The following is a 142226-nucleotide window of genomic DNA, read 5'->3' as shown; positions in this document are numbered from 1 at the left end:
ACACGCTTAGACCATGTTCGAGGCTTGTCCGAAGATGATTTTATCTTCATGTGTCTGCAACCAACACCGTGTTTTTTGTATGACGTAGCAGTGCGGCTGTTGTTGTTCCAGTACGCCGTGATTTCAGCATATATACACTTGTACATTTCCAGCAGTGTATGTCGCCGTGTGCAGTAAAGGCGATCATCGTGGTATTGCTTTTTTTCTGCGGCCGGACGGTGTGACTGACGTGCTCTTGCCCCTTTGCCTCTTCCCCCCATTCAGACCTGGACTGCGAAACGACGACGGCGAAATCAGCGACTCCTGGCAGCGGTTCCGGAGGAAACAGGGCGGCGCCGCCGCCATCTTGCCGAGCGCTCCAGGGTGCTGAGATGGCGGACTCCCCGCTGGCGGACATCAAGCCCGGCAGCCCGACGCAGCTGCAGAAGGTCTCGTCCATGCAAGGTGTGTACGCCGCCGTCCCGCGCGATGCACGCGGGCTCCGTCGGGAACAGGACGCTTCCGTGGAGATGCATCCTGTACACCCACACGCGACCCTGGCGTCGCACCGTTGTGGTGGCGCAGTTGTCGGAGCGGCGGATGGGCGGATCTTGTTCCTGCGCATGCGCAGTGCCCGAACCTAATGCGGGAAAACGCGGGCTTGTCCGTTAACAGAGTGTTAGCCTACACGTCCCTCATGGTTAAACTGGAGAGCGCGAAACGGAAGCTGACCTAGGATCAGAACGGCACCAGGTGGCTATACGGAAGGAAATTGAGGGAGAGGAGGAGATGAGAGCGTGGCGGTGACGTCAGAGTAGCGAGCTCTAATTGAAAGGGATAGTGGGTAGACCCAAACCCTAGCTGCCTTTCTCTTTCTACCCAGCGTCTCCCTCCACTCAGAACGACTAAAAGCGTCGGCTTCTCACCTCATCCAGTCTTATGTGGAACGCAAGTTGGTCTGTTTCTTGCATAGGGGTTGCGATGATGTTAGACCGGCGAGCTCTTATTGGCTGATTGAAAACAAAAAAGTGGGTAGACTTTAAGGCATCTATCATTGAGGTTTACCCACAATCCTTCCGATCAAAAACAATCAGAGCTCCGCGTCGTTCTGACGTTACTGCGACTCCTGCGCAAGAAGGAGACGACTTGCTAGGTGATATTCACCGGGCGCCATAGTTGACTGCAGCGTTCACAGCGCATACTCAAAATGATACCCTATTTATCTTCCAAGAAGACTTACAATCTTGCTGGTGCTGCAGGTCTCGGAAGAAAGTTATCAAGTTTCAGGTGAATATCGTTCTGCCCACGTTCTGTCAATAGCTAGTATCCCCTGGCAGCCATAGCAGAGCGCGAGCTCACGGTGAGCAACGTGCAACGGTGCCCATTGCACGTTGAAGAAGCTTTGTGGAGGCTCATTGTGAGCTGGCGCTCTGCAACAGCGTACTCGAGATATGGCCGCCAGTGAATACCAGATATTGGCAGAAAGATATCCACCTCATAACTTTCTTCCGATACTTTCAGCCATTGCAGCTTGATTTAGGTACACCGCACGCGCTCTTCACATAAGCTAAACTGACTCGAGGAAGGCCTTTGATTGATGCTCCTTAGATGGGTACATTGCGATGCAGGATCCACTTCTGTTCCTCTCAGAGCATACAGCTGTGACTTGGCCCCTCCTAGCCAACATGCCACAGATACGAAGTTTTGAATTTATTAAGTACGGACTCGCCTTCATCTCGTCGCCTGACGCCGCTCTCTGCGCGTGGACATCGACGGGAGCGCGATCACGTGGCCAAAAATGAACCTGTGATTGGTCCAACGAGGACGTAGTAAGTCCGTCGCGCTGTCATCTTAAGCCTCAGTTCGGCCTCAGTCGCACAACACTGCTCATACATCTTACATAAGAGATTGATTTCGTTAGAGACATCATCATAACAGCCTGCGGACGCACGCGTCAGGCATCTCCGAACTATGTTTACCCTGCTTCGAGCATTGCTGCAGACAGTCTTTGTATTGCCCTTTGTAAGAGGACCGTCATAACTGCGACAGCAGCTTACGGTGACTCCTCAACTTCTGTTCCTTTCCATTCCGCAGGGGGAAGCATGAACAGGACCACGCCTCCCTTGGGCGCCGTCGTGAACGCGACCACGGTGCCCTTGGCTCCGGGCGGCTGTCCCAGCAACCCACCGGGACTCGCCGTGGCGCGGTCCCTGTCGCCGCCGTCGGACTCTAACCCTGGCTCGTCGTGCACGGGGGTCTCGTCCAGCACCGCCAACAACGGGACCACGGCCAACGGACCCGTGCTGGCCGCCGCCGTGGCGTCTCCGGCCGGCACGTCCCCGCTGACGTCTTCCGCGGACGGCGCGCCGACGGCCGGGAGCCTCCTGCTGGGCGCCCGGCAGCTGAACAAGGTCAAGAGGTTCCTGACGACGCTGCAGCAGTTCGGCAGCGACGTTGCTCCCGACGTCGGGGAGAGGGTGCACGCCCTCATCCTGGGACTCGTGGTGAGCGTGCCCTCTCCCTCCCCCACGTCTCATCACTAGTGGATCGATGTAGAGCCGTCTATAGCTTGCGTTAGCACTGACGCCATGCGCAGGCCTTGTCTTCTAGATGGTATGCGCCGAGAAGCCGAGGGAGATGAGGAGACCATAGGGGGCGTCAGAACGCCAAGCCCTGGTACCATATGGTAGTCATGCCGATATTTTATTCTCAAAATTTAAGGTAACAAGTATTTTTGACTTATATACACAGACATTAATAAAGAAATATAAAGATAGTATTTATTATAATAACAAATCATTCCTTTCCTTAGCTTCGCTGGAAGAAAACTCTTCGTTTTATCATACGCGTAGTCCAGAGCACTGGAGAGTGCCGCATCCCAGAACCAATTACGGATTTCAAATGCTCCAGTATACTGTATCGTCTACCATTAATGAACTCATAAAAAACAATATTCACATAGAAAATATGTCAAATAACCAAATTAGACAATTGTATTTTAATAACAAATAATAATTTAAAAGTTCTGTGCTGTTCAGCATATCAAAAGCTGTATAATGTTCTGCATGTATTTCTTTTTTTTTTTTCCAAGTGCCGACTAATTTGCCGAAGTCTGTATGGGAGGCAGGGACTTGTCAAGCTACGCAATGTAGCTTTTTTCCCTGTCTCCTTCTCCGAACTGGAGTCAATGAAGTTGAATTGAATTGAATTGAATGATTAGTGGCCCGGGTAGACCTAAAGCTACTCGGAGCGCAAGTTCGTCTGCTTCTTCTGCAGGGGTTGTGGTGACGTCAGAATGCCGAGTTCTGATTGGCTCTGATTGCAGGATAGTGGATAGACCTCAAAGCCAGCTGCCTCGAGGTCTACCCACTATCCTTCAATCAGAGCCAATCAGAGCTCTCCATTCTGATGTCATCTCTCGTCTCCTCATCTCCCTCGGTTTTTGGGCGTTGCGAGGGGCACGGTGGCCGAGCGCAGTGTCCGACCATGCTTGGGTAGCAATCCAATTATAGATATTGAATTAGATTACTGTAATTATTGGAAGAGTAAATTCGTGGTCTGAATTCATTAGTTTCTTAATCAAATTAATTTAAATGTAATTTCATCCGTTCTGGCGTTAAACTTACCAAATTCGCCTCGTAGTTTCGTTTTAATGCTGAAGCGCGTTTCTGAGCGTCACCGAAAGGAAAGGAGGCGCAGCTGCGAGGCATCTGCGCGTTTCGGTTCTCTGCGCACGCATGAAGGCCTGACTATTTATTATAGCGCTTTTGACCTTGAAATTCTATACAAGGACAATAACTGTCTTTGCGATACGGCGATATCAGAAATCTCTATGGTACTCAGGGCTCGGCTCCACACCACTTCGTATCACATGATACGAAGTAGTAGTTTGAGTAATCAATTTGAAGAAACGAGGGCACAATACGCGACAAATGAAATACACCAGATAGTGAATCATCAGACTATAAGGCGATAAAGAAACAGATTGTCAGAAGCAATGCTGGGAAATATTGTCACTCAAACTGGAAGTAGTTCTTAGTTGCGTTACTTTCTACGTGTGATGAATGATTGTAATGCATTACGTTTCATGCAGAACATTGTAATTATACCTACTCCTGAAGCTTTGTAATTGCAGTTGTAATTCGAAAGTAAATTGCCCGACTACGCAACTTACCAAAAGCAACTGTGTACATGTAAAAAAACAAGAAGAAAAAGACGTATAGGAACAATTGCGGCTTTGAGCTTAAAAAACCCAAGGCTGAAACTCTGGCTTGGAATAGCGCAGGCGCAAAGATTTTGCAGTTTCAGTAATGCCCCTAATACGCACGGACACCTCTTTGTTTATGGAACAGTAAGTTGGAGTATGGTAAGTTGCGTGTAAAGCGTGGTAAAATATGCCAACTATAAGTTGGCGTATTTTGCCACTGCATTAAACGAAGCTTTCTTTTCTCGTCCGTTTCTCGGGTTGGAGCAGAGTTCCACCATCACCATCGAAGACTTCCACCAGAGCATCCAAGAGATCACCAATTACCCACTGAGGCCCTTCGTCGTGCCTTTCCTCAAGGTGCGTATGTACCCGGCATTTAAGAAACACACACACAAAAAAAGGTAGAGCTGGTGGCAAGGGTACGAAATCGACTGCAGTTCGCGGATGCTTGATTTGTACCAGGCACATACTTGAGTCCGTAGATCCCAAAACACTTCGTGTCCTGAGGTATACATTGTCAGATGTCCCTGGGAATATGTGGCGCACGCGGCGCACAGGGAACACCAGTCATTGACCTGCCTTCGAGAAGCTGAACCAATCCGAATTATGCTCCAGCGTCCAAATAGTATCGGTGGCAAAAGGGTCAAGAGGCCTTTATCTTTACCACGGATACAGTATCGCCATTCGGGCGCAATTCATTCGTTCTTATTTGCTGAGTATCAAAATAAGTGCCATGATTTGTACTTCGAGAGTTGAAGCTGTCGCGGTTAAGGAGAAAGAAATAGCTGTAGAAACGACTATTGTTGGTTGTCAATGAATTGCGATAGCATTCGTCATGTTTACCTCCTCCTTTTATTACGACGCCATGACCATGAAGTTCCTAGGTAAGAGCTTTTTACAAGGAGCGACATCTTTGAAGCGCCGATTACGTGTTGGTGCAGGCTTTAGGAAGCGAATGGCGGCGCACAGCAGAGGACTGAGCTGGATGACGCCATTTTGTTCCAGCGGGATGCGCCTTGTTATTTGTATCGGCTGTTGTTACTTGTAGAGGGACTTTACATAAACGACGTTAAGAACGACGTCTAGGATGACGTCCTAGAGGACGAGGATTTTGCTGACCAGAAAGGTCCACGAAATCGGGGTGGGGGCTAGCTAAAGTATGCAATCGCATTAAAAGTGCTTTGGAGGGAAACTCCCGTGAACGGAGAATTCGTCTAAACTTAATTTCACTTAATAGGGAGTTTTAGAGAACCGCACATTCAATACGGTACGATGGGCCTCTCCGGTACAAACTGCGCATGTGCGAGTATTCTGTGGCAGCGCATGCGCAGTGCGAGCCGGAGGGCCCATCGTGCCATATATCGGATGTTCAAAGGTGAAAGCCCTTTACAACTCCATGTAACACCGAATTAGAGCGCAGCTCTTGAGGAGGAGAAGGGGAAGGGTACCGAGGGGAGGGTATACCCCTTTTCCCTCCTCCTCACCTCCTTATCCTGCCTGCTACTCCTCCCTCCGAGTGGCGTCGGCGTAACCGTGAGGTCACGTGGCCTCACGGGGGTCGCGTGACGTCACGGGGGTCACGTGATTCACCCCGTGAGGTCACTCACCGGGGTGAGAGACCTCACGGGTCACGTGACGTCACCGGGGTCACGTGACCTCACGGTGACGCTGACGGCGACGCTGCTAAAGCCGATAACGGGCGCCTAAGAGCTGCGCTCTAAAACGGTTCACTAAAACTAATGTCTGACCGTAGCCGACGATCCGATCCGATGGAGCCAATCAAGCAGCACCAGAGATGCATCGTCGCAGCGTCAATCCTCCCTGCGCATGATTGACTAAACCAATGATAGGCTAAACCAGGGGTGGCCAGGCTGGCCTGGCCTAAGAGCCGCACACAAAACCACGGAACTTCTAAGAGCCGCGGGGGGGGGGGGGGGGGGGAGGGGGGGGGGGAAACGTAGCTTTTGTTCAGAGTCTGACTGTACGTATGGGGGCACAAGACTGTACGACTGTACGTATGGGAGTACAAGGCTGCCAAAGTGCAAGCTGCAGTGTGCTTTATTCTGAAATCCTTTCTTTTTTTTTTTCCTGGGGAAACGGGGAAAGGGGCGAAAGGGAGGGGGGGGGGGGGGTGTCCCCTTACGAGGGACCCGCGAGCCGCACTTGAACCACCAAAGAGCCGCATGCGGCTCGCGAGCCGCGGTTTGGCCACCCCTGGGCTAAACCAATCATACGTGATTGACTAAACCAATCACGCACAGTGAATGCGCCTTTGTCTGCGCGTGACTGCTTGGGCCGGTGAGAACGAAGTCACGAGGAAAACGAGCGCCGTGACGGTGCACTTTTGGCGCTGTTTTGTTGTCTCCATCGGACCGTAGCTACAGTCGGACTTGCAGTCGGAGTGGGGTATAGCGAACACTTGTTGCGTACCATGTGACCTGACGTCAATTCACGTGACGCCAGTCGCCTAGTCGCTCGCGACGTCATATAAGCCGTTAAATTTAGCGGTCATTAACCTGACATCGGACGCTCAACGTCCCGCTCAGCTTGGAGGGACTTGTGGTCCCGTGGTCTGTGCTGCGTCCATGACGATACGTCTCTTCAAATCCACATTAAAAAATAGAGCCCTTCCACTTCACGTGAAGATGGAGGACCAGCGAGGCTGTTATCTTTACGTCGTCTAGGACGATGCCTAGAGGACGACATCTAGGACGACCTCAAGGATGACTTCCAGGATGACCTCAAAGACGACGTCTAGGACGACCTCAAGGACGACCTCGAGGACGATGGCTAGGACGACTTCTAGGGCGACCTTAAGGACAACTTCTAGGACGACCTCGAGAACGACGTCTAAGACGACCTCGAGGACGTCTAGGGCGACCTCGAAGACAACCTCTCGGACGACCTCGAGGAGGACCTCGAGGACGATACCTAGAGATGATAACAAGGGATCAGGAACTCACTATCTAATAACGCCAAGGAAAGCTGACTCATGCTGGTTGCCCCCTCTTTTTGTTCTTATGTATTCATACTTGACCCCTCTTTTTGTTTTTATTATTTCATACTTGCCGGGAGTTTCCTTTCGACAAGTGAGGACGCCTTTTTTTCCCCAGACCCTAGCGTATAGCAGCTTCGCTGTAAAAATTACGTTTTTACTTGTGCTTGTAAAAAGAACTTCGAGCCCCACCCCTGCCCGTTTCGATCTGGATGAGCATCGTACCCGCGTGCGGTTGTGTATCACTACTGCGTGAACACGTTAAAGACCCCAGGTTAGCAGTCGTACTGTACTGGCCAAATTGCTCATCTACAGTGTAACCCTGCGTCGCCCCATCCTGGCACACCGACCTTACGCTGTATAAAACACTAAAACGTCCAATTTGACTGATTTTGAAGAACGGATTGGAACCATAGTGCTTCGGTGTTTCTTCGCAGTCGCATTTGCCCCTGCTCCAGACGGAAGTGCTGCACTACGCCCGGGCGGCCAAGCAGACGCCCTCGCAGTACCTGCGTCAGCACGAGCAGCAACTCCTCCTGCTACTCGACCCGGTGCCCGGGGCATCGGAGCCGCCGCCTTTCGGGGACATCTTCTTCCAGCCGGAAGCTGCGCACAGGGACCTCAAGAGGAGGACCAGCAGCGCCAATCTGGACAGGTGAATGCGCCTCGTCGTTGACCGGGACGTGTTTCTGACGATCCTTGCAGAGTTTTGTTTACGCGAAGAACACTAAAGCCGCGGTTACGCCGCTGATACGTCATACGAAAGACAGCGTGCAGATAGTATGTGAGGCATGTTTCCTCCTTGTACGACAGTCCTCCCGTATTGCTGATACAAAAATTGTCCGCGGTCATGTTCGATGCATACAGATGTGTGAAGCGAACATGCATTGAGAATGCTTGAGGTGTGTCCGCATATAACTCTGCGTTCCTGCCTGCAGCCAACACCCCATATTTTGTGTAATACACGATCAGGGCGACTGTAGCTTCACTGCCTTCAATGTGGTATTTCAATGCTGCGCAGGCGGCCCAAGGAGAATGGCCACTGCAGCAGCGGCTCGTCGTCGACCGGCGTCCTTGCCGACACGGATATCGCGCCTCCGTCGGCCAAGCGTCCAGGACTGTCCAGTCCCACCACCAGGCTGAGTCCGGCGGCCACAGCGGCCCACACCTTCCGGTTCGACGACGTTCCCGCGGTCCCGTTGTTTCGAGACCGGTTCGACCGGTTCGACCGCTTCGACAGGGATTCGTCGGACCGGTTCTACAGGCCCTCGTGCTACGGTTAGTATAGACCGCGAAAGCTGACTTCCAGTTGACCCTTTCGAGGGTGCCTTCGTATACAAACATCATGTCCATTTTACCGCCCGATAGCGTTTTTGTAGCGTGAGCTACACTGGGCCGAGGTTGAGCAGTTTCGCATGGCTCACATAACGAGCCGTGCTCCGTGCTGCGCATGTGCCAGGAGCAGTGACGTCACAAGGCCCACAGCTGGCGCGCCGGAGCCGCCGGGCACTCCGCCGCCGCCGCGCGCGCCTCGCCGGTTTGCGCGTTTCAGAGGAGTGACGTCATAGCCGCGGCAGGCGCACTGGCGCCGCCGCGTGCCCAGCTGTGCGCCTCCGTTGCGCAGTAGCCAAGTCTGACGCTGCACCGGAGCCGCTTGATAGCGCCTCTCATTTTGTGCGCATAAGCTCATGCTACGTATATCCTCGCATAGCCGAGCTAAGCCACCGCAATTTTTGTTTTCATATATGTGTTTTTAAAGCGCACAAACTCCGAGTTTGTAGCTCCGGCTAGTGAGGCAATCCCAAAACTTTTATTTATATGTGTGCTTCGGGGCGCATTGGTGGCAGTCGTTGGTTGCAACGAGGGATGTCTCTACCCTCGGACGGACGGACACTGATAGTCCGTAAAGCCGGTGTCACACTGCTCGTTCCTCATACAAAAGACATTTGCTGCGTTCGATTTACCGAAACCGGTGCAAAAAAGTTTAGGGCAGTCTACTTCCGGTATGCGTATTCAGATGCTAACGGAAGTTCACTGCCCTACACTTTTCTGCACCGGTGCAGGGAGTGCAGGTAATTCGAACGCAGCTAGTGTGTTAGCGGACGACACGATGAATGACAAGTACCTGCGGGCAGTCGTCAAGCATGTTCGAAACTTGCTTGCTTCGAACATGTCTGAAGACAGTTTTTGTGTGACAACTGTGACAGGGCTAATCACACAAGGAAGAAGCACGCCTCAGACAGACTGTCGCTTGCATCACGTATTACAGTGTGACCGTGGATTTACCCTTTGGAAAACTGAGGGCTGCCAATTTCTCGCAAGGCGCAGTCACGAAAATTCCTACACGCTTCCAATATGACTTCCGAGATGCCCTACTTCGGTGTTAAAAATGATGGAAATGGAAGCACCGCGATTCTAAGGGATGCTTCACACTCGACCTTTAAATTTAAACTGGCAATCGTGTTTTTTTTTTTGTTTTTTTTTTACAAATACATTTTTTGTTTAGTCCTTTCCATGCTGACATTCAGTGGGTTTAGCCCTGGGCAGGACGGTAGACTGGCTTAAAAGTAAAAGGTTCATCGAATCTCGTGGAACAGTAAAAAGGAAGGAGGTCATCTTTCTTAAATTATGTCTTGTTCTATAGAAAGAACTCGGAAACGTCCTTATGCTAAGTTTAAAAGAAGCCCAAGTTGCAAGTCTAAGTTACGAAATACGCAGAAAATGACAGTGGACGAACATAAATACCCTCTCGGAATATATGGCCTTGGACGGTGCGCTGCCCAAATAAACTTTTGGCAGGGCCCAGTTTTCTTTTTTAGGCTGACCGTTCCAAATAGAACTGATGCGAGCGCCGTTTCAAAGGCATCGAAGGCAACCCAACAGCCTTACTCCCGCCTTTCATGTGCAGGGATGCTCCACAGAGACTACCCGGAGGACAGGGACATGGAGGACGAGTGGAAGAACATAAACACAGTGAGTGTGCGAAGATCTTTTCTTGTTCTTGCTGCCGATAGCGCGAGTTACATCGTGCGAAATGAGAAGTCAGAAGGTTTACGTCAAACAAGAAGCCCTAACCCATTGTTTGATGTCAGCAAATTGGGGTCTTGCAATTTTTATGTCACATAAAATAGAAGCAAGAGCCGTTTTTTTAAGAACGGCTCGAAGATGTGTTTGTGTGGCTCTGCTCGCTTCTGTATGCATACTCCAGAATGGCAGTAAGACGTGCTTTTGTGGCTTGGTTGGCTTCTGGAGGCATACTCCAGAATGGCAGTAAGACATGCTTGTGTGGCTTGGCTCGCTTCTGGATGCATACACCAGAATAGCAGACAGATGTGTCTGTGTGATTTGGTTCGCTTCTGGAGCTCCACTTGAGCCTCTTCCCTGTTGCGCAGATGCTCAACTGTATCCTGGGCATGGTGGAGAAGACCAAACGCGCCCTAGCCATCCTGCAGCACCGCAGCCAGGCCGAGAGGCACGAGTTCCCGTCCCCCGTGTGGCCCGGCAGCGGGCGCCGGCACATGGACGACCTGGACCTCAAGAAGAGAGACCTGATGACGTCGCACCACCACTACAAGACCGCCTCCGCCGAGATGGACAGGGTCTCCGAAGTGCGCCGCAGGGCAGGTGCGACTCCTTCGTTGAGCAATCGGAGCATACGCGGCCCTGCCGTCGTGTGCTTCACTTTGAAAGGGCTAAGCTAAAATAGGACAGAGACGAGCAGGAGTGGACAAGACAAACTCTTGTCCTGTCTAAAGAAGGTCTTGTCCTGCCAAAAAAAAAAAAAGGAAAAGAATCAGCTCTTGTCCTGAGCAGAAGTGGTTCTGTTCACAGACGAGGACTTGCTTTGTCCAGAAGTGGGCAAGCTCTTTTTCTACTCAGACAAGCACTTGCCCTGTCCAGGTAAGCTCTTGTCTTGTCCAGGCAAGCTCCTGTCCTGTCCAGACAAGCAGCTCTTGTTCGGCTCGCTTCGTCTACTCGTCCTTGTCTGTTGCGCTATTAGCGTTTCACTATAATTAACCCAACTAATCCACGGTTTATTTTGGTACAGCTGCTTTGGGAGGTTTCATGTGGACGCGCGAACTGCCGAATTACCATTTTTACATGTCTGCAAGCCCGCTTGTAAGAACCGCTTTAAAGTGTTTCAGGAGCGATAACGGACAGTCATCATCATCATCATCATTCTTAACAGATGGGGTGATCATGATGATGCTTAACATAATTTCTGTATGAATTCGCACTTGCGTCTTTGCGAAATATCTCGCCGCGTGAAATGACTCTAACGGCCATACGTGAACCATGGAGGCTGTTCGCCCTGTCGTGGTGCTTCACCTTCCGCAGCTGTGCGTAGTAGTGCTGCCGAATCCAGTCTCGCTGGTCAGGTAGGCGCGTCGCGCACCGCTTATAAAATTGCAATCGACCAGATGCGCACATTCAAAGGCATAGTTTTCTAAGACTTCTTCATTAATACTGACTACATGGAAATCAAGATGTCACCTCAAATAACAATCTGCGTCGGTCTCGCTTGCTTTCATTTTTTTTTTTTTTTTTTTTTTTTTTGCGAAAAACAAAATGCGAAGGGCAATTGTGTTTAATGGTTCGAGAAGCCCCAGACGGCGCTACATTCGTCGTCTGCGATCGCCGTTTTTTTTTAAAAACGACCGCGCGCGTTTTATGTGCCCAATAAACTGCACAACAAATTATTGCGTGCTAATTGTTCCATTCCTCCCCACTCTCCCCTAGTGATAAAAAATCACTATTTTCTAGTTACAATAATTTAAATCAATTTTATTTTATTTCTTTAATTAAAAACAATGATTTTTTTTTTTACTTCGAGTAAAGTGTGCCGCGTAACCACGGTATGAGGGTAACGATAATGACGACATCGATGGATGAATGGACGCTAACGGCTGTACCCGTTATAACGCGCGCTGGGTCGCGCCAAAAAGCCTTAAAAGCATCGTCGGTTACCCGACGCTTATTCTGCATTTGCGAGAAACGCTTTTCCGCTCTCTAGAAACGTTACAACGGTTCGCGACAGACAAGTACGACATCGTTTGAGCGTTCGGACGCCGCACTTGAGGCTCGGGAAGCCGCATTTTCGAATCGTAACTGTCGCCAATTGCGTTTCCTCCTCCACACCGTAGTCGGTGACGGGTTAAGAATCTAAAATAAGACAGTCTTTGTATGCCCTACATGGCCGTCATACAGGGACTGCCTCAGACAGTGCCTGCGAACACTGTCTGGGGCACTCCCTGTATGACGGTGTTGCGGAGTGGAGCGGTGCGGAACGGAACGGAAAGGAAGGGAACGGAACGAAACGGAGCGGAGCGGAGCAGAGCGGAGCGAAGCGGAACGGAACGGAACGAAGCGGAGCGGGAACCAGAATCAAACACCTGATCGCGTTCCTTTTTTAGCTTTCCCAGGATCGTGTCCTCCGCAAGGAAATGAAGACACCGAACTCGGGACATCTACCGCCATCTATGAGCGACGGCGGCAAGCCAGGTACCTGGTTGCCGCCGTCGCTCATAGATGGCGGCAGCCTTTCCAGTCTGGCTTCCCGACTTGCGGCCCTCCATTACTTTCCATTGTACAGCTCAGCTGGTCTTCCTTCTTCACCAGAGTGGAAAGGCTGAAAGTTTTTTTGTTTGTTTTTTCGGTCCTTTTAGAGGAAGCGGTTCACGAGGTGAAGCGCCAGGCCGTGGCCGAGCTGCAGAAGGCCGTGTCCGCGGCCGAGTCCAAGGCCAGCGAGCTGGTGGCCGCCGAGCGGACAAAGATGGAGAGGCTCATCGGCGAGGCTCGGAGGCAGGCCGCCGAGGAGGCCCTTGCCGCCGTCAACCACCAGGAGGACTCCACCGAGGTGAGACCGCCACCGGGGCTTTGCTAGCCATTAGAGGCCTCGTACAGGTGATAAACGTGTATGAACAGAAAATTTATTTAGATCTATATCTAACCCGAATATAAGAGACCCAGTTTATTGAACTTGCTGCGTAGACACGCGGTTAGTGCCGCTCATTAGAACGAACTATGGTAGACAGATGCTGAGATCTGCAGTACCTCCTTCTTTTTCAAATAGTTTTACCAAACTGAATACAGAAATACTGCGCGAGACTAATAAAACTGTGCGTTCATTATTTGTTACCATGCTGTTGCTGTTGTGAATAACGAACACCTGGATTTATTGTTTTTTTCTTCCTTAACACATATATCTTACTTTATATTTTTGTGGGCATTTGTACGTTTATGCTGCTTCCCTGCTGCTGTGGTGCAGGCAAAGGCTTGTCAAGCAACACCCGGGTTTGTTTTTTATTCTGCCTCCTCTCTCCGAGAAAACAAAATAAATTATTTGAATTCGAATTTTGAAAAGCCTGCCATATTCCCATTTGTTCTAGACGCATCGATACCATGGCCCATGGGGCATATGGCGGTAATCTGGGCCTGTCGGGGCGTCGGCTGTTCTGAGAGGCCCAGATTGGTAATAATACTTTAAGAATAATTTAAAAAAAAAACAGCAAAATATCATTTGCGTGATTGGTACCCAATATTTTTTTTTTTAACTTCGCAAATAGAAAAGCTAGTGTAAAAAAAGAAACACTAAATTTGACAGGCAAATCCACAGCTCCAGAGCGTCAAAGCAAACGCGCCTAGCCCGTCGTCTGCTTTCTTTCTTCGCTTTTCTGACACTCTCTTTCATGCTTTTTCTTTCGAGACCACCGATGTTAGTGCTTAGGATTTGTCGCGCCGCCCCATTCTCGTCGTAAAATGAAGCGGAGTATGGCGTCTCGTTTATTATTAATAATCTTAATAATAATAATAATAATTTGCGCGAGAGCACGTGACAATAAACCGCAAGATGAAGCCACACAATCGCACCAGCATCTTTGACGGCGTTGTACACTAAGTATAAAAGTTGATGAGATGAAGCGCGGAGCGTCCGGCCTCGACAAGACTCCTGGGGACAAAATCTACTTGCAGCTGGCAACCTCTCGGGCAGCTGTCATTTTCGAAACGCATAAAGTGGGGCTCTCTGGTTTCGAGCGGAGTTTCGAACCCGATTTCGAACCCGAGGTCTCATCCAAACACTTGTCCCATCTGTTTCCTGGCATGCATTCGGTCAAGCATAGCTTTTGGCCTTAGGAGAATGCCACACCCCCCAGAATTAGACAAAAGGCAAACGCCTTTCTCCCCCAGACGTCATCATCACTATCGGGTTAGCGCAGCGCCAACGAGCGCAACGCTTCGGCGTGTTTGCCGCTCAAGGCGGGTCGGAGGTCCACTAACGATGACGTCATTCCTGGTGCCGACTGCGCGTGGGTGTGACCTCTCCTTTCCCGCTTCTGTCCCCACTGTTCCGAAGCAGCACTGCTGGAACTGCGGGCGCAAGGCGAGCGAGACGTGCAGCGGCTGCAACGTGGCGCGCTACTGCGGCGCCTTCTGCCAGCACAAGGACTGGGAGAACCACCACCGGGTGTGCGGGCAGCAGCCCTCGTCCAGCCCCAGCAGCAGCTCCTGCGTGCTGGCCGCGGGCAAGCGCAGTCCGTCGCCGCCCTCCGCCGCCAGGAGGGCCGAGGCCAAGGCGGACGTCGCCAGGCACTAGGCACGGGCCGCTCTAAGGACGTCCCCCCACCCCACGCAGCTCGTACATTGCGCAGAAGACGTTCCCTGCAGACACCATGAGTTCTGCGGACACGCGTCAAGCATGTTTGTTTCATGTGTGCTTCGAACATGTTTGCGGAGAGTTCTTGCGCGACGAACGAGACAGTCGTACGAAGAAGACCTCAGACGGTGTCTCTGTTTTGTAGGACGTATTTGCAGCGTGGCCGCGTGTTAAGGGGGAAATCTTCCCGAAGGGTCTTTGGACTGTCCGTATTCATACCCATTTCGCGTTCATCTAGAAAACATCGTGCTGACAAGGACCGGGGAGCACGGAGCGTGTGTAACGGAAACCACGTGACGTCACGGCGCGCGTGACCTTATAATTGCACGTGACGCCAAGACGTCGCGTGGTGTCAGGATGTAAGGTGATGTCCCTATGAGCAATGGTCCCTATGGACCCCATGCGTAAAATGTAACTCTGGAATCTGACACTGGAGCCTAACGATATTTTTTTTCCGTAGAACTGAGACATGCATAAAGGCCCGTTCACACACTTGCAACCGAGTAAGACAGAGAAAGACCGGTCCTAAGATGTTGCAGGAGGCTTAAAAACCGGTCTGGCCTCTGCCGGTCTTACTCGCCCAGTGGTGTGCCCTATAACCATCAAACAAGCTAATTCTACTGCATCTGCAATCGGTGTTTTTTTTGCTTTTTAATGGCCTACCATTGGTTTACTTGGTTTTCCAAGTATCTTGTCGTTTTGCACATTGAAGCGTCAGAAACGACTGGTACCGGATGACCCGGCTTGTTGCGTGTACATAGTAATTTCTTTATTGATAAAACTTACTCAATAACTCCGGAAGAAGCATCCCTTTGGACAACCCTTAGGAGACAATCCGAAGGACTTTTATCACCATCATTGAAGGAGTTTCGTTACACACCATAGAATCTTAGAGCTCCCACGCTTACTGGCTCTTGTCAAATGTGTTCCTTAATGACGCAATTGGCTAATCCCTTCCTACGAAACCCTTAGATGAGAATTCACAGAAAAAAAATTGCTTTCAAATATACGGACAACCAAAGAAACCTTTTTGGGGAGGATTTTTCTTAGAGTATCGCGACGCCCGAAGGAGGCCCGAGACAAAATCTTCGGGCGAACTAGTCCTGCCATTCTGGTGCACTCTTAGCCTCCTCTTTATGACGTTGCAGACTCGCTTGTGTTCTTTTCTTTCGTGTTTTTTTTTTAATGTTTCATCGTCATGTTTGTTAGTGTCGCCTCATCCGGATGAACTGTCTCAAGACAAGCGAAGGGGAGCAACAAACCAAAGTAGACATACGTCTTTGTCATATGACAATCGGAGTGACTAGTCTCAGAGCATGGTTGTGCACCAATACAACCCAGAAAACAAAGCATGCGCCACCCCCCTCTCCCAAACGCCATCTCTAGTGAATCCACACAGTGCCTAACCTGTGTCTGTACCGCCGCCATCGCACCTTGCAGCGTTTCAAAACGAGCGCAGGCATCAATGCGGAACGCAAGTTCGTCTGCTTCTTGCGCAAGTAGTTCCGGTGACATCAGAATGGCGAGTTCTGATTGGCTCTGATTAGAAGGATAGAGGGTAGAACCTCAAGGCAGCTAGCACTGAGGTCTACCCATTATCCTTCCAATCAGAGCCAATCAGAGCTTGGCGTTTTGACGTTACCGCAACCCCTGCGCAAAAAGCAGACATTGGCGTTTTGACGTCAAGCCCGTGTGCTCGAAGCAGACAACTTTGCGCTCCTCATACAGACGCTCTCGCCGAGCTTCAGTGTGTGTGCCGCTTGGTTGGGGATCCACTCATGATGACGTCATGCGCAGACTTTGTCTTCTAAGTGGTATTGGCTGGAGCAAAAGTGCGAAGAAGGGACGCTCGAGTCCACAGGATCCCGCCGGAGACGCCATGAGGAAGACCTTCCACCACGGAAACCGTGGTTGGGCTTTTTTTCTCCCTACTTTGACGTCGAATCTCTGAACAGATCGTGACACAAAGAGTCCAATCTCATATAAAGCAAAAGCCAAAGTTACGAATTTCGCCGGTTCGACGAAAGAACGGCTTTTATGCGGTCAACGCGGTGAAGGACAGTGGGTAGACCATTACGCATTGTCGACCATGTCCCCTCGAGTTCACCAAAGGCACGTTTCATGTGTGCGTGTGTCTGTGCTAAGTTCTGGTGGAACAACTTTTATTTTTTCTTTTGTTGTTGCTTTGTTCCGCAGAGTGAGAGGCCATCGTCAGCTCAACTTTCCAAAGTTTTACTAGTGTCTTGTGACTTTTTTTTTTCCCCTTCCGAACGGGTCTTTTCCCTTCAGGTTAACGAAAAGAGACGCGGTGCATCTAGTCCCGAACAGCACTTAGAACCAAAGCAGACCAGTGTGTAAAGAACACACTTGTGAGAACGTTGATGTCTACGACTATAAACTAGTGTAAGTGCGGTTTCATCGACTGAACGCGTCTGGTCAGCAAAGGCTGTGCTTCAGCAGCTCCCTAGCAGCAGACAAAGAATTAAGCGTGGCACATGGCGCGTGTACCCAGATATCTGTACGCATCGTGGAACCCCAGTTGGATAACCAGACATACAATAGACATATTAAATTTTTGAAAAAAAAAATGAAGAAGGAAGAGAATTACGACCTGCAAATGAATACACCGAGGTCATACTGATAGACATTCCTCTCTCAATCCCTTCTCTTTCTCAACTTGGCTCCAGGAGAGTTGCGATATGAAAGTCGGCCTAGAGCCACTAAAAAAGCTACGGTTAAGGTGTCAGCGCTCCATTCCGCGATTCTTCCTTGGGCGCCGCCATTTTGATGCTTGGTGCGCAGTGTTTTAACATTTCTCGAATACGGAACAGCGTTTCGTGTGAGTTTAGAGAAAGCTTTGGATAACTGGCAACACTGATTTTAAGTGCGAAGTTGGTTAAAGGGGTACTCCGGCATTTTGTTTATAGTCTTCGATTTACCTAAACACACCAACAAACATCACTAATATAGTGACCCAAATATTTTCCCTAGAAGTTATTGAATTTCCAATTTTAGTCTTCAACCCTTTTTTTGTGTGTCTTTTTTTTTAGGTAAAAGTTTCTACAATCAACAGTGAAAAATTGACGTCAGCGGAAGTCAGGGGTTCACTATTTGGACGTAGACTTTGTTCCCAACTGATCATAAGCAGTTTCATGGTGTCCAATGAAAGTTTTGGAAGCTCACATCAGCACCCGCAGAGCAGCGCGAAACAAATGTTCGGCATAGTCCATTTTTTGACTGCCCACTCGACCTGCGAGCCTGCCATCCCCTGAAGCACGGCACTGAAAATCGCGGGTATATTTGAATGTTGGTTTTGGCATCCCTTTCACTTGCCGATTTCATAATAACTATTCTGGATTTCGCGATATAAATAGCATACCGGAAAGGGTGAAGGCCGGTGATTCCGAGAATATAGTTATTTGGGGTAGCTCAAGAACAGACCGCCTGGTGATAGTTACAAAAAAGGGCGAGGAGAGGAATCATACTTTTGGTTTGTAGGCTAGGTGGCGCAAGTTAGCGCCCGTTATGAAGAGTGTGCAGCCGTTAGCGTCCATCCATCTGGTGGCTGAAGTGTCTTTACTCTAATCCGTAGCTTACTTGGTGTCTCTAGTTCCAACAGGAGAACGGCATTTGCAGTAGGCTTCCGGCGCGTTCGGACGTTTCCTTTGTTACCGGTCCGGTTTCTTTTCTGACCTTCGATTTGCTGTCTGTTCTGAGCAGGCCTTCAGCGTTTCACGTCCATAAAAAAAAAGATAGTTAAGCATACAGCTCTAATCCCGTGGTTTGAACACTCGCCAAGGTTCTTCTGTTGCTTTGTTCGGGCCAGGGCCCTGCACGCTCGCTCGTTCTGTTCGTCCAGCTAGTCTGAAGGTTTGGGTCCGGTGCTGCTAGTCAAGAAAGGAAACGGCGCTGTCATGTCTCCAGCCGCGACGACAAAACGGCAGATAATGAATGTCTACGCAGATCTATGTAGAATGTATAATATAAACTATGTATATAACCTGTCTTCCTAGTGAAAGCCCGCTGCGTTGTTCGTATTATAGGTGGTGAGACTTACCCCCGAGGATCGACGAATCTCCTTTTTCTTCGTTTGTGGATGGTATATGTTATTCGAGTTCCAGGAAGCCGATTCCCGATGTATTTGAAAGATGTTACAGTAGTAAAATTACACTGCGTGGGCTGGACAGCGCAGAGATTGTGACACTACATCAGGTTGCTTTGTAAGAAATCTGCGCGGTCTTCTCGAACCTCCCAAGGTGGTAGACAACCATGGACCTCGAATATTCTACATGGACCACGCCGTCCATCTGTAGGACGAAGCAGAAGCTCGGTGATAGAAGTGTTGGCGCAGCTAGTCATTGTTGTTTTGCTTTGTTCTTTCGAATAAGGCGATAACATCTGCGCGCGCGCCGTCTGCGTTTTTTTGCATGATACCCGTTTGGTGCATTGACCGACCGATGACTGCTGTTTCGTGAAAGTCATTTTTTTGTTTCTTATTTTCATCAGAAAACTAAAGTAGAATACGGGCAGACGAACGGCTCTCATCGAACACTCAAGTAGAAAACAAAAATTATTACAAAGTGGATCCTTTTCAAAATTCGAGTCGGCCATTGTTTGGGGACGTAGCCCGAGTGTGTGTTGGACACTCTGATCCAATCACACACTTCTTGCCCAAGAAATGGCGTCTGAAAATGTTGCTTCATGGGGTCTTGAAAAGGGTCTATTATCAAACCTTGTGCTGCGTAAGAAGAAGAAAAGTGAGTAGAATAAATTATTACGAATCACGAAGGAAGAGTCATAAATTCGTCAGAAACATACGCCCGACCCGCGAAACATCGAATGGTCAGGAGCCTTAGAATAATTGATGTTGTCCATCTTTCAACTCCTCGGTTGAGTTGGAAGCTGCAAGTGGATAATGGGACGTTGTCTCTTTACCGCTTTCTGGGAAAAAAATAAACAAATAAAAGGTTCGAAACACTGTATTCGGAAGAAATGTGGGAGTTAATCGTGAACGGGAATAAACGGTCGGTGCTGTTCCTCTTGTTCTGGCGTTTAGTGGCGCCACTGTGTCTCGCCGTCGACGGTGGAAAGACGAATGTGTTCTGTACATTTGTGTGCGTTTTTTGTAAAGTACAGAGTAGAAGATGCTTTTCCATCGACATGAGAAAAAATAAAAAAATTCTTTTTTCCACTAGTCAAACTGTGCTGTTTTTTGACGTGGCGTATTCCTGGTCGATGTGCCTTTTCCCCCAGCAGGATTAGTTGGGGGCTGGGATGAATGTATTTAGAATGGGATTTTACTAATAGCATATCGTTTAGTGGGCCAAAAAAAAGGAAGTAGACAGTCGAAGACATGGTTTTCGGTACGAAAGTTTGAAGACATAGCGGACTATGTCGTACCTTCCTTGCTTCGAAGGCTCTTCGTTTTTTCACTGTGATACATTCGCGGGACCCAAAGCACGCCAGCCGATTCCAGTTCTAAGATGGCAGTGTGTTTTGAACTATACTCTAAAAAAAAAAAAAGCCCGTGCGTCTACTTTCCCGCACAACACTCGGAGAGCCAATCACCGCAACTTACGAAGGCAGCTCAGCGAATGACGATGCCGAAACATAAGTTCAGACCAAAAAACGCAGTCTGAGTTATTAAGCATTAAGCAATGCAAAACGTTACGCTTGCATTGCTTAATGTCACAACTCAGACTGCGGTTTTTGGTCTAAACATATATTTCGGCATCGTCATTCGCTGTGCTGCCTCCGTAAGTTGCGGTGATTGGCTCTCCGAGTGTTGTGCGGGAAAGTAGACGCACGGGCTTTATTTTAGAGTGTACGCGCTTGCCGGACCAATCAGCTGCCTCCCTTTCATCACCTGACCCCATTCTATGCGCGAGGGAGCGTGATCACGTGGCAAAAGATGGAAGTGTGGCTGGCCCAGCGAGCACGTAGCTTCCACAGCGTTGTCAGCTAAGGTGTGAACGGAGGATAGTTGCGCGCAATACTGCGGAAGTCATGGGTGGGAGAGGAGGGAAAGCAACTTTTGTCCGAATTTTGAGCGACGGGGGTAGGACTGGCGATGTACGGATAAACAAACGAGGGTCCGAGCAAATACGTTGCTAGGGGAATGCGGGACACTCTTCTCATTTGCATTAGACAGAGCGACAGCAGCGCTGTAAACCACTCCTGGTGGAGCGGTTTATTTGGCGACGACTCTCTCCCCTCTTCTCGCCACCATGCAGAGCACGTGACCAGGAGGCGACGCCTTGGAATGGGGTGCGGTTGACGGTATTTGCCTATAGTATGTCGCAGGTTAAGAGGGTAGGGCGAAGGAAAGGAAGGTGGGAGAGGAGGAAGCCGACGCAACGCTGGCGAGGGGAGGGTGTTTCCTCCTCCCCTCGCAAGCGTTGTATCCATCTCCTCCTCTCCCACCTTCCTCTCCCTCGCCCTACCTTCAAGTTTTTGGTCCGAGCAAGAGGGAAGTTCCTCCTTTCCCTCCTCTTGAACTGCTAGCGCCGCGGTATACTCTCACCACTGTACCTTCGGGAATGCTGCGCGATTTGTGAGTTGAGGTGGAAAGCTATGAAGGAAGAAGTTGAAAAATCGTTCGATGGCCCCTTGCTCATACGCACATTTGCGTTTGAGCGCTTTGCGTTCCGTAGAGGGAAGCGGACGCGTAGCGTTTCGAAGAGCGTCAAGCTTGTACACACAGTTGCGTTGACACGCAGTCGACCGCAGTCAAGAGCCAAAAAATGTAGAGCCCTTCCACTTCACGTAAAGATGGAGGGCTAGCGAAGCTGTTATCTTTACGACGTCTAGGACTATGCCTAGAGGACGGCGTCTAGGACGACCTCAGGGGCGACTTTTAGGACGACGCTTAGAGAAATTCAGCCTTTCCACTCTGGTGAAAACCAAAGCGAAAAGGCTGGAAAGGTTGCCGCCATTTATGAGCGACGGCGAAAACAAGAAACCGGCTTGCCGGTTGTCTGATTGCCGCCGTCGCTCATAGATGGCGGTAGCTGTCTGGAGTTTTGTATCGTCAATTGTTTGTCTGCGGAGACGATACTGGGGGAACTAGCCCTTAACATCTTCGCTGTAATACGAATAACGCGCTATCGTCGCTAGCGGCTCACCAACAGTAAGTGAAATCCACGGCAACATGGCGGCGCCCAGCGACAGCGTCGAAGTGGTTCATCTTGGGACGATCCCGCTGGCTTCCCCGAAAACTTTCTCCGGCTTGAACCACTTCAGCTTTGGAACTCCACTACGGCGCGCTGCGAGGCGTTGCGCGAAGGCACGCTTCGTAAAGCTAGGAACCGCTCCTGCCTAAAGGACGCCGCCCCGAACCCAAACGCGTTCAAACGCGAATGTGAGTAGGGGCCTTTATGCTTTTCTCGTTTCTTGTCTGCTTAATAAGCACCCGAAAATTGCCGAAAGCAGCAGCAGGTGAGGAGAGCTGTCCCCACGTGCTTACGTCAGAGTCCAGGGAGACGTTTCTAACTCGAGCGTGTTTCTTGAAAGTTATTTTCCGCAAATGAACAGAAAATATTACTTACTGCGTGTTGTTTGTTCTGTGCGCGGGGAAGTATGGTCAAGCACCAGACAAAAGCATGCTTGACAATAGACTGATCTCACTAAGCGTTCGGCGCATGCGTGACGCCGCTATAACTTTAGTTCACAGGAGGCAGACGGCAGTACACGACAAGGCTCGTGCTGTCTCGTGCTCTGCACGCGAAGAGCTCCAGCGGGGTTGTCGTGCGTGCACAAATACTAAAGTTCCCTCGATGCACTGCGGCAGAGGTGGCGTAGTCAAACTGGCTAATGAGATCGGTCAATTACACCAATGTGAAGGTTAATAACCCCTTTCGTTTCTATTAGTTTTCAGTACAAAGTAGTAGTTAAAACAAAGCCGCATTTTCGTCTGGAGGTGCGCTTCTCCTCCTGACTACTCACAATGCGGAAAAGAGGAATACCAGGGGAGGCGTGGCAGGTGTGCTGCTTCTGTCTGGCGCCGCTCGTGACCGAACCTGTCATTGCATTAAGCCAGAACTTCCGTTACACGCGCGCTTTCTGGAGGACCGCAAAAAGAGTGCATGATCAAAGAAAACGCAACAACCGGCCATGCCGCTGGGCGAAAATATAGAGTGTCACCAACCCCTGCCCCCCTCCCCCCCCCAAAAAAAAAAAAAAAATGTAGAGCCTATATCCACTTCACGTGAAGATGGAGGACCAGCGAAGCTGTTATCTTTACGACAACTATACGACATCTACACGATTTACATATGACTGCAATGAAAACATGTACACGACTTCGTTGCTTAATTGTCTTTATTTAATTCTTACTACGTAAAATGAGCATTGCCTTATGGTCATTTATGGGCAAGTTCTAAACCGAATTTTTCGAGGCACACCTCGAGGACAGTTTTTTTCCGATTGAGCCCAAGTCTCTTCATCAGAATTGCGAAAGTGAAAAAGAAGGTTAGATCGGCGCGTTCTGCCCTTAGCCTCGTCACTGCGCGCTATTAGCTGAGATAAGTCAGTGACCGTAGATGATAACAAGGGATCAGGACTTCACTTTCTAATAATGCCAAGGAAGGCTGACTCACGCAGGTTGCGCCCCCCCCCCCCCCCCCTGTCCCTCCCCTCCCCCCCCCCCCCCCCCCGCCCCCCCTTTTTAGGGGCGAAACTCCTTAGGGGCTAGCCATGTCCGTATGTCCGTCCGATGTCCGGCGTCGGGTGCTCGTGCAGGAAAAAAAAAAAATGACCGCATCTCCACGTGGTGATTGATGTTGAATGGGGCGAAGCTCTGGTGGTGCCTGTCTGCGTAGACGGCGAGCCGCAGCATGCCGAGCCTTTCGTTCGTTTTCATCCATGTCAGAAAGAGAATGTGTGGTATGGAACGTGGTTATATACGCAGTTGAGCATTTGACCGCAGCGTGACATGGCTGAAAACGAACAAAAGGCTCGGCATGCTGCGGCTCAGCGTCTACGCAGACAAGCACCACCAGAGCTTCGCCCTATTCAACATCATTCACCACGTGGAGATGCGGTCATTTTTTATTTATACTTGCCACGAGCAATCGGAAGAAAGGAGCGCCGTTTAAACGGGGGTTTTATTGTTAACATCCATGGAAGGGCATTTTTTTTTTCAGGTCCTGTAGTCCGTTGCAACTCAAGAAGTTAGGGCGAGGGTAAGACGGGCCGGGGAGGAAGAAGCAGACGGAACGCTGGAGAAGAAAGGGGGAAACCTCCTTGTCGCTTTAGTGTTCCGTCTTCTTCCTCCTCCCCGGCCCGTCTTACTCTCGCCCTACCTTCTTGAGTTGCAACGGACCATAGCACATGACAGCTTCGCTGTAAAAAGGAGTTATGCATTGGCGAACAGTCTCTGCCCAAATTTAGCGCTAGCGGCCTGGACCACATGCCAAATCTCAACTAACTTCTACCTTGTTCAAAAGTTATAAGCGAAGTTTCGGGAATTCTCAATAAGAAAATGGTGGCCGACGAAGCACGCGAAATGGTGAAGAATGGAATCAACCACGGGCGTCACAAGGGGGGCGGACCGTCCCGGCTGCAGCGCCCAGGGGGGGGGGGGGGGGGGGGGGGGATATGTCGCGGCGGGCCACCTCTTCGGGTGCCGCCGACCCTAGTAACGCCACTGGAGTCAGCTACTTGGAACGGTAGCACTGGAAGTTTTAGAAGATCGCTTGCAACTTTCGAAGAGGATAACGATTATAGCTCCGAAACCTTGACTTCTTGTCCTGACCGCTAGCTCTATACGTTTGGGAGAAGAGGATAACGATTATAGCTCCGAAACCTTGACTTCTTGTCCTGACCGCTAGCTCTATACGTTTGGGAGAAGTTTCATTGACGACGCGTAGTCTGCTTTCGCGGTGAAAAAATAAAATGAATAAAGAACAGTACTATAAACTTCCGTAAAGACTCCCTCCCCGAGAGACCGCCCATCCCATTTTCCGGCAAAACACAAATAGTTCGAAGCATCGCCTGCCCCCAGATTTCCGTTGAACACCACGCGATGTCTGACGGGAATACGAATACGAAGCGATGTCTGACGGGACGGGACGTACCGGTAACGCGATCCGCGTTACCGGTACGCGTGACAAGATAGTTCGTAGCAGGTTCCCGCGTTTTTGTCCGCGACCTGTGCGCGCGATATTGGTTTCCGTGACATACCAGTTGTTCCCGCGTGTATATTGCACCGTGAAATGCTTTGCTGCGTCCGCCATCTGCGGTATCCGTTCCCGTGACAAGATAGTTCGTAGCGGGTTCCCACGTTTTTTGTCCGCGATCTGCGCGCTCGAGATCGGTTCCCGCGACAGGCAACTTTGTATAGCGGGCTTCCGCGTGTATATTGCATCGTGAATTTCGAGCCTGCTGCGTCCGCAATCTGCCGTATCCTTTCCCGTGACATGAGAGTCCGTAGTGAATTTCCGGGTCTTTATCGCGTTGCGAAACGCGAATTTGCCATGTCCGCGATATCAGTTCCCGTGTCACGTGGTTTGTAGCAGGTTCCCCGGTCGTTTATCGCAATTCTTTTATAAAGCTTTGCTGTCGTATCCCTAAAGATAGCCCACCTATTCTTTTTTTTACACCAGAGCTGTTAAGGGCTAGTTTCCCCAGTTTCGTGTCCGTCACCAAATAAATGTCGGCACAAAACTCTGGACAGCTACCGCCATCTATGAGCGACGGCGGCAACCAAATAAACGGCTTGCCGGTTGCCGCCGTCGCTCATAGATGGCGGCCGGCAACCTTTCCACTATGGTTTTCACCTGAGTCGAAAGGCTGAATTTCTCTAAACGTCGTCCTAAAGGTCGTCCTAGAAGTCGTCTCTGAGGTCGCCCTAGAAGTCGTCCTCGAGTTTGTCCTAGACTTTGTCCTTGAGGTCGTCCTAGACGTCGTCCCTGAGATTGTCCTAGGCGTCTTTATTGAGGTCGTCCTAGACGTCGTTCTCCAGGCGTCGTCCATAAGGTCGTTCTTGAGGTCAACCCACCATAGTACAGCTTCGCTGGTCTTCCTTCTTCACCAGAGTGGAAAGGCTGAGAGTTTTAGAGCGTAGCTCTTAGGAGCCCGTTTCCGGCTTGAGCGGCGTCGGCGTCGCCGTCAGCGTAACCGTAAGGTCAAGTGACCCCCCCCCCCCCCCCAGGTCACGTGACCCCTCAGTACCGTTCCCCTCAGTACCCTCCCTTCAGTACCCTTCCTTCCCCTCCTCAAGAGCTGCGCTCCAATTCGGCGTTACAGGGAGTTGTAAACAGCTTTTTTTTTTTTTTTTTTTTTTTTTTTTTTTTTTTTTTTTTAACATTTATCGCTTTATTTTGGGTGGGCGTTTTTACGGGATTTTGCAGAAAATGTTATTTTCGGGGGATCGGTGGCCGAGTGGGCTAAAGCGCACACCCAGCTCGACGCGCGTGGAGCGAAAGCTCGCGCTGCAGAACCCAGGGATCCTGGGTTTGAGCCGAACCCCTGCCCGTTTCGGTCTGGATGAGCATCGTACCGGCGTGCGGTTGTGTATCACTACTGCGTGAGCACGCACGTTAAAGACCCCATGTTAGCAATCGTACTGCGCTGGCAAAATTGCTCATCTACAGTGGTAACCAGTGACGCCCCAACCTGGCAGACCGACCTTACTCTGTATAAACATTAAACGTCCAATTTGACTTTGATTTGTTATTTTCGGAGACGCGTTGCAGATGAAACGGGAAACAATTCTCGCATAACGGTTCATTCCGTCCGTGTGTACGCGTGGCCTTGGAGCATCCAGTCTCGTACAAAACCAGCGGAGCTCAAGACAATGATAAATGAACAACGTAGGTCGTGCGGGTAATAGCGGTGGCTTAGCTCGGCTACGCCAGGATATACGTAGCGTGAGCTTATGCGCACAAAATAGGGAGTTTTAGAATAGCGCACGCTAAAGCTTTGCGCACGCAAAGGATAGCGTCGTCGCCACTGCGCATGCTCCGAACGCAAACCAGGTTTCGCGCTTTGCGTGCGCAATTTTAGCGTGCGCTATTTCTCGGAAATAGCGTGCGTGCGCAAAGAGCCTTTGCGCTTCTCCAAGGAGGATTCATGATGAGAAGTTGGCTAAAGCCAAGACGAGCAAAGTTAAGCAAAAATGGCGACTTCCAGGATTATGTCGGCGGCTGCTTTGGCAGCGTCGTGAGTTCGACGTCAGCGGTATCCTCGCGACTGCGATTTTCAATACGAGACGAAATTGTACTCGGTTTCGCAACGATCACCGGCAACTTGATGCTTACGACGCGCGAACACTTCTCGGCGAAGGTCAGTACACGAGACCTCTCTTGCCGAGGCGACGCAAGCGGGCACGACCGGTCAACCGCTCGCGTCGCATTCTCGTGTTTAAACAAATCTAAAATGGTACTTTGGACCAAAAGACTTGTTTCTTTCTAAAGTTACAGCATTTCGTGTGTGAAATAAAAATTGTGACTATCTTGGTGGCGTCGCAAGCGCGAGATGCTTGGACTTTTGCGTCGCGACGGAGAGAAACGCTATTCTAAAACTCTCTTGCGTCGCGTGCGCTAATACAAGCGCTAAATTTAGCGCTAGCGTGCGCTAAAATTGCGTACGTTATTCTAAAACTCCCTAATGAGAGGCGCTATCAAGCGGCTCCGGTGCAGCGTCAGACTTAGCTACTGCCGACGTTATTAGATTAGCTCAGTTACGGAACTGCTCATAGGCGCCGCATACACGAACAGTACACCCCCCCCCCCCCCCCCCCCCCTCACTCACCACGACTCGCCAAGCGTCGCTCGACGCGCCGCCGGACGGCTGCTTTGGTAACTGCAGCGTATTCTATGGGAATCGGGCACGGTGAAATCGGGTCGGGATCGCTATGTGCGTTTCGAATCACGGCGTCTAGATGGCGCTTCATCTCTGCTCCTTGGAACGCACAGTTATGAAACGAAAATCTAGATGGCGCTTCGAACGACATTTGGTGGATTGAGGTGAGTGAGGGGGGGTACCCCCTTCCGCTTGAGTTCCACAAGTGAGGTAATCTAGTAACGTTGGCTACTGCGCAACGGAGGCGGACAGCTGAGCACGCGGCAGCGCCAGTGCGTCTGCCGCGGCTATGACGTCACTCTTCTGGAATGTGCAGACCGGCGAGGCGCGCGCGGTGGCGGCGGAGAGCGCGGAGGCGGCGCTCAGGCGCGCCAGCTGTGCGCCGTGGGACGTCACTGCTCCTCGCGCATGCGCAGACCGGTGAGGAGCGCGCGCGGCGGCGGCGGAGCGCGCGGTGGCGGCGTCTCCGGCGCGCCAGCTGTGCGCCGTGTGACGTCACTGTTCCTCGGGCTTGCGCAGCACGGCCCTTTGGGAGCCACGCGAAACTGCTCAACCTCGGCCAGTGTAGCTAACGCTACAAAAGGGATGGCGATGGAGCCGGCGTCCAACGGTCGACACGTGCGGATATGAGAGCCATGCCTGTGCATGTGTCGCGCATAGAGAGCCTAGATTTGAGCGAGGAACCAATTCAAACTATAAAGAGCGTTTGCAATATAATGGCGTACGCCTCTCGCGCAGATTGGTGGCAAGTTCGCATGCGCGGTGTCGTCGCGTAGCGAGGAGGAAAACAGCGGGAGTTGTGGAGACGCTTGCAAACGATAATCGCGTTCGTAACCTCCTCGCACCTCGTATGCGGAAGCAAGTCGTCTGCTTATTTTGCGGGGGTTGAGGCGACGTCAGAAAGACACCGTGCTCTGATCGAAGGATAGTGGATAGACCTCTAAGGAACCTACCTTGAGGTCTACCCACTATTCTTCATTCAGACCCAATCACAGCTCGGCGTCTTTCTAACGTCACCACAACCCCCGCAAAAAAAAAAAAAAAAAAAAGCAGACGAATTTACGTTTTGCAAACGCCTAATAATTACCACGTCGATCTAGCAGTTGGAAACACTCTGTAATCTAGGCACACTAGTCGCGCACTCCACCATCAGCGCCGCCTCCTGGAAAGCTGAAGAATTAAATTTCATCAGCCACAGCCTCCGAGATCCCGAAACGCTCGTCACGAGAAGGCTTCGCGCGCTTCGGGAAATCCGGGAGGCCATGCATCTGCTTTCCACAGACGGCGCATGTTTGGTGCAACGTCTCGCTTAGAGCCACCGTTTAATCTATAATCCTCAGCCCAGCACGCGCCTGTTCGTTGCTTCGGAAAGCAAGCAAATCACGCGCCATACGTACGAACACTGAAAACAAGAATCGGCCAGAAGCCCTTCCTTTTAGAAAGGGCTCCTGTGATCTCGCCCATCTACAGGGGATTGCTGCATTCCCCGGTGTTCTGCCGCTATGTTTCCAAGGTTAGAGAAACCGTCCAAGCTCATGTGATCGGTCTGAGTCACTTTGGAACAGCTGAAAAAACTTTCAGAGCAGAAGTCTACACTTCATTTTCCTTCCTGGCACTGCAAATATTACACTCGTAGGTTAACCATCTTTTCCCCCACTGCGGCCTCGAGCCATCCTTGTCATTAAAGGACTTCAATCAATCAATACTCGTACGTTAAGTTTCATGCGTTGGCCTGCCCATCAAAAATACACTGCGCACTTTGTCTTTCCACTTATGTACAATTTTTTGTTAGCATCAATCGCAGTATGAAATAACAGTATGTTAAAATACAACCAAGTGAAATATTATTGAGCCCCTAGGTTAATGTTTCATTGAAGTCATAAAAATGCAGATAAGAATAACAAAAATGCAGAATTCAGATAAGAAGAAAGCTTTTGTCATTTGAATAAAATTAATGACAATGTGTATGTAGGACTTCATGATGACAAACAATCGACATGTGAAAGATAAATAAGCCTTAGAAGCGATCCAGTCAAACTCGCTAAGATTATTCTTAAGTTGCCGTCCACTCCTCCAGATAACTGAGTTTAATTTATTCCCTCCACTGTGTCGTTGCACAGATGGAACCTATGTAAAGGTAATAACTAAACCAGAGAGTTAACATAACAAATAGTAAGCTTATAAAGAAGTCTATATAAATCTTCCTGCAATACATAAGCGTCCTTGCTAAATCTCGAATTTGAACAAAAAATCATAAGAATATCGCAGTCTATCAAATAGTATACTAGCCGCAGTTTCGTTCAGAATATTTTAATGCAAGGTTGAGTTGTTACATCAACACTTACTAAAGTTAATTTTTCTGAAAACTGGGTTAACCTAGGCATGGGTGCTTGTCTGGTCAAATCAGGTGCATAACGTATAATTTACAGAATTCCGAAGTTTGGAAAATGGTTATAGTGGGCGCACGAACGAAATAGGCACCTCCGCCATATTTTACGGTACTCCTCCAGAACAACACCCTGTTCTGGAGGAGTGCATTTCTTTTAGCACGTAACTGTGCTACGTCAAAGCAAGATTCGAAAAATTGCAATGACTACTTTGTGGTTTTACCTTCACTCCAGTGCACGAGTGCACGGTGAGAAGCGCACTCAATGAAACTACCCAACACACCAGACCAGAACATCAAAAATATTGTGCGAATTCTGAGTACTGTCACTGTTTGATACAGAGATCAAATCAGGTGGTACATTAGTTAGGGCAATAATCTAAGTTTTGAAAATTCGGACAAGCCTACCATAACAATCCGGTTGTGTAGCGGAGACTCGGTTATTATATTTTCAGTATTGATGAAGTGAATTAACGTTTAAGCGCAATGTTGGCACAAATTCATCACATTTTGGCGAAATGTGGCAGGATGTAAAAGGGTAAGCACTTTGGTGCAAATGCATATTTGCCAAGTTTGGAGAAACCGAATCCGGGAGAATTTCTAAGCGGGGGAGAGAGGGGGGGGGTTGAAAAAAATATTGATAACAAATTTACATGCAAGCAAGATACAGGTGGGCCTCGTTATCATTGCAGCCGTTTGTTGGAACGACAAAGACTCCTTGTTTAAGTGCGGGCGAGGGGGGGGGGGGGAGAATTTGCATTTTCACGGAGAATTTTTTGTTAATTGTACGACCATACAAATTGGTCAAAATTCGGGAGTCTCCAGGGTAATACGGGAGATTTGGCAGGTATGCAAATGGCACAGCAATCATGTCATTGTAAAAAGAAAGCTGAGCGAGCTTGTGTCAACTGATGCGGTGATGCCAAATCTGCCCAGAGTAAAGCAATATGAACTTTCCCCTCGGAAACAACCCGACGCAAAAACGTGCCGCAATGTAGGTCAAAGGGTTTATTTGCTGCAGGAAGTATGAAGCATCAGTTTTTGGTCATTTTCGCAAGTAAGACTTCTCAGCTTCAGCCTTTTTACCTCGTTACATTTACGATGCCGCTTCGAGTTTGTTCCTTAACAGTGGGCTAAAATTATATTAAAAGTATTGAAGAATCTGTGCATAAAAAATGAGCTCCTTATATCTGACACTCCACTTTTTCCGGGTTTGTTATATTCAACATATACCTTATTTTTTTATGTACAAAAAGCAACCTAAAACCCTCTTTAGAACAGTGGATGGCAGTTGCTGTATTTCTCTTGCACTATAACAGGGTCACCGTGCCACCAAAACCAGCGAGTTGAATGCTTGCCCCATCAAAAAATATCTTCTGTTTTTAGCCGACGGTTCTCTTGGGCACTTCTGAGATTTCAGACTTGCACCACTTAGTGAACCAACTGAGCACACAGGCGTTGCATATTTCGGCCGGCTATCGACAGTCACCTTCTCACATGGACGGACGTTTCACAAAACAAGGGCAACAAACATGGCGGGTCGTACGACACAAATCATCTCTCCCCCACGTGAACATGACACTTTCCCATTCAGAGTTCATTCCTAGCAGGTCTCGCGGAGGACGACATTTTTTGTCGGATGTCGTCGTAACGTTCTAGTTCGGATGGAGACACAGAAGGCACCAGGTCTCTGAGGGCCACCTTGAAGTCTTCCAGCGTCACCAGGACAGTCTGGTTGTTGGGAGCAAGCTCACCTTGAAGAAATAGAGAAGCATATAATTTGGTATTAGAAGACCAAAATGTTTCGGTTGCAACCAGGTTGTAACTGATACACCATTGTCACTGAAGCACAGAAGCTTGTTATGTCTGTCTCTCCGAGTCTGTTTCAGTGAAAGTAGAGTACAGCTAATTTAGGACAAACCGAGGTAAAATGCAGGCACTGCATCCTCTCTTCGACATGAATTCGAGCAACAGCGGATAAGAGCTGTCCTGGATATCATTCAACACCTAATGTAGAAAAGCTTGTTTATCATTGCTCAGAGTGGTTGAAGAAGCTTCGCCATAAAGGGCAAAACAAAAACTAACTGAATTCCACAAACAAGCAATATACCCGATGCTGCCTGCACATGAAATAATCTGTTTGCCAATAGTACATTCGAAAATGACAAAGAAACATTTGATCCATTCTAACTTGGACATCTTTAGCACCTGTCTTTTCTTAGACTAAGCTTGATAATGACAGGGAAGCTATCCCTAAGCCCAGAAGAAGAGCTATGAAAAGGGCCGGAACTGAAGAGACGTCTTGTGAATTGCTGGCTATGTCACCGTGGACGTCTCTCTTGCTGCACCAGATGTATTCTGTCTGTTCCAGGTGACAAAGAACCGGTGACAAAACCCATAATCAACTCCATTTCAGGAGTGATACAGTGCGTGGGACAAGTCTCCAACTGGTGTGTTTATCATTCAATCCTACCCATGCATTCTCCCATGTGTGCTCTGCTTTTCATCAATGGTCTGGCTGCAGAGCAAACAGCAGCAGAACAGGCGTCTGCTGCATCCATCTCTGCTGCTGTGCCATTGTCGGGATTGCGGCAAGCAACGGCATGACACTTTTACGACGTCATCGGGCGGAAATCGAGACCACTCTTGAAGACGCAACACACACGCCAGTCAAAGACGTGCTCCAGGCGCCATAGCAGTGCTACTGCGGAAGTAGAGCAGACGATCGATTAGGTTGGCATGACTACGCTGTGGTGGTACCTTGTTCCAGTGCCTGGATGTGGTTCCTGGTGGCAGAGGCCATGGCAGCCGAACAGAGCGAGTAGAAGTCGGCACCCGTGAGCCCGGACGGACACGCGTCCAGGACTGAGCCCAGGTCAAAGCCCTCCGCAAAGTGGAACCTGCGCAGCGAGGACTGCATTCACACCCAAGGCGTACCCCATGGACAATATAGGCTGCAACGCACGGTTCAACTTTGTTCTGTATTTGAAGCCTTAAGACTTCAAACACATCACTTCTCGACTTGACAAGGAGTTCAAAGAATGGGACCTAAGCTTAGTATTCCAGCCCTAATTTGGATCAAAGCTTCTTCAAAGACTGGAAGATATGCCAAAGCAGCATTAAGAACTGTAGCAGCTGATAATGTTTACAATACAGTGCGATCCACTTATAAAGATAATAAAAAAGCCCCAAACTTCAATCGTTATAACCGATTATCATTGTATCTGGACTGGAAACTAATTCTTTATAGTCTAGAAGCTCTAGAAATTCATTGTTATAAGCAGTATATCGTTATAAGTGGATTGCACTGTAGTATGGGTTACTCATACAAGATCGTATGGGCATGACTTGGTACAGAATCTACGCCATATGATACAGCAAGTCAAATAATACAAATTCTGCCAGGGGAAAGAAACAATGGCTTTTCGATTTGATATTTTGTAAGCTTCTTAAAATGCAACTCCGCTTCATTTCTGTTTTTGAAAAAAAAAAATGCGGTCCTCTTGTGCATCACCTGGGAAGACCACACATCAAATATTACGACCTAGTTCCGCGTAAATGTTTCTTAAACGGTCCGGCAAACTTTACAACATGCCAAGTTGCCGAAATTGGCTGATTATAGTGGGCGAATTGAGGTGCAACCAAAAGCGTAGTCAAGGCTACGACGTGGGCATGGCCAACATTGAGATAAACATCATCACCATTGCCCGTTTTTGCTTTTTATTACTTCTCCGGGCAAGCGTAACAGGTGATGTCAGCAGCGTTTCCTCTCGGCGCTCAGTGGTGTCCACGTGATCGGCGTGACGCGCCTGCACAGTGCACTTCTTGGGAGCCGTCCGGCCATCTTGCCATTACCGCTGTCTCCCACGTCACAACCGCCGTCGTCGTCTCACCGTTCGTAATTATTGCCTCTCGGAGTTTCAGTCACACTACATGCGCAGACTGACGCCGCAGTTGTGCAGACGTCGTTGAATGTCGTAGACACCAAAACGTGGTGAAGAGTGCGGTTCAGAAGACACTTGCGCCTGACACACGCCTGCCCCAACGGAGGCCCGCTGGCCCGCCCCAATGCCGCCTGTCGTTGTGTAGAGGGTCATGTGACATCTTGTATTATGTGACAGTCATTTTTTGGCTGCTTCATGACAATGTTGCCGGATGAAGACAAGGTTTCAGTTTCAATTTTTGCTCATGTTTAAAGTAAGATTAAACCATATATATTCCATTTTTCGCAAAGCAAATGATGTAACAACTTTTATTAGTGCTTTTTAATCTGCAATCCCTCATTATCCCGAAATTTTTTTAAATTGAGTGGGGTCGCTTTTTAATTTAGCCTGCGGCTAGACTGCTAAATGGTCAACGAGCTGAGTTCTTGAGTTGCAGTCGTCACTCCCAGTCAACATATATACATATAAAAAGCTCGCAAGGGCAACCTAGATGTGACATGCACTTCCAGGTGGATGATGATATGTTCCACCTCCTATGTCCACGGTCGGAACAGCCTCACAACTTTGTGCATATTCCTATGCTGCAAACATTCATATCCAAATTATCGCAGCCCATGGTGTCTAATGGAGCAGCTCTGCCAATTCCTGCAATTCACCTGACCGTGCAAGCAACCTCTAAAGACCCCTCCTGTCCACTCACCTCCTAGTCAGGGCCTTCAGAACCTTAAGCTGCGACTCCCTGTCGGTAAGAATCCCCACGTACAGCAGCTGGTCGAACCTGGCCGCAGAAGGGAACAACACACATCAGCTGCACAAATTGGTCATTCATTTGCCTTACAAAATATGTGCATCAGCCCTGCTCGCTGTTCGTTAGAGCACCAAACCCACCCTTAGACAGCACTCCTCAGGTGCACAGACAAGTTAGCCACCTTACAACACATGCTCATCAGCTCTGCACACTGTTTCTTCAAACACCCATCTTAAGAACTGCAGTCGCCACACAAATTGCACAAACTCAGACAAGCCTCGGTATTATGATCATTTAGATTCGGCCAACCTTCCGGGTCGAAGGATGGCTGGGTCCAGCAGGTCTGGCCGGTTCGTGGCCCCTATGACGAAGACATCGGCCGACTTGTTTAGGCCGTCCATCTCCGCCAGCAGTTGGGACACCACCCTGCAGGATGCGACACCACCCCCCTTTGAGTTTACGCAAACGGAATCAACTCGAAGGGCAAAACAGCCACAATGCTGGTTTGTATATAGACAACCAACTGCCTGTGGTTGGACATCAACTTAATCAGGCTACAAACTACCAATGGTCAAAAATCGCTGGTCATTAAGACCATAACTCAATGACTAGTTTCTTTCCCTATAACATTTTTTTATATCAGTCAGTCTTTTACAATACAGGACCATCAGTCTTGTACAACTCAAAGCTGTCAGTTAGAATTTTACGATTCGGAAAGTGGTACAGTGAAATACCTCTTGAACAAACTTCAAGGGACCCGAAGAAAAAGTTTGCTTTAAAACTTTGCCCAACTGAACCCACTGGACACAATGGGGGATTTGCAGGAAAACTTCACAAATGGGTTTGTTTACCTGGACTTTGTTCAAGTGGTACTTTAACTGTAAGTCCCTTACAACTCGGAAACATAATCAGCATTACAAACTCGCACTTACCTGTCCATGACGCCACCGGAGTCCCCGCTGCGGCCACGGTTGGGAGCAAGCGAGTCGAGTTCATCAAAGAAGATGACGCACGGAGCGGCACTCCGAGCACGGGCGAACACTGCGTCCAACAAAGCCCGCTCAAAAACAATATCCAAGATTTTTGACAGGCTAGCCCTGTCTTCCTCGAAAACTGGGCTTATAAGTTCCCAGTCTTTCATATCAGTCTAGGGCCAAGCGTTGATAAGAGCTTTGAGAATTGTCTCGACAGCATTAGAGCTACAAATGCTTGGACACCTCCTCAAGCTCCATGACAAAGCACATGCAAACAGACAGCAAATGCCCTCATTAGCCCTAGTGTATAAACTGAATCTGAACTTCACGAATTTTAATAATATAAAATAAATTTCTGCCCTGTCAATATTCTAGAGATAGAAAACATATTAACATAATTCCCTAAACAGAATGGAATCCTACAACACATTTCAGGTTTCATTCGAGCAATGTAAGAACCAACAAAGGTTGCCGGCCGGCATGACAGGGGGAGAGAGAGAGATACTTCCAGTTTTCCTATATTTATTTTGCATTTGAGTGTGTGCGCGACGACTTTCGGTTCACTAGCGAACAATTGCCCGAGAGCTACGATCTAGAAATGCTACAGTCTCATGCATTTAAGTTGCCAATGTGAACCGGCACAAACAAAATGTCACAAGTTAAGTTCTTTCGATTATCTCGAGACGAGAGACGCCACCGACGTTGCCGAGCTTTGGTGATCGCAGCTAAGCAGACGGTGGTCGCCTGCTTCGATGTGTTGCCGACAGATGGCACAACGTGACAAACATGAGGATGCGGCACCAGCAGTGCCTAGACTGACCATCTCAATACAACGATAGGTGCCAGCAGGGCCATTACAGCACATATAAATGAAAGCTGATACGGTGCTCTGGGAAAGAAACCCTAAATACAAAACTAAGCAAGTTAAAACATGAGAAAATTGGACATTACAGAGACTAGCGCCGTGCCAAAAGAAGCGTAGTAAAAACTTTCAGAAAATTGTCTGCTAAAACCAAGACCCAGTTCGGTGACCCCTGCGGGAAAGTTTGGTGCATTTCTTCGGCGCTTGGGGAAGGTAGGTTTCCCTTTCCGATGCCTTGCTGTTCACAAAGTAGTTGCACACGTTTAAGAGGTTTTAAGTCGTTCTTAGGTACTGTAAACAACTTAATTTTCGCAGGCTCAGTTTTCCCGATTTAGGTCAAAGCTAAAGTTTTGAAATAATTCGAGGATTCTCATTTTCGCGACGCGGTGGGATCTCAATATAGGTTCTAATGTGTTTACATTTTACCAGAATTGTTCACGGGACCTATTTTTCGTGAATTGTAGGCGACCCACGAAATTCGCGAAAATTAGGTCTTTGCGAAAATTAAGTCCTTTACAGCAGCGGTTCTCAAATGGGGGTCCGCGGACCCTTTGGGGTCCGCGAAGGCATTGAAGAGGTCTGGGAAGCCCTGCCTCATCAGTCAAGCACGTATGTCAATTTAAGAAGTCTACTTCACACTAGCCCTTAGTTATTTCCATTTATTAAATCTTAATTATAGTTAACCTATACATTTCCCTTCCCCTCACCACAAACGGGATCCTCCATCATCTTCGCCTATCCACAAGGGGTCCGCGAAGCATCATAGGTTGAGAACCACTGCTTTACAGTTTATGGACCATACTTGGGTAGTAATTCAATCACAGCAATTGAATTACTGTAATTTAATTATTTCTTCTGGTAATTTGCAATTGTAATTAATTACTTTAAGCTAAAAGGAATTGTAATTGTAATTTAATTACTTTCGAGCGTCAGTAATTGCAACATTTCAGGCAGAATTACAATTACTTTGTAAGATTTTACGGCGTCTGCACTTTTTCTCCCCTGACCACGGGGGACGGCAGTACAGCCTAAGCGATAGGGGAGAGAGTGTACCCCAACCTGCTCAAAAGGAGGGAAAGGAGGAATGGGAAAGAAAGGCTAGGATATAACGGAATGAAGGGTTTTGTAAACTGTAAAACGATTTAATGAAAAATTTGAGAAATAATTTGATACATGAGGGCTACATTCCCGTCGGTTTTCGTTCGAGCAGTTGAAATCTGTCTCTTCATCGCGTTCGCTTGCTGTTGCTCGTGTTCCTAGGGGTCTCTCTTGTTTTTCATTCCCCTCAGGGGGCATCGGGGTTCCAAGTCGAGCTGGTTGGCTCCGATCACATCATCCGGTTGAGGCGAAAGGTTCGAGGTTCTCCTTACGCGTCTTCGTCGCTAGCATATTCGCTTACATATTTCAGTCTAGGTTGGGGATTTTACCGTATTTACTCGAGTAGTAGCCGCACTATTTATGAACAAGGCCCTTGCGTCTACTTTCGCGCAGAACTCAAATACAGCTAATCATCGCTTTGCGCGTAAATAACACAGCGAATAACTAGACCGCGAACACGATTCTCCATACAAATGCAATCTTCAGAGATGGTATCTTCGCGCGAAGGCGTTATCTCTGTCCTGTAAACTGCTAGAATCATGCTGTCAATCGCGGTGATTGGCAATCCACGTGTTCCGAGGAAAAGCGAACCCTCAGGTTTTCTTCACAAACAGTGCGGCTAATACTCGAGTAAATACGGTATTGTCCATGAAATTATTCTCTTTTCTTTACGAGCTCTTCACGTCCCCCTACTCTAGCTTGTCTGTTGGTACCACTTACAGTAAGTTGTGCTGCTCTAACATCGAGGCGAAGAAGCAGCAGGTCTCGTTAACACGACTCACCCCACCTTACTTCCAAACGTTGTTGCTACACTGCCCTTCCCTCTTCCAATCTTCATCTACCTTTCCGCATAAAGTTTCATTATTCACTGTTTGCTTCAACCCCTAACCCTTTCAACCATTTCTCAACCTGATTGGACGAGATTCCAAAACTTTACAAACCGCAGTTTTAGACTGTCAAGACCTTGTTCTAAAATAAAATAAAAATGTAATAAAAATTGGTTTTTATTCATTGCGAATATAAGAATTCAGGAATTTATTACTCCGAACTGTTAAGTTCTATAATTCATTTAACAAATTTAATAAAAGAAAAGTACAATAGGTGACATTTATACAGAGGCCATATAACTCGTTTATAGTTACATTGCCCAAGGTGGGTAGCTCTCAGAAATAAGTAATTGTAAAGTAATTGCATTACTTTTTAAAAGTAATTTGTAACTGTAATGAATTGCTTTCGCTCAGTAGTAATTTGTAATTGTAATGAATTGCTTTCGCTCAGTAGTAATTTAAATTGTAGTTAAACTACTTTTGGAGCAAAATAATTGTAATTGTAATTAAATTACTTTTTGAAAGTAATTTACCCATGTATGTTATGGACCAGGTAGCTCTAACAGGTAATTTTTAAGATGCACCCATGATACCTTCGGCAGATTTGTCATTTCTTTGAAGAACAATTGCTCTTTCTTTTCACACATCGGATCAGGAAGGTATGTCGATCCCGTATAAGCAAAATTTCAGGAGGTACCATGGTTAGTCCTCCGCGGTGAGAATTTTTAAGAATGCGCTACTCACTGTGGCTCCTCAAAAACAAGCAAAAACAATAGCCAACCGCAAGCAACATACTCCCCCCAAAAGTTTGGCAGCGTTTGTTTTCGTTTACCTCCGCACACCCTGTGTACAGAATGTTCCCAGCAATCCTTTCAAAGCAGCGAAGGGCACTGCACATTTTGCGAAAGGTCTAATAGCATCTGACCTCACAGAATGACGACAATTTTTAACTTGAATTAGTTTCATGAAAGCTTTTTGGCTAACATATCTTTTTTCCTCCTGCGGTTCGCACCTGCCTCTTTGCTGCTCGTACAAGAGAGGTGCCCAAGTGGGCTCAAAGATGTGGACGAATTCGAGGCTCACCTGCCCGCACATTTTCTTCGCTCTGCCCAACGTACATGTTGATCAGCTCAGGACCCTTGACACTGCACAGAGACACCATTTTTTTTTTATGTGCTGGGAGAGCTTAGCTACGTTTTTACATTCCACCAGGTTGCTATTCTAAGAGGCACACCCAAACCATCCATTCCTGCTCCATGCGCAATACCCAAGGAAAACTGCAACATTCCGGGTGAAAAAGTGACACTGACACCACAAAAAATAATTTTTCATACAAAGCTTGGGTTATTCACCATCATCCCTTTTGGCCAAAGAAAGAAAAAAAGAGTTCTCCAGCAATAAATTTCTAGTGGGGGAAAAAAAATTTGAATAGCAAAGACTACTTTTTCTTGATTGTTGATCTGTTACTGGCCATGCTTCCGAAGAAATCTAGGCATGAAAAAATGCATTGTCAGTAGCTTTAAACCCTAGTCACAACCTATTCAAAAACACTCAGATTCTAGAAGAAGGATTGTGTGATATTTTACTGATAAAAAAAAAGAGTACTAGTGTTGTGCGAAGAAATCTTTGAAAAGTAGTTATGAATAATACACTATTTGATATTTGCTTCGAGATGACCTGCGATATTAATATTTTTCTAAGTGTTGACCGCAACGGGTTACCCTGTTGAGTGCGCTTTTTACCAAGCACAGGTGCACTGTGGGGAAGTACCACCCAAGGAGCTTCCACGGGTGGTGCTTTTCTGCAGTGAAAACCCGCCGCGATCAACACTTGGAAAAGTATGAATATCGCAATAGAGTGCTTGGGAGAAAAGCACAATTTCAAAGCAGGATGGTGCTTGCATGTGCCTGTTGTGTTTAAAACTAGACTGAAACTTCGTGAATTTTAATATCTACATTGCAGTAAAATGTTTAAAATTAAGCTATGGCTGGTAGGTAGAGTATATGTTAGGCAGAGATGTCCTCACAACCTGCATTCATTATTCTTGATTATTAGGGGCGAAGCTCCTTAGGGGCTAGCCATGTCCATATGTCCGTCCGATGTCCGGCGTCAAGTGCTCGTGCTCATGTAGGGAAAAAAAAAAAAAACGCATCTCCACGTGGTGAATGGTGTTGATTGGGGCGAAGCTCTGGTGGTGCTTGTCTGCGTAGACGCTGAGCCGCAGCATGCCGAGCCTTTCGTTCGTTTTCATCCATGTCAGAAAGAGAATGTGTGGTATGGAACGTGGTTATATACCCATTTGAGCATTTGACCGCAGCGTGACATGGATGAAAACGAACGAAAGGCTCAATATGCTGCGGCTCAGCGTCTATGCAGACAAGCACCACCATGAGCTTCGGCCCAATCAACATCATTCACCACGTAGAGATACGCTTTTTTTTTGTTTTTTTTTGCAGTTCCAGTTTGACGAAAAAATATTTGCATATAGCAATTGTAAATCTACTCAATTAGGTATAGCTGGGCATCTCTAAAGGTTTACTTTTATGTCAAATTCATCATTTACTTTCCATCCCAAGGCATCGGACCTTCTGAGGTCACAGTTCATAAATATAAGATTAAGAAAATAAAGATCATTGATAAGTGCACCACTCAGGAGATATTAAGCTCTTGGTGGGTCATTCAAAATAAAAACAAAACAAAATTAGCGTATAAATGGATAAGTGGAAGCTTGGAAACAACCTTCACAAGTCTAGCTTACTTTTCGTTCAAGCATGGTGCAACAGTAGTGAAAGGCTTGGAGAAACTATTTAATATAGTAAACTTTCGTTAATTCGACTTTGACGGGACCTTGAAATTTGGTCAAATTATCCGAATGATCGAATTAGAAAAAGGACAGAAAAACGGTTAAAATTAGACACCGTTTAATTTTTCAAAGCACTCACGGATGGACTGCTGCCGTCTGCGCTTAAAACGCGTGTCCAAAAGCATGCTCCGAAGAGCAGCGTAACTAAACATCACACCCCCCAAAAAACACAAACTACAAAAAAAAAAAAAAAAGGTTTTTTAGAGTTGACTTTGGCACCGGGAAGCCAGACCGTCGGCGACAAAGAAAAAAAAACAACAACAAGAAAAGAAAACGAGAACCCGCACTTTCCGGCGCGCAAATGGACCGCACACGATGCTACAGGAAAGTGCCTTGAGCGCGCACGCCGAGAAAGCATTACGAGCCGACTTCGGCGCCGAGCAACCAGACTGTCGGCGTCAGAAAAAAAAAAAATAACAAAAAAAAAAAAGAAAAGAAAACTCGCGCTTTCCGGCGCGCAAGATGGACCGCGCACGATGCTACAGAAAAGCGCTTTGAGAGCGCGCGCTGTCTCCGCGCCCAACCACGTGCTATGTTTTCCGCGCTACTCCACGCCAGATTGGTTGCGATGGCTCGTGTCATTAGCTACGGTCCATCTCAACGGCGTAGCGGAGCAGGCGCATATTTGCGCACGTTCGTCTTTGCAGCAAAGGGTCGGAGTTTTCCCGTAGGTTGGTAGTTATTCTGCCGTGGTGCCGTGCAATGTGAGCTCTGCCGCGCGCATTCGCTCTAGACGAATTATCCGATGCAGCGTCTTCCCCAGTTCAAACTATCAAACTTTTCCTCCCATAGAAATGTATGGGCGCTCGCCGGGACTTTTGAACACGATCGAATTAAACGAAAAGTCGAATTAACCGAGGTCAAACTAACGAGAGTTTACTGTATTCGATTAGAAAATACAGTCGCCAACCGATTTTTCGGACGTTTTCGCCAAACTGTCACTTACCCCATAGAGTTAATGTATAACATTGACCGAAATTCAGGATGCCATAAAGCTTACTGCTCAATGTTTTGGACATAATTTGTGTAATTTCCTCAGTTTACAACCACAAAACAGCCGCCGCAATAGCGCCGCGAGCTTAGTCGCAGCCATCTCGGTTGTTTTGATTTTGCCCTGTAGCCTCGATACCACGTCCTACGCAATAAACAAACTGGGTTGAGGCTATAGTCAAGTTTTCCAGTTTCACTATAGCCAACATGGCCGCCATCTGTCCATTCTTATGGTTCTTCCAGTTCTTTTCGTGGTCTGTGTTTTTCGAGTGCGAGCGCGAGAAGAGTGGCCGTCTGCCGTTCTTGCGGTCTTTGAGCGTGAAGGTTTTTGGCCGATAGGCTTAGTATTGAAGCAAACTTGGTGGACTAAACGTTGTCTCCAAATAGTGCCAAATGGCATTAACTTCATCTTCGCTGTTTGTGCCAACAAAGGCACCGACAAAACACGGCACCGAGATCAAACTGATAAACAAACAAGTGAAAAGTAAACAATATAAAGCGGAAGTTGCACGAAAACTTAAAATTGACATCAAACGAGTGGAAAGTGGCCAATACGCAGCGGAAGCTGCACGGAAATTTGATGTTTTGGCTGAAATCGATTTTTCAGACCACCTGATTATTCGGACAATTTCGGGGTCCCCTCCGAATCCAAAAATCGGTCAATGACTGTATTCAGCGAAAACCACCTTTCGCTTCAAACTCGAAATCTACTATTCGCACATGACTAAAGAGTACCATAGGATATACGCAGTCAGTGTGTAGCCCACAATAGTCTGTTCTGAGTAGGCTCTACTGTGTGCCCCGGATCCAAGCTGTCCTCACCTGAGGAAACTGAGCGAGCACTCGGTGGCCACTGCCTTGGCCAGCAGCGTCTTGCCCGTGCCCGGGGGTCCATACAGCAGCACACCTGTGGCACGGGGAAGCACATCGGCATATAAATTCCGAACGAGTGTGCAGTGTGCATTCTCTTCTCAAATCTCAGTTCCTTAGGCACTTTCCCAATGTGTGGGTGTAGTTGCCCCAGCTAGTGGCATACGTACTACTGGCAGAACAAGAGCTACCCTAGCAAAAATTCCAATAGATATTTTTATTGGACCAATACAAATTCCTATTGGTATGGCAGTGGACCGAAGCTTGCAGGCTAGCTGGTAGAGCCAACAGACTGAAATTAACATCGAACAATGTAATTTGCACATCGTGTCCATGTGAACCCGCGGAGCCGACAGTGCAAGCAGGCTGCAATGCTCACGAGGCTGCCGTTTGATTTATCTTGCCGGCATGCATCGCCAAATAGTGCTTGTGACCGCTTACGACGAGAAATCACACCGGTGCCGTCTATCAGGTAACTTTGAAACACCTCCGGTCAGCGTATATTTAATGCAACATTCTCCTGTCGTGCGCTCGAAATAATTCTGACAACATTATAGGGGACCATTTCTCCTAGGCTATGTGTAGGTTTGATCTCTCAAATACTGCAAAACCCTCAGGTCTAGTTATACGCGGATAGGCGTTCAAGGGCCATCGGACAAATAGCCTCAGTTAGTTCTCTCGTAAGCGGTCACAAGTGGCCACAATGCACTCGGTCACATGACTTAAATGTGTGGACCGGCCATTATGCGGCTAGTGTGATCGAGTGTGGCCGAGTGAGTTTCTAGGTGAATCTGACGTGGCGTGCCCGCCCAATGCTACCTAGAAGACAACACCTGAATCCGACATCATCGTTAATGGATCTCTGGTCCGCCACAAGCGGCAAACACGCTGAAGGTCGACGAAAGTTGCTGCAAGGCGGCAGACGCTTCAGTTTCGGCACCGCCACATGCCAGCGTTGTGCTCGTTGCAAGACGTGGTGAGACGCGTTGACGGCAACGCTGACACGAGGTAGATGGCGCTGCGTGGATTCGCTAATGATGACGCTTGGAGAGAAAAGAAACAGGCCTTGTCTTGTAGGTGGTATTGGCTCACCGGAGCGCTTGAGTCCCGCCTCGAGGAGCTGCGGGTGCTGCAGGGGCAGCTGCAAGGTGTCGGTGAGCAGGCGCTTGGCGTCCCCCAGGCCCCCGACGTCGTGCCAGTGCACGGTGGGGATGCGGGGGGCTCCCACCGCGTGCGCCTGGCTGCCCTGGAGCCCCTCCAGGGCAGCCTGCAGGTCGCACTGCAGCAGCTGGGGCCCAGACAGGCACAGGGAGGGCCCCTGCCTACACACACAAAGGTGAAGCAGGGGAAACCATGCAACATGTTCACTTTGGATAACTAGAGCTTTATTTATCTTCTACCCCTTTAGTGGCATTACAATGTGCTTATATATATTTCCTGCCTTAGGTAATACACAGGGTCCCTTAGGGTAGAATAACTCTTCACATATTCATAGAGATAAAAGCGAGTACTACTTTCTGTTTACACATGCTAGCTTGAAGAAGAAACAAAAAAGTTAAATGACAGACATTTTTTCTTCCCCAACTTCATTTTTCTCCTAAATGTGAACAGCCAGACAGAATGTGATGTGCCGAGCATTGCAATTAGTTCATGATAGTAGGTCCTGAAATGGCATGCACTCCAGTGCTCCTTTTCTTCCAGTAAAAAGGTTTTAGGCTGGTCCCGAAGTCCTCGAAGAGCACTCACCGCAATGACCTGAGCCTGGCGTAGGCCTCCTTGGTCCCTTGGGCAACCAGGGCCGACAAGTCGCCCAGCGCAAACCCCTGGACAAACGAGAAACACCTCTAGAGGCCTTGCTTCAGGTGCTTTTATGTTTCCATTCGCAGACAATATACATCACTACAGAAGGTGTGGAGGAGGTAACACAGGCATCCTTTAGCCGGCGGGATGACGCGGACGCTTATCCGTCACTCCTTTCGGAATGGAGAAGTTGGATCACTTACGGCGGTCCTCTGCCCAAGGTACGACACGTCCACGGAGCTGCTCTTGGGCGAAGCGCACAACAGGGCATCCAGGATTTCCACCCTGGCCTCCTCGTTCGGGTACTGGAGGACAGAGACAAAGACTACTGTAGTCTTGCGCAAGGACAACCTACAGCATTGGCCGTTAAGCCCATCCAGGCAAGTATGTACAAGGACCATTCCATTACGCCCATCCGTAAAAGCACGGGGACCATCCAAACACTCGAAGCATCAGTACCAGTTCTTTTCACATGGCTATCCCCAACCTGCCATAAACAGCAAAAGGATTATACACTTATCAGATCGTATCATTCATGTTGTCAAACTCACTATGAAGAATAGCTAGGTTTGTAGAGTGAAGGGAGTTGAGTATGATGGCGTTTTCAAGATGACTGTTTGAACTGGCTTCAAGTCAGAGAGCCCAGATTTAAGACAGGGGGCAGCCAGAACCACAGAGTGTTTGCTATTTAATACCACACACTTTCTGTGCAGATCGACTCTGTGTGCACAAGCGTGCTTTGTTGCATGGCAAGGAGGATCGATAGTGAGTGGGGAGGTGGAGAGAAGGTCGGGGATGCATTAGGACAATCCACGCTTCCACGTCCCCCTCGCACCATGTATTGCAAACGTGGCCCATAAACCGTGTGGTCCCAATCAAGCAGTTGGAAGCACTCTCAAATCTTGGCACACTACTTTAGATGTGAGGGCTTCTGCAGTCCAAGCCCCACCTCTTGTTTCTTCCTAAAAATATTCACTATTGACACACATCCTTCAATCATAAACACTATTCAGCAATTTGAAACTTTTCAGCTGCCCACACCATACTAAATCCTCAGAGCTCAAAATTCATCTGTCACGCATCAAAGTACCTGTTCGATTGCAAGAGAGCATGTGGACTGGATTCCCGCCAAGCAGAGGACAGTCACGGGGAGGTGGAGTTGCTTACCGGAATGGCCACGTGGTGCAGGAAGAGGCTCGCCAGGTCCGGGTGGAGGTCGTCCGGGGAGCTTGTGCTTGCCAGCAGCAGTACGGGCAGCTCCTCCGGGTCCCCGTTCAGGGAGCGTGCAACCTCCCCAAAGAGACGCACCACACGGGGCTCTGGACAAGAAAATCGAGGCACTCCTTTGATCTACTGCTGAAATGTCCCATTAGATCCGCAAGTTTGGGCAATTTTACCGCTTGATGTCATGTGACACCGCGACGTGACCTAGTACGTGCTGATACGTGTCACATGATCACGTGACCCATGGTGGCACGGGTCGCCCTTTTCAAAAGTTGACTGAGGAACGGAAAATCGAAAGCAGGGCTTTCTTTTATTTTGCTGTCGTTTAAACCGTCGAGTTGGTCAAGTCAAGTGATAATACAACGATGGGAAGCCGTGGAACTTGCAAGGGGTGGAAGTGGACGGGGCCAGCGTTGGACCGTTGGACGAAATGATAGAACTGCTGTGAACGAACGAAGGAAGTTGGAGGAAGCCGTGACTTGGAAAGTATTGATACATACTACTGTTACTGGACAATTGCACAGTGGCGTTCGTAAAAATTGTTGTATCGGTTGTACCATAAAGTCCCGCAGCACCGCAAACCTTCATGGTACAGAATGTTGCCTTTCTGTGGTGCCGCAGCTCTCCTGAGCCAAATTAAGATATTTTCTTTTTATCACTATTAATAATAATAATATCAAAATTATTGTTAATATTATTATGTTTTGGATGGGCCGTGTATCACTACTGTGTAATGCATGCTAAAGACTCCAAGCAAGTGGTTGTACTGCACTGGCTAAATTTCTCAGCTACAGCTGAGACACCTGTACCCACCTAGGCTGACTAACTGCTGGGCATACACAGAGTTATTTAGCTCATTGCATGCACAAGCCAAAACTGCAGAGGCACTAAGGGTATGTTGGTTGATTTCTTGGAATTAGCGAATTTGACTGTCGGGGTGACCATGCAGAAAAAATAATGAACATATAAAAAAAGGGAAGGTACACACAGACAGCTCATTTTTGTGGTGCAGCTGTGTGCTTCGAGACCTTGCATTTATTTTATTCAGCTCGGAGAGCCTGTTTTTTTGTTTTAATCAGACAATGTTAGCGGCTGATAGAAGAATGATTTAGTTTTCACAATAAAAATGAGCACAGCTTGACGCTTTCTTGATCTGCTACAATTGGTGATTCCCCTACGCACCCCCTAAGGGGGGTGTAAACCCCCTCTTGTTTCTCTGAAAGCACCCCCTTAATTCGCAACAACTCCTCCATTCTCAATGCCCCCCCTTAAAAATTTGGACACCCCCCCTAATGTCAATTTCTGGGGAAAGCACTGCTTACAATGCACAAAAAAAGCAACAAGAGAAAAGACACACAGAAGTATCGGCTATAAAAAAATATTGTAAATTCATTGTCTTCAATTTATTAGACAATTTAAAAGGACATTACTTTGTTTTTTGCTGCTTTTTTTATTTTTATTTAGTCTGGTAGATATTGACCACCACAAAATCGCAGGTGAGTTTCAAGGGTGGCCTTCGATTCCACAAAGCCAGTCAATGTAACACCTTGCCTTTTAGATTCTTGATGTGCTTATGCAGAATCTCCTCCTCAGTAGCATCAGAACCTCTTAAAAGTGGAGCCTTGCCTCCGTGAGCAGTCCCTGCTCTTGTTACGCCAAAAGTAACTCATACAAAACGAAAACTTCCGGCTCTGCCATGTAGCATGGGACCATACAGGAGAAGCAAAGCCTTGGGGATATTATGCAATCTCCCACCCTTTTTAAATTGACCGATGCAGGTATTTGATTTAAAAAATCATTTTAAGAATTCAATTTCTGCAAAGTGCACTAAAACAAGCAAAAAGAAACAAAAATCAAATTGATGAAAAGTAAAAAGACGACAAGCTAGAAAAGGTGGTGCAAGCTGCCGCCCCCATACTGAGGGCCACTACTCTCCATTTATCGATCCAAGTTATCTCATCATGATGGCTCCGCTTCCGTCCCCCAACGCACCTCCGAAAAGGGCAAACCTGGTGGCACCAGCCACATGAACATAAAGGCACCGACCATGTGACACATAGTGGCACCCCGCTCGGTATGAATATGGCGACCACGACAGCTACAGTAACACAACGCAAGTACCAACTTCGGTTCCGTTAAAATGCATTCTGTATTAAAACAAAAACATTCCTCAATTTTCCACCATGACCGTGCTCTGATTTGGGCCAAGCCAAAAATCTGACGCATGGCTCGCGCACTGGCGGCACCAATTGGTTGTAAACCTGGCTGCCTTTGGGCTCTGCCCTCAGCAAGCATACATACTCTGAAAACACAAACACCAGAGACCGGATTTCCACCCCGGCTCAAAACTTTTAGCATGCATCTCAATGGTATGCGCCCCAAAATTACCTTCATCTCTCATTCGTGGCGTATCACATAAAACAGCGTCCACACAGTTTACTCTGCAACAACACACGACAGGCTACCGATGCACTCGTTCCAGATACCGTAAAGTCCCGTGTGAATGCCTGCCCCCGAGAGACTTGCCATCCCGTTTTATGGGCTGAATAATGTAATCCTAAACATTGCATGCCCCCGATTCACGCCAGATATTTATCATGTGATGCCCGACAAGAATCACATTTCCGTTGGACCGAGCTTCACGATCTGCAGTATCGGTACTTGTGACAAGCATATTCGCCACGGGTTCCCTCATGTTTATCGCACCGTGACACGCGAATCTGCTGTGTCTGCAACGTGCGGTATCCGTTCCCCTGACATGCAAGTTCGTAACCCGTTCCCACGTTTTTGTGGTTTATTTTTGTCCATATTTTTGCACATTGACACTGGTTCCCATGATGCGCCGGTTTGTGGCGGTTTCCCGTGTTATTGCACGGAAAACGCAAATCTGCTACGTCCGCCATCTGCAGTATCTGTTCCCATGACATAAAAGTTCAAACAGGTTCCCGCGCCTTTGTCCACGATGTGCGCGCGCGATATCGGTTTTTGCGTCACTCGAGTTTGCAATATCTGTTCCTGCGACAGGGGAGTTCTTAGCGAATTCCCGCATACTTATCGCACCGTGGAATGTAAATTTCCGTGTCAGTGATCTGCAGTTTCAGTTCCTGTTTCACATAGCTTAAGGTGGCCCCCTTTCCATGCTTATCACCAATCTTTCATAAAATATTGCTGTTGCATCTTCAAAGGTCGACCACCCTATAGTATAGACCACTTACAACGTAACCGCTTATAGTGCAGGACCGGGTATAACGCGGTTTTTTTAAACCACCGGTTCGCCTCCCATAGAACTCCATGTAATTACATACCGCTTAAAATGCAGGCGCGCGAAGGGAAATACCGGTTATAGTGCGGTTTCTGGCACAGCCCGCCGACCGCGCCGACGACCGGAGCGGCGAGCACGCTTCCCTGTGCGGCACTAGATAACGGCGCGAGCCGCAAACGGCACTCGCGGGGCAAGGAGGTTGCTCGGAGAAGAGAAGAGAGAGGCTTCATTTGCCATAGCGACGGAAGGACGCACGCACGTGTCGTTCATGTGCGTGCGTCCCTCCGCTGCGTTGGAAACAAACAACCGAAACGACAGACCAATCGCAGGTCGAGAAGTGTTCGCGCGCGTTGCATGCCAATCGCGGGCCGGCGGCTTCTGTCCGCAAACATGGCGTCGGTTGTGGCGTTCATCTCATCGTTCCGCGTAAAAACGCTATCCTTGACAGTGAATTTTCGTTGTGTGTCGCTATGATAACCCAGCACGTACTAGAAGGGAAGATCCACCTACTCGTGCGGCGATGTGGCGGCGCTCTCAAGACGGCAGAAACGCCCGTGTCGTCATGTTTGTTTACTTCGGCTAAAGTGGTGCTTTCTAAGCATTTGTGTTTTCGAACATCGCCCGGATTTCTTATTTGGAGCATTTCATGCCTGTGCTCAAGTTCAAGGTATTTTTCTGGCGCGTACCATAGGAAGGATGCGAATTTTCACGCGTTTTCATCTCCGGAGAAAAGTGATTAGGGTTAGCAATCCTGAACGCTCGCAACGTCCGTCCGCAACCCGCGACGCCGTTAAAAGGCTGCGCCAGGCAAAAGCCGCTTATTTCTTTCAAAATGTGTGACACACTTGAGAGAGATGTGTACTAGTCTGGTGAAATAAAGACTTTTCTCAAACTAAGCTTTATTTTTCATCTAACATAAAATAAATTCTTTTACAAAGGTAGGTTGTCTCATGGCATGTATTTTGGCCTAAAAAATTGATGTTTTGGTTATAACGAGGTACCGCTTATAGTGCGGATTTTCGCGACTCCCGCGACATACGTTATATGCGGTCTACCCGTTCATCATTTATCTTTTCATTGTAAGTGGAGTGTTCTTTCGGGACTTTACGGTAGTGCACTAAGAATTTATTTTAAGCGATTTTCACTGCGCATCTCCAAGCAATGTTTCATCAACAGGTGCTCGTGATTGGCTCACCTCCTCCAGATCCCAGCTCCTTCCCCTGTCCGAGCAGCTGAATGTTCACAAGGTGCATCATGCACGGGGTGTAGTAGCTGGCTGAAATGGAAGACACCTGGCTTGCACCAGCACTCGGGCAACACCCCCCTGCCAAGCGTCACCTTTTTGCAGGGAAGCCTTGATCCGGGCCTCCGTGGAAGCTGCCGTGTCCCCGATCAAATCCTGACAATTGACCTGCAGAGCGGATAACGTTTCAGTCCAGTCTGAACTGCTACCAGATATCACAGACGGTGATACCCCATTCTACGCAATTAATGTGAACGTTTTCTGCGATATGTCACGAGACGGTATACGTAAGCCTTTGAAAGGAACAGTAAATAAGTTTTCTTAAGTTGCCCATGTGGTTCACATAAAAATCTCTAAGCTGGGTATGCAAAGTGCTCGTGCAGGCTGAGGTGCCGTCTAGTTCAAGGGTCCAACCAAAGGGAAGACTGCAAGATCCGGAGTCTCAGCGACTTGCCTGGTAGAGGTGCATGCCCAAGCAGCGGCACAATGCTGCCACAGTGGTGGACTTTCCAGAGCCAGGAGCTCCGCTGAGCAGCAGGCAGGGGGCAACCCGCCTCCGTAGGGACCTGATGCAGAGAACGGTACAAGGGCATTGTCAACTGAAACCTCCAGCCACGAACAGATGTCATGCACAAATATATACATACTCGACACAATTCCGAGAGCAAAGTTCGGTGACGTTTGTGTAACACACTCCCCGGACCAGACGCTTTTGAACTTTCCAATTTCGAGGAATGTAAATGAGTGACAGTTTAGGAACCCCTCCCCTTCTTGGCATTGCTACACAGTAGGCTCGCGATAATTCAAACTTGGATATTTCATACTTCTGGTTCATTCAAACCAATTTCAAAATTTCGATTGTCCCACTATGTTTTTAATGTATTCATAAGCTGCTTAATTTGAATGCCGTTTTCGTGTACTTTTTGTTCTTGCGGCCCCGTTGAGTGCACTTCTTTCCCAGCACCGGTGCACTGCAGAGAGGCAACCGCGGAGCTTGCTTCTGCGGGTGTTGCTTCCCCGCAGTGCATCGGTGCTCGCTGAGAAGCGCGCTCAACGGGGGTCAAACAGGGCACAAGCAACGAAAACGGGCACCATGCGGAAATTTCCATAGCGACTTGAGCGGACGCTGTGACGTGGCGGCTTGGCATAGGTCCACGTCAAAGCATCCACGCAAGTTGTTATGAAAACTGCCACGCGGTGCCCGTTCTCATCGCTCACGTGTCCCTTGCTTGATAGTTCATGTTAGGCAACTTCTTGGCCTGATGAACAAACTAAGTTTTGTTTTGAGTTGTCATGTGCTGTCTAAAAGTCCATGATAAGAAATATTTTTGAGGGATAAGTAAACTTATGTCATACATTTCACAAAAGTTTCTTGTGTGGCATACCTGCTTATGATCAGTAGGCCTATGTAGAGGAAATCATCAAATATCTGCTTTGTATGTGTAGCCTCTTATATATGGCAAATCATAATTTTATCTTGCATCATGTTTAGATTACTTTCTGATAACTCAAACTTCTGATAATTCAAGAAAAATTCGTGGCTTCTTGGAGTTTGAATTATTGAATCTACTGTATAGTGCAGAGGCCAACAAACTTTGTTCACAATGACACATACACTATACTTCATTTCAAATTACATCCAGCCACAGTGGACGCTACAAGCTAAGCATGTGTGAATGGTGGATTTTTAGTTTGAAGCAAATTCAAAGTGAATAGTAGTGGTTTTGGTCGAATACTATTTTTGAATAGAATAGAGGATAATTTCTCCAAGCCTTTCACTATTGGCACCATGCTTAAACTAAACTTCAGCTGAACTCGTGCAGGTTGTTTATTACCTTCCACTTTGTCCACTTCTAAGCTCAGTTGATTTTCAGATAACTGCATTATAACTGACACATGGATGACTAATTTGTCATAGTTACCCTAATCTAGGGAATTTATAAATCTGCTAGCTAAATGCAAATATTCTTTTCTCTATTTATAATTTTACAAAAAAACAACACAAGCACGAAAGATAAATGTGGGTTGTCAAGACATCGATGCCTAACAAACCCTAGATCCGTTGAGTGTGCTACACACCGAGCACATGTGCAGTGAGGGGAAGCAATATTTGCGAAGCCTGCAAGCTCCATGGGTATTTCTTCCCCGCACTGCACAGGTGCTCAGTGAGAAGCGCACTCAACGGATCTAACCCACCGCGATTAACTTTAAAAAGAATGAACATCGCAGTTCATCTCGAAACGATATTGAAGTGTATCACTCGAAACTACTATTAGAAAATTTAAATATCTGCACAACCCTAGGCGAAGTACAATGTCTTCACAGCATTCTTGAAGCAACGTAATAAAAAATGAAAGACATTTACAATTGTCTGTAATGCCGAATTGGAGCGCAGCTCTTGAAGAGGAGGAGGGGAGGGTACAGAAGGGAGGGCATGCCCCTCCTCCCTTTCCCATCCTCCTCTCCGTCTAATTAGTGGAAAATTTTAGCTAAATTTCCCGCCAAACTTAGCGGGAAAAATTCCTGCTAAATTTAGAGGGGAAATTTTTCCGCTAAATTGACATATAACGCACATTTGACGTCACGCCAATTTCACGTGTGACGTCATGTGCCACGTCATTATGGGAAACGTCCTGCTAAATTTAGTGGAAACATTTCCCGCTCAATTTAGCAAAACATTTTCTCACCATATTTAGTAGAAAACTTTTACCCTCGTGACGTCACACGTGATGTCATCATGCGAAAATTTTCCCGCCGAACGTAGTGAGAAAATTTTACCCTTGTGACGTCACGTGTGACCTCATTACGGAAAACGTCCCACAATGCAATGCACAATTATGCCGACGCCGCTCAACACGGAAACAGGTGCCTAAAGGCTGCATTCTAAAAGGGGCCTTTTGCAGAAAAGGTAAACAAAGGAAGTGTTCACCCCGTTTATTAAGTTGCTTTCTCGAAGCAACATAATAAACAGAAGCCCCTAGCCTTCTGCAAGAAAAGGTGAACAAACTCGATGGCACAGCCCCACTAAGTTGGTGCAACAAACCCACTGGGACCGAAACTGTACAATTGTGTTTCCTGAATATCGATCCCGTTAATATCAATGCGTCGCTAAAAAGACAAAATTTTGGGGAACGAACTGGGTGAACACGTGCTTTTTTGTCTCATTATCACGAATGACACATTATGGACAATTTTTTGGCGGAGCAAAGATATCCATATTGAAGAGACACGACTGCATCTTAGCCACGACTTAGGTAAAAGTGGATTCTCACGGGCGTAGCAAAAAGGGCATGAGCAGGGACTGCAGTCGCTCCACGCAGGGTCCCAGGTGCGGGGGCAGGGGGCAGTCCCACACCGGGTGCGGAGGGCCCCGGCCGGCGTACGCCTCCATCGTCGACGGCACGTAGCTGCGCGTGGTGCCGGCCTGCAAGTTCCCATTGTACCGAATTCACCCCTCATATCAGCTTCCGCTCAAAACATACCCGGAGTTCTCCCCAGAAATTTTTTAGATGTAAACATCTGACAATTTCTAGGGTATTGCGAAGGAGGAGGAGGGGGCAAGTACCGCAATTCTTGGTGTTCTCGGCACTTTCTTTGCCACGCAGCAGAGGTTAGTTCCGTCGTGTAGTGGCACGCATATCTGCCAAACACAACAATCTGGGGAATCGTGCATTCTCAAATTCAGCATCATGCTGTCCAGTGGAGACAAAAAATAGAGGTGGACTGGACACAGACTAAGGCGGTCAGCCAGACTTGTGGGTGGCAAAAACCACTGCTGCCCAGTGTGGGGACAACCCTGAACGCACCCATTCAGTGTAATTTCTGATTGGACGACGACGCTGCATTTAAGAGGCTGGCCCTGTTGGGTCAGAGATGCAGCAAATGTCGATATAAAACCTTTCTTATATTTTTTTTCTGGATTCACTTATGATCAAGTTTGGAGAGCAAACAGCCCGACATTCGTTTAGGAATTGCTAATGGCCATCAATCTGATGGCTGGTTTCGTGTCCCATCAGCAGACAAAAAATCCGAGGTGCCACTGGGGACTGCGGTTATAGAGACGCTGTTGTGGGACCGGCTGTGCAGGCAGTGCGCTACCTATAGTTCGTTGCAGGTTAAGAATAGCGAAACAAGCTCCTCCCCCAAACCCTTAAACTCCTTCTACTTTAACAAAGCAAACACTGGAGAGGAGGAACCCGCCAACATAGCTAGCAGAGTGTTTTGCGGGAGGGGATTGTCCTGCTATATTTAACCTCTAGTTGGCCAGGAGCGGCATGATGAGGGAGTTGCCGACCTGGTACAGGCGACTGTGGTCACGGTGGCACAAGAACCCCGGGGCGTCTGAAGGACCTCGCATCTGGGTCACTCGGAAGAACGCCACGGCACTCCTGGGAGGAAGAGGAGTAGGAGAGGGCAGAGGGGGCCGCAGGAAGCGGATTCCTCATAAATGTGCCGAAACAGGTCCGAGTTTCGCTTCGCAGAGATGCATGGATTTAGTATGGATGCGGAATTTCAATTAATCTCTCTGAATAAGCTGGACAGAGACAGACTGGCCAAAAGAAAGAGCAAAAAAAGAGCCGTTCCACTACTGCAACCATTTGCTGGTGGTTTGTGCCCATCAGCCATTATTAATTAACAAAGAAAAGGTATTCTAAAAACAAAAACCAAACGCTTCATCTTCTGGCGTTCCCGCACGTTCACGGTGTTTTTAGAAAATATACCAAAAAAACTGTAGTGCAACCAAAAGGCAAAAACAAAGGAACATCTTGTAGCATCGTTAGAAGCAGTGTGTCGAACCGAAAAAAATACGGGTTCGGTTACGGTTCAGGTTCAGGTAAATTTATTTTGTTCCGGTTCAGTTCCGGTTCGATTAATTCGATCCGCGAACCAGTTCGCGAACCGGTTCGGGGCGCTGAACCGGTTCGCGAACCGGTTCGGAAATTATAAATGACAAATTGCAACATCAAAATAAATTACAAATAAAACATCTGAAATCAGCACATACGAAACGGGATACATCGTAGTGTAAGGTTCAGGGATTTCTACCAGGAATGGTTTCTTTATGTGCACTCAAAGGTTACCTCACCGACGTTTACGCATTCGGACTTCATCTAATTGGGTCCGACGCAGTAGCTGTAAAATCCGCGATTTCCTTACAAACCCACTTACAAGTAGAACTCGCTAACTATCCCGCCACCTCGGCGTGTAAGCAATTGAAGGAACAGTGGGGAGAAAATACAGCTTTCTTTATTTGAACTAGCCTTCGGTAACTCAAATTAGACCTTTAAAGAAGTTTTCATTAAACAAGATACGGAATATAAAAAAAACACTTCACCAAACGCAACGCCACAAGGACGTAATAGGATAAATATTAAGATAGAAGAGTTCGCTGTCTCACAAATATGTTAGCTTCTGAGTGCCTATACGAAACCGGTTGCATTATTATCAAACTCCACAGCCTTTTCTTTTCTCATTCCGATGGAAGCAAGCTTCAAGAACTCGCGCGTTCTAGAAACGTGTTATGAAATGAGCACACAGCAGCATTTAGGGTTTACGAGATTGTAGAAAAATAAAATCCCGTGACGCGATTTTTTTTTTTTTTTTTTGCACGGTCTTTTCATTCTTTTTCTTCCGTGCAAGCCGCGACGAGCGCAATACTGGTTCCTATGTCAAGATTCATGGATGCAGCGTTTGTCAAGATTCATGGATGCAGCGTTTATATTCCTAAGACTGAGTGAAGAAGAAAAATATGCAAGCGAGGTGTGCGTCAGTTGACGGCACTTAAAAAACAAATGGCATTGATAGCACATTCATTGTCAACAGCGCGTGGCCGAACCGTTTTGACATGAGCCGGTAACCATTATTTTTTTTCCGGTTCAGTTCTGGTTCGGGTTCATCGCGATAACAATATAACGGTTCGGGTTCAGTACCGAAAAAATACCGGTTCGGTTCCGGTTTTCGGTTCGGTTCGGTTCCGGTTCGACACCCTGGTTAGAAGAAACAGTCTTTCCATACTGGCAATTGCATTTATTCCTTGGGACAATTCAGTAGCACACACACAACACACTCTTTTCTTTCTTTTTTTTGGGGGGGGGCTGTCAGAATAAGATGCTCTAATGGTACTTTCCCTGTACTTGTTACCTGCAAGCGGGATGCGGCAAGGCAAACGCTGACTGAGCATCTCAAAGAAGGAAGTGATCATTCTCACCTTTCTTGTGGTGCGTCTTCGGCAGATTCCGTCTGAGCAGCGACACCTGAGGGAGTGGTGAACACCGTTTGTGCATTCGCTGCTTTGATCTATCCTTACGCCACTACTTACCCCGCAAGCCAATGCTGACAATGTCGCCCTTGCACAGGTACCTGACGACAAAGCAACGCACACTCAGAAACACAACGGCATCAATTCGAGTTGTTCTTAAAGCTTCGGACACTCGCTAGCAATGACCTCATAACCTCAAAAGGGGACCTTGTCTATGTCTTTCCTCAAAGCAAGACCGCAGCAACTGTTTTTTTTTTTCTTTTAGCAAGCAGAAACAAAATGAAGGACTACACGACAGGACTGTTGACCTTACATGGGCAGCTATCCTCCCAGAAATTGCGATAGAATACATTTTTAGTTTTTGTAAAGTTGCATTCTTTAAGGTTCAGGATGTTGTTCAGGGTTCACGGTTCTTAACCAGACAGGGCTCGAGATCCAGTTGCTCCTTTGGATGGAAATGACGTGTCCTGCCCAAATAATGCTGGCAAGGCCATCTACATTTCAGGTAGACATCTCCTTCCAGGCGACGCAACAACAACAATCTCTTAGCCCCGAGCAAACTCCCTTTCTCGAGTGACAACGGAGTGGCAATTTCCTTGCTGCGGCAAAACATCCTTTCCTAGCAGCTCAGCCATTCCTGTCTCCACCTTTGAAAGAAACCGATCCTCACCTGGGTTGTGCGAAGTGCTGCTGCAACAGTGCCGCGCAGTGAAGCTGCACGCTGTAGCCCGGGCTGTGCACCATGGCAAGGTGGAACTCAGTGGCGTACGGTGGTGGCAGGGACTCTCCCGGCCCGGGACAGGTCTGCGCGTTCGAAGAATGCGCTGAAAAGCTGATAATCGCTAAAAAAAAGTGTTCCTGGGCCACCCGATAGATGGCGCCAGGGCATTATCTCGTCGTAGTCACTCGCAAGCTGATACAACATATTTTGTCAACCTCAAACACAAAGGCGAGCCTTTATAGCTTCTTCAGGAAAAAACTTAGTTTGTAAGTCCATCAGTGAAACACTGGCTGCCACCACAATGTTTCTAAAAGATTCCTTCGCAAGTTCTCCGTCTTGCCGATTTGACGTTGCAACAACTTCGCTGAAGTGGTGTTTCCTATCCTTCTGGCATTCTTTTCTTTCACTACAACCAACGTTACTAAAGGAAATCAGTTGGGAAGCTACCATAGACGACTGCCTCCTCGGAGAACTGGCTCCCAACCATACCCGAGTGCCAAGCTCGACAAGATCGTAGCGCCGCCGTCTCTGCCGCGGCGGCCGCTTCGGGAACTATATAAACTGGAACGGAAAAGATGAAAGAGTCACGCCGTCCCGCGGATTTCTTGCAAGCTGTCCAATCTATAAAGTGCACCAAACAAAAAACCAAAAATCTTACTTGTGCCTGCAAAGTGAACTTTTGCTCATCCCCTTGTCTCAAGACAGATAATGTACCGCCAACTAATCAACAAACTAACGGAACGAACTGACTGCCAAGTGGCGACACTGTAATCGAATCTGGGTGACGGTGGCTGGGTTTTGGTGGATGCGAGAGAACCGCATTCCGACAGTGAGTTTCCCAACCGAGTTTTTTAGTAACGTTGGCTGCGAGAGATGTACAGCCATGTAGGTATGTCTGGTCACTCTCGATTCCGACACAAACCAGTGGCACAGGCACAAAGCGCTCTCGGGAGCGTTCCACTCACGAGGGAGAGGAGCGCGCTGGGGCAGACGAGGACGCTCGGCTGCTCCTGTAGGTGGAACCACAGCTGGGGAGTGAGCAGCGCCACCTCCGCCGGTGAAGGGTCGGCCGACGCCCGAGGTGGCTGTCGGGGAGCTGGACACAACTTCTCCACGCAGCTCAGAGTCACTGCCCGCCTCCTGCCAACGCTACCGAGCCGCCCTCTCGAGTGGCGCCCTATCGTTTGTACGGCACAACTCGCCGTCACTGCTAGACGAACAGATGCTTCCGACTCTGCGGCAAATAAATGCGGATGACCTCGATGTCGGCACCTACTATTATAGTCACTCGCAAGGTGAGAACGGCAGGGAGGAGCTTCAGTTGTCCCGCTCCAGCGCGAGCTTCCTACGTTCAACAACACTTCAGTCTCGTGCACCACGAGCAAGTGCCGGCAGCCAAAGCATGGTGGAAGGCATGGAGCCTTCCAACATGCTGCAGGTTGGGCGTTCTCACTTTGTCAGTGACTATAAGGATGTAGAGAACTTTTGTAGGACCTGGAGGTTTGACTGGATCGGCGAACCTTTGAGCTTCTGGTGAAACTCAACGAAGTTCAGTTTGTGAACAGTGCTCCTCAACTTCTATGCAAACGATTTAAATTTTTTTAAAGTAATTTAAAGTAAAGTTGATTAACGGAGCAGTGTGGGCTAGTTGGTATTTCATGATTAAAAATTAAAAACAGCGTAAAGACACAGACAAGAACGAGAAGGTTCTTGTCCGTGCCTTTGCGCTGCTTTTAATTTTTAATTAAAATAGTTTGTTTTACACTTTAGAGAATTTGAAAGTCCATATCCTAAGGATGGATGGGTACATATTAGTGGCTGTACTTTTTATTATGGGTTTCTGCCCTAGCCTAAAAACTTAAAAGCATAATTTCCACCCTTCCAAGTCAATGTGCATTTCTGTAATTATCACCAGGGCCACAAGGGTGATTGCCAGGAAGACCTTTGGGAAATTGGGCGAAAAAACTAAAGGCATCACACCTCCCTCACCTCCTCCTCCCAGGGAGTCACCAATCTTCCTCTGGTCAATCCTCCCTGTCAGCATCACCTGAAAGGGGCACTAAAGTGAATTTTGAGATTGTCTTTTCATGTTGCAAACTATATCTATGCACCCTAAGCATCCTATAAAACCTAAAATTACCATCAAGCGTGGTCTTTCTCGCCTTTAAAAGCGCAATCAAACAATGCGACAGGCTTTTTTTTTAAGGAATTTAGAAAAAGGGACGTGTTGGAGTGTTTGGTCGCGTTTTTAAGGACAAAAAAGGCCACGCGGGATTGTAATTTCAGATTTGATAGGATGCTTAGGGTGCGTAAATTGAGTTTGCACCATAAAAAGACAATCTTAAAATCCACTTTGGTGTCCCTTTAACACTAAACCCACTGAGGGACAGCATTAAGATTTTGGGTCAGAGCCACGCGGGAGGGAGTCCCAATTTTCCTCTGTCCTGCATGCCCACCCCACCCCACCCCCACTGTGCTAGCTAGTTGCCCTTCGTTCAATTTTCCCTAGACAATATCCAACAGGAATCTAACCCCCTCTTTCTTGCCTCTACTCTACTATACTCCACTGAAACTGCTAAGAAAGCCAGCCGCACTTTAAATTTTCTTATTCGAAATTTACGCAGTGCTCCACAGAAACTAAGAGACTGCCTATTGCTGTTTGGTGAGACCTACACTGGAATACGCATGTGTTTTGTGGGATCCTGATCAAAAGTACCTTACAGATAAGTTAGAAAAACTTCAAAACCGTGCGGCGAGATTCATAACAGGAAATTATAGTAGGAACAATAGCGTAACAAACTAAAAATGTACTTGGTTGGGAAACTTTATTGTCAAGGCGCAAAGATTTTTGATTGAGGTTCTTGCTTGCAATTTTTAATGATATGACTGGTATTGATAAAAGCAACTACATAAAATTACCTAACTACATTTCAAATCGTGTGGATCATACCAGAAAAATAAGGGAAATTTCTTGTAGAACAGATTATAAGAAGTTTTCATTTTTTCCACGAGCAAACGCTCAGTGGAACCTGTTACCAAAGTCTTTTTTTATTCGTGACGACGTGGGACTATTGCTCTCAGGAAATGGTCTGGATTTTTAATTTTGTTTATGTTCAATGTTTATGTATTTTCTTTATTGACGGCCCAGGTTGTATATTCAAGTGTTCTGTTTTTATTTTATTGAGCGTATTAATCCATGGGCTGTACCTGCTATAATGCCGAAGTTTTTCGGCGCTGCAGGTTTTTTTTCTGTAAATAAAAATCGCCCCTTTCATCTTCTCTGGCAAAACCTAGAGCTCTAGGTACATCTGTTGCCCTTTCAAGAAGAGCAGGACTAAGCCCTTTGCATTTTGGAACAGACGCGGGGCATGGATGGATTGATGCTAATGGCTGTAGCCTTTATAACGGGCAGCAGCTTGTGCCACCTAGCCTAGATATTAAAAACCAAAAGTATGATTCTTCCCTTCGCCTTCCCAAGCCAACTTGCTTCCCCTCTGCAATTTTGTAACTATCACCAGACAGTGTGGGATATGACCAGGATGACCTATGGGGGATCGGGCAAAAAAGCCAAAAACATCACCCTCGCCTCTTTTTCCCCGCGAGGGAGTCGCCAATTTTTCTTCGGTCAAACCTGGTCAGCGTCACCCCAACACCGAGCCCACTGGGAGACGGGGTTGAGATTTTGGGCCAGAGCCACGCAAACGGGTGTCCCAGCAAGGTTCCCAGTGGTTACGGGTGGCCAGGTGGCCTGGCCGACACCCCTAGTGTTGCGCGAGTGAAGGCGGTGCCCACCTAGAAGAGGGTGCCCCCTGCAGCCGTGCCCACGCCCACGCTCCAGGGGCCAGCCCCAGGGTCGCCAGGGTAGCCCTGGACAGGAAGACCGAGTTGAGGGGGTCCGGGCCCTCCTCTCCCAGGAAGGGCAGCCAGGACGCCACATGAACTCCAAGTGACACCGACGTCTGAAACCAACCCCGACTCAGTGACGCCCCAACACCTAGAGCCACTATACATGACCTACGCTTCAAAGGGACAACACTTCAGCCACCTTGCTGCTTTAAATCATTACTGCCACATTATTTGAAGCTTCATCTGAAATCCTGGGAAATGCTTTTCCATCCTCCAGGAAAATAAAAATAATTTGCAATGGAGCAAAACGCCGTCAATCGAGTTTCCTGACATTGCCTAAAGCTCAGGGATTGCATCTTCAAATCGTAACTATCGCCAATGAGGAGAGCAAGTCGTCTGCTTCTTCCGCAGGAGTTGCAGTGACGTCAGCACGATGCCAAGCTCCGATTGTCTTTGATTGAAAGGATAGTTGGTAGACCTCAATGCTAGATGCCTTGTGCTCTATCCACTATTTTTCTCAATCAGCCAATAACGGCTCAGCGTTCTGGCAGCATGGCAACCTCTGTGCAAGAAGTAGACAAACTTCCGCTCTGCATTGCATCAATTCTGCAGTACAGTCGCTGACAGAGTGAAAACGGCAGGGCGTCAACACTCGGCCTCCAGCACAAGTTTCGTGCCAGGCTTCGGCTGCGCGCTTGAGGTGCAGGAGACGCTAAGACCCTGCCTTTCTGCCAACGTGTCTATGGAGCCTACGCTGGCACCTGCGAGTGGCGCAAACAAAGCCTGCCGGAGCCAGTCACGCCCGGAGTGTTCTCCCACCGGCGATTGGCTGCCGGCCCGCCTCCGGCCCAGGGATGGCAGCACCAGGTGGCCCGCGTAGCGCACCAGCCCCAGCATGGCTCCCAGGTCTTGCGATTGGCCCTCCAAGGGCCTGTGCACCACCAGCACCTGTTATCCACACAAGGCCAATCAGGCGACACGTGGCAAGCAGTCACACAAATATCATCTCATTCCGGAAAATACTGTAATGACTGTGCTCAAAATCAGCGTTAGCAGTAGCAGCAGGAAGTACCTTTCCTTACTACTCCGAGACGCATTGAACGACCTATGACAAGGTATTAGTGCATGGCTGTAGCAGATTACGAAAAACAGGACAAGGCCCTCCCACAAAGCTCTTTTCTTGCCATGATTGGTGGTTTTCTCCACTCCAGTATTAATTCTGCTAAAGCAGAAAGAGGGAAGGGCTTTGTAGGAGCAGCTTGTCCTACTTTTCTTAAAGGGGCACCGACACCCAAAGGTCTTTTTTTTTTATTGTCTAAAACGATGCACGTTGTAGTCGTAGACACACAAAAAAATACCACATCGCAAAAAAAAATTTTCCACACGCGCACACCTCTTTTTGTTTTTGCTGTTCTCCTCTCCCGCTCTTCGCCTCCTTGCTTCTTTTGATTGGTGACGTCAAAAATCATGAAATTTAGAAGCTTTATAGCTGACATTTCTATAACATTAAATAATGGCGATCGTAAAACATGCTTTTTAATGCAATTGCGAATGCACTACGGCCCTTCTTTTTGAAATATCGAAAATCGGAGTCGGTTGTGATGTCGCCTTCTGGATTTTTATCCTCCCTTGGAAAACACAGCGGCACTCGACGCATGTAGCAGAGGGTGATCGGTGAGTCGGGGAATCGGACGAAAGGGCCTTTTATAAGTGCCCAACGACCTCTCAGACTTCGAAAAGGAAACCGTCAAACGGTCAAAACAGCTGGGTTTGGTGTCTGTGTATCGTAGTTTCGGTTGTGACACCGCCGGGCCACCGTCGTCTGCTCGAAGCGATAGGCAGGACGGCACTCGCGCAGGAAACCGGTTTCCCAGTACGGTAGTTCCCACGACGCCGGCGCCCTTCTCTCCTCGCTTCGGGCTGCGGAGACGAGTTTTGGAGTGGGACGCGAAAGAAACTCAACTCTCAGGAGCCCTCAAAATTTGACGTCACTCCACTGGCGCGGATTGGGCAAGAACTTCAAATTCGGCATTTGGAAATTGTTTTTTTACTTCACAAATACTGAATTCCCAAGTTTCGAATTTTGAGGGTAATGTCCAGGCATCGTTTTCAATCTGGTTTCAAACAATAAACAAAAAAAAATATATGATTTTGATGTGTCAGTGCCCCTTTAATCTGCAACAGGCTATAGATTTCTACAGTCAACACGACACACAGGGCCTGAACATCCAAGAAAAAATATTCGGGACTTTAGTGACTCGGCATGAACCGCCTCCCACTAGAAGGCCAGAGCATATCTTGTTTTCTTGTTACTGATAAAAATTACAGGAGGATATTTACAACTGCTTAAGTGAAGGAAAGTGAAAGCATTATAGTCCCGCGGGTGAAATGTTTTCGAGTAATGTTTCTACATGTATTAAAGTTTAGGTTGACGTATAGGACAACATCGAGGAGAATGTCCTAGAGATCGATGCCAATATGGCATCTAGGGCAACCTCTAGGATGGCATCAAGGACGGCATCTAGGACGAGCTCCCGGACAACGTCTATGATGACTTCTAGGACAACCTCTAAGACAACCTTAAGGACGACATAGAGAACGACGTCTAGGACGACTTCTACGATGACCTGAAGGACGTCGAGAACGACGCCTAGAGGACGACCTCAAGGACAACGCCTAGAGGACGACGTCTAGTGAAAGTGAACTACTTTTCACCGCTCGAGTATGTTCCTGTCACCAGGTGGACACTGCAGCAACAAACTAAGAAGGACCCACTACCGCTTCGGACAATAAAATTTGCGAAACGAGGATGGCCTAAGAAAGTAGACGATCCACACTTAATTCCCTTCTTTCAGAGAAGAGATGCGTTGCCTACTGACCAGGACTGCTCGGTATAGGGGACGCAAGTGGTTATTCCAAAAGTTCTGCACGAGGTGATCATACGTCTTCTGCACAAAGGACAGCCAGGAGCATCTAAAATGAAGATGCTTGCAAGACAGCACATCTGGTGGAGTGGACTAGATGCTGCCAATTGAGAACCTGGTGCGAACTTGCAACGCAGAACAACGCCCCCCCCCCCCCCCCCCCACCCCCTAGTGTGCCTCTTCAACCTTGGCCGCTGTCTAATAGGGTGTTCGAACGTGTGCACCTAGAGTTCACACAGAAGGACCAATCGAACATTCTAATCCGGAGCGTATCTTGTTTTCTTGTTACTGATAATAAATGCCTTGCGAAGTTGGGACGAGAGTGCGATAGAAGTAGGCTGTGTGCGTTGTCTCGATTCTTGGACTATGCCCACTATGGTGCAGTTACAACAGGAACTCAACATTCTGTTTGTTCAAAACTCACACGGGCTGCTGGGGCTTTCCAGTCATTTTTTTCGCAGTTGCAGGATGACGATAGATAATTTGAAATATTTTAGAATTATTAAGTTGGGAGAGGCACATACTCAGAAACAAAAATAACAGAATAAAAAAAATATATATATATATATTTTTTTTTTTTTTTTTCTTCCGATTACCGGAACACCGGAAAGTAAAACCAGCGACGCAACTTCCGGAGTCTGACGTCACGCTGCTCCGCGCTGTTCCTCTGGTTTCGGTTTAGCCGCTTATCTGTTCGGCAAAGACGCGACTCAACGGCGAGAACTAAATGTTTGGTGTCTCGACACCATGTTACGGCTCTGTTGCGCTAAAAGATCATTCGTTTGTTGGAGGGTTTCAGAGGATTGCGGTCCACCTGAGTCTCCGGGACGAGCACCCCCTGGCGCGTCGGCTGACAGTCCACCACGACCAGATCTCGCTGCAGACAGTCGCCGACGCGGCACAGTCTCCGCTCCTCGGCCATGGCTCGCAGGGCTTGCCCGTCCCTCAGTTCCTCGTAGCGCTGTCCGTCGGTAGCCAGTACTGAAAGGCGGTCTAGCCGGGGCCAGCTCAGCGGTGAAACAAGAGCCAGAGGCTCGGACAGACAGTAGCGACGCGCAAACTGCTCGTGCACGTGCAGTAGTACAGCACCGGCCCCGACAGACCGAGCGCACGCTTCGTCACAGCCTTCGATCAGTTCGCAGGGCACCAAGAGCCCCGGTGAAGACAGGCGAACGTTCTCCCAGCTCGTCAACGCGACGACGTTGTTGTCGGCCCATTCGGCGTGCTTGGGAGACAGCTTGACCGCGTCCCCCGTCGTGCACGCGCACAGCTTCACGCGCACGCGCTTCATGTCTTCTTGGGAACAGGGAAAGCCGTTGTAATCACACATCAAATCAACAAGCGCAGGAATGCTCCGTGGTCCTGATGATGCACGGAACCCTTCAAGACACGGCTGCAACCCTTTGACGTGGTGGCTCGGAGGAGCCGATACTGCGAAATGTGCTCTGTCGTCCTCACAGAAGTTGTTCCTGGTGCGCTTCCATGGCGTAAAACAAAGCTTCCTCAAAACCTTCAAATAATTAACTTTTCCCGCAAGACTCGGAACCGCACGACCCCACTTTCAAAAAGAATCATGGCGATGCCAGCGATGCTTCGGATCTGGATTTGGCTCGGGACGACTTGTGCATCAGGTGTCCGGATACGTCAACCTCATTGGGATACGTCTAAGTTTCGTTTCTAGGTTCTTTTGGCTGGAGGACTTCTCGGCTCAGTTTCATTTGTGCGTTCTTCTTAAATTCAGTTTATTTTACGCATTAAAACAATTAAATTCAAAGCAAATTATTGAATTATCAGTCACCGAATAATTTCTTATCCTTGGCAGGGGCGGATGCAGGAATTTCCTGAGGTGGGGGTCAGCGTATCACATGTTTAGGAACCCCCCCCCCCCCCCCCCCAACCTCTCCCTCGTTTTACGCCCTAAATTTTACACACGCATAAATCAAGAGGGGGGTTCAGGACATCCGGACCCCTTCTCTAAATCCGCCCCCAATTCCTTGGTTGGCTACATCCACACGCGTGCGTGCTAACACTTCTGCATTTCTTCCAAAAGCTCAGCATTGGCAAACCTCCAATTAAAAAAAAAAAGGGGGGGGGGGGGATTTAAACACGCTTTATACAATACCATCTCAGAAAATCACATACACACACACACACACACAAAAGAAAACTATTCGAAAGCATCAAGTAAACTACAATCAGGTAAGTCCTGTATACCTTCATACTTTCAAGAATAATGTTATCCATGGCAAATTGTAAAGTACACTTGAAGGAATGTTTTCAAGGTCTAGAAGGAGATGCTGAGAGAGGTATGGGCCATATGTTGTGAAGTAAAACAAGACACTCTTGGAAATTCCACCATGATAGAGCATCAGTAGCATCGCAAGACCAGAAGTAATTTCCTGTGCAGTGTTTAGCTGTTCCATCATGCAGCACACAACTGAAAGAGAAAGGGCCACCAGACTTGCATCAACACAACCAATAAGAATTTGTTTTATTTAAATGTAGCACACAACGGGCATCCCAGCCCCATATGGACCCCTCTTGGCTATAGTGTCTCTTGTTCCGGCGGAGGTAGGGCTCCTAGAACATCACTTGCTGCCTGAAGTGCTTCTGGAACTTGTTGGCTTTGACCGACAGCTGGACGGCTTGCTTGGCCTGGAGGGCACGCATGTAGCGTATGTCCTTGGCCTTGCGGCTTGCATCTTCCCTCGATGTGCACCCTGTCCATCCCAGGGCCCGGTAGTGCGACAACAGCTTTTTGGCAGAATCTCTGTTCCTGGAGGCTGCCTCAGCAGGAAGATTCTGCCTGTAGTACCTGGCCAGCGAACGATGTCCCACTACGGCGCCCGAAGGCAAGACCAGCTGCCAACCGTCACCTTCCAGCACTGGCACGTCCACTTCTTCGTCGGGGTCCGTTGAAGGGTCCGGGTAGCTGGGCGAGTAGTCGTAGAAGTCAGCGTACTCCATGAGGCCGTCGATGCCATCCTGGTCCATCTTGCAGTGTCCCCGGTCGGCCATGTGCTGCTGTACGGCGCGGAGAGTGCCGTAGCTGCGCTGGTGACGGCACCAAAGGCAGGCTTTGCCCACGCCGACCTTGTAGCCCAAGTACGTGAGCAGACCTTCCAGATCCACTAGGTACTCGGCGTCCGGGATGAAGAACGAGTGAGCGGTTGTCATGTGTTCTACGTTGCTCTCGCAATTCGTGCTTTGATGGTCGCAGAAGAGGCAGCAGTTCGGCGGGATACGGTCTTGCTCCTCGTCCACGCTTTCCCAGTCGCTGTCGTCACCGTCGTCATCGCTGCCTTCGTCACCGTTGATCTTGCCGTCTGTCGAAAGTGGAGGACTCTTGACCGCTTCGGGGCCGTGTTCACGCGCGTGGAACTTGAGCACCGCTTCCTGGTGCTTCTTGGACTTGGCGTGGTTCTCGTAGGACTTTCGGGTGGCGAACTGCTTGCCGCACTCCTGGCAGTAGCTGCAATCCGGGGTCGTTTCGCTGGCGGATAGCGCGAGGACCCGCCGCTGGAACTCTTCGGCCGTCACCGGAGGAAGGGCGGCTACTTTCCTTTTCAGGTTATACCGGTGCCAGTCGCATTTGTAGTGGCTCCTCTGAAGCTGCGCATTGGCGAAAATCACCTGGCACGACAAACATGTGTACTGCGCCGCCATGACAGCTGTAATCTATGATCCAAATGCGACTTTTCGGTTTGCTTCTTTCGCGGCAATACGAGACATTGCTCAACGCGCATGCGCAGCAGGTTATGCGCCATTTGAGCAGACGACGCCGACGACGCGCATGAAACTTTGATTAAACCAGTTCATCAAAAGTATCATAACCTTATTATTTCAGGAAGAAATTAATTATGTGTCTCTTTTCATTTACTGCTAATTGCAGAAAAATGTCTGAACAGCGTTTACATTTAAGAGTGTTATAATCGTTAGAATTTGACGCCAGAGCTGCCTTTGCCTTTTTTTACGGTGGAAACTTTATTGTGAAACATGTAAGATAGTGAAACCGAGGTGCTTACCAAACACACCCGTAACACGGCAAAATGTAGAGATCGAACGTGTACGTTTGCGCTTCTTTTTTGCTCGTTGCAGTAGCTGTAAGACTGTAATTGTAGTAAAATGAACAAATCAACACCTTATGAGCGGGTCAGCAAATTACACATGGTTGTAAGATTGTTCTTTTCTCCTACCAAATTTGTCCAGTCCATAAAAATGATTTTGTTGCGGATTTTGTGGGGCTCTCAGAAAGTTACTGTGGTTGCAGCAAAAAAAGAATTATAAATTACAATTATTGAACTCTTACTTTTCTAAAAAACTTGTTATAAAATAGAGAAAAAGAGTATTTTCTGACTACGAAACCAAACACATCCGGGAACCCATTGCAGATGCGTCGTCGTGTTGGTCGCTCGCTGCGCTGCAGACTCGCAGTATTCGGGTGAGTGGTGACTCTGTTTTCGGCCTTCCCGTGTGGGCATATATATTTCCTCCGAAAGGTTCCTATTTCCTTTACGACGACGCCTTGATTCCGCCGCACGGTAGTGCGGCTTGACCCCAGGCCACTGCTCCTAAGCATCTGCGGTTTTTCTTTCTTTTTTTCCCCCACGGCAGCAGTCGGTGGAAGGAACCTTTCCACCCCAGGCGCCACCATTTCTTCGGTGATTGAGCTTCAACCGTGTTTCTCCGCACACCACAGCACTGGTCAACAGTTTTATATGACGTCTTTATTTTGGTGGATCGGTAAGTGGACTACCGTGCCTCTGGCCTCCCCATACTTCGGTGTTCGTTGACAAGGGCCGCCGTTCTTCCTGGTGCCAGCATACGTTAGGCTTAAAGCGCTCGACGGGAGCTCTTCGTGGGAGCTCGGGGCAAACTTGCTCGCGGACGCTGGCAGCGTTCATGAAGTATTCACCGGGCGCAGACGAGCCGCACGTTAGGGCTTCTAATCTCCACTTTGGAAAACGGGGCACCCTAGTTCATCAGTGGTGCGACGTAGCTGATTCTGGTAATCACTCAACTGCCATCACTGTCTCGTGGCCAGTCTTCACATATTTTTTTTCTTTTTTTTTTTCTCCCCCGTTTGGTTTTGGTAGAAACCACGAATCGCCGACCTCTGCTGCATTGACATGTTTGTAGTTTCTGAACCAGAAAGCCTGGATTATGAGTTGAGACCCGTCGTTGCCTTCCCTTTTACTAAGTTCACGCAGCAGAGGAGGGGGGTGGCCAGAGCAGATATCTGTCGAAATCGGCCACGACACGTTTTCATGGGGGTACCCGTTGTCCATTTGCTTACGGTGCTGCCGAACGAAACTGCTGTCTGCGCGCGAGTGAAGCCACACTGTAGCCCTTAATGTCGCCGACTTGACCGTGGACAGAGCGTGACGCCTGTCAAACTGCTTTCGGTTGAACGCGATGATAGGTAACTACTGGAAAGTGGAGCGTTTCGGTTTAGAGTTCACTTTCTAGCGCCGTAAACCCGCCCAGGGCTTGAAAGCATTCACGTCACAAGTGGTGATGTTGAGAGGAATTTCGGACTCTGGAATGCTGTCCTCAACCTGCTGACTATCTGACGTCGTATTCCCAGAGTGAGTTACTGAGCAGTTTAAGGATGTGCGGGGTGAGACTTGTCAATAAATCGATTAAAGAGAACTAGTTCGATATGTCGCCGAGTATGAACGACTCGTTATGTGAAGTGCTGTACAGTGCTCCACTGTCTCCCTTGTTCGATTGCAGCGGTAATGCATAGCTGACGAAAAAACGCTTACGTAAGTGCTTATTTGTTTGAACCGAGATCTAGCTCAGTGTTTGTATTTGGCAGCCAGCTGCTACGTATATGCAGTTCCCAAAATATCAACATACTGAAACGCGGGTCTCTGGGAAGAAGGTTTTTTAATTTAGTGTGTATAACCAGGACTAAATACACAAGACAGCAGTGGGGTCGGTCGGTCTGTTTCACTGAGCACCAATATATTATTTGGCAGAAGTTGGTGTAGTTGTGCCTTTAATAATATACCTAAGCTGCGGGAACAGCAAACGAAGCCTTGCTTTTACCATTGCCTAATTGAGAGATGCCCAAAACAGGCGGTAGATGACTGTTTTTCCATTAAAAAGAGTTATTTTGTCAGCCTTAGTTTGGAGCTGTGTGGAAAATAGCCAGACTACAGTCCTTCGACATTGGTTTGCTTTCAACAAGTTAGTCATCAATAGAGGGCGGTGGTGTGGACACAAATAAAGGACTCCTTTAAAGGCCGACATACACTTCGCGCTTTCCACTTTTGCCCGCCACCTCCTTTCCTATATCCTCTCCACCTTTTACCTTGCCCCAACCTGGCTCCCCTTCGTAGCTTAGGAGAGGGGAGTGCTGAGAGGATTATCTTCCCTGCAGAAAACCGAGGTTGTACGTTGGCCTTTAACTAACTTTTACTGGAAAGTGAAGTCAGTTGTGCCTGAAAGATACCATTTGGCCGGTGTTTGTTACTTGACAGTGGGGTGTAACAGAATGACAGAACTGAAAGGGGCTGAAAGCCCACTCATCCACTTTGTTCCATACATACTTCGGGGCCTCAGAACGACTTTTTTGCACCAATTTTGCGGCTCCTATTGCAATACAACGTTGTCAGTATGCACCATGTAATAATAACCATAGATGCAATGCATTTTTTTTTTGCCAGTTTTTTATAGCTTTTGGCCAATGTGACCTGTTTTCTGGAGCACCTAGGTGTTTCAAAATCTTGAAAGCAAGGAAGTGCCACCCAAAATTCCACTACACATTCTTTAAAAAAAACAAAAAAACTGTTAAGGGTTTGTGTTTTATTACTTGAGTGCGTGGTTGTGTCAGCAGTGAAATAGGACTGTTTCAAGAGTGATGCTTTGCTCTGTTGCTGGAACAATTTTCAACTGTTTCCCGAACGCACTAGCTCGATTAAGCATTTCGTTCCAATCTTTACGATATTCCAGCTCTACCTCCTGGCACTTCTAACATGTAAAAGCAAAGGCTCAAACTTGGCCTTCTTCCCAAATTTGGGCATTTGCTATAGATGTCTTCAAAAGGGGGACCTTTGAGTTAAGGGCAACGTCCATATAGCGTGGGCTGCTACATCGCGTTTGCTAATGTGCCACGTCATTTCTGAAACCTCCGATCTATGTCGATATAGGTGTCGCTTGTTTTCGTGCTTTGGTCGTTGCAAGTACTGGCGACAACATAAAATATCAGTAAAGAAATATATGTATATTTTTTAATTTGACATTTAAAATGTGTTTTCGATAGGTTACTTTTTTTTCCCCTGTACCGCTACTGCCGCGTCCAATGCACAAGCCTTCTTGGCTTATGTTGGAGTTAAAGGGATTGTCCGATCGAAACCAGAAGTACTTAAGGTTTTGCTCTCGTTAAGTCGAGGGAGCCTTCATGTAGACAAGTGTCATTTTTAATTTGATATATGATCTCCCGTAAACCTTTCATGAGCGTATGTACGAAACTGCATTCCGAATCTTGCCAGTGTCAATGGCTGACATTCATAGGTGCTGCGTGACGTCATAAAACTCGAAGGTTTGTCGGATGCTTGGGATAACTAGCGTTTGTTGATGGATGTCTTGTATTTTGTTTAGAATTATATAGTCTCCTAGCCTGTACCCTACGGAAATATGGTTCCTTTAATGCAGTTCCGAAGCATGTGCAAAAAAAAGTCGCGCCTTTTTGCGGGATAATACTTGCAAACAGCCATAAGCTTTGAGCAAACGTATGCCGTTTCGCGCAAACACAACTGTGACGGCCGCCGATCAAACTAAGGGCGCTTGCAGAGCAAAGGATGCAGATTTTGCCTCTGAAGCGGCACCTAGGTACACGAAGCGGCATCTGGGTACACATGTCGGCGAATTTACTGGATTGTTGATGAGGCTGTTGGTCTTTCCCTCAGAGGCGATGTCCGCGGGTTGAAGGCAAACAGTGAATCGTTCAAATGCATGTCGTCACTTGACTTGGACGAGCTTGGTGAATCGCAGTCACGCTCCATTTTCACACGCGGACCAAACACAAACGGGCTGCACAGATGCTAAATACAACTTCTGGCATCGTTTACAGATGGCCTAGCTGTTGGTTTCGGTTTCGCTGCATAATCTAATTGATTGGTTCGATTTGGGCGGGGAGTGGATGGACGTAGTTTAATATTGTTGGCACAGCATCACACCTCAGCTTACGAGCCTTCTGTCCGCTTAGAGCTCAGCTCGTAGCTCTCTTCTGTGAGATGATTGCTGCATAAGCGGGTTCTCGATCTTGACGGGAACCCAGTCCCTACGCACAGCGACGATCCACTTTTCTCACAACTGCACGTCTTGCGGAAAAGTGTGGAACTTCACGTCTTGGCTCGCATGTGCTGCCTGGTGGTTGTGGCACCCGACTGTGCAACAAAAATCTCGCCCAACCATGAAACAAGTCGAGCACAACAACAAAAACAAAGCGCGCTGGGGCATTCACTCGCAGGCAAACGACGAGACAGAAATGCTCGCTTTGTGTTTTGTGACGTCAGAGCTTCAATGTTGCCAACGAAAGCAGCGTTTATGCTAAAATGCAATTGGAGCAGTATTAATTCAATTCTCACGCAGAGGGGCATATAAAATTCAGGCATTGCACATACGATGCGTCTCGGGGCAATAACAATGATATTCAATTATTTTCTCGAATACAAAATTTGACCTTTAAGCTGTACAATGTGAAAAAAGTAATAAATTGTATCCTATTGTACGTAACTGTCCTTGCCCCGCCAGATACGCAGAAAGCTGTTTTCATAAACTATTGGTATGCGGCATTTAAGACAAGCGGCGCCGGACTACCGCTTCACAGTTGCTTTCTTTCTTTTTTTTCAATTAAGCATTGTTGTATAGTTCTGAAGAAGTGTCGGGTTTCTTTCGAGGCAGCAACTGAGCTGGCAGGGTTGTTTTGCATCTGGCTGGTTTGACCTTAACGTTGTTTGAATGGGATTGTTGTAAGGGGTCGTTGAGTTCACTCATACTTGGGGGAGTGAGATTTCTTGGACTTGTCACCTGATCAAGCACAACTTTATTTTGTTGGCTAGTTGTCTAAATCTAATCTAAACAAAACAAAAAAATTAAAGGGTGCCAAAGAAGAAAAGCAGCTGCCCTTTTTTTTATTTCTGTAATACGCAGAATTGACGGACTGTGCTGTACACATACCTCACGTATGATTGTCAAAATACTATAAAAATAGTACAATGTAATATGTGTTTATATATTAAAACATATGTATATATGTTTTAATATGTTTAATGAGCTGTCTGCACAAACGTGTGCCACTGCTGCTTTCTTCTCGCATAGAATTTTTTTTTCTTTTTTTTTTTTAAAGGAGGTTTTTTAGTAACATTGGGCCTCTTGCAAGGGATTATAGAAGTCCCTTTCTGTGACTATTGTTGGTTTCCTTTGTTAAAAACTGTTTTTTTGGTGGAAAGTGGAAGTCTTCCCGGTTTGACTTGAGAAAGTGTTAGAAAGCAACTGGATGTAACAAACACAACATAAATTTCCCATAAAATTTTTAAACTTGCTACATATTTCTCAGTGGACAGCCACCGAACGACCAGTTGACTGTCTCATTCCGATGCTCAACATTAGTCTGATGCCGCTTTCAAGGTGGTTTTGTTTTGGACTCCTCTTCTATTTAGAGGGCACGAGACCTTAGTGTGTCTCGATGACCTCTTTCCAGAATTCTTGGGACGAGGAAATCCAGCAAACTACCGGCAACAGATAGAGCCTAGTAGCTGCACCATCGAGCCGGGCAGGTTTATGCATTTCCGGGGGTCTGTGACCAGTGGCCGTCTTCACTGTAAACACCCGGACAGGTGAGCAGGGTGGCCGCTGGCTGCCATTTCTCCTATACTCATCTTATTCTCGGTTCAACAGCTCGTAATACTCATTTCAGTGAACTTTTACTGGAGGAGCTCCCTAATTCTGGGTTTCATGTTTTACAAGATCTGTGCTTGGGGGCTAAAAATACATTTTATTTTCTAAACTAAAATTTAAGGAAGAATTTTTTGGGGGAAGGGATTTAGACGTATTTGAAAAATATTTTGTTCTTTTTTAATTGCTCTAATGGAGAGATTTGTATATTTCTATTCGAGGAGAAACCGGGTATAATCTGATTTTCATAAAACTTGCTCGGGGTAGAAATATTGCGTGCATTCGGGTTTTATCTGAAAATTAAAAACCCTAGTTCTGTAACTGCGCATAAAGTCCGTTGAAGTCATGATTGGGCCAGAGACATTTGTGTGGCTCTTTTTTTTTTCCTGTGCTGGAACTTTTAACATTAATTTCGCCTCAGAGACTAGAAGAGACAGTGTTTAGCAATCTCTATTTGACAACCTTGGGTGGTAGCTAATAGCTAACACTCCTCTATTTCATACGCTCTCAGCTCCAGTTAAGTCAACTGAAGCTGAGAGTGTGCGGGCCAAAATTCAGATCTAATTCTCCAGACACAACTCTAGTTTGACTCAGGCACGCTCAAGAACTCCGCGTACTATTGGCGTAGCTCCTTAGTTACGCAAGTTAGCCGTGTGCCGTCTACGAGCTGATGCAGATGTGCGTTAATCAGATTTGCCTCGTGGGACTCGGACGTCATTTCGAGCGACTTCGGGTCCCCCGTTTGCGTTTGTGTGCTGACCGGCAGCGTCTTCTCTTTCAGGAGAACAGACGTACATTGTAATGCTATTAACAGTTAACCCGCAGAACTTAAACCGGAACAATTAGGTGAGTTGCCTCATACATGCGTGCATGTTGCATGTCCACGTGGAGCGCCCGCTCGCTTTTCTCTCGCCTCGCATTTCTTTCTCTGTGGTCTTTTAGCGGAAGCCCGATTGGTGGGCTGTTTCGTTTTGAGGGCTTCTCGCCTTGGCGTGCCTAAATTGCCCCGCCCGTGCCGTGCGCGGGTGCCCCAACGGAGGAGCTGTCAAAAACTCTGCTAACCTGCATCTTTGTCGTTCCCCTTCCTTTCTCTCTCCCACCTTGCCGGTGTGTTGCACCCCCTCACCCCACCCACTGTGCGCAGACGCTATCCCCTACACCCGCCAAAGATTGCAGGCCCTGCAGTCCTGACTTGTCTTCTCTCTTCCGAGGATCCTCCCTCCCCCTGTGCAGACTAGATTCCCTCCCCCCTCTCTCCCCCTCCTCTCTCCTTTCTCTCCCCTCGCCTGCTCCCTTCCTTCACTCCCCCCGGTGCCTGTGCGTGAACCCTCCCCCGAGCCACCGCCGCCACCTGCGCCGCCGTCATGGGGAGCGTCAACGTGAACCGCAACCTGACGGACCAGTTCTACCGCTACAAGATGCCCAAGATCATTGCCAAGGTGGGTGGTGGGAGGTGCCCCTAGTCAAAACTTCTTTCGGCATTGGGAGGGGTTTCAGGTCATCGTGTTAAGGGATGGTCGAGCGTTGTGTACCTATTGTGGAGACTGGTCAGTTCCTCGTGCCTTCCATGTTCTCTGGCATATCCATTCATGTGTATATGGCAAAAACCAGGAAAAGTCTGGAATTGGGACCTATTCAGTTGGCACTGCTTTTGCGAACCAGTTTTTGCTAGCCACAGAATATAGATCATGAGGGGACAGAAAAATCCCCTCATGACATCTATACCGTGTTTCTGACAGTGGGGCACTCTTGCAGTGCGTTGAATTACCTTGTCACCGTTCGAAGCCACCGACCTTTACTGTGTCTTCTGGGGAGTTTTAGGGCCGGCACTAACCTGCCAAACCGACCCATAACCAGGCAAGACTGGCTTTCGCAGTGCCTTAGATTATGCACCGAGTGGCTGCCTCGTTGCAATACCAGTGTAAGCAGGGCATGTAAAGACGCAGGGAATGTAAAGACATGTCCTTTTACGAGGTCTGGTGGAGGTCAATGTTCTAAGCTCCGAGCTTATGTCTGGCGTCCTAGTAGGGTCGGAGTCAACAGCTTCTAAATGACACGTCTGTAGTGCCAGATGTTTTACATCACCCACAGCCTATAGGAGACCAAATCAGTCCACAGATTGAATGTGAGGGTGTTTGGCTGGAACTCACGTGCTCACTAGTTGAGCTCGAGTACCATTTAATCCTGGGCCCTGATAGGTGACATAAAACATCCAGGACTACCGCTCCGTTGTCTAGATGTTGGCTCAGGATCCTTGAGGAAGCTTTGGTGAAGGGGGAGAAAGATGGTGAGCTGGAAAGGGCGTCCTCTGTGTTCAGGTGGAGGGCAAGGGCAACGGCATCAAGACGGTGCTGGTAAACATGGGGGAGGTGGCCAAGGCCCTGAACCGGCCGGCCACCTACCCGACCAAGTACTTCGGTTGCGAGCTGGGGGCCCAGACGCAGCTGGACGCCAAGAACGACCGCTACATCGTCAACGGGGCCCACGAGGCGGCCAAGCTGCAGGACATCCTTGACGGCTTCATCCGCCGCTACGTGCTTTGCGCCTCGTGCGACAACCCCGAGACGGTGCTCGGGGTGCTGCAGCGCAAGGGGCTCATCACCACCAAGTGCCGGGCGTGCGGCCACAGTGGCACCCTCGACGGGGCCCACAAGCTCAACACCTTCATCCTCAAGAACCCGCCGCCGGGCCAGGTGAGGCTGGCCTCTTGTTTGGCCGGAAGCAGCCCCATGATGGCTCCCCTAAGGTCTATTCGCACGGCGCATTTGTTTGGCGAGTTTAATTTTGCAAGATAGATGCACTTTTGAACGCAACCGGAAAAGGTTGCGCACGCTCCTCGCTTCTGAAGCAAGGTTTTGCTGAAGCCTCACGAGGCCTGTCAATCACCTGAAGGATAAACGCGGACGCTGCGAATGGCCGCTCGACTTTGGTGCGACGTCTGACCTTTGAGGTGGAGCGAGCTTTTGGAGGCCCGACTTTTGGTCAGTCCCATATCCAAGTCAAAGCCAAAAAGAGAAAACAAACATGGCGGCGAGTGCCAAGTGATGCTTACGGGCGATACTGGTCGGTAGCACGCGTTGGTGGCACATCGCAGACTCCTCAACAGTCGCGATGAGTGCAAGCACTGCATATAAATATAATGATTTGAAAAAACATCTTTTAGCGGCACAAAAATTTTGGAAATACTGAGATATTCGCCTGTTCTTTGATGTTGACTGTCTTTTCCCCGGTTTGGCAGGTCTAGTAAACTGAGAGAGCCAAATCCGACCGAGCTTATCGAGCGGTGTCAATAAAGTAGACTGTCTCTTCACACTAAGTTGATGCAAGACGCTCAATATTTCTGGTGCAGATGACATGGGTTGGCGAAATTTCGTAGCGAGTCAATATGTTGCAGATTTTGCGCGTCAAACTCGACGAGTGAATAGGCCGATTCCAAGAAATCTTGGATTTCGCTAAACTGTTGCGCGTTGAAAAGACGCTCAGTGTGAATAAACCTTTAGTCTCCTTCCACTTGGGTTCCAATTTTCATCGGACAAGTTTTGCAAGAAGCCAGTAGGAACCATGTTTTATATACTTCATAGTCTATACAGGGGGGGGGGACAGTGTTTCAGATAATCAATATTTGTAAAAGATAAACAAACAAAAAAGGACACCTTCTGAAAGTTAGTAGAGAAAGTCTAGCTTCAGCTGGAGAAATCTTCGACTGTAGCCTTATTTAGTGTTGTTCCGGAACACTGCTTCTTCTTTTGGGAATGCAGTCCTTGTGGCGGTCCCTTTTCTTATCGTGTCATTTTCCCAGTATTTGGGTCACGTGTACATTCTCTTCAGGCTGGGAATGTCATGCCACTATCCTGTTCATCCTGCTTGTTCCTTTGTTTCTCGAACACCAAAAAACACTGCATCGGTAGGAAAAAGACACTAAAAATATGAAATGGAAAAACATTCCCAAATACTGAATAAATATTAACCACGAAACCTGAGTGATAACTAAATGCAAGACTTTCGAGGAAAAGGTTGTGACACCATATACGCCTCTCTTCTCGCTAGGCCTAATGACAAACGCCACTATGGGCCCCAGTGAAAGAGTCAATATAATTGCGTTCAGTACACATATAAGTTGGTTTAAAGGCTTTGTTCTGGTTTATTTATTGGACAAATCTTGAAAGGAAGTTTTCTTTTTTCAGTAAGGTGGTATGCTTTTGTTTTCCCTAGGAAGTGGCCAATTTCAAAAGATGCAGTGATGTCTCGTTAACGTGGATGCCTCCATCGGGTCGTTCATAATAACTGGAGAAGAATGTATTTAACCAGTTCGTCCCCGAAAGCGTCGTCTGTATCGGGGTGCATCCATATTAATGAGACGTGACTAGTTCCTGCCCGTGGCTAGCAGGCGTGCCGCGCCGCCCGACGGAGGGGTGCTGTAGGTGCAAAGGGTCTTGCGTGGACTGCTGCCAAAAGCGGGTCCCTGAGGAGGGGGGGACGTAACGGGTGCGTGCAGGACAGTGGCAAGGCGGCTGCGGCGGCCCCCGCGGCGGCTGCATGCGGCAAGAAGGGCAAGCGCAAGTCGCGGGACGAGCGCAAGGGGGAGGCAAACGCCCAGCAGAACGGGGACGAGGCCCAGCAGGAGTCCGACCACCAGGACGACGACTGGGGGGACGACCCCGACGACGACTGGGCGGAGGACACCAGCGAGGATGCCAAGGTACTTCCCCCTTCGACCCCCTTCGCCCTGCGTCGCACCACGGAGAGACGGGCGGTCGGCGTGCAAATTAAAGTGGAGTTCTTGTGCTCCGTCGCATTCTTTGCGTGGTGGTCGACGCCGAAGGGCTACGAGGAAAGGCTGTTGGCAGAAGTGGAAACGGCGAACAAAAGAATCTGACCCGTCCGGTCTGTTGGTGTTCGACTGGTGGTGGCACTGCCAAAGTAGAAAGGAACAAAGGCAGACATCGAGCATTCATCCCTTGCTTTTCGGCGTGGCTTTGTGAGAAGGCAGATGTAGGGTCGAGAGTCCACGATCCGTTATTTATGCAGTGGAGTCTTCCCGGAAAGGTAGCTCACGTTTGTTTCCTCTCGGATGACCGCGCTTTTTCAGAGCGCAGCTTTTGGGCGCCCGTTCCCCCATATGTCGCCGTCTGCCTAACCGCCATGTGCAAGAACGGGCACCTAACAGTCCCATAATGCAAGACTGCATGCATTGCGTTAAGGGACCTATACACCAATTAAATTTCCCCCCAAATTTAGCAGAGATACTGAATCGGTGCGTAGATCCGCGACGTCCCCTAATGTAACACTGCGTGCATCGCATTATGGGACACAACTTCACAGATCGCGGCTTCACACCGCTCGCCGCCCCCGTATATCGCAAATCAAAATACCTCGAGAGTTGCGCTGTAATTTCGTTTTACAGAGAGAAGCGTAAACGTTTTTAAATTTTCGCGATAATGCGTGAATAGAAATAGTGCTTGCCTGGAGCAGTATTGGGCTCGCAAAAGTGGTTCGCTGGAAGTCTTGCGGCAACAAAGCTCTCGAATGCCGTGGGGGGAGAGGTGACCGTGTGCGACCGGACGCAGGCCCGTCGCATGGAGGCCCTGACCTCGGGGGCCAAGGGCCTGATGCTGGACGACGACCTGGAGAAGAGCGAGCAGGAGCGGGTGGACATCTTCTACAACTTCGTCAAGGGGAGGAGGGACGGCAGCCTGGACCCCCGGGAGGTGGTCGGGGAGGCTGAGAGGCTTGAGGTGAGAGGCCACACCTGCCACCCCTTGGGACCTTTGGAAACCCCTTAAGGCCCGTTCACACTCTTGCGACCGAGTACGACTGAGAGAGACGAGATCTCTTAAAACTTGTTAAATGTTTTTAGAATGAGGGAACACACTGGGATTGTGGCGCCATCTATGCGGTGACCCTGGAACTGCATTTCACAAGAGCAAAGGTTTTGCGGGATTTCCGAGGTCAAATGTGCGTAATACCCATAGAAAGGCTCGTTTATAACATTGACCAAAGTTTTTCGAGCCAAGAAAGAAAGGATAATGCGCGAGAAATAAAGAAAAATATGCCGGACTGCCGAGTTTACACTGCTTCCCAATAGATGGCGCCAGTGTGTTCTCTGGTTTAAGAAGTTTTAAGGAACCCAGGTTTAAGAGGTCGCGCGAGTGTGAACGGGCCTTTACGACCACTCTGGTGCCGTCTATGCGGTGACCCTGGAACTGCATTTGTCTAGAGCGAGGGTTTTACGGTGTTTGCGGCGTCAAAACGTATGTACTAGTACTACGAGAAATGGTTGTTTGGAACATCGACAAACGTTTTTTCGAGCCAAAAAAGAAAGAAAAACATGGGAGATATACTAGACCGCCAAGTGTTGCGCTGCTGTCAGACAGATGGCGTCTGTGTGTTCTCTTGTCGTAAGAGGTTTCGTGGCGCACATTTCTAAAAAGTCGCAAGTGTGTCAACAGACTATCTCTTCCTCTCCCCTCTCTTGGAATGTGGTGTTTTGGTTTGGGTGAGGAGGTTTCTGAAGAGGGATGTAGCATCAAGGACAGATATCTCTGCTCTGCCTCTGTTAAGCATGTTGAATCCACAGAGGGATAGAGGTAGTATAAATGTCCGGGAACCGCTTTGATGTCCGCCAATATTCTTTGTGTATACCGTTGAACCTCGATCTAACAAACCCCGATCTAACGAAATTCGCGATTTAATGATATTTTTTTCTCCCTATCTTGCTTCCATTGAAGACAATGTATTTTATCTCCTGATTTAGTGAAGTACTTGTGCACCGCAGTTTTGATTAACGAAACCTTTGAAAATCGCACATACACATTATCAACGGCCTCCGCAAGAAAAAAAAAATTTAACAGATACAAACCTATCTTATTGTCGAAAACTGAGCATAGAAATGGCCGGTCATTACCTTTTCCACAAGTAAAAAAAAAGTACACACCGGTGGTGGTGATAATGATGCTGATGACAAACCTCGTAGCCTCTGCCTCTCATGGAAAAAAAAAAGTGCCATTACATGCACCTACGCCCAACAAACTACAGCTCTTGCATGCTTGCAGCAACAAAAAATTGTTTTGTGCCTCGAGTGTTGTGCTGGATGGAGGTGGTCGTGTTCTTGAAACAGTGAGTGGTGCACCGAGCAAAAGGAATGTTCTGTCGCTCGACATCAAGGCGAAAATAATCGCTAAAGTGTTGAGCGACGAAAAAAAAAAGACTGTTGCCAAGAAGTAGGAAATTTCGACGATTTTGAAGTTGAAAGACAGCATTATGGCAACCGTAAATGCCAGTTGTTGCTTTCTTGACTGCACGCTCTCCTACGGTGCTAGGCACGGCTCCCATAACCATACAAAATGAGGGTCAATGAACTGCATTCTTCTATTATCGCCACATTTTGAAGTAGAACCTTATTTGTAAACGCCCCCTTGCAAGATGTGAGGCAATTGGAGGGTTTTTGGGAGCCTGGAAGACTAATTTCAGCGCTAATAAACAAAAGCGTCGGGTCAACAAAATTCTTGATTTAACGGAATTTTCGGCTCAAAAGGCGACTTCATCATATCGAGGTTCAACTATAGTTTTGTTTATGGACAACTTGGCTGACACTGTCGTGATGTTCGAAAAGCTTATGGGCGTGAATGGTGCACTCAGGGCAGGCCGTTGTGCAACTTTCTAATGTGGACCACTGAAGTGCAAAACAATCTGATCACGAAGAAGCAAAGCACGTGTCTAACAAGCTCCCAACCTGTTTCGCCAGCCATTTAGTATATAAAACTCCAAGACCGAAGGCTTTTTTTTTGGCTGAAATCACTTTTTCTGGCTCAATTATTCAGCTGTATAACTCATTAGCACTGACTTCATTAAGGGGGGACACGGTGCAAGAAACTGCGATTTTTGCCTAAAAAACCCGTTTTGGGATTTTGTTTTTATCGGAATCCTTTACTAATAAAGAATCTATACGCAAAGTTTTATTGACATCTGTGCCGTAGAACAGCCAGAACTTACGTTTATTCACGTGCCGGAGACGCCCGCGCGCCGCTTCGGGCACAGGGCGAGCCACAGAAAACACCGTTTCTAAATTCGCGCCCACGAGACGCTGCGTAGGCCTAACGCGACATGTGTACCCTCGTTGGAAACATCGTTTTTTTTTCTTTCGAATGAGCGCGCACGCTGTTTTCGAGAGTGCAATAAGGCGTGTGCAGAGCCCAACAAACTAGAAGTAAAAATCTAGAAATGACGCGGCCGGATTGGCTAGGAAATCGAAACTCGGACTGTGGTTGGTGCAAATGCAGCACGTGACTCTTCGAACACTTTTTCGCGGTCTATGGAGCCTTTCCAACGCCGCCATTACGGTCGTTTTCGCTTTTGATTCCTATCGTCGCTGGTTGTAAATCGTATCGCCGCTTTCCGTGCGCATATTTGCGCACTCAAAATGCCTGCAACAAAGCATTTCACTAAGAAGAAATTCGGGAAACGAAACCGTTTTACGAAACCGAGGGGCCGACGTAGCAATGGGCGGCCGGTCGTGCTCGAGCCGTCACCATGTTCGCGCGACTCGGGCCCAACGCAAGCGACGACCGAAGTTCTTCCGAGTCTCGACGCGACTACCTCGGCGTCGGAAAGCTCAGCTTCTGTCGACGACGTCGAAAGCAACCTGACTGCTTTCGAACGAAAGGCTGCTCTCCTCCAACGTGACGATGCATCTGAAGGTGTGGCAGCTGATGCCAGTGATGAACCAAAGCCACTGACTGGCTACCGTTTCATGAACGTGGCAGCTTTACAAACCCTGATAGAATTGCTGTTGTGTCCCGAGTGCCACAAGCGAGCGCTTGAACTGAAGGAAACCGGTATCGGAGCGAGTCTCCAGTTTGTCGTCGCATGCAGCGGCTGCGGGGAGGTTGCGAAAGCGGCACACTCTCCGCTCTTGGAATCGAGTCGCCAGCCCGAGCTGCCCGTGCGTCTTGGTGTAGCGAGTAGGAATTGTGGCATAAATTTTACGAAGATGACAAACTTTTTCGGAGGCATGGACGCCCGACCTCCCATGCACTTGAAAACATACCAAGCCGTCTCGGACAAAGTTCATCGCGCCGCGATGGATGCTGCGCGCGAAGTTATGCAGGAGTCCGCGCAAGCGGTAAGGAGAGAAAAAGAAGCAGAAGACAGTGGTGCCGTCGTTGATGTGTGTGTTAGCTTCGACGGCACATGGCACAAGCGGGGCCACACCTCACACTTCGGACTTGGGGCTGTGATTGAGCTTGACTCGGGCCTTGTGCTCGACTTCTCAGTGGCAAGCAATTACTGCCATGGCTGCAGCATCGGACCCAAGGAGAGCGAAGGTGGTCATGAGGAGTGGATGGAGACTCACAAGGAGACGTGCCAAAAGAATTTCAACGGCTCCTCAAATGCCATGGAAGTTGAGGCTGCTGGGACCATATTCAGCCGGTCCAAAGATCTGCACAACATGCAGTACACTACTGTACTAAGCGATGGAGACAGTAAGGCGTTCTTGCATGTCTCCAAGCTGAATCTTTACGACAAAGAGATAACCAAAGAAGACTGTGTCAACCACGTGGCTAAACGAGTCTTCTCTGGCATTGAGAGCATAAAGAAGAAGGGGGGCCTGGGAGGCAAGGGAAAACTCACGAAAGCTGTGGTAAAGAAGTTGACAGCTTACTATGCTGCTGCCCTCAAGGAGAACGCTCCAGACGTCAAGGGAATGCAGCGGGCCGTCTTTGCAAGCCTGCTGCACTCCTATTCAACAGACGCCAAGCCTCGACACATCGCCTGCCCTCGTGGTGAGGATTCCTGGTGCCACTACAATAGGCACCAGGCCCTGCTCGACGCTGGCAAGCCGTCGGCTCCTCAGGCCCACCGCCCAGCATTCAGCCAGGACATCGCCAAGGACCTTGTGCCACTTTACAACAGGCTGGCCAAGGCAGACCTTTTGGCACACTGTTCCAGGATGCAAACGCAGAATGCTAACGAATCATACAATGCTTTGGTGTGGAAAAGGTGCCCGAAGACTGAATTTGCGTCCCTGAAGACAGTCGAGACGGCAGCAGCCTTTGCTGTTCTAGACTTTAACGCTGGCCCAAAGGGTATCGAGCGAGTCCTGCAGAAGCTGAACATAGCTAGTGGTGCGCACGCAATCAAGCACGTGGAGCAGGCCACAAAACTGCGTGTCACGAGCACGAGTAAAGGCGCTTCAGAGCTCAAAACTGGCGACGAAGTGGCGGAAGCTCGAAGCAATCGTCACTGAGCAGCATCGAGTTGAACAGGAAGGCTCCACCTATGCCCTTGGTGCTTTCTGAGAGCATACACGCTCTTAAAATAAAAGGGGACGTAGTTGACACTTTGACTGCATTTTTCTCATTTCATGCTTTTTCAGCAAACCGCGCTCTTAGGAAAACTATCGTTTTCAGAATATGCTAGGAATATTTCTTATTGAAAGTCTTTCTGGACTGAAATTTTGTGAGGAAAAACACTGTGCTTTTCTTTTTTTAAAGTTTGCCTTCCTTCATGCTAAAAAATCAAGATTTTTAGAAATAAAGAAAAATGAAAAATATTTTTATTTTTGATTTTATGTTTTATCTATGAAAAAGGTTAAAACATTGAAAAATTACTCCACAGTTATGTGCTGTGGCCATTCCTAAGGTTATATAACACAAGAAAATTCAAAATTTTCCTTTTATTACGAAACGATAGTTTTCCTCAACAGACACACCTACTTTCATATTGTGAAATGCATAATTTCTTTCACAATTAAACTAGAATGATGAAATTCGCTACAGATGGTCTCAGTAGTGATAGAATCTCGCCCTGCAATTTTAGGTTTGTTTAAAGGAGCCGTTCAAAAGTTAACATTTTTGGGTAGTGTTCCCCCTTAATGTAGCTTTCTCAACTTTTTGCTTTTTGTTTTAAGAAAAACTGTTTTTTCAAAAAGAAAGTCCTTTATATTTCTCTCTCTATTTTTCTTTTATCTTTGTCTTTCTCTCAAGTATTTGTTTTTGCAAGTGTCTGAGGCAGTCCCTGGTGGCTGTGCAGGTGCGTGACAAGGCGCCCCTGGTGCTGTGCGAGCTGCTCTTCGACGACCAAATGCTGAGCCAGGTGGCGCACCACCGGCTTCTCCTGCTGCGCTTCACCCACGGCAACCAGCGCGCCCAGCGCTACCTCCTTGGGGGCGTCGAGCAGGCACGTGCCGGCTGTCTTTTTGTCGAGCGGGTGGCCCCACCGACCGCAACTCGATGCAAACCGGTTTCTGCCTGCCCATTCCTTGGATGTCAGTCTCGCGGAAATAGCTTTCTTGTGGTAAAGGCCGGTTCATGCGTGTGGCTCAACACCAAAATGGAACCGAGTCAGCACCGCGTTAGTGCTAGTGTCAGCACTGTTGTACATCAGAATAGCCCTGGATGATCAAAATGAGCCGTCAGTTCTTCGCCGGGGCGTGCCAGGTGCCCTCTCGTCGGTTCGGCACGTAAAACTCCCAAAATTGATTTGATTTAAAGTTTAGCTCAGGTAAGGGAGATTCTGGGTATTGGTTTTGAGTTTGCTACCCGGACTATGGTGCCTCATATGCATCTCTGACTGGTGTGTTTATCGCGTCCTCAAAAGCGGTTCCTTGATTTCCGCCCGACGACGCCGTATTGTCGTGTGTCGTTCCCCAGGTGGCGGGTTCGAATCCCGACCGAGGTGCCCGCAATATGACGGAGGCTTATTGCAGAGAAGGCGCCATGGGTAACCGAGCTTTCGGTTGCACGTCAAAAAGTCCCCAGGTGGTCGAAATTAATCCTCAGTCCTCCGCTGTGGCGTGCCAGATGCCAGTCGTTGGTTTGGCACGTAAAACCCCCAAATTTGTCTTTAGTGTCGTGTGTCGTGCCGCAATCCTGGTGGCATCGGAGCAGCAACGGTAGACGTGTCAGACGCCTGTTCTCTTGCATGTCATGCCGGCTCTTTTGTTGTCATTTGTTGCCACCCGGTGCCACTTGATGTGTGGGCAGAATAGGACGCTAAACGCACCGGTCGAAGACTCGTTCTAAGCGTCGTGTCCGGGCAGGCTTTGTGTCGGTCGGGAAGGAAGCTGATGGCCTCTCGGGGGCGCTGCAGGTGGTGCGTGAGCACAGCGCGGCCCTCCTGCCCCGGGTGCCCCACATCCTCAAAGCCCTGTATGACTCGGACGTGCTGGAGGAGGAAGTGCTGCTGGACTGGTCCAAGAAGGTCTCCAAGAAGGTGCGGACCCCTTTTGCTCTTCCCGGCTCCCGCCTCGAATTGGTGCTCTGGGGGCAACTGCACCCAATGCAGGGATGTGCTGCCAACAACTCTGGTTGTTTTAAACCATATTGAACAACTTTTTTTTTTTTTTTTATCCGCTGCAAGCATTTTAAGAACTGACTACAGTGGAATCTGCAATAAGATTTTCAGTGGAACCAAAACAATGAAACATCTCCGAAAATCGTATTAGTGTATTCCAAACGGATCTTGTTCTGATCCCGGTGGCAGTGCAATACCGCTGGTCCCAGAGGTATGCGAAGAGCAAGTCGTCTGCTTGCACAGGAGATGCGGTGACTTCAGAATGACGCCGAGCTCTGATTGGTTTCGATTGAAATGATAGTGGGTAGACCTCAATGCTAGGTGCCTTGAGGTCTACCCACTATATTTTTGATCAGCCAATAGGAGCTCGGCGTTTTGATCTCACGCAACCCCTGTTCAAGAAGCAGAGAAACTTGCGCTCCGCATAGCACTGTCTCTGGGATCGGCCACTTGTTTCATTTGTTTAAATAAGTGGGTTTTTTTTTCTTTTTTAATCTTAGTTATGTTTCTCTTCGTGGCGGCTGTGGCAATTGCAATTTCTCACAGCTGTGACCGCTGGCCGTGACTACCACAGCCACGCCGCGGGTCATTCGTGATTTATTGGAACATGATTTGAGGTAGTACACTGGAATAAAAAGATAGTTTCTTTTAATTCCTGTTAACCTACTTCAGCATTCATATTGTACAGTTTCAAGCAAAAGTATAGTTACATTAGCTGTACCCATGCACATTGCTAATATCAAAGTACTAGACCGAAATATGTATTCCGCGGGATCGTATCAATGAGATTTTACTATGTTGCGAGGCCTTTAGCGAAGTACCTACAAGTGCTTGCTCGCGGGGTGACAAGTCTGTTGTATCTCCATGCGAGGCCCCACAATATACCCAATCCCAACAACGTGAACAACTCTTCAGCATTGTCGTCCACGGCAGCGGTATCAGTGCTGCACATTCCTCGACTATACTGGCCTCATTAATAGGGTGACCTTAATAAGTAATATTAGTAATATAGAAGTCTTCCACACACAGAGAGTGTTCGAATGAACCTGCAGATGCACTACACAAAAAAGGGAAAAACTGTACTTTGTTACAAAGCAACTTTAGAGCGTATTGGTAAAGTTTACATGACTCAAACGTATGCAACACCTTTGTTGTTCCTTGTCCCGAGTTTATTTCAGTCTTTGTGTTGAGTTAAATGTACTTGTGGAAGCTAAAAGTTTCATAGTATGTATTTTTTTATAACTCTACGTCTGTAAGGAGTAAACATTCTTGGTTTTGTTTCATTCGCAAGTACCATGCATGCATGCTCCCACGAAAACGGGGCATGAGGCTGAGTTAGACCGAAAAGACGGGACGGCGAAAGTGAACCTCTAAAGGGGACTGTCCCGGTCAAAAAGGGGACTGTCCTGGCCAAAAGAGCACACGCCCTTCCGTGCTCGCTCGGTGGGCGACTATAGCGGGTCAACGACTCCGCATCGTCGCATAGCTGTGGCCACTCCCTGCCGAGACCAACTTCTTGTTGAGCGCACCCAGTAGGAGTGGGAGAGTATTTCCTGCCCTGCAGCGTGTTGGCTTTAGAGTGCTGCGAGACATGGTGTTGCCTGTCCAGTGGGCGTTTTGAAATCCGACGGAGGTTGTTTGGTTGTTCTCCAACTGCCGATTGGTGGACCCGCAGTATGTGAGCAAGGAGGTGGCCCAGGAGATCCATGAGCGGGCCAAGCCTTTCATCAAGTGGCTGCAGGAGGCCGAGGAGGAGGAGAGCTCCTCCGGGGGGGAGGACGGCTCCGAGGACGAGAATGTCGAGGTGGGAATTCCTCTCTTTCTCTCCGAGTTCTCTTTTCTATTAGCCCTCTCCGTGTTTTTTTATACCAGGTGTTTCATCAAAGGCTTTCCAAGTCTCGTAAAAATTGGGTGGTTGAGAGAAAATGAAACTCTTTCCAAGAACAAACTGCCAGCCATGGCAGACGTCGAGGATTGCAAACTTTATTTTAGTTAGCGAAATAATAAAATAAAATTTACTAATTAATCTCCTAATTAGTGAAAATAAACATTGGTTCAAATGAAAAAATGAAAGCCGTTTACAATTCCCTGTAACGTCGGTTAGAGCGCAGCTGTTGAGGAGGAAGATGGAAGCGTACTGAGGGATAGGTGACTCCTTGAGGTCACGTGACCTCGCGGTTACGGCGACGGCGTAACCGAGGTCACGTGACCTGAAGGGGTCACATGACCTTAGGGGGGTCACGTGACCTAGGGTTGTCATGTGACCTAAGTGGGTCACGTGACCTCAGGGGGGTCACGTGACCTGGGTGGGTCACGTGACCTCACGGTTACGCTGACGCCGCTCAAGCCGGAAACGGGCCTCTAAGAGCTGCGCTCTAAAACTTGCTAAGCATAATCGAAAACCACTAAATGAACTCATTTTAGAAAGGTGTAGGCTAGGGCTGCCCTGCATGGCATCACGAGAAAACGTTCAATTTGGACGCGTTTCTAGGTTTCGGTTTGTTTTCGGAGTGCATCTTTGCGCCAGCGGTCTGGCTCCTTGGCAGGGGTGGAAGCATTGTGTGCCAATCCACTCTACTCTCAACGCAACAGTTGCGCCAAAACTAACCAAAAGATTTTTTTTTTAAGCTATATGTTTTGGAGTACTTTTCTTTACTGGCCACAGTGGTTTACCGTGTTTCTAACCACCATACCGATGTGGTTGCGTCAACGTCAAAGCAGGTGACTCGTTTGATGAAAGATAAGTTGTGTGTTTATTTCCATTCCCCATACCACTGCCTTCGAAGCACTTGTTTGGGCGCGTTACCTCGTACCTTCAGGGCCACGACTCGGCCAACAACAACATGTAGTTGTCTATCTCCAAAAATGGAGTATGCAAAGGTGGCTTTGTCAAAAGTACTAGGGCATCAGTTCACTGTTTATTTTATTATTTTGTTTGGGCACGTGGCGCTAGGCACGGCTGCGTATATTCGAAATACCACAAGCATTAAATTGTGTATACCGTAATGTTTTGTACGAACACCCGCCCTCGAGAAATCACCCCTCCCGCTTTCTGGGCTGAATTTCCATAACACCAAAATTCCAAAACATTGACTATTGGAGTGCATTTATGTTTTCTACACAGGGACTTGGAATGTTTTGTATTTCCAAAAAATAACAATTGTAGTCAGTAAGTATTGGGCTTTATTTACTACCATACTATTTCATCTTAAGATGGTTTTGTTTTCAACTTATGGAACTCGTGATTTGGTTTGTTACATAAACGCAAAGTTTTGTTTTCATGAGGCTTAAGTTTTGCTTGTTTTGTTGACCCTGCTTTCTATTGGAAATTAATAAGAGGAACCAGCCCACCTCCAGGACAGTTCTCTATAGACCAACACGCGGCTCTGACGTCACGCCTCTGCGGTGGCGCTGTTGTCGCCACGGCGCATGCGCAGAAGCTTCACCTCACGCGAATCTGGTTTGTGCGCCCGCGCAGTGCCCACACCTGGTGTGGGCAAACATGTGCTTGTTTGTAAACATTGTGTCGGTCTATAGCTGCCATTCAGATAAATTGCAAGGACACTGTTTGCTTTTTATGCTACGACTAGATGCCCGCTCATTCCCGCCGCATATCGATCACGCTACGTCCGATGGGGATCGCATCAAACGCACGATCTGCAGTGTCCGTACGTGACGAGCGCGTTCACTGCTGGTTTCCTCGTCCTTATCGCACCGTGACACGCGAAACTGCAGCGTCCGCAATGTACGCCATCCGCTCCTATGACATGCAAATTCCCAACCCGTTCCCGCATATTTTTTTTTGTGATTCGCACGCGCGATATTGGTTTTTAGGACACGTGAGTGTATCGCACTGTGAAGCGCGAATGCGTCGCCAGTTTTTTTTATACAAATTTTTTCTGTCGCATTTTTTAAGGTGCAAACATATTTTTCACCATTTATCTTTTTATTTTGCGTGGGCATTCTTCCTAACTGCTGTGGCTGGCAGTTAGTTCCCGGAAAGAGTTTCATTTTTGAAAGCCTTCATTGAAGCGCCCTGTATTGTACTGCTTAGAGCCACAACATACGCTACGTCTAGAGTGTGAGCAGTCCATTCCCCGGTTTCTTTGCGAGCACCTCCACTTTGGCGCTGTGTGCAGTTTGCATTCGTTGCCGATTTGGAAGTGCTGCTTCCTGACCTTCAGATACGGCATTGGCAGGCTCAGGCAATGACACTTTGCTCTGTCGCCGTCTGTCGTAACATTTTTGGAAAATGTTAAAGCGCTTCCTGCGGTTTCAGACGACTTTTCAGGTAACTGGCAATAATAACCGTAAGCAGCAAAGATGGCTGAAATGTCGCTGCTCTGAAGCGTAGCCTATTTAGTGACTCTAATTACACCGTTACGGGCAAAGACTCGCGAGCACGCCTGTGCTGAGGCAAGTGGTTTCTTCCGGCAGGTGGTGTACTCGGACCGCCACATCAGCTCGAGCATCCAGGAGATGAAGGAGCAGCCGAAGCCGCAGCCCAAGCCAGCAGCGGGCCAGCAGCAGCCGAGGGACGAGGACGACATCGACATCGACGCCATCTAGCAGCTTTCTCCCTTCCACTGTCTTCTCTGTGTAGGCTGCTCCGGGAGAGGAAAGACAAGGCGGAAACTGATTCCAGTCAGGGTGGGACGGAAAGCACTTCTTCGGTTGGGGACAACTTTCTGGTCCAGTCGAAACAAATTATTCTCCCCTACTTTTTTTTTTTTTTCCGTTCTTTCTTTGGCATTTGATATTGGGTTTCAAACTTTTTACGACAATAGTGCTGCAATGGTTTTTGTGCAATTGTCCGCTGAATAAATTTTTTTTTTCTCTAGATATTTGTGTATGTGGTACCCTAAACAATTTCATGATGTTACAAATAAAATTTGTTCATGCTACCTTGGCCCTCTTCATGATCATCTGCATGAGGAAATTGTGCTTCTACAAGGTGCTGTGCCTGAATCGTCGATCTACTTGTCCCATTTTCGCGTCTAGTACTAGTCGATGTACTGTACAATTCACGGGTACGGACACGTTTGTCCCCAGCCCCCCGGCTGGCTAAAGCTATTCGGTGGTCATTTAATATTTGTCTTCCTTTACTAAAAAAAAAAAAAAGATTTCAGGGAAGGGGGTTGATTCCCAAGTCACTCCCCTGCCCATGCCACTGGAGTGACGGAAGGATTTAGGAATTGAATTCTCCAAATGCCCGACGGAACAAAGGTTAATAATTTCAACAGCTTACATTTCGCATGTTTTATTATAGCCTTTGTATGATCAAGTCTAGGCAAATTGTCTGTGAACTTGCAGCCCAGCCTACAAACTCTGTGGGGCAGCACATGCAAGCTTTCCATTTTTGAAAGACAATGCGCTCTCCACGCACACTCACGCCAGCGTGCGCGACGCATAAGAGCTGAGGCTTGTACGTGGTGCTCTAAGGCGAGTATTTTATGACTTGCTGCGATCATTATATTGGGTGTTTGGAGATAGAATCTATTGGTCAGGCTCGATTAAAAAAAAATCTAATGTGTTGGAGCATTACTGGCTGTGCCTGTGTCGCTTCAGCTGCTAAATAAATAACATGTTTAACAAAGAATGACATGCTCAGAGTTAGTCTGTTGCTGCAGTTCAAGTAGAAGCTTGCACCAGAGAGAGAGAGCGAGTAAACTTTATTGTGGAAATGGAGTTTTTCATATCCCAGACCTATGCGGAAGCTTGCACCGCAGTTTACGCCTGACAGAGTCGCAACCCTGGACTACGAAATATTTTTTAAAAAATTGGTATTCTAACGCTTTTGATATTTGCTCCCAGAATAATGATGTCGTCCTTGGAAAACACGATGAAAGTGTAATCGTCGAGAGCAATTGGCTAAAGGTAGGAATTGCTGGTTTCCCCGGTTCTTCCACAGGGTTCCATGCATTAGCCGGTGTTTACTCAATTTCAATGTTCAATTTCAAAGAAATTGAACATCACCTAGCACAAAGTCACTGGGGATGGCATGAGCGCTTCGCTCTGACCAGTGCTTTGTTCACACGAGGAGTGGCTTTCGAATTATTCGATTTCTCTCGTCAAAAAGAAACAAGAAAATTCGGTTTGTTCCCCCACAGCTGAAGTGTACACTTCTAGAGGTGGTGTATGCTTCAGCTCCTTAAATCAGTAGAGTCTAGTCGCTAAAACTGATGGGGATTTCAGTTAACCAAAAATCTGTCATTCCCCGAAATTTTTTGGTCGCGGTTCTTTTAGGAGCAGCCAGCCTCCATACCGTGTGTCCCAAATAACGGCCAGGCTCTTGAAATCGACCTCGAAAATCGGTTTCTTAACCTATCGCGTTCCGATCTTGTACAGCCTTGACCACAAGTGGTGCATCTTTTCTATAAAATTTGCAAAGAGCGAACTTACCTGTGGAAAAAGTAAAGAAAGAAAAAGGTTTAGCTCCTATGGAAAACGCAGTGAAGCCACCGGTCTCCAAACCAAACCCTATGGTTTGAAGACCGATGGCTTCGCTGCGTTTTCAAAGGGAACCGCTACGGGCGCCGAAGAACCTTTCCTCGGCCTCGTTGTCTCTGTCGGAGAGAGAGAGGTGACATTCCTGAGACCGAAGTTGACGACTTTGGTGAGCCGGGCGAGTGGTCCTTGCTCCTGAGAGGGAAATCGGGATGCCTCCTCTCTTCCTCTCCTTCCCGCTGTCTCTGCGGTTTACTTTCCCCCAGTGTTTCTCCCGGGGCCTTGTCTTGCCCCCCTCCTTTTAAATTTCCCTGAAGACGAAGCGTCCGGCAGTAAATCATTTGTTTGTTGAAAGTTGAAAGACGTGTTGTCCCGTCCCCTGTCTTTACGTATATAACTCTTTCTAAACTTACATCATTACCAACGCCCTCACTAACAAGTAGAAAAAAGAGTATCCCGACCTGTTCAAAAGAAGGGAAAGGAGGAACGGGGAAATGTCAGCCCTTCTCACCCGTTCCTCCTTTCCCTCCTCTTGAACACGTTGGCATACGCCCTCTCCCGTGCAGCTTTGGCTGTACTGCCAAGTACTGCACGGTTTTGCGTTGTTTTGCGTCTCCGCATGGAGAGGGGGAGGAAGTAAAGTTGGAGGGAGAGGTGAGAGGGCAGTGCGGAGACGGAAAATAACAAAAAATCCTTTGCCCCCCCCCTTCCCCACCACCACCACCACCACCCCGCCCAGGGCCGTACCCAGAAAAAAATTTCGGGGGGGGGGGGGGGGGGGGGGTTTCGGGGACAACGGCGGCCATTTTGAAAATGTCTATTGTCCGGTCCCGGTTTGGTACCCGGTAGCCGACCGGTGCCACTGCGCGTGCGCAGAGGTGGAGATTAAAAGCGGCTGGCTGCAAGTGCACCGACCAGGGCAATACCCAGAAAAAAATTTCGGGGGGGGGGGGGGGGGGGTCAGAACCCCCTAACCCCCCCCCCCCCCCTGGTTACGGCCCTGACCCCGCCCCTTCTCAACGCTTTTGAACAGGGTCAACTGTATGCACATCCAGCTTCTCAGGAAGAGAAGCCCAACCCCCAAAGCATTTGACGGTACGCTTTTTATCAAATCTTGCTAACTTTTTTCTTTCTTGCACAAAAGGTGCAACATAAAATAGCACGTCAATACAACACAGATAGCCCATGCACTTGTTGGCGAACTAAAGTTCTCTCATATTCTCAATTGCGTCGAAGAAGAACGCACATTCGGACGCAGTCTCTGAACTTCTGCAGTACACGGACTGAGCCTCGATGACAACATCACTAAAGGGCTTGTCTACAGATTAGATATTGGGGTCGGCGTGTCGATGTTCCATCCGCGCCCCCCTTTTAAAATTATTTTAGATTTTTCCATTCATTTGAACACATCACCCTTCGTTCATGGAACGCGGTTCTCGTCTGACAAAAGGCTCGTGTTGGGCCACTGCTCGCATGTTTACTAAAAGCCACCGCCGGGTTTCGCTCGGGGCGCTTGATGGTGTTAGGCCGAGCCTGGTACTCATAGAAAGGGTTGGGGGCCTGGAAATCGATGTGTCAATAAAAACTTAAAATACCGGGTGTCCGCGAGAAAACCGAACCATGTTTTTCTCACCGCAAAAATAAACTAGACATTGCGGAGAGCTCAAACTTCGTCCGAACGTAGCATTCGAGCGCTCGGTCGGCCGCAATTTTTCCATTGCAATTTTCAGAAAATCAATTATAAGTTATGATCATTTTTTTTTTTTAATTTCAATGGAAAATGGCGGCCTCCGGAGCTCTCAATATATGAAGCTCTATGGCACCAGAAAAACCAAAAACGGGCGAAAATGGGCCCCGTATTCCTATCGAAAATTTTAGAAAATCAGTTATAACTTTTGAATAAGATAACGGTTGGTGCTGAAAGTTTTTTTGCATCTTGCTCGAACGGTTGAGGCTACGTTCTGACGAAGTTTGCGCTCTCTGCGATGTCTAGGTTATTTTTGCGGTGCCAAAAACAGGGTTTGGTTTTTTGGCGGACGCCCGGTGCAAAGCAATCAAAACCACTTTATTCGGATGCATAATCAATCACGCCGATTAAGTCAGACTTAGTATATTCCTTTCGTATATGACGTGTTCGCGTGCCGCCAGTTCTTCAAAAAGACCTTTCGGGTGAAGTGTGAGAGGTCTTGGAAGTGCTTCGCAAACCTGAAGCTTGGTCACTTGCGGTTCTCTTGAAATCACCTCAGGTAATGGCGGATGGACTCAGCCTCAAACTAGATATTGGGAAGCAACAGTAAAATGAACTGATTATACATTTCCGTTATACACGCTTTCTTTTTTTTTTTTTTTTTTTTTTTTTTTACGAAGCAGGTTTTAATTTTATTTGCCAGTAGCTTTTCCTATAGTAACAGACTGCTGGAAATGGCACGCTCCGGTGAAATGCTAACAGTGTAGCCACTCACACGGTCAAATCGGCCGTGGCGTTTTTTACATTTCACCGAAACGCAGAACTCAAAACTAATCGTTGTGAAATTGACATGAATATCCTTACCGTGTTCTTTTGTTCATCTTTATTTACAAAGGAATGTTACCCCGGATGGCGGGCGAGGCTGAAAGAAAAAAGACGAGAGTCCGTACGCTTGTGCGTCTGCTAGCGTACGGGCTCTGCCCATACGCTAGCAGACGCTACCGACAGAAGACACTAAACTAAAGCACAGCGTGTCACAAAAGAAAAGTAGCGTTTTTTTAATTTTTTAATTTTAAAAATCAACTACGCATATCTGAATGCCCAGTGTAGTTGCTAGCAGTTCGGATCAAAAGCCAAAGTTTCAGCCGTTATCTGATTTAAAAAGTTGTGATGCGTACGAGAGGACGAAATTCGCGTAGAATAAAGTCGCGCAGAATATAGTGGCTGAACTTAGCACTAAAGGTATGAACGCTGATATTTCAAAGTAGTAACTAGATATGATTCACACGTTTTTGAGTATAAAGTGGTATGGCCATTTTTCTTTTATAGGTACCTCAATTCTTCTGTTCAAGCGGATCTGAATCACATTATAGAATTTTTTTTAATTAAAAAAAGCGTAAACATACAACGAGCATTCTTTCAAGAATTGCTCTACAACTGACCAAATAAGCATAAATTCCTGAATTTTGGAACTCTTCTTTTTTCGGCAATTAATTCTCATTTGCATGGTACCTCCACCGCGCTAACTTCCAGTAAATGACAGGTGCAAGCTGCACTATTTTTTCTGCTGTTCTTTCTTCTAAAAACAGGAGTTAAGGCTAGATTAGTGGGCACCATCAATCAAGTTTATTTTCTTAACAGCGCTACTGCATAGACTGCATAGACATAAACATGTGAAAGAATTAACAAAGAAAAGTCAACTTTATTGTTTGATTCAATTTTTTAGTTTAAAGGCAGAGATGGAATTAGTACGAGTAGAAAATATGCACTCGAAATGATATATCTAAATGCATCGTGCCGAGCCTCCGATCGTTTTGCGTACAGTATCTTTTGGTCGACGGGAAAGTTTAACGGATGAAATGGTACAAGATAAACCCGCACGTACAGTGCAAGGAACATGCATGAATGTTCTCGTCGCAAAGCCCCAGGCCACATCCCTCGTAAATCGCCTGCCGAAGCCGCGAGGTGGCGCACCGAAGAGTTGGTAAAGGTAAATAAATGGGTGCGAATAATCGTTACTGGATCAACTCGGTTGACAAACTCTCAACAAGACAGATTTCATTTTTAAACTCCGATATTTTTGTCCCCTGTAACCTGAGGAACGTCTCGGCCAGGGTGTAAGATAGACAGGTGGGGAAACGAGAGCCAAATGAGTGACCGGATTGTGTACCCCTCGGCTTTCTCTTTTTCTGTGGCGCCATCTGTGTGGAGCACCGCGAACTGTCACTCCGGGTGGGCGACCGGTGGCGACCGGCTAAACTGACAGAGATGGTTTCTCGTGAATTTTCAGTGGAGGACTGTCGTGCTCTCGGTCTATTTTGCGCACTCTCCCATAGAGTTCCACGCAAATCCGATTCTTTTTCCTTTCGCCGCAGCGCCATCTGTTGCAAATCTGGGGTACCCGCAAGCAGACGAGTACACAATCCGGTCACGGCGCTGCGGTAGGCTTCTATGGGCCGTTTCCCCACCTGTCTATCTTACACCCTGGTCTCGGCATCCACAGTGAAGAGAGAACAGCCGCAGCCTGCAAAGGAGGGTGGCGCTCCAATCGCTTGGCGACGAACATTGGGCGAGCGAACGGGCTCAACTTCTGCGAGGATGTGTCCATGGAAGTTTGTCAACCTACACTATCCAGTTACGATGATGATTTTAAAACAAAAACAAACTAAAAATTAAATCGCCGCAAGTAGTCGAGCTTGAAATCCCCTTTTCCCGCGGCCTCCGCCGGTGAGAAACGAGCCTTCCAAAAAGGACAAGTGAAATAAAATTTCCACTTTATCAACAAGAACCGTACAAGTCGTTCTTGATCAAACCTTCTCTCGTACCGAAAAAGCGCGGTGTTTTAAATCTATAGCTATATAGATAAGCATTTATTAAATACAAAGAACATCACCGGTGGACACTATTAAAAAACAAAATAATATATTAGCTGCCGGAAACTCAACAAGAAACAAGCCGCAATAGAACTCTAATGCAGTTTCACCGCCTCACGCTTCAAATGAAACATACAGCAATGTACAGCTTTACCTTAAAATGTCCTATCGGGAATCTCGTGATTAATTTGACTCCCAGAAATTGACGTCTCGAAAACGCGTAAGTGTTTTCTGCGGCAAAAAACAAAACTTTGGGAAGTTTGAACACAAGACCAAGCCCGTACAACCAAAACACGGGACAATTGTAAAAGTTTGACGTCATAGAGGGAGGGACGCGCCCTAAAACCAGAGCCACACCGCTCACATATCGTACGTTAACACGATCTGCAGAGAGTGTCTGAGACGTGCAACTTCCTTGCACGAAGGTCCTGTATAATACTGGTCATACAAAAAAAACTGTCTGCAGGGATGTTCTCCTGTCTTTTGTATGATCTAGGAGCGGTGTGACTGTGGGTCGAAGATTCTGGTGGGACCCTGAAAACGAAGAGCATTTATGCCGAGGCAACGGCATTCGCAATAACCTAAAAACACACTATACATCCTTTTTTCTTGTACGAAGAGATACCTTGCCTGCGTCTGAGCCCTCTGGGATATTGAGAACTCCGTGCTCCTGCGGGCTCACGGTCCGAAACACCGACGCACACGAATTTCACGGGGAGGGCCCAGTCGCTCGTCTGGCATCGACCACCGCACACATGCCGCGCACACTGGGAGAACTTGCGCCGCGCGTGCGGGGCGCGTGCGCGGGAACATCCGGGCACTGGCCGACTGGGACACTCGCAGGGTCACACACACGCACACAGACTGTCTCGTGCCTCGGGAGCGCGGAGGGCGAACTAGAAGAGATTGACTAGAAAAGCACGGTGTGAGGCTGCTGCTGCTGGGGGTCGGGGCCCCTACTGGAATTGGCCGCCGGCGTGGATCGAGGTCAGTCCGGGGAGTTGCCGCGGGACGACTCGCTGCCCGTGGTCTGCAGGTCGCTTGGGGACAGCGGCCTGTACCGGCGTCTCCTGCGAGCCGATGACGGACAAGAAAGGCGGTTACTCATGCGGGACCGCCTTCTGTGACTACAACCGGAGACAGGTTAAAGACCGACGACCAGTTCGCGCTTTCCACTTTTCCCCCGCTGTCTCCTCTCCCTCCTCTACCCTGTCCACCGTTGCCCGTTTCCTCCTCCCCCGTAGTGAGGAGGATTTTCTGCCTCGCAGAATATCGAGTCTGGTCGTCGGCCTTTAAGAGTGCAGGGGAAGCTCCTCCAACCCCTTTCCACCTTAGCAGAGGAGGTCACCTCCTCTCCAGCCTTCTGCTAAAGTGAAAAGAGGTGGGAGGAGCTTCTTCTGAACTCCTAACCTGTCACCGACTACAGACTGGTAGTAGACACCCGCGAGGCCAAGTTCCGAAGTTTAAATGCAATAGCGGGGGCATATAAATAATAAACCGTAGCTCCCAGTGTTACTCCACAATGAAACACCCAAAACTTAAAAAAAGACAACCACACAACACACGGTTTCAAATGGGTGTGTGTAATTGTCTGTTTTTTTTTTTTTTTTACTTTGTTTTTAGTTTTAGGTTGTCTGCGTTTTTTCCCTTTCATCTTTTGTGTTCACCGGTTCTTGTCCCGAATAAGCTACGAACCATACGTGAGAACAGGGAAACAGAAGGTACGATTACCCCCTCCCCGGGACATTTTTTTAGAATTCTATAGTACCATTTGATAGTACACAATGCAGGAAAGAGAGGGCGATCTCTTCCCCTTATCACCTTTTTTCAAAGACTTCCGACGGTAGTGCAGAAAACATTTGAGCAAGCTGCATTAGAAAAATTTCTAATCCATTGTTCCGAGGCGTGTAAGTACAGTCCGAAGCGTTTCTCTTCAGAAAGTACTCACGCTCCGTGTTTGGAAGTCGATTGGGCACTGCCGATTAAACGAATCTTCCCTTCGTTCTGTCGTTCTTGTGCCGCAAGGTAGTATTACGACAGCAAGGAAAACTGGCAACGTTGGTGGTGCCACCACTTTTACCCAGTGCCTACAGCATACTGTCAACAAAAAACATGCAAAAGCATAGTGTGAATCAAACTACTGCTCGAGCTGAGAGAAGCTCTTTCATCTGAGCAAAGAAACATGAGCCCTGCCACCAGATTTCGATTCCCACGCACCTGGCCGGCACGCAGTGGTTGGGCGGGGGGTTTCCGGGCGGCGGCTGGGGCTCCCCCCGGGGGGTCCAGGAGCGCGCCATGGGCACCGGGTGGGGCGGCGCCGGGGCCCTCTCGGGGGTCCGCTGACGCGCTCGGGGCCGAGGGATGCGCGACTCGCCACCCCTGTCCGGAGCAGGGTCGTCCACCCCGACGGTGGCCGTGAGCTGGACCACCACGGGCACGTGGAGGATGCCACCCCAGCGGTCACCCGGGTGTCGACCGCCGTTCACCACGAGCCCCGCTGAGCTGCTGCGCTGTACCTCGCGCCCCACGCCTAGCGAGCTCTGCTCCACCATGGACTTGGGCCGCCGGCGCGCCAGCAGGCTCCGCCGTGCCACTGGGATCCGCGACGGCAGTTCGTCGGCGGACCGGCCGCCGCCGCCGCCGTCGTGCAGGCCCAGGAGCCGGAAGGCCTCGGGCAGTTCGCACAGGCTGATCACCGACATCTGGCGGTCGTCCCGCGGGGGCGTCTCGTACTCGTCCTTGGAGTTCTCGTCGTCCGCGTCGGTGCCCGAGCGTCGGTACTGGCGCCACAGCGAGGTCTCGATGTTGCCCATGGACCAGCGGTCTTCCCTGGGCGCCGGGGCGTCGAAGTAGACCGACTGCTCGTCGGACTGTAGCCGCGTCAGTACGCCGTTGGCCGACGGTGCCCAGGGTCGCTCCGGGGTCTGCGGGTCCCTCGACTCATTCGCTGAGGCGCCAGACACGTCGTCCCTGCGGCTTCCTAGGGAAGAGGACCGCTCCACGCTGGGCTTCTTCAGGATGCCCCGGGGCAGGGCGCTGGCCGACCGCTGCACGGACCTGCTCTCGGTGACCGACTCGTCCGGACCCCTGGCCTCGGGGGCTTCCTCTTCGGACGTGCGCAGGTGGATGGAAGGGAGCGACGCCCGGCGCTCCTCGGTCTCTTCGCTCGACCGCGCGGCCACGTTTCGCGCCACGTCCACCTCGTACACGTTGTCATCGAACGAAGCCTGCTGGCGCAGCGGCGGTTGCAGGTGGGACCTGATGTGGAAGGCCATCGATGGACAGCTCCACACGCGCGGTAGCCCGAGCGGCACGGGGCCCTGCAGCGGGAAGCCCGCAAGGGTGACGTGCGGGGGCCGCTCGGAGCCCGCTGGATTGTGGGATAGGGCGCGCCGCACGGTCTGCTTGGAGTCCTCAAGGATGACCATGCGACCTTCTTCGAGTCGCTTCCGCCTCTCGTCGTCCTCTTGCCCGGCCGCCTTGACCGGGGCCAGCTTCTCGAGAGCGAAGCCCGACGAGTCCCGCTTGAGAACGCGGTGTTCGGGCGACGGCGCGTTGTCGTCCATCTCGTCGTGGTCGGTCTCCTCACTGTCGTCGAAAGAGGCCTGCCACTTGGAGGCCAGCGTCATGGCGGCCGCGGCGCCTTTGGTCACCTGCTGCATCGCCGAGATGTTGTCGTCATCTGCTACCGCGAACTGCGTGAGGGACACGTCGCGGTGGTACGGCCTGCGGTGCAGCCGCCGGTACTGCCGCTGTTCCGTCGGAGGAGCCTTGGGGTCTGTAGGAGGCGTGATTGCCGGGGCCTTGGGGACATCTTCGGGCGGGGCTTGCTCTGCCGGCTCTTTGGACGATGGCTCCTGGATGACGCCTTCCTCGTCGGTGGGCTTCTCCTCGAAGTTGCTTCCCGCGTGAAGCTTGAGGGGCAGTTCTTGCCGAATCGGAGCCGGCTCTCCCACGGGTGCCTCCTGAGGTGCCACGGGAGGACCGGCGTCCACTTGTATCCGTGGAGGCGGCTGTGGCCGATCGCTGGTCTCGTTGCCGTGGCCGTTTTCGACGCCGGAGTTATCCGCCGTCTTTTCCTTGACGACGATCTTCTGGAACGACAAAGTGGCGAGCTGTGATTGTAGAGTTTAAATATGCGTCGGGATCATCGATTTCATCGACAATCCCTACGCATAATGCCGAAAAGCAAGGCTACAGATTAGTCAGGGACCGGGATCGACCGAATTATGATCAATATCAAGGGAGTGGCATGCATACGTCTAAGGTTTGTTCCACGAGCTGCTTAGATTCTTGGATCGGCCGGCCTATTATTAAAGGCATAGCATTTATAGGGCAATCTCTTAGCTCTTTTGTGTCAGTGGGATGTTGCCTCGATGGCGACGTCACGCCGATGACGTCACGGTGTTCACGTGACATTGTGTGTTTTAAAAAAAAGTACACCGTGACGTCATCACGCGAACACCGGGACGACGACGCGGTGTTCACGTAAACTTCTCAACGTCTTTGCCGTCATGGTGTCACGCCAAGTGGCCTGACGTCACGGTGTTCACATTACAGCATGATCTGACACTGTGACACCATAGAGTCACGTCAAGTGGCTTGACGTTACGTGCTCTGACGTGACGTAACTATGATGTCACAGAAGACTTAAATGCTACATATTTAGAGCGCCATTGGGATATACCAAAGAAACAGCCAAACAGGCAGTTCTTCAACTTCGAGAGTACATGGAGCTCGCTCGATACCTCCTCATATTCCGATCACTACGTGCAGAACAACGACACAAAGCTCTTACACGGAGCAACTGAGCGCCGCCATGAGAAGTCGATTGCATCCCCGCTGGGGGGCCACTCCCCGCAAAACGAAAGCGACCTCACCTTTGGACAAAGAGGGGATTCCTCCGGACCAACGTACCCCCCTTACTTTCTCCACGTGGTTCTCAGTCGCATCCGACGGACCTTCCCTTGCTCCGTGTAACAGCGCGGACAGCATGCACCTAGCTCCTCGGGCAAGCTAGGACGTGCACCTCCAGAGGACGTGTGCCTCCGTGGCCATCGCAGAAAGGTTCCGTGCTTTGTCACCTGCAGTTCCTCCCGGGACAGGACGTTGTTGTTCCGGTTGTTGTTCTCGGTGAGGGCGGCGGGGGCCGGTCCGGGGACCCTCTTGAGGCCCTCCCACGGGGGCCGGATGTGGGCATCCGGGGGGACACCGTCCCTGCTCGCCGGCTGGGGCTGCTGCTGTGGCTGCCGCTCGTCCGCACGTTCCTCGTAGCTGGCCATCACGTTCTCTTCTAGTTGGTTCTCCGTGGCCCCGACACCACCTTGCGGAGCGCTCCTGCGGTCGACACACACAGGCATTCAGGACCTTTGTTACACGGACCGGGTATATCGGTTATATCGGTCTTGAACAAAAAGTAAGGGCGCAAACGAGCTGGTGTACATTGCACATGGTTGAAAAAACCCCGAGACTGCGGGTAAACGACACAACACTAAAAAGTCTCTACAAGAGACTTTTTAGTGTTGTGTCGTTTACCCGCAGTCTCGGGGTTTTTTCAACCATATCGGTCTTATCGGTTATAGGCCGATTTGACAAATCATCTCTCAAAAGACGGCTCGGAGCAGCTAAGTATATCTTCTTTTTCTCACTAAGATTATCACGGATCATTAAAATACTTTGTATTTTGATGAAAAAAAAAAAAAGCAATCTTGGTACCTTACTGAAAAAAGTAATCTTAGTAGCTCACTGATAAAATTAATCGTGACTGACAGGTTAAAGGGCTACTCCACCGATTTTTTCATTGTCTCCGATTTGCTTCAAATTTTGCTAAACTAACCAACAAACATCGCGAAAATAGTATCCCAAATATTAGGTCAAAATATTGTTTTTTCGCGAAGTTATTGAATTTACAGTTTTGGTCCTCACCGTGTTTTTCAAGCTCGAAGTGTCTACTGGCAACAATGAAAAAGTGACGTCAGTGGAAGGCAGGGGTTCACTTTTGGGCTGTAGATTTTGTTTTAAACTGTTTCGAAGCAGTTTCATGGTGTCAAATGAATGCTTGGGAAGCTCGCTACAGTACCCGCGCTCCAGCACGGAGCAAATGATCGGCATATTCTATTTTTTGGCTGCTTGCTCGACTGGCAAGCCTGCCTGCCACTGACGTCACGGCCCTGAAAAGCGCGCGTATATTTAAATGTTGGTTTTTGCATCATTTTCATTTGCCGATTTCGCAATAACTATTATGAATTTCGCGATTCTAAATAGCATACCGGAGAGAGTAAAGGCCGGGGGTCAGAAAATATAGTTAGTTGAGGTAGCTCAAAAAATCGGTGGAGTACCCCTTTAAGGAACGTCGATGGCCAGTCCCGAGTTTCGATTCGAACTGCGCATGCGCTACCCTAGAAGACTCGCACATGCGCAGTGCGTAACAAAGGGCTCATCGTACCGTAGCAGATGTGAAAAAACGGTTCCCTAAAAAACTCTTTTATCGCCCCTGAATCGACGAGATTCGGGAACGATAAAAAGGCCAAAGAGGGAAGGGAAGCAAGCGGGGGAAGCCACACCCAGCCTGGGCCACTACATCAGTCACTACACCTCTTTCCGGCGTTTATCACCCAGACAAAAAATGCCGAGTGAATGGGCCGTGGACGCGTGCGCGGTGTGTGATAATCCACCAACAAGATCTACTGTCAATTAAGGCTATGGTCAGAACGCGCTACACAGGCGTTAGACAAAGATGGCAGCAGGCAAAAGGCGACGAAAGTGATCTTATATGTATAGGATTCCGTGTTTTCGGAGCTTATTTCTCGTGAAATTCGCAGGGCGCTTTTCGGAGTTTATTTTTCGCTGAAAATTCGGGGTTTATCGGAGTTTATTTTCGGGGGTGGCGATGCGGGCTACTTGGTTCATGCTTAGAGGATTCGACACAGCGCAGAAGAAACGAAGACAAAGTAGAATCGTGTGCACAGGACAAACGCTTGTTAGATTCCCAGTTCCTTGAAATTCAAAATTTCTTTTAGTGTGTCCCTAAAAGAAATAATGCTGTGCCATGACCCGTTGTCCTGAAGGAACCTTGACGAGCTCAAAGGCAACCCCTTTTGTCAGTACTAGATTTCAAAGGAAATTGAGGTCATTTCCTCTTATAAAGTTTATTTCTAAAACACCTTTTTTATTTTTTTTTTGTCACTGTGACCTCAAAATTTAGTTCTTTAGATACATTCGAACTGACGTAAGATGTACCGGCGAGTGTTTTACGGATTTTTACGGATTTATTTGTAAACACGCAACCCTACTTATATGCCAGTGATAGTAAGATATCTACAATAAGTACCTCAGCGATGGACGTGTATTAGCTATTTCTGGACGATACTTGAAGTTTCCAAATCAGAGGCACCTGGGAGTGAACTCCAAGCTGGCGGGGGTCGTATATTCCGACTCTCATTTCGAAATGCTCGCATTGACAGGTCTGTATTTTTTCTGTCCCTGTCAGTCCCGGACGTCACTCAAGGGGCCCCATAAAAAACACGAGGCCCGTCTGGCTGGGACCCAGGGCTGGGACTCCGCAAAGGGCAGTGGGGATCGCTCACCCCGGTTGCGCGGGCCTCGACCCCAGCGTGGGCGTGAGGGCGGGCGCCGTGGTGGTCTGCGAGTTGTCGGCGTAACCCTTCTCCCAGTCGAAGGGGTCGCAGTCCCGCACCCCACGCCGCTTCATGCAGTGCTCGAAGAGTCCCGCCAGCACGGGGTAGTCCGGCCGGTCGTAGTACTCCAGGGACGAGATGTGGTCCAGGAACTGCCGGAAGTCCGATGGGAGGTGCTTGAGCAGTAGCCGGTGGTCGTACTTCTCTTTCATCAGTCCCACCTGCGAGACGCCAGAGACGCGCAACGTTGTTTTACGAAAATCTTGCTCGAGCGCGTTGTGCCGTAGCCTCCTCTATACTCGCAAAGCTTGGCAGTTTGACGACAGAGCTATAGAGTGCCCGCGGTCGCAGATTTGGAGCGCGAGGATCTGGTAGCACAGAGCATTTCTCGGGGAAGATGGTATTTGGCGCACAGCTTTTGCAGCGGTGAGGATCCGAAACATGGTTTGCAAACCAGACGAGAAAAGAAGCGGTAGCGCGAGGAACGCGAGGAGCACGAGCGGACATTCCATCGCTCGGGAGAAGTGTGTTTCGGCGTCTCGCCGCAGCGGGGCGCCCGTCACGTGGCTCCTCCTCTCATCCGTTGTCTGCCGCTCTACCTTTTCAATTTCGGAGGCCGCTTATCGTGGCGATCTGCCAGGCTTTGTTAGTATAGAGGAAGCTATAGTTGTGCGAACGAAGCGGTATGCTGAGCCTCTCTTTCTGGCGATTGTGCCTTTGACAGCGCTGCGCAGCTTTAGCGCAGTTCCAAATTGTTCTTCCTTTCACCATAGCTTGGACGACCAGAGAAAGGTCAAATCCTTGGAAGGCGGTGGTCACGCGTGTGTTAACTCGACCAGCGGAAGTAGCGTGCAGGAACATGCGCTCGCGCCTTCTATATGCCCTATAGCCGTAGTATGGTTATTGGTCTTCGGTGGGAAGAAAGACCGCTTTTGATAGGCATTTTGTCATGCCCCTTCCGTTTTCTGTTTTTTAAATTTTAAAATAAACAAAGAAATGGTGCTGCTTAGCACGAGAGAAACGACAAATGACACTGGAGGTCAGTAGTTTTACAGACCGTGGAAGAAAATAAGTCTATGCAAATTCCTCGTTCTCCGGAGATCCGCACTGTCCTTGCGCATCGAACTCCGTGCGGTGCGGTGACATCTCACCTGCTCCTTGTCTTTGATCTTGCGCCACGGAAGCTGCCCGTTTACGAACTCCACGAGCATGTAGAACAGGGACCAGAGATCGTCGTGCCTTCCCATCTCCTGCGTCACGACACACGAAGGGCGTTAAAAGGGAGGCCGGCAAACGGACATTGCGGCCCTAGCGCCATTGGCTGCATCCCCTTTACGCAAGAAGAGGCCCGATAACCCGACCCCGAAATGACGACAGCAGCCGTACCCCTGCTCAAAGCTCGACGTCACTGCAAAGTTTGCACAGTTTGCGCGCATTCTTAGTTGAAGCTCTCGTTGTATTTGGTTGTTTGTTTTTCTGGCGGCCGTGTCTCGTAGATCACGATCATTTGTCTTTTTGGCTTGTTGGCACGTGCTCAGGTCAAGCACAAAAAACGCAGTACCATCCTTTCCGACCGAGTAAAATAATAGCGTAAAATATGTATCTGTGATAATTGGTGCCTCTAGTAAAGAAACAAACAAGAAAACTAACACACGATTACCTTCTACTGCTAAGGAATCGGGGGGCACGACATACACTCTCGGAAGTTCTTGATTATGGAGTACTAAACTTGACGCACTCAAAACACCGATCAGCCGTCTTCATCCTAGATAGGTACTTATTCAAAAAAGAATTGACTTGTGTGTATGTTTATACAACCGGAAGTTCGTCTGCCTCAGTGGGCGTCTGGTGTTTCAGATTTAGATGAAAAATTTTGCCAGCCGCTAGCCCTGCCATTTCAACGTGCACCATGCAGTAGGGGGGGACTGCACGCCGTTACGATGCTCATCCGGATCGAAACGGGCAGGGCTGGGGATTGAACCCAGGATCCCTGGGTTCTGCAGCGCGAGCTTTCGCTCCACGTGCTCCGAGCTGGTGTGGCTGCAGTCCATAAGTAACGAGAAAGGCTTTAGCGCCTTGTACCACCGAAACCGCTTGGCCATTGGAGGACGTAACCAATCGCAGTTCTTATTGGCTGATCTGGTTAAATGGAGACCTGTGATTGGAGTTTTAAAGGTAGGTGGTATTCATTGGTCGCCATAGCTGAGCCCGTTGTTACTGAGTGCGTGCTCACGGCGAGCTTCTGAGTGTGTCGCGGTGAGGGTACAGAGCGCGAAACACTTCGCACAAACAAGCGATTGCCGGTCTTTTCCGCGTTCCTCTTCCAACTCGGAGGCTGCCACAAAAGCTACTATAGTCAGATACAATATGAAAGATTAAGGACGTTTACAAATCTGTGTAATGCGAATTAGAATACAGCTTTTGAGGAGGAGGAGGGGAGGGTATGCCCCTCCTCCTCCGTACCCTCCCCCTCCTCCTCCGGCGTACCCTCCCCCTCTTCCTCCTGCGTACCCTCCCATCTTCGCAGTTTCACCGCTACATTTACTGAAAAATTGACGTCACGTGACCTCAACACCACTTCAGTTTCCCCGCAATATTTAGCGGAAAAAATGACGTCACATGACTTCATGTCACGTAACCCATGAACAAATTTTCTCCGCTAGAGTTAACGGGAAAATTTACGTCACGTGAGCTCAACACCAATTCAATTTCCCGCAAAATTTAGCTGGGAAACTGAACTGGTGTTGAGGTCATGTGACGTCAGTTTTACCGCTAAATTTAGCGAGGTTACGCCGACGGCGACGGCGACGCCGTTATACGCGGAAACGGCCACGCCTGAAAGCCGCCCTCTAAAATGAGCCAAATAAACACCACCACGTACCAGACACGGCATGGAATCATTTCACTGACCAACCAGTAAAGACAGTAGTGATGACGAATTATATGACGACGCGCTACATATCAAAACACAATAACCTCCGTAGCGGACTATTTTCTCATCGCGGAGGAACAGCGACTGGTGGTGATGTTTAGGGCGTGTTCTTAACTTGTATCTGAGTAGCGTGGTGAATTGTGCTTACCGTAGAGTGTCAACTCAGATGGAGCGTCTGTCAATGTCACTCCCTCCACACAAAATGCAAAAAAAAAAAAAAAAGAAAAGAAAAATCTGAATTGTTAGGCAAGTGTGTTGCAAACGTGAAATGTTCTAGCGTCACAAACGTTTAGCGATACTCTGAGCTTCTCGTGTGCAGCGCTAATAAACCTGGCAATCTTCCAGAGCCGTCCATACCCTCCAGCTTCTCTCTCTCTCTCAGTGCGCACATTTGGTGGAGATCCTCTTCGCCTACCCCTCTGGTCACGTGACCTCCCCCATTAACCAATCAGCATCGAGCTCCGCGGCCACGCTTATCAGGCTTCACGAATAGCAGATCACACATCCAAAAAACGCTTAAAAACTGCCGACGTTAGGTCCGCGCTAATTATGTCGCGCGGTGTACGGACTACCGAGGTCCTCGTTGCAGGGTTCGGACGTGCGTTCACCTTGTTCCGGTGGGCGTTGACGGAGGCGTAGCGAACGGTGCCCCGGAACCCGGCGGCCGCCCTGGGGGGCCTGACTTCCCCGGTGGTGGTCACGTACTGCCGGGCCAGCCCGAAGTCCAGCATGTACACCTTGCGGCAGTTGTGCTGGTGCCGTCCCATGGCGAAGTTGGACTGCGGAGGTGAGGGCCGGACAGGACCGAGACTCAGTGGAAGCGTGCACTACTCCTCACGACGCATGTGCGCAGATAATGGGGCCCCACGAAGTGAAAACACGGAAAGTAGAATAACTTCGCCGAGCGGGAGTAAATCTACAGTGGAGGGTTTCCTTATTAAAGGGGCCATAAAACGAATTTTGGGATGGGATAAATTATTTTAAATTGAGAATTTACTAATCGCATATCGCTTAGTTGGCCAAAAGAAAGAGGCTAGAGTGTCAAAAGTCAGCTTTTCGGTACGAACATTTGAAAATATAGCGGACTATTTTGTACCTTCTTTCCTTCGAAAGCTCTCCGCCTTTTCACTATGATACATCCGCGGTTCCCAAAGCGCGTCAGCGGTGCCAACCTGACGTCAGCAGAGCCCAGCTCACGCATTGGACAAAAGAACTGCGTCCCTCGGACGTATGCGCTCGTCAACAATCCATCCGTCGACGAATATTTGGATTCGCGTTCGTGGCCAATCAGTGCCCAGACGGAACTTATCATCACTGGGGAATGACAAGTTCTATGGTGTGCATAAAAAACACGGTGGAAGCTAGGAGTCATCGCACCGGTGTCAAAGAATGTCAGGACGACGTGATTTCACAATTCGCATTTGAATTGAGGATTAAAGCTAAGGAGGAAGAAGTAGGAAAATCGTTTCATGACTCGTTTAAGGTAAAGTAAAAGATAATTTTGAGAACATGACAGGCGCTTTAAGACAGGGACGAGAGTAAGAACGAGACAACGCAATGCGCGTTGTGATGTCTCGTTCTTACTCTCGTCCCTGTCTTGAAGCGCGATCGTGTCTCGAAAGTTTCAGTAAACAACTCGCCCGAGAATCCATATTACTCAACTTTATAAGATAATTGTTGCTGGTTTATGAAAACGCCCGTATTGTAAAACTTTTTAATATGCAAACTAGTTAAACAGAAATAATTTCTTCCTGAAACTTTTGTATTGTATAGCTTTGAAATAAGAGAAATAGAGTCTTTGTTCTCGAATAATATATCTGGATTCATAAGGACTTATATACGAACACATTCAAAGTTAACTAAAAAAGAGGAACATAAGTAATTCTGAAATTGAACAACGTTTTGTTTTTCAAGAATAACAGCAACGGAATTTGCGCGAGTTTAACATCAGCAGCTGACATTTACCGCTCAATCACAGTGGAAGCGGATCCGCGTTCGCAAAGCGGTTGCGAACGCGGTTGTATAAAGATCCAGTACAATTGCACGCGCACTTGATGTCATCGAGTGCGCGCGCAATTGTACTGGATCGTTATACAAGCGCGTTCGCAACCGCTTTGCGAACGCGGATTCGCTTCCAGTGTGAATGAGCGGTTAGAGACAAGTAAAGGAACTCAAAGAGGGTGCCCCCCCCCTCCCCCCTCCCCCCCCCCTCCCCCCCCCCCCCCCTCCAAGTAGTGGTTGGATCCCAACGACCACGCAGCCGGTGTCAACAGTCACGACGTCCCAACTCACGGGCTTCACGTCCCTGTGCAGGAAGCCGACCTCGTGGATGCTCTGAATGGCCCTGAGGATCTGTAGCCCCAGGCGCAGCGTGGTGCTCAGCGAGAAGGCGCCGCGGGGCTGCGACCTCCGCAGCTCGGCCAGGTTTTTGCCCTGCAGCTGCATCACGACGTAGTTGAAGCGGTCGTTGCGGCCGCATCCGATGAAGCGGCACACGTGCTCTCGACCTGCCAAAGAAACAAAAGCACCCCACGGTCTCTTTTCTAAATCTCGAAAAAAAGCCGTGTTTCCACCGCTATAATACGTCACAATAAAAGACAGTGTGCAGACAGTCTCGAGCGTGTATGTATGAGGGTCCCGTAAAACCGCAGTCACGCTGCCCAAACATCGCATACGAAAGACACTGCGTTTGTTGCAGAAATCTTGAAGGCCGACGACCAGACTCGAGATTCTGCAAGGCAGAAGATTTTTCTCACCATGGGGGAGGAGGAAACAGGCAACGGTGGACAGGGTAGAACGGGGGAAAGTGGAGAGCGTGAAACGGAATTTGTCGTTTGTGCCATCCTTTCCTCCTATCCACAAAATGCCCCCCCCCCCCCCCCGTCCCCCCCCCCCCAAAAAAAAAAAAAAATATTTTTTTTTTTGCAACTTTAAATTTTGTTTTTACGAACGCTCAGCCTTTGTCCAAATGTAGCCCTATGGCGGTGCGGACCAGATGCCAAGGTTTCCGAACTAACCGTTATCATAATCAAATGTTGGGCGCAATTTTCGGATACTTTCGATAGGAAAATGGTGGCCGACGAAGCCCCAACGAACACGTGGAGATGAATGGCGTCGACCGGCAGGGACGAACCCGACTCTCCCAATAAAGGTGTCAGAAAATTACTTATGTAACTTTCGAGTAAGATAACGCGGTTAGTGTTGATATTTTGTCATCTGGTCTGGACCACTAGCGCTGTACATTCGGGCGGAGACCAAGCTTCCGGCGATGCGCACTCGATTCCTGTAACGAAGAAACAAACAAAAAAACAAAACAAAAAACGATGTAATTTGTGTTTGGGGACACGCTGTACTTAACCTGCTATCCTTTATCGCGCCTCTCTCCCTCTCTCCGACCAGCTCCGAAGGGAGCTGGTCAGAAACGGCGACGTTCTGACGTATGACCCTGCTGGACGTGCCCAAGAGACCCCGGAGGGGAGGCAACGACGTGTTTAGCTAGAATGACAGACTTCGTAGAAGACAACGCGTTTCGACGTATACTATGCACCATGCAGCGAAATATCGCAAGAACGGAGCCCCGTTCTTTTTATTTATTTGTATTTTTGTAAAAAACATGTGACCATGCACTTTTACCGAAAAAACACAATGGCATTTTTCAGTTCATTTACACCTGTTAGCCGCCATTTTCTTTCTAAAACATGCACCGTCACGCGGTTGGCGTTTCAAAGGGGTGTCGGACCTTAAGGTGCGCGAATACCACAGTGGAAAGGCAACCGGTTCTCTTAACAGCGTCGAGGCTAGGGATGACACAGCGCTATCCGAGCCGGTATGCCCGTATTCCCACTCCTTTGGTGGCGGTACTTCTAAAAGGCACAACATGTACCTATCCGCACTTCGCCTTATGTCCGAGCGGCAGCAAAGCCTAGAAGACACACAGACGTACACATGCGAACTAAAAGTGCCAAGTCGCGAAGCGCTGTAGCGCTCGATCGGATGAGCCGGCAGAAGACACAAAGACGGCGAATGTCGCGACGTCACCCTTTGGGCGCCGCTCGATTTGTCCCTCGGCCCGTAACACCAGTCGGGAAGCGCTCCACGGATCATACGTGGACGTCACGCACCACGGTGTATCTGATCTCGTCGACGGATGGGTTGCGGAAAAGAATAAACAAATTGGACGTTGTTAATGTTCGTACGGCGAGAGGCCGATCCGCCTTTGAGATAGGGCGTTTGGAGCCCTTTGGCCCCAAACTGCAATGGCGGGGCTCCAAGAGAACCCGACGAGGGCTGACCGGTGATAAGGGATTCTCCGGGAATTCCCCGAGCGTTTGGCACGCGAGGAAAGTAATGAATTGAGCGCCAACTGCCAACTGACGTTTATGGATCGCGTGTTTGAGCGCCAGCCTCGCCGTTCGTACGAAGAGGAGGTCCCCGTAGCAGGCTGACATCTTTGTGCTCTCGTTTATTAAACCCTATAAAATACTCCTGAAATATTTCGTTTGAAATTTCCCGAGGTGACGATGATTTACGATTTCAAATATAGGTTGTCGGGTGCTGTTATCTCGTCGAAAGAGATCGCACGAACTCGGTCGCAAGCAAACACAAGTGTGTGAACGGGCCTTTGCTTTTTAACGTGAAACATTCTTTGGTTACGTGTTTGGCACTTCGCGAAGCCCAGATAAAAGCGTGGCCGCGAAGCTCGACGCTGACTGGTTAACGAGTGGGAAAGGAGGAGTAAGGTACTCGATGCTGATTGATTAACGGGGGAGGTCACGTGACCAGAGGGGTAGGCGAGGAGGAGCTCCACCACCTGTGCGCACTGAGAGAGAGGAGCACGAGACTATGGAAGGCCCTAGAAGATCGACATGTTTATCAGCCCGATTAGCGGCAGTATCGCTTCATTCTGGGAACACCTATCGAGTGTACGCATGATACGCGTTAAACTATTTGAAGAGGAGCGCCGTGAACATAGGCGTCTGGCAACTGAAGGTATCGCTAAACGTTTGTGATGGTAGAGAGTTTCACGCACGCAACACAATGGCCTAGATATTTGCCGTACATTTTACGGACCATACAATGGGTAAGCAAAGCGGCCTCCAACCACCTTCTGGCAGTCAACTCGGTGGCTCTCGGTTCTGCTATCGCGCGCCTTGTATCCTCCGACGTCAAAAAAAAAAAAAAAAAAAAAAAAACAGCGTTGCGATGCACCGGCGGAGACACTTTTAGAGGAGTCACCTGGACGCCAACCGAGTACGGTCAATGCACTTAGCGAGGGACATAAAACGACCCCGCCGAAATACCAATAAGAAAACAAAAAAGACGGTTTGGCCAGCATCCAGGAAGCGCAAAGTTCTCTTAGCCACGCGTTGCCTGCCGCGCCTGACTGATGAACCCCTTCACGGCCGGGGGAACGGATACAAGCGGCGAGACGACCGAAATAACTCGGCCATATCCCCCTTTATATCATCGGGCGGACAAAACCGAATCTAAAGCGAAAGAAACAAAGAGTAGAAAACGCGAGGCGAGGTTATCCGATTTCCGCCATCGCGAACTAAAAATAATGTGTTCGGAGACGTTCCGGGTCCGTCACATCATCTCCGCCATTAAAACGGGTGTCGGTCCTCCTAACGCGCGCGCGGTTAGTGCGCCTTGATCGAGTGAGTTGAGCGTGTGTACGGGGCTGGCTACTGAGGGGCGTGGAGGTGTAACGGATGGAAGTTGCCGAATCTCGCCACCAAGCTCACCGAGGCGCCGTTTACACAGAAGCACGCGCCTTTGCCCGCACATTCGCGCGAGGCGAAAGCGTCTGCGCATGCGCAGTGCCGACAGCAGCGCCACCGCAGGCGCGTGACGTCACGCTCGTACTAAAAAAAAACAGAAAGAATGCATCGACGTTTTTATTTAAGGTTCTATATTGCGAGAAACAAAGTACTTGACGAGCTGCCGTTTAAGTTTGTTTAGAGGAATTACGAGCGTCACGCGACGTTACGGTATCGAGTGGCGGCGTCACGCGGCACCGTAACGTAACGCGACCCGACGTCACGCGATCTGGTCGCGTGACGTGGCGTCACTTTGTCACGTGACTGCCACATCATTGCGTCTTACGTGGCGTCACGTGCCATTGGGTACGCGCGGACGCACGGATAAACGACTTTTCGGGAGTCTTATAAAACATTCCATGATTCCAAAAAAAGGAAATTGGCCCCGACGTTTATTTACGAGGGGTTAAAATGCGTGTATGCACTATTTAATGCGCGTTCGTTTAAATTTGTTTAAAATACATTAAACAGTCGTTTACAGGAGCGAAAAAGGAGTTTTCGTAGATTGTTTTCGCAGCAGTCCCACGACCTTGTCCGCAACCCGCTACGGTATCCAGACTTTATAGTCAAGTCCATCGGCGCGCAGGCGCAGTAGCAGCTTCTTCGTTGCGGAGGGCTTTGCGGAGGGTTTAGCGGAGGGGGAAACGCGGTCTACGAAAACTCCCTATTAACCCATTTCACCGCTATATTTAGCGGAAAAACTGATTTATTGCATAGGTCACGTGACGCAAAGTTCCCCCGCTAAATTTAGCAGGGAAACTGAATATCTGTATGGGTCACATAACGTCAATTTCCACGCTAAGTTTAGCGGGGAAACTGACTTGCCGTATGTGTCAGGTGACGTCAATTTTCCCGCTATATGTAGCGGGGAGCAACTTTGCGGGAGTAGAGGCCCCCATTAACGCGATCCATGCTTCTGAAAATTAAAAAGAAAAGGGGGGGAGTGTGTTTACCTTGGAGCTTCTTGAGCACGGCCACCTCCATCTTGAGCACCTGCTTGGCCTGCTTGGCGGACTCGAGCTTGAGCGCCACCAGCTCTTTGGTGACCAGGTCGAGGCCCTCGTAGATCTCTCCGAAGCCTCCGCCGCCGATCTTCTTGACCACTTTCCAGCGCTCCTTGACCACGTGTCCAGGCTGGAGCAGGTCTTCGCTCGTCATAGTGGGCCGGCAGCTGGACTCGTTGGGCTGGTCGTCCTCCTCGTCATCGCACGACGCCTCGCCATTATAGCTGTACCTGGATCCCGGCAAAGGAGAACCCTCCGTCAGATGCTGCGGCAAACGATGCGCTGAACCCCCGAAAGGAAAGGTCTATATTTAGTTCCAATAGCAAAAGTATGTCGAAAATAAAAAGATACTGGATGAAAAAAAATAAGAAAACGAAAATACATTTACTCTTTTGCCTAGCCAGTCCACCTATCTTGCTTGTTACAATAAAATCACAGTGCAAAAACGCGAAAGAAGGATGGAAGAACTGAACAGGCACAATTATGCTCAATTCCCACAGAGTGTTCTTGTATTTTTGTTTTTACTATTTTTAACGCTGTTATTATTATGTACTAAATAGCTGAAGTCCATGTATCGCTGGAGTACCTCGGTTGCTTAAGCCTTAGACGTCCTTCTTCCCGTGTCTAAAAAAAAAGAAAAAAAAAAAGACGTTTACAATTTTTTTGTAATGCCGAATTAGAACGCAGCTCTTGAGGATGAGGAGGGGACGGCACGGAGGGAAGGGTACGGAGGAGAATTTACCGTGAAATATTGGTACAATTGCCCGGTAAATTTCCCCGCTAAATTTGGCAAAAAATGTATTGCTAAATTTGTCGGAAAAATTCTTCCGCTAAATTTAGCGGGAACATTTTCCGCCAAATTTAGCCGCCGTGTGACGTCACGAAGGTGACGTTACACGTGACGTTACGTGTGACGTCATTATGGGAAACGTTCCGTAATGCAACGCGCGGTTACGCCGACCGCAACGGCGACGCCCTTCAAGCCGGAAACGGGCACTTAAGAGCTGCGCTCTAAAAAAATGCATTTCGACGATCAAGGTCAAAGAAAATCCTGAATTATCATAATCTAAACACTAAGTCAAGGGAAATAAAATAACGGCCAAGACGATGTTGTTTCGAAACCAGCTCGCGGGCATACTTCCGCTCAAAATTATATATTTTTCTATTTTATTTCCAGTTTTATTGAGCTTGCTGACTGGCGTCGATACGACGCCAGAAGGAAAGACGCCAAATGTCTGCCATCCAATGAAAAATGAAATAACTAAAACGTAAGAACCGTCTTTGCTGCGGCCATACCACACCAACCGGGGGATGCGTAATGCCGAGAAGCTGGCTTTCCTACATACCGAGTCAGTATGCGGGGAAGCATCCCAGAAATCGCAGGCCGGGCGGATAGTAGTTTTTTTTTTATTTTGCCCGTGGATCCCGGCGACCATTACTCGGCGGCTCCCCTCGCCACGAGGAAAGAGCAAAAGAATAGCTTCTCCTTTTAAGAAGATGGCGAAAGCTTGCAAACTGAATAAACAAAAAAGCCCCCCCGAGGTTATCTAGGTCTTTCTGCGTATGGAGCAGCAAAACTGCCCACGTGGCTTTTAGCGGCGTAGCATAGCAACGGGCAGCATAGCAACGTACCAAGCATCAAGATATAGTTTTTAAGAGTCGGAGTGCAGTGTGTGTGTGCACCGCTCGCGAAGAAAGACGATGCCAAAGTAAGTAAGCGGGGGAAATAGTATATTCCAGACATTCTTCATAAACACACGTCGCAATCCGGTAACGTTCTGCGTGTCACCCCACGAATGCGATCCCGCGTTCTTCATAACAAGAACAAAATTTTAAAAATGCGCCGCCAATATTGTGCATGGAGCAATTTAGCGGTTCATGTTAAACCAAGAGGTCCTGCTTGTTGCCATTTGGTCAGATGGTCAGCTGACGCTGCCACAGGGTCAGTTGACACCGCAACTGAAATAAACTCAATATCGGTAGCGCTTTCATCTATTCGTCCAAAATTGATAATGAATCACGACCCCAAAGTTCTCAAAAGCAACTAAAGTGTGCGCTTTCGAACCCCATGCCTACTAAAAACTACACGTGGGAAAATATTTTTTTTTGCCATTTACAACGCTAGATGTACTATAATTCAATCAATTTTATAAGTACGTGACAATAACTAGCAATCTATATAGAAACAATTTTAAATATGAAATAAAAAAAGAAATCTGCGGAATCCAAAAAAATTGTTATTCCTTAAATATTTACTAGTTACGAGAAAAAAAGACAGACGGCACTAACTACCCCCGATATTTAACACTTTACCAGAGTCTTGGCTTCATTTATCACCCATTCGTGTGGCAAATAGATGAACGCGAATGGATTCGTATGACCGCACTATAAACATTGTTACTTCACAATTGTAGTTCTGTTAGATTATGATTTGATTCGCTAATACTTTTTTTTTCTTCTCGTAACGCCTAAAGATGCATAGTGTTTTGACGTGTGCCTGATTCCACATATAAGCATTTTTGCTTTCCTGGGCCAGCACTTTTCTACGTATATTTTTATGTCCAATGACCAATAAAAAAAAATTAACTCCCGTTAAGGCAGGAAGTGAAAAATAAAACTCAAAGTGATCATACAGCTGCCTTCCTTGTTATCCCGCTATTCTTCAATAAACAAAAACTAAAAACACATATTATTATTATTATTATTATTGTTATTATTATTATTATTATTATTATTATTATTATTATTATTATGAATCGGCAGATCGGACTTGGGCTCACCTTCGGAAGTGCAGCCAGTACAGTGTAAAGGGAACCTCGGCCCCGTGCACGCTTAGGCGCCCCATCCCAACATCGAGTGGCGTCGACGGAGCGCGGGCGCCGGAGGCGCCCACTGGGCACGCCCACGTGACCGCCGCAGCAAGGCTACTCCGAGAGAGAGAGAGCTTACCTTCTCCCCCTCACTTTCTCCTCTCTTTTGGTTGTTGAGCCCTAAAAGATGTTCCCGAGCGTTGTTCAGTCGTAAAAAAGGAACTTTATAAACAAGCCAGCGAACGAACGCTATGAAACTTTTCACAAAGGTGTCTTTAGAGGTGGTGTATTCATCATTCTCAATTTGTATGCGCGTTTTTTTTTTGTTTTGTTGTTTTATGGCAAGAATAGAAGAAAAAAAAAACACATTATTCCAATGCAGAGGGAACAAAAAGGGGAACAGCTCGACTGTTTGGTGCCGCTACCGCATCACCGTATGCTCATCCTCCGCCCAAACGCAGCGCTAGAGGTGCGAACCAGACGCCAAAGTTTCAGCACTAACCCTAATCTTATTCAAAAGTTATAAGTGATTTTTCCTAAAATGTTCAATGGGAAAATGAACTTACGTCAGCAGCAGCCATTACCGGGGACAGAATTCTCGAAGACATGGAGCCGTAGGGGACAGCTAGCAAAAATAGGAAGAATGGGCCTCATTTTCCCGTTAAAAACTTCGGAAAATCACATAACTCTTGAATGGGAACGGTTAGTGATAAAACTCTGCCATCTGGTTGAGACCTATAGAGCTACGTTTTGGCGGATAATGAGCGTTCGGTGGTGCATAATTTATTTTTACACACTCACACACACACACACACGCACACGCACACGCACACACACACACACATATTATTTTTTTTTCTTATTTTTTTTTTTGGGGGGGGGGGGCACATTGTTTTATATGTGCAGGGTGTTTACAAAAACAGAGACTAAATCGATCCTGCAGAAACTACGCATCGCACATAAAAAAGATGCGTTGATGCCGTAGTGGTTTCTGCCGAGGACCCATTAGGGAACAATATTACCGTTCGGTATAATTATGTAATAAATTACTTTTTAATAATGATATTTTTATTTATTATCTTTAGATGTACGATTTCAAACAGAAACTTGATGCGAATCATCCAAAACTACTAAATCCCCCCCTATTACAATGATATAAGGCACGCGCGCAGAATTTTAAGACCTTCAAAAAAAATATTGCTCAATTTAGATGAGTTTCCAGGTTTTGGGTTTCTTATCGGAGTGCCTCTTCACGTCAGCAATCCCCAAACCCCGTGGCCAAAACGCACAACTTGCGTGCACCGACACGCATGGCACATAAAGGTGCGTCCTGACACTGGTACCGACGTCAAAAAGGCGAACCTCATGCGACGGTCCGGGGGCTCTAGCCTCTTCTACGCACGATGCGTGGCGGCGAATATTTCCTCGCACGTTTTGACTGGCCTAGAGATGCGCGTGAACATGCGCTCCGATAAGAAACCGAAACCTAGAAACGCGTCCGAATTGAGCATTTCTTCAGAAAGCCATAAAATGCTGCTCGCGCCTTGTATACTCGGAATGTGGGCGGATGTAGTAGTTTTCGATGATTCGCATCGAGTTACTAATCAAAACCTTATGCCTTTAAAGCTTTAATTACTCTAAGGTAATTACATCACTCAATTACACTGAACGTTAATAATTTTGTTTTCTTAATGGGCTCTTTGGGACAGATCACTACAGCATCAACCTATTTTTTGTGCGATGATTACTTTTCGCAAAAGCTATTTAGCCTGCGTTAAAGAAAAAAACATTTTGTATATGAAAGAATCTTTAGAAATGCTTGAGACCAGCCAGCAGATAACTTTGTTATCATGTCTGCTACGAACATCGTGTCTTTGGTTTCGATTTAGGAGTAGTGTGAACTCCAGCTTGAAGATTCTAATGGGACTTTGAAAACGAACAGCATTTATGTCGCAGCCACGGCATTCGTTATTACCTAAACACGTACTATACTTGCTCTTTTTTCGACGGTTTTTCTTCGACGGGTGCGTTATCCTCAAAAGTGGTTTCTCGATTTCCGCCCGATGAAGCCATAAAAGTTTCACACTGTCACTGGCCGCCATCTTGGCGGTGTTACGGTAGAGGTTGTGAACGCTGCAAAGCACCGATTCTAGTGCAGGTCTGTAGCTTGACGGTCCACGGAGGCTAGCTGGATGCCTCGTCCAGCTAGCCTCAGCACGACGACACTCCGGCTTTCGTGACGTCATTATTTCTTGCCGCTTCGGGACCTACTTTCGACGCGTGGCCAGGATAGGACGTTGAACGCACCAATCGGAGGCGCGGCGCCATAGAGTTGGAAGAAAGCGAACGATCGAGAGCCACGGTTCGAACTGTCCGAGGCGGGCGGACGCTGCGTCACGCTCGCTTGTCTCGTCGCGTGTGCCTACCAGCCACGCGCGGACCGCGCTGTCCGGAGGTGCCGGAAGTCCCGAGGCGCCTCCGTGTGCGTGACTCCGCTCCATCCCGCGCGCGCAGACGAGCCTCCATGACGGCTCTTCGGACTGATTTATGTTCGTCGAACCCAGCAACAATGAGCCCAGGTGCGCCAAGGAGGGTGATTAGACGCTTCCTTCGGTCCCTGTGGTGTCCAAACGCTGCGTCCACGCGTCGCCGCCCAGGGGGCATCGTCGCTACTGGCTCTGTCATCGGACATCGGGTCTGCTGTACGCATCGACACGACGCACCAGCATTTGGGAGGACGAGCTTAGGGACTGGGGGACCGCTGTACGCCGTTCATGCCTAACCTGATAGTGCGGTGGAAGTTAAGTGCTCGTTGGACGAGTGGGTGTTCGGTAAAAAACAGGGAAAAAAAAATTGACGTTCGTAAGAGTAACAAAGAACATGTGGGCGAGGTGGTGAAATTTCATCACCTTGAACACCCGACACTTGGAAACAAAAATGTGAACAACGCACACGCAGGTTTGTGCATGTTGTTCACTATTTTGTTCCTAAATCTAGGGTGTTCAAGATGTTGACGTTCGTGTTGAGACAGTGGAAGGTCGGCCTGCCTTTGAGGTTACGTACGGCGACACTGAATCGAACTGTAGACCTGACATTTAGCCAGTGCAGTGGAACTGCTAGCCTCGGGCCTTTAACGTGCATCACGCAGTAGTGATACATGACCGCACGCCCCCGGAACGATTCTCATCCAGATTGAAACGGGCAGGGGCGGGGATTGAACCCAGGATCCCTGGGTTCTGCAAGGTGAGCTTTCGCTTCAGGGGCTCCGACCTGCGGCTCGTAGGTAGAATAAGACGGTGGGGCCGCTTGGTACGCCGAAGCAATATCAAAAGTACGAGGGAACAGGGCGAGAAAAAAGACGGGAAAGAAAGTTCTTTAAACGAGGCGCTTTGCGAGTCCGCTTTCCAGTCCCGTTATTTGAAAATTTCTTTGAGACTTTTAAAATGGAAAATTCCGACGCTTTGGGTCACCCGAGCAGTGTGGGGCGTCGTAGCGCGCATGCGCAGAAGGTCCGCGCACGCTCCGTGCGACACCGACGCTGCTCGGGGGCCCTCAAGCGTTGAGGCACCCTATCCTAAAACTCCCTATTCTTGCTGCAACATTTTCGTCGGATCAGTCATACCTCTCTATCTCGCCACGTGACCACGACCTCGCCCATACTCAGGCGCGGAAAGCAGGGTCACGTGATTTCAGGGAGAAGTTTGATTGGCCCCTCGAGCGCGTATAGAATCCCTCCGTACTATCGGCTTATATGGCTGAACCGGAGTATAATTGCGTGGCGTTGAACCGCGTCCGAGGGGGCGGAGTAAAAGCTGGGCAAGTGCGTGCAGCGGTAGTTAATGTTAAAGATGTTGGACGCTTAAATGAAAGTGAAAAAAAAAAAGCACACGTAACAAGCCCGAGATACAATTACCGGGGAGTCTTTCAGAAAAACGCCCACCCGCGGCCACATCGTCCCCCCCTTTTCGTAGTTTGAGGAAATGGGCACCTGCAGACATGCGCCGAGGCACGCCATTCGGGAGGTTTGGGAACTTGTCCAAATAAAAAGCGAGCGACTTGGGTCAACGCCATGATTAACGTTGCGGTAGACGAGCACGAGAGGGAGGCTCGGAGTGAGTCAGTCCGTGTGCAAGCGTCCCTGTCTCCGGTCTGAGCTCAAACGCAGGCCTTGGGGGTGGATCTTGCGGTTTCGGGCAAAGTCGTCTGCTTCTTGCGTAGGAGTTGCAGTGACGTCAGAACGATGCCGAGCGCTGATTGGCTCCGTTTGAAAGGATAGTGGGTACACCTCAATGCTATAGATGCGTCGAGGTCTACCCACTATTTTTTTTTAAATTTTTCCAATCAGCCAATCAGAGCTCGGTGTTTTGACATCATTGCAATCCCCGTGCAAGAAGCAGACGAACTTGTGCTCTGCATAACGGTAGAAACTGAGAGAGAGGAAGAGACGCGACCGCGAGGGGGCGCCAGGGAGCAGAGCTTTGACTTGAATGAATAGCGGATAGACGCAAAGCTGACTGCCTTTGTCTCAGCTCATTCTTCGAACGCTTTCGAACGCCGGCGTCCGGCTCTCGGCATTAGCTGGCTTTGCGTCTCATACGCTAGTCATTCCAGTCAAAGCTCGGCGCCGTCCCCGTGCGCTTTGATCTCCTCTTCCTCAGGTTGTAACAGCAGAGATGGCGACCTGGTCGTGTTGTACGCATCAGACGCGGTTGTCTATAAGTACATATAAGCTTAGCTATGCGCCGCAGAAGGTGGATTAATGTAGGAAAAACAACAAGAACAACAACCACTAGAGTACCACAAGAAATGAGTAGGTACCTGATTTGGCGTTTCGTGCCGACGAGATCAGACGCGCACACAAAACAAAAACCTCGCAAATATACGAGGCTTGTCCGCAGTGTCCCGTTCAGCAGCTCTGTAGTTACTGACTGGCCCGAGGAATTTCATTTTAAAGAGGTTATTGAAGCGCTAACTTTCATCAAATCTGTACATTTCGCTTAATTTCTAATTAAGCACATTTCTTTGTTCTAGCACGATGTCGCTTTCATAACACAGTATAAGCAGGTCTCCTTGTGACTGTCCAGTAGCAAATGGTCTTTCTGCCAGCCCTTTGCACAATTTGTTCTTTTTAAGAATTAACGGCATGTTTTTAGTATTACGGTACAACCTTTCACCGTAGTCAAGTCAAACGCCTCCCTAGAAGAAGAAAGCACTCCGAAGAGACGTCAAAATGAAAAAAAAGGTAAATATAAAAAATTTGAACTACTTACAGATCCAGAACGCTAATAAAGCTATTTCTACCATACGAATAAAATATCTGACATCTTGTAGCACACTATTCCGTTATTCCGCAAAGTGAGAATCCTTAAAAAAAAAAGAATAAAACGCCAGTCAAATCGGTAAAGAGCTATACTCTGTTTCATACTTAGCGTGCAACGCGGTCAAAGCTTTTGGCGCGAGCATGGGGCTTGATCTCGTTGATCATTTGCACGCGTTCTCGCGCAAACAAAAGCATAGATGAAGCCACGCGCTCGCGCCAGTAGCTTTGACAGCGTTGCACGCTAAGTGTGAAACAGAGTATAGGTCTGAGAGGTAAGTCATCAACGCGATATATCTAGCCTCGCGAAAACCGTTTTGAAATTAAATAGTAAATAGCAGAATCAAATCTGGTAGATAAGCACGTGCCAGTTTCTCGCAGTCATTAGCGAAGGAACTAAGCGGTTTCAACGTAATTTGGCGAAGGGCGGGCGCTACGGCTCACGTGTGCCAATCAGAGCGACGGAACAAGTCACGTGACAGCTCTCCGCAAGAGGATCCCACTCCGACATTAAGCTACCACGGGCTCTACTCTGCCGACCTGACTGGCTCGCCATTTGTTACGCTCAAACGAAGTATATAGATAATGTTAGATGGTAAAGCTAGTAGGAACAAGGTGTCGCCGGTTTTATTCAGTCTTTCTCCTATAACTAAAATGGTGTCGTCATCAATACTACGAGTGCGGTGACCAAAAAAGAAAAAGGAACACACACTTGGTTTAGCAACCTAAGCGATAAAACGAGACGCCAACGTCGCGTTCGTGCCAACTGCGTAACGCACCCTCATTGAGAGCGTCGGTGGCCTGTCGGCGCACACATAACTACTTCCTTCACTTTAGCGTACTCCGGCGAAACTACACGCTGTCATAAACGCGTCCACGTCCTTGTTTGTTTGGACTCCCCAAAGCCCCGCGGAACGGTTGGCAAAAAGGTGGTAAAAGCTGAAAGTTCGCTGCCATTCCGTGAGAAGATAGCACGCTCGCGAGCACGTGACCACCTTCGAATTCTGCGTGTGTGTGTGCGCGTGTGTTGTGTTCGTCAGGGACGAGGGGGGATGGGCTTCGTTCTCCGCTCTTTTTGGATCGATGTCTGTCCAAGGTCGCGACTTGGCGCCGGGAGGAAGAGAACACCCAGGGGGAAGGCCCTGGACGATTCGGGTCGGTCACCGTTGACCACCGGCGACCGACGGGTAGACACACACACACGCACATTATCAGGCGTGTCGACTCGCAGCTATGGTGCGCGCGTTTCGAGTGAATTTGTCGTTATCTATACACGTGTAACCGCGTGTTATATGCCAACGCGCGGAGCGAGTGCTTCATGGCGATTGCGTCGATGAACTTCGGAAAAGGTATATTAGTTATCTTGTTTTTTTGTTTGTTTTCTTTTTACTGAGAAGCCAAGAAGTGCCAGAGGATCGAACGCTAGAAATACACGATGTAATAAAAAGAAAACAAGAGGGAGCGATTGGTGCGAGAAAAAATAAATGGTGATATAAATGGGAAAAAAGAGGAACATGAAACAGTATAGCAAAAACAAGTGAGGTAGAAAATAGAAACAACTGGGGAAAAATATAACTAAAAATAGAGAGAAAGAGAGGAAACACGGTTTTATTTCTAAAGGCCTAACTCAAAAACCACCGGCGCTCTTCTTTATGTTAACACTAATATAGCATTTCGGTTCGAATATCTTGCTTGGTTAGAAACTGCAGTTGTTTCGGTTTCTTGGTCTGGAGGGTCTGTGGGACCAGCAGTGTTCCCCAATGTCAAGGAAAGAAAATGCAGTACGTGACGTAGATGCGACTTGGCACATGTACTGGCCGTAACCCGTGAAACCGTCGGAACGCCAGTCATACCGTTCTATCCCTAATAAGCTCTAGCCAATGAATAAAGGCGATGGGAATTGAGCCTCAGTAGTTAAGCTCAATGGCAAAAGAAGCGTCCGCCCTCAATGACACCATATGACCAATGTAGCATGATACCGACGATTCTTCTAAATGATCAAAGGAATACTAACGATTGGCCTTTAAACACGCACTCGGGGACTTTTGAGCGTGTAGAACAAATCGGTCTTGTCAGGCGGTTTTTCTCTTCTTGAATTGATTTAAGTTGATTTGGTGCAGTTCATTTTCGGACGTGAGTAAGCAACATATGCCATTTAGACACGACGTACCGCGTTAATGACATTGGCACCTACAGAAAGCGTCTCGAATGCCAAATTATATCTTTGTTTTTATTCTACGCGACTCAAACGTTCGGTGTAACGAAAGTTAGTAATTAAATTACATGGATCGTGAGTACCCATCGATTCCACGTAATAATTCGGAGAAAAAGGGCCCACGCATCTCGATCGCTTCAAACCGGCGTTGCGTAGACGCAGACGTCGGTGGTCCCAATGGGCGTTGCCGCTGGGGACGCATTAGTAGAAACGGAGCGGAAAACATCTCTTCCAAGCAGTGTCGTTACCGAAAAAAACGTTAATCGTTACTTGCAAATAAAAGGATCGGGTTACCGTTCTACGTTACTTCAAATTAAAAGGAACGCGTTACAGTTATAGAAACGTTACTCTTGCCTTACTTTTTTTTTTTAAATCTATGAATTAGCACGTTTTACTGTTTCGACGTTGAATGGGACGCGTAAGCGCCATATTTCAAGAAACATTATGTCCGTGTAGAAACTGAACATAATTACCTTATCCTTTTTACACTGTCACCTGAATACTCACGAGAAAAAACGTCAAGAAAAACGCCCGAAACTAAGAAATTCACATGGCTTGGTGCCTCGAAACAACAACAAAACAATTGAAGTGTATCTTTTCTTTTTTAAGTCTCGGGAAGGTTATGTAACGAGTAACGTAACTCCGTTACCCGTGACTCGAAATAAGTAAGGTAAGTACGCGTTACCCGTGACTGGTTTGAAAATGTAACGAGTCCGTAACGCGTTACCGCAAAGAAGTTAACGCGTCACCGCCAACACTGCCTTTTAAGGTCCCCAGGGATTCTTTTCGTCATTCTTGTCCGACTCGCCTGCACCTTTGCATTTAATTGCATTATAGTCTGTGCCTAGTCGTTCTCTAACATCGTTGTGCACGAAAACACCGGGCGTCTTGTATCGTATCGAAAATAAATAAAGTGGAACGAGCGCTCGAACAACCTCGACTCATCTCAGCGCGAAAAACGAACACGCATAACCTTTCGTCCGCTATATTTCGATTCTTTTTTTCCGCAATTTTGTCGCTGTCCTTCTGTTCTTTTTTTTTTTTTTCGGGATTAATATACATTGTTAATTTGCTCGTCGTCATTGTAAGTTTCCTAAACCCTTCAAGCGCAAAAAAAAAAAAAAAAAAGAAAGTGCAGGATTCAGCGCATTTCGTTCGTGCGATTGATTTGGCCGGTAAAGGCACGAAGCGCCGTGACTATGCGCTTTTTTGGTACGGCCTGATTGGGTCGTGGTCGGACTCGGTGTGAACCGGACAAAGGCCCGTTCACACACGCGCGTCTGACCACATACGACCGACCTCGACACGACCGGTTTTTAAGCCTCTTCTGGTTGACGGCTTCCCATCGGCTGCCTCGCTGCGGAGCCGGTCCCTGCCACGAAATTCCCATGAACCGGTTTTTCGCATTCTCCGGTCGTAAGCAGGCGCGAGTGTGTCCACGGGCCTTTTAGTCTTCGTATCCGCAGACCCCTCCGAGTGTATTTACAGCACCGCGATGAATTCCGAAACAACATTCATTGCTCTTTCGTTAATCGGATTAGTCGAGCGAAAAACGCGATCACTATCATACTCCAATCACTATGCGCTCTTACGAAAGAAAAAAAGAAATGGGGGAGGGCGTTATAAGGGACGCCTGCCTTTTCTCCGCTTGCTCTGTATGCTTTTTTGATTGGTTAAACTGATTCAAAATTATTGCCGTTCCAAGTGCCCTGCGGGGCAGTATATGTATAGGAGAGTATGAAAGTAGGTCACGCTCGCGTCGTCAGACTGCTTTCACCGCATGCTAGACTTTTTTTTTTTCTTTTTGTAAACAGTGGGACGGTTTATTGACGGCGTTGTTCGCTTGACGATCGATTTACCGTGACGAAGGGTGGAACGTTTCAATAATTTGTCTTTATGACGTGCGCAGAAATGTTTCCAATAAAACCAAAACATCAAAATGGATAAATCGAGGTTTAGACGGCGGAAAGTTGGTTCGACTTGAAATGGCGACTGGTCTCTTCGGTGTGCTTCGGAAAGATATGCGTTTATGTTATCGATTCCCACCAACAGCAACGTGCCTTCTCAGTGGTGCATCGCAACACAGATGAAAAAGAAACGTACGCACACCGATCAAACACACTAACATTATACGCACACGACACCAAACTAAAACAAAAACAGAAAAGAAATTTACATATCCTATTATAGATCTGACATTGCTAAGACTTTTACAGTGGAGCTGTTGCTAGTTTCCCCAGCATCATGTCCGTCAGCAAAGAAATGATGACACAAAACTCTGGACAGCTACCGCCATCTATAAGCGACGGCGGCAACCAGAAAACCGGTTTTTCAAAAACTCTGGACAGCTGCCGTCATCTAAGAGCGACGGCGGCTACCAGACAACCGACTTGCTGGTTGACTGGTCGCCGCCGTCACACATAGATGGCGGCAACCTTTCCAGCCTTTCCACTCTGGCTTGCCGACTTGCGGCCGGCCATTACTTCATTCCCACCATAGTACAGCTTCGCTAGTCTTCCTTCTTCACCAGAATAGAAAAGCAGAGTTTTTTATATTTAAATTTTTTTATAGTTTAAATGATTGAACATGCCAATTAAAGGTGACGAAATACCTTTATACAAAACTTTGATTCGGGTGACAGGCGAGAGCTGGGAGCGCCCACCAACAAGAAACAGTTCCATTAACCTTAAAAAGCAAGAAGACATACAAAACCTAATGGTGGATAATGAACTTGAGCATGACACAGAGAACAAGAAATGCGCCCGCGTTCGCGAACAAAACATCCCTCGTTTAGAGCAGACGGATTTGGCCGTTTTGACGAAAGAGTCGTCTGCTCTTTGAGCGCAGAAAGAGCGATGGCAAGCAGCCACAAACGCGCGTGCAGCTCTGGAGCAGACGAGTTTGTAAACGCCGACGGGATGCGACCCGCCGAGCAGATTTGAGTCGGAGGTCACTCCCCTCTGCCCATGCGAATTTGTTCCCCTGAGCAGGAGGATAATAGTTCGCTTAGACATTAAACCCATTTTCCCCTTTGTTTACGTATAACCCCCCATCCCCCCAACGACACCGGAATGCAACCGTCGCGTTATTCTGAGAATGCCGAGCTACGTCTTGTTTATTTGCAGACAATGTCTGGAAACTTTGGCAACCACAAAGCGACAGTAATTCAACGGTCTCATGTTTCGACAAACAGGAGCGCGCTGGCGCGTTCCTCAGCAAATAGAACGTACAAAACGTCGTAATAAAAAAAAAAAACACAGATAGGAACAAATAAATTTAGAAAACAAACAAACAGGCACGCACACATGCCGTCTTCGTTGATAAACATCTTCCACCCCGGGTGATAAACGCCGGAAAGTATATATGAAGGGTGTTTACTAGACGTGATGTTGTAGGTTGTTGTTCGCAACGCATGCTCCGAACTAGCTACCGTTTATAATCTGCCAAGAACGATGATCATGACTGGGAGACATGTACGATTATGCAAGTTTGAATTGCGTTCCACCCAATCAAGATCGGTCAAGATAGTTGTGTTTGGCACATGATAAATGGGAGCGTGTTCTGAACGTGCGTTGCGATCAATGACCTACAAATATTGCGTCCAATGAATACCGCCTACAGCTGTCTGGCAGAGGCACACTCGGGGCCTCGCCACACCATGCGAACAAACAACAAGCACTGTTGGCAGACGCGATAAATACACTTTGTCAACGACCTTTACATTTCCGCCCCTGTCCGTTTCGATCTAGAATAACACTGTGCTTACACGCGGTGGTGTAATCGCCACGGCGTGATACATTTTAGATTCGGTGTTAGCCGTCATAATGCGCCGGCAAAATCGCCGAGGCTACAGTGAATTCTCTTCGCCTAAACTTGTGTTGAACAAGTGTGATTTCTGATCTATTATTTGTCACACTTCGGAGTCATCAGCATGCGAGAAGAGAATCACGGACATGCGCTAAATCTAAAAATTGCTCAAGTCGCTAAACACACACACACACACACACACACACACACACACACACACACACACACACACACATTTTTGTTATGTTGCCAGATAAAACTTTGGTGTTCGTCTGGCTGGTTGGACACCTGTTTATTTTGAAGCAGACTCCGATCTCAGTATCAATAAACGAATAATAAAAAAAAATATCTACTGTTTTTCGGAAGAAGTTCGGAAGATCATCTGCAGCGTTGGAGGAGGGCGGTGTGGCTCGCAGTCGACAGTTCCGACACGCGGATAACGCATGCGCAAAGGCGCCGGCGGAGTATCGTGGCGTTATCGGAACAATCTACTAAAAATCTCCATTAGTGTGTACGCGGCTAACTGAGAATAATTGATGACACCATGAACATCTCTTTTTTGCCTTTCTGCATTAAAAAACGGAACTCGAAGACGGTCGAGTTTTCGTTATTGCTATTTTCTATCGCATTCGAAAGCGAGTAAGAGATGCGAACTCGCGGAACGGGTTTTCGAGTAAGAATCTGCGACCGACGACGCAGGAAGAAGAAAGGTCCCGATGGGTGATGGTGGTGCTTGTTACCGGGAAGCAGGAGGAGGAAGAGGGAGATGAGGACGAGGAGGAAGATCGTCGGAGTAGAACCAGAGAGGTTGTTCCGGAAGAACCCCTCTTGTCAATGATCTTGTTAAAGCATCGAGCACTTCCATATACAGGAACGGCGCAGAGCCAAAGCCCGGTACCGTCTCGCTCCGAAAAATCGATCCCTAAAATCCGCCGTTTCAAACCACACGCAAACACAGCATCCCGAAATTCGCTATTTTTTTCTTCTCTGCCACCCTTTATGCCCACCGGTCCCATCAAGATGTGGGGATCGCACTCACGCGACTACCCGGGTCACGTGGTGAACCCCCGGCGGTCCTCATCATACACTAGGACCCCTCGTTTTTTGTTTTCTTTTTCCTCCTTCCCACGTTCCGGCTGGCGCGCGTCGAGCCCGCCGTTCCCCTCTTCTCGTGCCGCAGTCGACGCGTTTGAACGACGCGAATGAGTCACCGTTGACGAGCCGCCAAACGGGGTCCTCTTCGCGGCCGCGGTTCAGTCGGCTCCGCCGCCCGCACGAAGAGAGAGACGAGAAACCACCCCGAACCGCGCGGGCCACCGCTCCTGTCCAGACGCTGCTGTCTAACTGCAGGCCTAGGAGAGCCCTACGCTCTGCGCGTCGCGTGGGCCTCCGCGTTCGCACCGAAGGCCCCCGCAGCGGCCGTTGCGGCCCCGATCGGAAGTAGTGGGGCCTCTTTCGCGCTCGGAGTGGGGTTCCTAGGAGGCCGGCAAAAGAGGCTCACCGGAGGGTTGGTCGCCGCCGTCCTTGGCAGGCAGAGCCGGAGACCAGCGGCCACGGCCATGTTGAGCACGCCCATCCCGAGATGCCCCGCGCGGAGCGGGCCGACCGCGCCGCCTCTAGCGGGTGCGCGCGGAGGCGGACTCCCCCCGCCCGTCGAAGCTCGCTTTCCCGCAATGCACCGCTGCTCTCCCGCGCAGCACCGCCGGCCGCGTCAGGACGTCCCGAGGTCTCTCGCTGTCAAAAGCCTGTGTCGTTTTTTTTTCTTTTTTTTTCTTTTTGCGAGACATCCGGACGGTGTCTACGGAGCCGCGGTGGTGGTTGGATCTACTAGTTCTTATGGAGTTGAACAGACGTGATCGTCGGGAGTTTTCGAACGCTCAACGGCACGACGCCGCGGTGGCTGTGAGCGGTTGGCTCCATCTTGTGGTGCGTCGAGCAGCTCCCGTTCTCGCCGCTTCGCGGGTGTTATGACGAATGCGCGTGACTGTGAGAGTGTCGACAGGACTGTTCCCACTGTATGTTATGCATGCTTCAGATTCATCCATCTCTATTCGGTATGACCAAAAGAAATAAAGTCCTCATCAGTGTATCTAATATCTCCTCGAAAATGGCTGACGTATTTGTTGCGTTGCTAACGTACGCAAATAAGGTAATAATTAGAATACATATTCTTTTTTTTTCAAGACGCTGACGTATTATTGCTGAACGTAAGCAGATAAAGTGCTAATTAATGCACATATTTACATTTTTTTTTCTAAAAATAAAAAAGTGCTGACGTAACTTTGCTGAACGTAATGTGGACAGCGGACATTGAGAGAAGTACTTACTCACTTTTGTTAATCTATTTAAATTCAATTGTCGGTAACGTTGTGGTTTGAAGTCGTGTGACAGCACTTGCTACGAGTTCATTGAAAAAAAAAAAAAAAACCGGGCAGCGTGTCCTAAACACATTGTGATCTCTGATCAACAAACACGGCCTCTGCGGATATCGTTGCGTTCATCCATGCATCGGACTGAATGGCGTCGTAAAAAAAGGAAGACAAACAGACCGAGGTTAAGGCGGGATACGGCCTGAGGTCGATTTTCGAACTCTTCATTTAAATTGATTCAAATTTTCTGAGTGAATTGAACACTATTAGGAATGGTCGCATCTGGAGAGTCAGCCTTGTAGGCTAATTCTACAACGTAAGCTACAGAAAAAATAAACTTCGTTAGGAAATATATATATAAAAAAAAACTTATTATTGCAATCCACAAAGTGTTTGCTTTATTGTGAAGTAGAATGCTCATAGCGCAAGATGGTAAGATTTAATTGCGAAAAATGCCATTCTAGGGAAATGCAATAACACTCACAAAGAACGCACATTTTAAAATATTATATTTACGTCACGAAGGAGTCAGCTTTTTTTCAGATTATAAGTACCTTAACTGGTTAGTTGTAAAATTTTATAAGACACCACTGAATGAAGTCTTTACACTTTCAAAGCGTCAAATGATACATTTCCCTTACCGTATGGCCGGCTTGCTAGAAGAAGTGTCTCAGTTGAGACTGCTCAAAGAAAGCGCTGCCAAGGCTCGGGCGCGCGAGCGTCTGAGACTCGGCTTAAGCTCGAGCGCTAGCCTTGACAGCGCTTTCTTTGAGCAGTCTCAACTCTGCTTCGAGCGAGCCGGCCCAGGTTTTTCCATTTCTTTTTTTTTTATGAGTCTCAGGAACATAAAATTCACCTGGAGCATAGGTAGAACTTTCTTCTTTGAGACTTCACTGTCCCACTGTATCATAGCTAGCAGCTCGTGTTGTTTATGGGCGAGCTAACTTGGGTAGCAGGCCATCCATGGCAGAAGAACTGCCGAGAACTAAGAGGCAAATAATGATAGTAAGGTAAAGAGGAAAACTAGCAGTATGATCTGAAGAGGAAGATACTGTCCAGAGGACGCTGCTGAAGGTATCACAATATCACGGCAACGGATATTGTGCTCTCGACCGATAAAATTGCGTATCCCTATTTTCCGCTTTTTTGTTTCCTGTTTGAATGTTTGAGGTCCTCGTGATCATTGATACAAACTTCTCCAGGCTAAATCTTCAGTAAATGGCACATCCAAAGAGGGTGATATATTTTGGCCATGTGAAATGAGCATGAAGCAGCCCTAATGAAAAATGTAAAAATTAGGTATCCACCCCCCCCCCCCCGTAAATAAACTTACAAGAAAAATGCTTATTATTTTAATGTTTCCAGTTTCACAATTTAAAAATAGTTACGCAGACATACTGAAGTTTATAGGTGCAAATTATTTTCTTTTTTTTTTCTTTTTTTTTTTCTCTGAACAGTTTCAGCAAAAACCTTGACGATCAATGCTTCAAGTTTAAAACTAAAGCCATACGTTCCATGGCGACTATTCTTAGGGGGAGATTTGTCACTGTTTTATTTTTAGAACCGACGCGGGAACGGCGAAGTACCCTACCCCGCTGACATTTCCTCTGAGATTACCGGACATCTGAGAATCCGATTCTTAAAAATAGATTACTAAAATAGAAAATGAAGAAAAACAAAGGAAATACCACTCGCATTTAGGGTCTTCAATATCAGCGAGGACAAGTAAAAATAATGTACTGGCTACGATAAGGACTGCGCCCGTTGATGTACGGTACGTTGAGACGATGCTGGGACCGTGGCAGAAACGTCGTGTGTGTTCCCGCTCTTTTTGTGGGCCGCGGTACGTAATAGTTTTCTCAAAGAAAAGCGCGATCGAATTATGATTCTATTCTTGCTTTGTTTTTTGTTTTTTTCTCACATCACCTCGAATAAACCGTTTTCAAAATTCAGTCTGAAGCATTGATCATTATCATCACCTCAGTGTAGGACATCTGTCCTAGAGTCACTAAATGAGCTAGGCTAATACCCGTGCCACACAGGCAACTTGAATGCCATTTACAACGAATGACATTTGTGTGATCGGCGAATCAGCTCGCAATCTGTCGCCGGTGGAATGCGCCACGCCCGGAGTGTCGCGCGCTGATTGGCCGTCCGCTCAAATGTCATTCGTTGTAAATGGCATTCGAGATGCCCGTGTGGCACGGGTATTAGCTAGAGTGTCGCCACTCTGTTCCCCGACAATGTTGTGGGCGCCGCCATCTTGGTGCTTAGTGGAAAGCAGACGCAACTGCCGATCGTCATGATCCAAGAGTGCGACATCCTCGGCATTAGATTCGGTGTTACGAAGCTCGTGTAATATTGCTTCGCTTTCTCGCGATCCGTTTAAATGTTTGTGGAGGACGGGAAAGCGTTTCCTGTGATTTCGGATAAAGCTTCAGATAACTGGCAACCATAATCTTAAGACACAATATGGCAAGTGTCGTTACTCAGAAGCGTAGCTTATTAAGTGACACCAATCTGTGCTGCTTGCATCGGTGCCAAACTAATGCTGGTCTCCCTGAGGCTCATGAAACGAAGGTTGAAGGTACTGCCAAGCAGGGGAATGTGTGACCTGTACGTTCGAGACGTCAGCACGAAAAGTGTGACGCTGCCCGAGATGTAATACAGCTTCATGACTGCCATTACTTTTTCGAAAGTGAAACAGCTTTTTGAGCCTCCAGATGGCGCTTAAAGTTGTAAAGGCTCCATGGTTTATACATTTGCGTTTGAGTGTTGACAACTGCATTGAAGTCGCCTGTAATTGCTTACGACGACAGAGAACAATGCTTATGACGTCGATTAATGATGGTTTTTCAGTGAAAGCGAGAAATCTCGGCAGAGACTCCGCTCTATGACAACAGCCTGGGCAACCGCCCGCACTTCGAGGCACGCGTCGAAGCGCTACGAACGCGGGCGTATCGCCGGCGCTACGACCAGACGGTGCATTTCGTCCATTGCCAGGATGCAGTTGGCAACTGTGTGTGGTGGAAGCAGCGGCGGAATAAAGGCTGCCGTTTATCCGAACCTCGATCTTATCTGTACCGTGCATGGGTCCTCCAGCACCCGAGAGGGTCCAGCGTGGACAACCGGGCGGAAGAAAGGACCGAACATATTGCACTGCCGCGCGTCCGCCTGCAAAACATAGCAACCAGTCGAGTTCGGACAGGCAGGAGTACTCGGCTTTGTGCCCGTTCGACGCGCCGACTCTTCGACGATGGCGAACGGAACGTGAAGGGGACCGTAGTGGAAACTATCGAGAGAATGCTAGAAAATTGGTGATTGCTATTGCAACAAAAGAAATACAAAAAAAAAAAAACAGAGGAAAGGTTGTGAGCATTGCGACATATCCAAATTAAAAAAAAAAACAAAAAAACTACACATACAAATTATGAATTGGCCGTAAGCGCCCACAGGAGGTTGCAATGCAGTGGTTATCAGTCAGACGCACATGTATTATGAACCAGCTATAAGGCTAATACTCGATGGCAAGTTTTATTTGCACCGAGGTTTCAACATTAAACTACCTCGTTGTCAGCTGCTCAAATATTCATGAATAAAATCGCAAAAGAAAGGAAGTCGGCAGCATGGAAAGTGAAATGACTCCCTCAGGTCAAAGCAGAAAGATAGGCAAAGCTGATAGTTTTGTTGAATAAAGATCGACCGCCACCCTCAGGCATTCAACAGCTATACTTGTTATCACCTCGTAAACCGTAGTAAAAAACGCTACTAATTTCTCCCTTCATGCGTTAAATCGACATATGTGTAGGTGCAAATTAGCTCCATGATATTCTATCAAGAAGTACGCGTTTCAAACGCCAAGAGCACCATTTCTTCCTTCGACAACCAAACCTCCTAAGAACTACTTTACAGAACGCACAATAAATGCGTTTTTTTTTATTTCTTATCTGACAACGAGTATACGGGTTTTCTTTTTTCTCCCAAGTACCAATGATGATTTGGCGTTCCGAGGAAGCTGGTCTCTTAACAAGATGTCCACTGCCGCCCTCAAGAACCGTAGTAAAAAAAGTCCGGCTCCCCGCGGAGTATTACTAATTTGAATTTCCCCTTTTATATAAAGAATTAAGAGATATGTAGGTGCATTTGAGATTAGATGTATCTTATCTTATCGAGATATACACATTTGAAAAACCAAAAGCATCGCTTCTTCCTCTGACAACCAAATCTTGTAAAAACTACTTAACTCGGCGTTTCTTTCTTTTTCTTTTTTTGAGGTAAAAGCGAGAATAGAGCCACTAAACAATTGCTACGCTTCGAGTATCGGCCCTTCGTTGCACGATTTTCTTGTGGACGCCGTCATTTTGGCACCTGGCGCAGGGCGGACGCAAGTGCCTATCGTTATTATTCCAAAATTCACCTTCCTGAGCTCTAGACGCGGTGTCAGGAAGTTCAGGCGATATCGCCTTGCTCTGTCGCGAACTGTTCCAACGTTCCTGGAGAACAAGAAAAAGTGTATCTTGCGATTTCAGATAAACCTTCCGATAACTGGCAACAATACTTTTAACCACCAAGATGATGGTTAAGTGTGGTTGAAGGTCATCCTGGCGATCACCCCCACGGTCTTGGAGATAGTACAGAAATCCATCCACTTAAAAGCGAGGAATATTTTCTTTTGTTTTTTTTTCGGCTAGGTGGCGGGAGCTACCGCCCGCTATAAAAGGTACAGCCGTTAGTATCCGTTCATCCATCTATCCATGGCTATAGTATCGTTAGTCTCTGTCTCTAGTGAGGTCCAATGTCAGCATACCTCAAAAACAGACTATGGCCAAATGCTATGGCTATGGTGCCTGGAACGCGTCTGCGACTGGTGTGTGTTTACCGCGTTCAAAAAAGTGGTCCTCCGATTTCCGCCTGATGACACCATACGAGTGTCAAGCTGTCGCTGGTCGCGATCCTGGGGGCGTCCCAGCAGCAGTGCTGGATATGACAGACGCCTGTTCTGCTGCAGGTCGCTCTTCACTTCGACAGTCCACGGAAGCTTCCGCAGCCAAAAGTTGACACGCTGCGACGACAGCGACACTCGCGTTCGCTCGTGCTTTTCGCCAGCACTTCTACGACCAACCGCCAGGATCGCGACATCCGACAGCAGGACACTCCGGCTCTTATGACGTCATTTGTTGCCACTTTGCGACCACTTTTGATGTATGGGCAGGATAGGACACTAAACACACAAGTCGGAGATGCGCTTTTTCCCCCTCCGCTAAGCCCTCCGCAACGAAGAAGCCGCTACTGCGCCTGCGCAGTAGCGGCTTCTGCGCAGTAGGCCGACGGCCTTGACTGTAGAGTTCCGGACATCGTAGCGGGTTGCGGAGAGCATTGAGGGACGGCGAAAACCATCTACGAGAACTCCCTGCTAAGGGTTCTAGGTGAACAAACGATCATTCGCCGTACTTGACTCCGGCCCTTGGCGTGCGAGCGACAAGCTTTTTAGGCCGGGAAAACGTGGAAGCCTTCGTCGCTACCAGAGGATCAGTGCCGTAGTTGGCAGTTCCGCTCCGTCAACAACCCGGGCGCGAGGCGGCGACAGGCAGGGGCCCCCCCGGTGAGAACCAAGGACCTCTCGCAAGGCTGTCCGCGAGCGGGAAATATTGTGTTTCGCCGACAGTCTGGCAACAGGCCAGCGACTTCCGTTTCCGGCCAGACCGAGAGAGCAGGGCGCACAACCGAGCGAGCAACACGAGGACGCGGAGGCAAAGAATAGCAGCGGAGGTGCGACCTGCCACAACAGCACCTAGAAGACAAAAAGGCCCGCGCGTAATTTCCCTCCAAGCGTCATCATAAGTCGATCCAGGCAGCGTTGCCTACCTTGTGTCAGCGCGTGTTGCAGCGTCTCACAACGAGCGCGACGCTAGCATACTCTCCTCGAGCTTCAGCGTCTTTGCCGCTTGGGTCGGGGGTCCACTAAAGATGACGTCATGCGTAGGCCTCGTCTTCTAGCTGGTATTGCACGGCACCACTGCCCGCGCGGCCGTTAGACGAGTGCGCGAGACACATCACGAGAAACTCCAGGCTTCCTTCGCGAGGAAGCTGTCAGGCCGCAGAGACGTTTTCCAAGAACCACCGACGCGTGGCTGTTGGACAAGTGTCAGGGCAGACGCCCGACTATGCGGACCGTCCCTCTCTTTACAGGAAGCGTGTATAACATCACGGCACGCGATGAAAACAGACCCGAGGAGCGACGTTGGCACTTGGGCGAGCGAGGCAAGTGTAGTGCCAAGGGGCAAAACACACCGAGCATTAATCGAGGCAGGAAGCACATTCATCTCGTCTTGACATAGAGGCGCAGCAAAGACACCGGCAGCTTCAGAAGGGCGGGGCGGGGCCTGGAAGATTTCTCGCTTCGTCATTGGTTCTTCGGCCTTGTCACTGGCCAATGCAGCAAACTCATTTGACTGTGAAGAAAATGTATATATACGGCAACTCGCGACAACCTGCCTTTTTTGAGCCGTCAGGGACCACGAAAGCATGAGTTTCGGGCTTTAGAGCACGCATCTCGGCTCCCAGTACTTTACAAGAGCAGAAATCCATGAGGTACTACATGCTGAGGTTCCCGAATTCTCAGGGGGAGAAACGAGGTCACTATGCCACTCAATACAAACGCGTCGTCCTTTTTTTTTTTTTTTTTTATTACGTCACGGCAAAAGAGGAGCGTCTGACACCGCCCTCAATTCAAGATTGGCGCCGACACGAACGAGGCTCCGCCTGATGCACAAAGCGCCATGTATGCAGTGAACACGGAGAGGGTAGTTGACCTTGCGTGCGGAGGGGCCCTTCTGTCAGTACTTGTGTTGCAACAGCCTTTACACCTTTTTTCCCGCGCGCCCAATTTGAGTCGCAATAACTGAGCTTCTGTTGCCCCACCGAGATGTCCAGCCAAATGAATTCCACAATGACCAGTTCACGTGCAGCTGCCTTTAGGCTAAAAACGGAATGGTGGCTCGAGGAAGTCGGTAACCTTGTCTCGCGAACCCAGGAATGAAGTGAAGCGAACATAATGAAATCAAACAAGAAGTGAAGGTCACTAATGCCTGTGCCCGACCACAGCTGCTGAAAAGCCTCTATTAGCAGCAGTGTCGGCGGGAACGCGTTAAAAGTAATGGCGTTTCCGGCAAAGCATTCTTTTTTCTGTAACGCAGTAACGTACTCGTTACTTCTTCAAAATAGTAACTTCAAAAATTTTCTTGTCTTTTCTACACGCAAAACAGTTCCCACTTTAGAAGAATTCTAACCCCCCACGCCCTTTGTCCCAGCGCCAAAAAATGCTGCAATAGAAAAAAACAAACAAAAAAACGCTGTTCTTGTTGTTGAGTAACGTACATTACTTTTTATCGGTAACGGCAACGCGTTCCTTTTATTTTGATATAAGGTAGGTCCGTAACGCGTTGCTTTATTTTTCAAGTAACGAGTAACGTATTTCGTTACTTTTTTTTTCTCGGTAACGCCCACAACACATCTATCTCTTGCTCAACAGCAGCATCGTCGATGTTCGCCTTTTCTTATTATGAGCTCCTGGCAAATCGTGGAATGTCGATCCCGGCGACACTTTTGATCTTACACGTCGTCGATTGACGAAACCATCGAGCACCGCCCCGGCCGGTGCCCCGCGTGCAAGTAGGTGCAGCATGCGCGTGAAGTCAGCTTTGACAGGCTTAGAACCACACGTGCTTGCTAACGGAAGCAAAGGCAAATGCGGGTCAGAAAACAAACGCGGGCCAGATGCCCAGTCCGCTATGTGCACACACCATTCCTGGGGCCCTATGTTGCGCTTTTTGGACTCCCACGGCGACTAGGGAGAAGGAAGTGACGTCAACATCGAAGCAAACGCAGATTGGATGTTGATTGGTGAGAGTCGCTGATGACGAATATCCGTAGAAGAAAACAAAGAAAAAGTGAGCTTTGTTTTCTTCTGCGGAAATTCGTCATCAGCGATTCTCACCAATCAACATCCAATCTGCGTTTGCTGCGTTGTTGACGTCACTTCCTTCCCCCTGGTCGCCCTGGGAGTCCAAAAAGCGCAACATACAGAGCCCCAGTGTTTGCTTCAAATCCACAGCTGTTTACGAACATCATCTGCTGTTTGCGTCCCAAGCAACTTCCAGTCGCTCCGTCTTTGCAAGCCTGTCGAGCTTGCTTATGTAACCAGTGCTACAAGGCATAAATTCTGCACGGACAACAAAGTTGGAGATCTAACGAGGGCCTTCGGCTCTGCAACTGAAAGTCTTGTAGGAGGCAAGTTGCCTTACCAAAATATTACGAACATTTTAATATAAATCTTGCGCTTCTTCGTTCTCGTGGCTTTCACCTGGAGAATTGGAGGTTAAACGTTTCAGCAACATTTCAAGTAGCGGTGTTAAGTTCGGCTTTGTTCATTCTTTTTATGGACCGGACGTTCTCTGGGGCGTCAAAGATAGAGCACCGCCTGGTGGCGATTGCCATGAATAGGATCTACAGGGTGTCACAAAAGAAAATTTACACGGTCTTTTTTACCGCAAAAATAAACTAGGCATCGCCGAATGCTCATTCTCCGCCCAAAGGTAGCGCTAGAGGTCACAACCAGATGCCAAAGTTTCAGCCCGATCCGATAACTTAATCAAAAGTTATAACTGATTTTTTGGAAATTTCAATGGCAAAATGGCGGCCGACGGAGTTTTCAAACACATGGGGCTCTATGGCGCCAGAAACCGAAAACAGGCAAAAATGGGCGCCATTTTCCCATTGAACTTTTCAGAAAACCACTTATAACTTTTGATTAAGTTATCGGATCGGGCTGAAACTTTGGCATCTGGTTGTGACCTCTAGCTCTACCTTCGGGCGGAGAATGAGCGTTCGGCGGTGCCTAGTTTATTTTTGCGGTCAAAAAGACCGTGTAAATTTTCTTTTATGACACCCTGTATATTCGCATTTTCCAAAGCGCGTTGGTCGCTTTGGAAAGTGAGCAGAGCACGAACCAGACGCACGAGCGCCGAAAATGGCACCGGTCAGCAGGCCCATTCCAATGTTTACAAATCCACGGCCCAGCGTGCAACCTCCACAGCCCGGAAGGCGCGCGTTTGTAGCTTTGGAAAACGAGCAAAGCGGGCGCCATAGGCACGAACGCCGACTTCGTGAAACCCCTCTTCGTGAAGCGTCATCAGAATCACCACAATACGACGGCGCCGACTCACCCGAAAGATGACGCAGCATTCATGTTCGATCAGTGCCCGCGCACAGTCACTAGTGTGACGGCGTCAAAATTAATGTGCACAGCCATTAGGTTCATTTCACTGTAAGTCAGAGCGCAGTAAAAAAAAAGCTAATGAAGACCCGAAAACACATACACGCGAACTTCAAACCAAAACATCATGACGCGCTCTTTGCATTCGTTCGGATTAGAGGGCAATAACACACCCGCAAACAAATGACGACACGCAGTGACTTTGCGCTTTTTGGTGCTGTTTGATCGGCTCCATCGGGTCGCCCGCGCTCCGACATATGGGCTGTGTTCCAAAGCTTACCCAAATGGACCCGACTCCGGCGGAGGTCTTGTCACGCGACAACACAGATTGATAGCTAACCCGGAGACAGGTACTTCGGATTAGCTATCACCTACAAAGTCAATCCCGCACAAAAAAAGAAAAAGCCCAATCACGCGGGGCCAAAAGTGCAACGTCACAGTGCGCGTTATCTTTCCAGGTTAGTAATTACCGGCTAGATCAATCACGCACAAAAGAAAAAGCCAAAGGTAGTGGCTCATTCACTGTGCAAGATTGATTGGTTTAGTCGACGATAGAAACGCGATGACCATGCACTTTTGGTATTGCTTGATTGGCATAGGCATAGCGAGCATGTTTTGCCACGACGTACCCAATCAAGCGACTGCAACTGTTCCCATCACGAAAGAGCGAGAAGTACCGCAGAAGGCCACTGGGGGACACCGCACACATTCGCTTTCTTCAAAACTCGGGGAACGTTTTTTAATCGAAGGCGAAAAGCGGTTTGCGATTTTATTTTTTTACAATTTTCTTATCCTTTTCGGTTCAGACTGTTTGTTTTTCTTTCACTCCTTCGAACCATTACTTCTCCGCGGGTGGCTGGCGGCTGAAGGGGCTTTCCAAAGTCCCCCCTCGTTTCCAAAGCGCGCCGACGGTGACGCTAAATAAACGTTACGGTAAAAGCTTGGAGGAGCGTCCCTTTGGCCAGGCGTCCAGGCCTGGCTTTCCCCCGCCCATAACGTTCTTGGCTTCGGTCCGGCTCTCGGCCGGAGTCACCTCGGGTGTTTACCCGAGGCAGAGGGAGTTGCCTCAGCGGACGACAACACCGCTGATGAACGAGCTGATGATGGTCAACGCCGCTGATGTCCCGTAAATCACGGACCTCTTGCGGGTCTATTGGCAGAGTAGAAGGTCCGCGACTCTTCATTGCGCAAGACCGCGCGCGGCGAGGCGGGAAAAAAGGACATCGAGACTGAGATTGCCACAACCGGCTGAAATGTAGAGGTATACCTCCCGCCAGACTTTGAGTATGTCAGGAATTCCACGGAGTCATGGTCAGAGTTCTCAGGCTTGTAGACATGGCTTGGAAGCGGTCCTG

The 142226-nt window shown here is 48.4% G+C and overlaps 5 protein-coding genes across 11 annotated transcripts; 2 read left to right on the top strand and 3 right to left on the bottom strand.

Annotated features, from left to right (window-relative positions):
* Positions 1-270: 270 nt before the first annotated feature.
* On the top strand, positions 271-20029 carry LOC8042922 (protein CBFA2T3). Its single transcript, XM_029979213.4, has 9 exons — positions 271-444; positions 2074-2483; positions 4454-4543; positions 7619-7836; positions 8203-8459; positions 10090-10154; positions 10574-10805; positions 12848-13038; positions 14539-20029. The coding sequence occupies exons 1-9, from the start codon at positions 372-374 to the stop codon at positions 14773-14775; spliced, it is 1773 nt and encodes a 590-aa protein (XP_029835073.2). The 5' UTR covers positions 271-371; the 3' UTR covers positions 14776-20029.
* A 10991-nt stretch (positions 20030-31020) lies between these two features.
* On the bottom strand, positions 31021-66067 carry LOC8042916 (peroxisome assembly factor 2). 2 transcript variants are annotated; one of them, XM_029979215.4, is made up of 23 exons: positions 65295-66067; positions 62376-62504; positions 61503-61669; positions 58676-58850; positions 57660-57793; positions 57050-57090; positions 56939-56984; positions 55025-55118; positions 54003-54154; positions 51185-51296; positions 50826-50898; positions 50683-50763; positions 46169-46320; positions 45205-45306; positions 44948-45024; positions 44294-44523; positions 43154-43238; positions 39562-39623; positions 35650-35758; positions 35027-35143; positions 34670-34747; positions 32786-32925; positions 31021-31779 (listed from the first exon to the last, which is right to left on the bottom strand). In XM_029979215.4, the coding sequence occupies exons 1-23, from the start codon at positions 65808-65810 to the stop codon at positions 31616-31618; spliced, it is 3036 nt and encodes a 1011-aa protein (XP_029835075.2). In that variant the 5' UTR covers positions 65811-66067; the 3' UTR covers positions 31021-31615. The 2 variants fall into 2 exon arrangements, with proteins under 2 accessions (XP_029835075.2, XP_040360255.1); XM_040504321.2 differs by lacking the exons at positions 61503-61669; positions 62376-62504; positions 65295-66067 and adding an exon at positions 59700-59715.
* Positions 66068-66946: 879 nt separating this feature from the next.
* Positions 66947-68214, bottom strand: LOC8042917 (zinc finger protein 622). Its single transcript, XM_002415877.5, has one exon. It carries the CDS (start codon positions 68144-68146, stop codon positions 67061-67063), a length of 1086 nt encoding a protein of 361 aa, XP_002415922.3. The 5' UTR covers positions 68147-68214; the 3' UTR covers positions 66947-67060.
* Positions 68215-68706: 492 nt separating this feature from the next.
* Positions 68707-91584, top strand: LOC8042918 (eukaryotic translation initiation factor 5). 5 transcript variants are annotated; one of them, XM_040504317.1, is made up of 12 exons: positions 68707-68921; positions 69095-69223; positions 74193-74328; positions 75168-75232; positions 75531-75825; positions 76705-77079; positions 78882-79085; positions 79954-80121; positions 85418-85564; positions 86477-86599; positions 88356-88484; positions 91118-91584. In XM_040504317.1, exons 5-12 carry the CDS (start codon positions 75751-75753, stop codon positions 91247-91249), a joined length of 1353 nt encoding a protein of 450 aa, XP_040360251.1. In that variant the 5' UTR covers positions 68707-68921; positions 69095-69223; positions 74193-74328; positions 75168-75232; positions 75531-75750; the 3' UTR covers positions 91250-91584. The 5 variants fall into 5 exon arrangements, with proteins under 5 accessions (XP_040360251.1, XP_040360252.1, XP_040360254.1 ...); XM_040504318.1 differs by having other exon boundaries at positions 68839-68921; positions 69098-69223; XM_029979216.4 differs by having other exon boundaries at positions 68900-68979.
* Positions 91585-95953: 4369 nt separating this feature from the next.
* On the bottom strand, positions 95954-130965 carry LOC8042919 (tau-tubulin kinase 1). 2 transcript variants are annotated; one of them, XM_029979217.4, is made up of 9 exons: positions 130730-130965; positions 115029-115309; positions 110549-110763; positions 108865-109035; positions 106476-106574; positions 105274-105545; positions 102772-103024; positions 99905-101781; positions 95954-98757 (listed from the first exon to the last, which is right to left on the bottom strand). In XM_029979217.4, exons 2-9 carry the CDS (start codon positions 115231-115233, stop codon positions 98676-98678), a joined length of 3174 nt encoding a protein of 1057 aa, XP_029835077.2. In that variant the 5' UTR covers positions 115234-115309; positions 130730-130965; the 3' UTR covers positions 95954-98675. The 2 variants fall into 2 exon arrangements, with proteins under 2 accessions (XP_029835077.2, XP_042144669.1); XM_042288735.1 differs by having other exon boundaries at positions 96505-98757; positions 99905-101778.
* Between the last annotated feature and the right edge of the window lie 11261 nt (positions 130966-142226).

This window comes from Ixodes scapularis, unplaced genomic scaffold (genome assembly GCF_016920785.2).
Source record: "Ixodes scapularis isolate PalLabHiFi unplaced genomic scaffold, ASM1692078v2 PGA_scaffold10__122_contigs__length_95168666, whole genome shotgun sequence".
NCBI lineage: Eukaryota > Metazoa > Arthropoda > Arachnida > Ixodida > Ixodidae > Ixodes > Ixodes scapularis.
Note: the sequence above shows the minus strand (reverse complement) of the source record. Positions and strands in the feature narration are given on the sequence as shown.

Bases quoted from the DNA above. Each gene is read 5' to 3' on its own strand.
- LOC8042922 (XM_029979213.4), top strand. From the start codon at position 372: ATGGCGGACTCCCCGCTGGCGGACATCAAGCCCGGCAGCCCGACGCAG. The intron at 7,837-8,202 runs GTGAATGCGCCT...AATGCTGCGCAG, and splicing joins AGCAGCGCCAATCTGGACAG to GCGGCCCAAGGAGAATGGCC. The intron at 10,155-10,573 runs GTGAGTGTGCGA...CCTGTTGCGCAG, and splicing joins AGTGGAAGAACATAAACACA to ATGCTCAACTGTATCCTGGG.
- LOC8042916 (XM_029979215.4), bottom strand. From the start codon at position 65,810: ATGTGTGATTACAACGGCTTTCCCTGTTCCCAAGAAGACATGAAGCGC. The intron at 45,025-45,204 runs GTAAGTGATCCA...TCGTTTGTCCAG, and splicing joins ACCTTGGGCAGAGGACCGCC to GGGTTTGCGCTGGGCGACTT. The intron at 31,780-32,785 runs GTACCACCACAG...TATTTCTTCAAG, and splicing joins CATCCAGGCACTGGAACAAG to GTGAGCTTGCTCCCAACAAC.
- LOC8042917 (XM_002415877.5), bottom strand. From the start codon at position 68,146: ATGGCGGCGCAGTACACATGTTTGTCGTGCCAGGTGATTTTCGCCAAT.
- LOC8042918 (XM_040504317.1), top strand. From the start codon at position 75,751: ATGGGGAGCGTCAACGTGAACCGCAACCTGACGGACCAGTTCTACCGC. The intron at 79,086-79,953 runs GTACTTCCCCCT...GACCGGACGCAG, and splicing joins ACACCAGCGAGGATGCCAAG to GCCCGTCGCATGGAGGCCCT. The intron at 85,565-86,476 runs GCACGTGCCGGC...GGGGCGCTGCAG, and splicing joins TCCTTGGGGGCGTCGAGCAG to GTGGTGCGTGAGCACAGCGC.
- LOC8042919 (XM_029979217.4), bottom strand. From the start codon at position 115,233: ATGACGAGCGAAGACCTGCTCCAGCCTGGACACGTGGTCAAGGAGCGC. The intron at 110,764-115,028 runs GTAAACACACTC...TTTCTTTGGCAG, and splicing joins CGTGCTCAAGAAGCTCCAAG to GTCGAGAGCACGTGTGCCGC. The intron at 103,025-105,273 runs GTGAGCGATCCC...TGTCGACCGCAG, and splicing joins TCGAGGCCCGCGCAACCGGG to GAGCGCTCCGCAAGGTGGTG.